A 144,179-nucleotide genomic window follows, 5' to 3' on the forward strand; every position below is an offset into this window, starting at 1 on the left:
GATAAACACCTTCAGCAAAGTGGCTAGGTATAAAATTAACTCAAACAAACCAATAGCCTTTCTCTTCAAAAAAGAGAAACAAGCCAAGAAAGAAATTAGGGAAACAACACCCTTCATAATAGTTCAAATAATATAAAATACCTCAGTGTGACTTTAACCAAACAAGTGAAAGATCTGTGTGATAAGAACTTCAAGCCTCTGAAGATAGAAATTGAAAAAGATCTCAGAAGATGGAAAGATCTCCCATGCTCATGGATTGGCAGGATTAATATAGTAAAAATGGCCACTTTACCAAAAGCGATCTACAGATTCAATGTAATCCTCATCAAAATGCCAATCCAATTCTTCAGAGAGTTAGACAGAACAATTTGCAAATTCATCTGGAATAACAAAAAACCCAGAATAGCTAAAAACTGTCCTCAACAATAAAAGGACTTCCAGGGGAATCACCATCCCTGATCTCAAGCAGTATTACAGAGCAATAGAGATAAAAACTGCATGGTATTGGTACAGAGACAGAAAGATAGACCAGTGGAATAGAATATAAGACCCAGAAATGAACCCACACACTTACGGTCACTTGATTTTTGACAAAGGAGCCAAAACAATCCAATGGAAAAAAAGATAGCATTTTCAGCAAATGGTGCTGGAGTTCAGCATGTAGAAGAATGCAGATCTATCCATCCTTATCACCCTGTACAAAGTTTAAGTCCAAGTGGATCAAGGACCTCCACATCAAACCAGATGCGCTCAAACTAATAGAAGAAAAATTGGAGAAGAATCTCAAACACATGGGCACTGGAGAATATTTCCTGAACAAAACACCATTGGCTTATGCTCTAAGATCAATAATCGACAAATGGGATCTCATAAAACTACAAAGCCTTTGCAAGGCAACAGACACTATTGTTAGGACAGAACAGCAACCAACAAATTGGGAAAAGATCTTTACCAATCCTTCAACAGATAGAGGGCTTATATCCAAAATATAGAAAGAACTCACGAAGTTAGACTGCAGGGAGACAAATAACCCTATTAAAAAATGGGGTTGAGAGCTAAACAAAGAATTCACAGCTGAGGAATGCCAAATGGCTGAGAAGCACCTAAAGAAATGTTCAACATCTTTAGTCATAAGGGTAATGCAAATCAAAACAACTCTGAGATCCCACCTCACACCAGTCACAATGGCTAAGTTCAAAAACTCTAGTGACAGCAGATGCTGGTGAGGATGTGGAGAAAGAGGAACACTCCTCCATTGTTGGTGGGATTGCAGACTGGTACAACCATTCTGGAAATCAGTTTGGAGGTTCCTCAGAAAATTGGACATTGCAGTGCCTGAGGTCCCAGCTATACCTCTCTTGGGCATATACCCAAAAGATGCCCCAACATATAACAAAGACACATGCTCCACTATGTTCATAGCAGCAGCCTTATTTATAATATCCAGAAGCTGGAAAGAACCCAGATGCCCTTCAACAGAGGAATGGATACAGAAAATGTGTTACATCTTCACAATGGAATATGATTAAGCTTTCAAAAGCAATGAGTTTATGAAATTCATAGGCAAATGGATGGAAATGGAAAATATCATCCTGAGTGAGGTAACCCAGTCACAGAAAAACACTCATTGATAAGTGGATATTAGGCCAAAGCTCGAATTATCCTAGATGCACAGAACACATGAAACTCAAGAAGGATGACCAAAATGCAAATGCATCACTCCTTCTTTAAAAGGGGAACATGAATACCCTTGGCAGGGAATAGGGAGGCAAATTTTAGAACAGAGGCTGAAGGAAGACCCATTCAGAGCCTACCCCACATGTGGCCCATACATATACAGCCACCAAACTAGATAAGATGGATGAATCAAAGAAGTGCAGGCTGACAGAAACCAGATATAGATCTCTCTTGACAGACACAGCTGGAATATGGCAAATATATAGGTGAATGCCAGCAGCAAACCACGGAACTGAGAACAGGACCCCCATTGACGGAATCAGTGAAAGGATTGAAGGAGCTTGAAGGGAATTGAGTCCCCATATGTACAACAATGCCACACAGTCAGAGCTTCCAGGGACTAAGCCACTACCCAAAGACTGTACATGGACTGACCCTGGGCTCCAACTGCATAGGTAGCAATGAATAGCCTAGTGAGGGCATCAGTGGAACGGGAAGCCCTTGGTCCTGCCAAGCTTGAACCCCCAGTGAACGGGATTGTTGGAGGGAGAGAGGTAATGGGGGCAGGATAGGGAGGGGAACACCCATATAGAATGGGATGATGAAGGGTTAAGGGGTGTTGGCCTGGAAATTGGGAAAGGGAATAACAATTGAAATGTAAATAAGAAATACCCAACTTCATAAAGAAAAAAAAGTGCACCTATGTTGTATCACTTGGAGCACCCACTTCATTAAAAATGTGTTATATTGGTATTGTTCACACCTGACCTCATTAATTAGAGAATATCGAAGGGTTGTCAAGTCTTTGTAAACAGGTTCTTCTATAAAAGATGGTGTTGCCGTACCAACCCTATAATAGCAATTTGTGTGATGCACAAAGCAAATCAGATTGCTGCAAAGAGGAATCAATAGAATAAAAGAAATATAAATTTGGAAGCACAAAAAAAACTTGGCCTCTAATTTGGCCACATCAAGATCTAGATATCCAATTTCAAGGTGTTGGGACTTTAACATAAAATAGTGTGCCACATAGCTTAAATGTACAGGGCATGAGTGTCAGATAGTAAAATGAAGGCCATACATGAGTGATACAGCCAGAAACCCATGGGGAATATCAGTTAAAACAATGGAAAACACAGATTAACATTCTGCCAACTTTGGAGACAGAACACAAAATAGATGGCACTCCTGTATGGGGGAGGGGGAAGGGATGGGGGTTTATGGGCAGGAAACTGGGAAAGGGATTAACATTTAAATGTAAAAAAGAAATATATCTAATTTAAAAAATTAACTAACTTAAAAATGTTATCAAACACAGTTACATACTGTCTATGCTGTCCATAAGCAAGATACCACAGACTGACACTTTGTGGTGGTTTGAATATGCTTGGCCCAGGGAGTGGCACTCTTAGGAGGTGTAGCCTTGTTAGAGTAGATGTGGCCTTGTTGTCTTCTCCTGTTTGCCATGGAACAAGATATAGAACTCTCAGCTCCCCCAGCACCATGCCTACCTGGACATTGCCATGCATGATCAAAATGGACTGAAATTCTGAATCTCTCAGACAGTCCCAATTAAATATTTGCCTTTAGAAGAGTTGTTGTTGTCATGGTGTTTCTTCATAGCAATGGAAATCCTAAGACAGTAGTTGGTACCAGAGACTAGGATATTGCTGTAATAGGCCTTACCTTGCTTTTGTTTGGAGGAATGTGGGTTTGAGGACTTTTTTGGAAAGCTATGAAATCCTTTAAGTGAGACATAATGGGTCATTCTAGAAGGGATGGGGATGACATTGGTGCTGAGGGTGACTTGAACTGTGCAAATCTGGCCCAAGAGGTTTCAGTGGAAAGAGAATTTTAGTATGTGGTCTAGAATCTGTTCTTTTGACATTTTTAGGAGAGGTCATGGGGAGCAGCTGAGGTTGACACTGTGAGAAGACAGGGAAGAGCATTGGTAAAAGTGCAACCTCAGCTGCAGTTGACAGCCAAGGGCTGAAGGGGTCTTGCAAAGTAGTTGAGACTTGTCACCATAAAAAGAGCCTATGAGAGGTTATTGGTGAAGCCTCATGGCAAGGAGAAACCCCATCATGTTGGAGATGCCAATATCATGGGGTGACCACAAGGAACAGCAGTGGTGGAGTGAAGTCAACTAGATCTTGAAGTATAGGCTGAATGGTAGGCCTCGTTGACAAGGCAATCGCCACATAAATGTTAGTGGTCAGGCAGCCACTGAGGAAACTTCCATATGAGGACCTAATTGAAGACAACCTGAGAGGCTAATGATTGATGATGCAGACAATGCCAGTCAATCAGGAGCTACCACTCAGAAAACTTGCTTTTAGGGGATGAATGGGAGGGTATAAAGTATAGCCCTGAGGATTAATAAACAAGCTTGCTGGGGCAGTATTGCAAATTTACAGTGGAGTTCTCACACCTGCCCCTGGAGTCTGATTCTGAACCATCTCCAACCCTCAAGGGCAAGAGGGCAAGTGCTGTCAGGTTGTGGGAGGTCAACTGCACTGGAGTACTACAGAAGGTAGAGCTGGAGAAGTGACTCAAGCCCTTTGGAGGAGCTCAGAAAATCATACGTAGAGCCCAGACATTGGAACAAAGAGCTGTGATGTTGAAGTTGCCTTGGAGACCCCCAAGAGATCACAAATGTCAGAGCCGTGGGATACCTGCTAACAGAATGGAACCAACCCGAGAGAAAGTTTTCTGGAGTCAACACAGATGAAAGGATTGGGAGATATGAAGAGCACATTTACATCGGATATGTAGATGCAGAGTTCAGAGTTTCCCCAGCTATGGTTTGGTCTTACTTTTGTCCAGGATTTCTTTACTGTCATTTTGGAATGCTAATATATATCCTGTGATGTCGGAGGTATATGATCTGTTTTTGACTCTGATTTTGTAATAGGGTATTACAGTTAAGCAATAGGATGAATCTCAGAAAAGACTTTGAACTTTGGACTTTTGAATATCATTGAGACTGTGATAGACTATGGGAACTTTTGAAGTTGGATTAAATGTATTTTGCTTCGGTCTGTCCCCCCTAGATTTATGTGCGTGAACAAGCCTATGGGGTCCTGGGAATGGAATGTGGTGGTTTGAATATGTATGTCCCATGGAATAATATTATTAGGAAGTGTGGGGTTGTTGGAGGAAGTGTATCACTGTGGGTGTGGGCTTTGAGACCCTCTTCCTAGCTGCTTGGAAGACAACAGACTTTTTATGCTTGCCTTAGGAACAAATGTAGAATTCTCAGCTTCTCTAGTACCATGCCTCCCTGGATACTGCCGTGCTTCCTGCCATTTTGAACCACTGAACCTATAAGGCAGCCCCAATTAAATGTTTGCCTTTAGTGGTCATGTTCATGGTGTCTCTTCACAGATATCCTAGCTAATACACACTTCAACTTTACATTGGGAAGCCAATGCTGATAAAACACCAACAGCCTTACCACCAGAGTGGTTGACTGGCTAACATATTTGGATTGAACAATGGTCTCTGACAAAGGAAAAACTATAGACTCTAGAACAGCAAGTTCAAAGGCAGCTGAAAACTTAACATATAGAAGAGTTCACATGCCCTTGTTTCTTTATTACCTAGTTTGATTACATATTCAAGCTGTAATATATACCTCCATTCATGTTATATGAAAGGATAGCATGTAATAGTAAGTCATAGGAACTCTGTAGCCAGCAAGATTTATTGGCCACGCATAGCTGAAGTTTTGGTCGGAAACAGTTTCAGAATTGTTCCCAAATAGAGGCACCAGCATATACATCATCTGCTTCTTTGGTCCTTTTGATTTTCTCCTTTCTTTCTGCAGCCAAGATTTTCAGCAATTTTTTTCCTGGTCAAATCTGATTTTTATCAGTTTGGACAGGATCCATAGTTTTTCCTCTTCTGTATGAACATATGCAAAGATCCTTCCCCCTGTGTAACACATTTCTTGCTCTCCATTCTATGGTAGCATTACCATAATCCAGGTGAAGTTATCCAATGTCTTATATGTCTTCTTTGGACATCCTAGTGTTTCTATTAGAAATTAACATGTCTCTATCATGGAATATTTAAGCATCTTAAACGTCATATTTGGCAGATCTCTGAAGAGTTTGGGGACCACCTATTTAATATGTTTGACTTTAGGCTTAACTTATAAATTAAGTGTGTGTGGTTTAAGGAGGAGAGAGAATGGAAAAATGAAATTCCGTTAAGGGAAGTGGAGATAAGAGACTTTTGAAAGTGTAGAACACAGGACAATATGAGAGATTTGGGGACTCTGAATCTGTGGAAGCTTCAAGAGGAGTACAGAAGCTATGAGATTGCAGGTAAAAGCTGGCATATAGAGTAGTCTGCAGGTGTTTCAGGACAAGAAAGTTAAGCTGAGAAAGTGGTTGATGTGGAGTGAGAGGCACTAAGATGGGAGGTGACAGGGCCATAAACAGACATTGCAGTTCCTGGGGAGAGGCGAGAAAAACCTAGACAGATGAGAATGCAAGGGGGAAGGGAGCTGCTAAATGTCAGCTTGGCTAAGAGTCACCTGGGAGGGGCTACTATGAGACATAAGAGTACATTGACTCCAGCTCGCCTGCTGCATAGGCCATGTAGAGTGGGCAGGCCTGGGGTGGAATAGCAGAGTCAAAAGTGAGGAATTTGGTTTCCAGAAAGGACAGAGACCTGAGGCAGCTACTACTGGCTGGCAACTCATACTGACAGCTGGGGCAGACTGGCATGGGAGCAAGAGTGGCTTAGCAAGGCAAATTGGCAGGCTTTGGTGGTATGGGAGGTTTTGATGAGTTCCCAGAGTTTTGGTAACATTCTGAAAGGAGAACAGTTTTTGGAGTGGTAGCAGTTGGGGTAGAGGGTTCCTAGAACCAGAAGGCCTTGGCAGTCTTATGTGTGGGTAGGGGGATATCTAGGGGACAGCAGGACAGGCAGAGGGGACAGGCCTAGAATGCTCCACTGTCTGCAAGTCACAATATCTTTTGAAGTTGAACTAGAGGTTTAAATGGCCAATAAGAAAACAGAAAGGATAAGGGAAAGGCTTTGAATAACATAGAAGCAGGTAGAAAAGGTGGGACAGGTGAAGGCGTAGGACATATGAAAGAAGAGAAGAGAGGAAGGGGAGGGGTATTGTTGTAATTGTTGCAGATCTGAAGAGAAAAGCTTCCCCTAGAGAAGTCTTTTTTTTAAATTACTTTTATTTACTTATAATTCAGCCATTGTCCCCCTTCCTGGTCCACTTCCCACAGTTTCCCATCCCATTCCTTCTCCCCCTTGTCTCTAAGAGGATACCTTCCCTCCCTCCCCACCTGACATCCCCACTCAGGCCAGACCAGTTAGTCCTCTGTTGTGTATATGTCAGGGGCTCCTGTATGTTGCCTGGTTGATGGCTCAATGTCTGGGAGATTTCAGGAGTCCAGGTTAGTTGAGACTGATGATCTTCCTACAGGATCACTCTCCTCCTCAGCTTCTTCCAACCTTTCCTTACTTCAACCTCAAGTGTCCCCGACCCTTGTAACTGTAAGTATCTGCCTCTGTTTCAGTCAGCTGCTTGTTGGGCCCCTTGGAGGGCTGCCATGCTAGGCTCCTGTCTGTAAGCACACCATAGCATCAGTAATAGTGTCAGGCCTTGGGGCCTCCCCATGAGATGGATCCCAATTTGGGCAGGTCACTGCACCACCTTTCCCTGAATCTTTTCTATATTTTTGTCCCTGAAGTTCTATTTGTCAGGAGCAATTCCAGGTCAAAGTTTTTGACTGTGGGATGGCAACTGCATCCCTTCACTTAATGCCCTGTCTTTCTACTGGAGGTGAATTCTATGAGTTCCCTCTCTCCACTGTTGAGCATTTTATTTAATGCCCCTCCCTTTGAATCCTGAGAGTCTCTCACCTCCCAGATCTCTGGTAACTTCTAGAGAGTCTCGCCAACTCCTACTAACACCCCCCAAGGTTGCACACTTCCATTTACTATTTTGGCCCTCAGGGATTCTCTTCTGCCCACCCCCATACCTGATAATGTTCCCCTTCCGTCTCTCACCCAGGTCCCTCCCTCCCTCGGCTTCCCATGATTATTGTTTCCTCCTTCCCAAGTGGGATTCAAGCATCCTCACTTAGGCCCTTCTGCTTGCTATCCTTCCATAGTTCTGCGGATTGCATCCTAGGTATTCTGTACCTTTTTGGCTAATATCTACTTATTAGTGAGTACATATGATACATGTCCTTTTGGGTCTGAGTTACCTCACTCAGGATAATATTTCCTACTTCCATTTGTTTGTCTGCAAATGCATGACATCCTCATTTTTAATAGCTGAAGAGTATTTCATTGTATAAATTAACCACATTTTCTGTATCCATTATGCTATTGTTGGACATCTGGGATGTTTCCAGCTTCTGGCTATCACAGATAAGGCCTCAATGAACATAGTGGAGTATGTTCCCCTGAGATATGGTGGGGTATCTTCTGGATATATGCCCAAAAATGATATAACTGGGTCTTCAGGTATACCTATTTTCAATTTTCTGAGGAATTTCCAGATTGATTTCCAAAGTGATTGTGCCAGTCTGCAATCCCACCAGCAATGGAGAAATGTTCCTCTTTCTCCACATCCCACCCAACATGTGCTGTCACCTGAGTTTTTGATCTTACCCATTCTGATTGGTATAATGTAAAATCTCAGGTCATTTTGATTTGCATGTCTCTAATGACTAAAGGCTGCACATTTCTTTTTTTCTTTTTCTTTTCTTTTCTTTTCTTTTCTTTTCTTTTCTTTTCTTTTTTTTTTTCAGAGCTGGGGACCAAACCCAGGGCCTTGCGGTTGCTAAGCAAGCACTCTACCACTGAGCTAAATCCCCAACCCTAGGCTACACATTTCTTTAAGTGCTTCTCTGCCATTTGAGATTCCTTTGTTGCAAATTCTCTGTTAAGATCTATCCCTTAGTTTTTGATTGGGTTGTTTGATTTTTTGGAGGTTAGCTTCTTGAGTTCTTTTTATATTTTGAATTTTAGCCCTCTATCAGATGTGGGGTTAGTGAAGATATTTTCCCAATATGTAGATTGCTGATTTGTCCTATTGACAGTGTCTTTTGACTTACAGAAGCTTTTCAGTTTCATGAGGTCCCATTTATCAACTCATGATCTTAGAGCTTGAGCCATCTGAGCTCTGTTTAGGAAATCCACCCCTCCCCTGCCCTACTTTCTCTTCTATTAGATTCTGTGTGTCTGGATTTAGGTTGAGGTCCTTGATCCACTTGAACATAGCTTTGTGCAAGGTGACAAGTATAGATATATTTTCATTTTTCTACATACCAACTGCCAGTAAGACCAGCGCCATTTATTGAAGATGTTTTCTTTTTTACCATTGTATATTTTTGGCTTCTTTGTCAAAGCTCAAGTGTTCATCAACGTAGGGGTGTATTTCTGGGTCTTCAGTTCTATTCCATTGATCAACCTGTCTGTCTCTGCACCAATACCAGTTGTTATCACTGTTCTTCTGTAGTATATCTTGACATCAGTGATGATGATTCCCCCAGAAGTTCTTTTATTGTTAAGAATCATTTTTACTATACCTGTGGTTTTTGTTTTATCATATGATATTGAGAATTGTTCTTTTCATGTCTGTGAAGAATTGTGTTGGAATTTTCATGGGGATTGCATTGAATATGTAGATTGCTTTTGGTAGGATGGCCATTTTTACTATGTTAATCCTACCGATCCATAAGCATGCATCATTTTCTGAGGTCTTCTTCAATTTCTTTCTTGAGAGACTTGAAGTTCTTGTCATACAGATCTTTCACTTGCTTGGTTAGAGTTACCTGAAGATATTTTATATTATTTGTGACTATTTCGAAGGGTGTTGTTTCCCTATTTCCTTTCTTAGCCCATTTATTATTTGTATAAAGGAAGACTACTGATTTGTTTGAGTTAATTTTGTATCCAGCCACTCTTGAAATTGTTTATCTGCTGTAGAAGTTCTTTGGTAGAATTTTTGGGGTCACTTGTGTATGATCATATCATTTGCAAATAGTGATACCTTCACTTCTTCTTTGCCAATTTGTATCCTTTTTGACCTCCTTTTGTTGTCTGATTGCTCTGCTCTGGGGGCTGCAGGGGAAGGTTTCCATAATGCAAATATAAAAGTTCTACTCCAGGTGTGGATGGTTACCCCAGAAAAATGTGTAACAATCCCGTTCCAGGAAGGGATGGTTTCCCCAGCAAAAGTGTTATACCTTTGCTCAGAGAGCTATTCTGGCAATCAGGAGTTGAGGAATACCACAAAGTCGCACAGAACAACAAACCTCAAATAAGAGTTCTATTGGAAGGGAAAACCCAGGAAAGGGAAAACCGGGGAAAGGTGACTGTCCCTGTAGGTTGATGTCTTTATGCTGGTGAAGGCTGCCACAAGTTGAGTCAAGGCCATGACCATGACTGGACAGTAAAAAAATAAGGCAAGGACAAAGTCTATAAGACAAGAGTAGAGAAGGAAGGAGAATCAAGATGGAAATGGGGAAGGATGACCCAGATCCAGGTGGTTTTGAGTTGCCAATGTAGTTGGGATGGATTTCTGTAGGCAAATTTATCTTATCTTGGTGGGCGGTTTACATCCTTATCAATAGGTTGTAAGTTTATTGTGTGGATGTATTGTGGATTGAGAATTTAACATATAAATCTGATTGTTGGGCTGCAGTTTGTTGAGTCTTGATTTTAACAGTTTGAGAGTTTATACCATAACTATTAGGGGATAGATGTTGGGAATGTAAACAGAGCAGCGGCAGAGAGTTACATGAGAGGGTAGCTTCTTCTGAGACCAAGGGGATGGATGCTGGAAATGTGAACGGAGTCCACAGTAAGAGAGTGGTGAGATAAGAGGTCTCTGTATGAAACTGGCGTGGCAGTGACCCGCCTCGGTCAGAGAGTACTTGGCAGCAGCATGGAGCCACTGAAATAAATTAGTGCTAGTTCCAATGACTGACTGGAGCTGGAACTAGTGATAGCATGACTGACATGGTATGCACAGTACAGCACACCAGTCTCTGGCTCACAGGGTGGGCAGTAGGAGCAGTAGCCTTCCCCATACTATAAAGCTAAGGGACTATATCACCTTACTTCAGTCATTGTGCCCATGAAATTGTAAAGGATGCCATTTGTTCTGATTTCAAGGGAGTATGAAGTCTATTATTGAGTGTTAGGATGTGCTGGTAATGGTTGGGTATGTGTTGAACTTTTTAGTTAAGATGGAGAAAACAGATTTACTTCGCTACTGGTGACAGGGAGCCCAGGGCCTCACCTGAATCTTCAGCAACCTGATAAGGATGCCTCTGTGAAAGAGGGGTTTGTCACCCAAGTTCTGTCACTAAGTGGTCAACACAGTAGTTCCAAAGGGAAATCTAGCACCCATCCACAGGATTTTCAGACATTTAGGACTAGACACGGGATCCCGGTGGAGATCATCAAAAGCAGATGGAAAACTGCCAATCAAACTGAGCTGAGCGAAATGTGCCTAATGTCCATGCAAATGAGGCCACTGTGGCAGCTGAAGTCTGTGGTGGGTGGACTCTCTTCTCACTTTCCTGACGAGACATGTTGAATAATTAACTGTCCTTGCCTGGTGTCTTGTGGGAATGTTTAGGATGTTAATGAGGTAAAACTCACCCATTAGTCACTGTTGGATGAAGTGAATAGGCAATTGCTGCTGTGCAAAGAACTGGGCTGGGGGCTCGTTTAAAACTGACTGAGTCATTGCCCAAGTTACACCACCACCGAAAGGTAGATTGGCTCCCTTAGAACCTAGAGATGGCATACCCAGACACCAAGTTCTCAACACAGAGAAAATTTATTACCCTGGGGGGACAAGAGGAAGGGGGCTTAGAAAGGCAGACAGCAAAGAGTAACAGCACCATCAAGAAAGCAAACATTTTGTTCGTTTTTTGTTTGCGTTTCTCAGAAATGTGTTTTTTAAGAAGAAAATGGGGAGTTTATGCTAGTGTGAGTTGGTGCGTCCTCATTGGACATATTAAACAAATAGTGGATTTTGATTGTTAGAGGACTTGGATTTTGTCCCAGGAATGGCAAATAATGGAATGGAGCTTGGGGTTAGCTTTATGAATGTAATATAACGGTTTTCAGCAAGAGGGACAAGGGGTAGAGACGAAACGTATCGATGCCACATTTGCCGTGCTCAGTAGGTGTTTGCCATACGTGGGCCTCTTAGTGAGCTCTTCAGTCCTGTTATTATTACAGTGACAGTTTCTGACATTTAAACTTTCTTTGGCTTTCTTCTAAATATGAACTGAAAGGCACTGTTCTTTGTGTTAAAAACATATATATATATATATATATATATATATATATATATATATATATATATATATATATATATCCAGCCCTCGGGACAGAGGGTAAAAATGTTCATGTCTTAACCCAAAATCATAATCATTTGTACAGCTCTCCAAGCTTTTGCTAAGATTCAAAGACATGAGTCTACTCTAGCTGTTTACGGACATGTGCTAACTTTTTTTTCTACAGTGAGGATTTCTGGACAAATTACAAACCATGGTAATATTTGTGTGTGTGTGTGTGTGTGTGTGTGTGTGTGTGTGTGTGTGTGTGTATGTGTGTGTGTGTATGTATTATCTCTTTTTGTAAACTTAAATAATCAATGTAAGCTCCATGGAGTCATATGTTGGATCTACCTGTAATAAGTCAAAAGTAACCCAGATGATTATCCTGTGATATAGGGCAACTGCCTGAGCTTCCCTGATTATTGCCTGCTCCTAAGGATGTGTTCTCTCATTTCCCTGTTCTTGAGACTTTCTCCTGGCCCAGCTATCATGACCTCAGACCTAGAAGTTTCAAGTATATACCAAGATAACTATTTCCCCATAAGCTACTTAGCTTTATCCTCTATCCCTAGTCTACATAGGCCCCAGCAATTTATATTCAATTAAACATTGCAAGCCATGCAAAAATGTCAGCCTCAGGTGGTCATTTAAAACTAGCAAGCTCTGGAGTTTCTAAAAAGCTGACAAAACCCCACATTTCTGATGCAATGTTGTGCCAACTTGACCCCAAGCTTCAGACCAGCATTCTGGATTGCCCAAAGCTACCTGCACTTTGCTGGTTGGACAGGACCTGGAATGTAAACTGCATCGCTCTGCACCCTCCTGACCACTGACTGGCATTCCAGCCACCCTTGGCCCTGACGACCACTTTCTAGTTACAGCTGAAAAGCAGTTATAGAACAAAATATATCACCACTTAAAGTTGACAGATGGCTGCAAAGTTAGGTCCAAAGGAATCTACTTCCTCTATACCAAAGGAGCCATTTCTACGTCACTTTCAAAAGGGACAAATGACTATTCATGGTGCCTATTGGAATACAAAGCTCATGCTGGACCTCAGGCTACTTCAGTTACAAATACATACATACATACACACATACATACGTACATACATACATACATGTGTGTATGTATCAACACAATTAAGATATCAACCTTTAGTACTACATAAATGTGAATCAATGCTTTGATTCTTCTGTTCTAGAGTGAGTAATGAATATGATATCTAAAAGTAGAGAGGAAGGAAGGAAGGAAGGAAGGAAGGAAGGAAGGAAGGAAGGAACTCATTTCATGCTAGACATCTATCTTAGTACCTACTAGTTATTTGTCTCTGACTCCAGGCTCTGGGCATAAATTCCCAGTAACTCTGACTAAGTGATCCATCCCCAACTCAGAAATGCACACCCATGAGCGTATACTTGTTATGTTATGACTAACTGTTTTTTGTCTTCTGTAACCTGCTTATGGTGACATTCAGATCATCATGACTATATAATCTTGGCAGACCAAAACAGGTCTTAGCTTGCTTGTGCAGATACTCAAGGTATTCTTGTGGTTTTTACCTTTAAAAATATTTTTCTTACCACCACCCTTCCTTATAGAAAACTCAAGATTTGCTTAGCAACTGTTGTCCTGCTAGTAGTAATCAATAAATCTTTTTGGTTTTTTTCTCAGGAATCAAGAACTATATAACAATGCCTCTCAGTACCTAACTTATTGTATTTCACAGACTCTCTAGCCAGTCAGGGTAATTTGATTGAAAATGGCCCTCATAGGCTCATAGGAAGTGGCACCATTTGGATATGTGGCATTGTTGAAGAAAGCATGTCATTGTGGGTAGGCTTTGAGGTTTCAGGTGCTCAAGCCAGGCGTGTCTCTCTCTCTCTCTCTCTCTCTCTCTCTCTCTCTCTCTCTCTCTCTCTCTCTCTCTCTCTCTCTCTCTCTCTCTCCCCTCTTTTTCACCTGCTGATCCAGATGAAGAAATCACAGCTCCTTCCCCAGCACCAAGTCTCCCTGTATACCTCCATTAACCCATCATGAAGATAATAGACTCAACCTCTTAACCTGTTCAGACACTGAGAACGAGACTGATAGCTTTCCAATAAAAAATAACAATTCTAGGAATCAGCACGCCGTGTCTTCACTACGGGAACAGCTCCACTCTTCCTTTGCAATCATTTAGATATCAAAAACCAATAAATGAGGGACCCAGTTTCTTTCTCATCTATAAAAGGTATTACTTATGTCACTTTCAATTATACATAGTTCTTGATGAAAATTGTCTCTAATCAGGTATGTTTGCACTGAGGAAAAAAAATCAAAGACATAAATTAAAATGAAAGACCAACGTATAGGCCATTGTTCTTCCTGGTTTCTCTCACAATAGCCTGGACACAACCACTTGTAATCTTGTAAACCTCTATTTGGCTCCTTTTGTATTGAACTGAACTGTGCTAACCAACCCTTCTGACCGAACATAACTTATTAAGTTCAGTTCCATGCCATGGCAAACATGCACAGTTATTGCCTCTCCTTCCCGTCTGTTTCTTTTCCCAGCTTCTATGGTTTTGGAGTTATGTTTTAATTTCCGCAGTATTAGTTCCATTGGGATTATTGCTCACCCAGTGATATATTCTTCTGTGTGCTGTTCAATTTAGATACATCACAGTGCTAAGTGGAAAACCGATTCACTGACAGGACTCCCTGTCTCTTCTCTTGCTTCTCTCATCATTTGTCTGCTGTGCCCTGATCTCACACAGTTGAGAATACAGCTCAGAACAATAACCCACCTTCTCAGACCTCAGAACACCACGAGGAAATCCCCAAGCACTCCACTGCCTATATTTTTGGATTCCTTTCCCTTAAGTGTAGGATGACCTCCTTCATAAGGGTAAGCCCCAGGCACTGGGTAGGTACATGTGAGCACAGGTACCTGGGAGGACAGAAGCATCAGATCAGGCAGAGCTGGGATCAGAGGTAGTTGGGAGTCTCTTGATGTGGGTAATGGGAAACAAACTCAGAACCTGAGCAAGAGCAGTACATGCTCATAACTACTGAGCCGTCTCTCCATCCCTATGAAACTTTACATTTATAATATGCATTAGCTAATTCAGGAAATCATAACAGTTGGAAGATGACTCTAGAAAGCTCTGTGGTTAGGTTGTCTGCTTTCTCTTTGCAATGGTTTTGTGTTTGGTCCACCCCCATGGCCCATGTGTTAAAATTTCAGTCTTCAGCAAAGTGCTATTGAATGTTGCTGAAAGCAGGAAAAGATGGGGCCTAGGAGGGAATTTGAGCCCATAACAAGAAACCCTTGGAAGAGATACAAGATCCTTGACCCTTTCCATCATCTCTCTCTTTCTGCTTTCCAGCCAGTGTGAAGTCAACAGCTCACTTCCTGTGAGTTTCTTCCCCAATGTGCTGCCTCACAGGCATTGGCCCAAAGCAGCAGGGCCATGTAACTGGAGGCTTTTCACCGGGGCCCCAGTTCCCAAATAGCAACTCTAAGAATTAACTTTTTGTGAATGAATGCCTAGAGTATAAGCTTGGGCTTCTTCCATGACTAGCTTATAACTTATATTAACCCATTCAAACTATTCTATAGGTAACATATTTTTAGTTACTTCTCTTCAGTTTCATGCCTCTAACTCTTCCAAGTCAGAATAGGGAACATCCTTCCCCTGACTATCTCTCTCTGCTGGATGCCCCACCTTCTAATCCTGCCTCAGCTCTTTGGCCATCAAATTTTTATTGACAGGTAATACCTCCATACAGTCAATGAGATATTCTCTCTACAGGGCCAAGTGATTATGGCCTAAGACCTCTGGAAGCAAGAGTGAAATAACCCTTTCCCTCTTGGAACTAGATTGGTTACAGTTCAAGTAGCAGAGAGCTGTCAAGGTGAACAGTCTGGCTCCCACGAGGGGCTGCTAAGATTGTTCCCACCTTCATTCTGCCCAAGCCTGTAGATATTCTCATTGTACTGTGCATAAGGAATCGTATTATGTTGACCTCCACTCCTCATCTCCCTTATTTCATCCTCCCCATCTTTAGGGATTCATTTCATGTTTATATTATTCACTTTCATTGCAAAGGGAAGGATGGTGAGGAACAAAAGAGAATAGCTATGGCCACGCTACCATCTTGAGCCACAACGCTAAATTACCAGCGACGTTCTTTGTTCCTTAAAATCACATCACTCTTTATCAGGCTCAAAAGTAAGATGACTAAGATGACTTCAGTATCAGTCACTTTTTACTGCTGTGATAAAACACTGCAAGGCAACCTTTAAAACAAAGAGTTTATTTTGGCTTATGATTCCAGAGGGACCGTCATCCTTCATGGCATGGAGGCATGATAACAAGGAGCAGGTACTGTGACTGAAGCAGCAAGCCAAGATTTCATATCCTCCAAGAACAATGCAGAGTATGAACTGGAAGTAGGGTGAGGCTTTTATACATCAAAGCTCATTCCAGTGACGTATTTCCGTGTTCAAGGATGTACCCACCCAATCCTTCCCAAGTAGCAGTATCAACAAGAAATGAAATATCCTGGTGCCCTATTGCCCTAACCAAGAAGAGGCACTTTGTATTCAAACTAATACAAATTTATTTTGTTTTTCACAAATACTTTGAATTTTACTAAGCCAAATTTCCTTTCAGAAAGAGTCACTGCTTAAAATTCTCTCCCTTCCACTCTCTCTCTCTCTCTCTCTCTCTCTCTCTCTCTCTCTCTTTCTCTCTCTCTCTCTCCATATGTGTATATAATATATACACATATATGTATATATTACACACACATATGTATGTATGTATGTATGTATGTATGTATGTATGTATGTATGTGTGTGTATATGGTTTTACAGCATAGTACAGCATTAGAAGGCTTGTAAGAGTTTGTTTTCTTCTTCTATCATGTTGGTCCCAGAGATCAAAGCTACCTTGTCAGGCTTGGTGGCAAGCACCCCTTTTCATTGAACCACCTTCCTGGTCTCCCTTTAGAGTTTTGACTCGGATTTTGAAAGTTAATAGCCAGGTTATTTTTATTCATGTTATAGTTTAATTATAAATTTATAAGTTTATTATAATTTAATATACTTTTAAACATGTTTTCATTTTTTCAAGTGTTTTGAAGCACAGAAAAAATGCTTACTGAGTCAAAGAAGCATCCTGAGTATAAGATCCTGAGTATAAGATCCTGAGTATAAGATCCTGAGTATAAGATCCTGAGTATAATAAAGTAGCCTTTGAGAATATCTTATACTGCATCAGAGCCTGATTTATTTTCATTTATTTCACATTTTATTTTATTTTATCTTATGTCATCAGTAGTTTACCTTTTGGTTCAATGAAGGATATGATAAGCAACCAGTGTACCACTGAGATACAACTCCATATCTACAAAGGACCTTTGAAAGAACTGGCTTTCTCGAATTGTTGCTTTTAAGAGTTTCATGAACAGCTTTGAAATGCTAGGGAAGAATGGTTCCAACAATCTTTCTAATGTGATTTTTAATAACCTGATTAAGTTTGTCAGTGCTCTAAACAAAACATTCAACTGTGTGACAGGAGTAATGAAAGAAGGGACTAGAAACAGGAAATGACACAGGAGTGAGAAGTCTAATCTAGGAGCATCATGTCTACAATAATAATAATATTTGAGAACTCCTACATATAGACATATGGAGACATCCTGAACATAGAAAAGTTAACTTTTCAATGTGGCTTAATGAGAATGTATCTTTTCAGCTCTAAATACTTCCAACTGTGAACCATAAATTCAATGAAATTAAATACTGTTTCAGGAATAGGAAAGTTTTATACTCATTTGAAGATGTGTGGGAAACACATATTTCCCTTGATTGAGTTAAGAGAAAATGTTATGTGAAAATGAAGGAAGCTTTAAAGTGTAGTGTGGGGGTCACCATAAAAGTCTTCCCCAGGGAAATCTTAAATATCACCTGAAATTCTGAAAATGATATCAGCAATTATTTTTATAGTGAGAAAAACAATTGTTGAGGTCCTTAAAGAGAAGGTTCCTATTGTATCTCTCAGGATTCCGAGGAAGGGAAGTGTGCATTCTGTTCATGGCCTTGAACAGGGCAGTAGAAAACTCATTACAGCTTCGTTTTCAGTTCTCCGTCATTCTCGACCTGAGGACTTCCATGCACATCTGTGTGCTCGCTTTCCTTCTCTCCGAGCATCATCTCTGTATGATCAGTTGCTGAAGAGTCAATGTCCCCGGGGAACTGGAATTTCCTCATAAGTATCAGAATGAAGAAGGCAGGCAGATAGCTTGATCCTCTTAGTGCTATAGGCAACCCCAGGTAAATGTGCCTATAGAAAAGAACTAATCTGTATTACATCTTAACATTTTTAGTAAAAGCTAATTTTGTATATTCTTACAGATCCTTTACTCTTTAAAGAAAATCATCTAGGGATTATTTTGCTCATGTTCTTTACTGAGCTGTTAACTATGCTTGTTAAAATGTCAAATAATTTCCAGTATAAAAATTTAAACCTATTTTCATCATTGAGGTGATGGCTAGTTTTCATTGTCAACTTTATTAGATTTAGGGTCATTATGGAAATTTACCACTGGGTGTGTCTATAAAGATGTTGTTTTCAAACAAATTTAGCTGAGGATGAACTCCTACTGTAAATGTAAGAACCATTCTTTGGTATTCTAACATGTGCTGTTTCCTGATAGAACATGCAACACGATCAGACTACTCAAACTCACCATGCCACCAAATGTGGCCACACTTGGCCACAGTGTGTCCTCTGCCATTTTGGCCTGTTCTCTGAAAGACCTAGTCAGAACCCCACGTTAAGGAAACTCTTCTTTTCTCTTCTGTTCACACACATATAAAATGACATAAAGTCACTTTTCAAGTTTTCTCTCCTACTCAGCATTGACATGCTGTATGTTGGTGAATGCATTTTTGTGATACTGAAATCTTTGCATGTAAAAATTAAGTCCTATTAGTCATATACATATATATGTATATATATTCAATTTGTTCCTTTTCATGCTTAATTTTGCATGCATCAGCATGAAGTCGGTACATATTTTGTAAGATGAATTGGGTAATTTTCACTTTCAGGATTTCTTACAATAACTTATATACTGTTATAAGTATCTAGTCTTTGTCAGTTTGCTAAAAGATGCCTTAAGGTATCTGGAATTAATGTGTTGGGAAGTACTTATATTTGTCATATGCATGTTTCTAAATAATTATAAACGTCTTCCTTTATGTTCTCAACATATTCATAATAAAATCTGGTGTGATGAATAGTGTTTTCAACTACATACAATCTAGAATCTTCTGGAAAGATAGTTTCAGTGAAGGCTTTTGTGGATTATGTGATCCTGTGAACTTGTCCTGAGACATTGCTCTGTTTACATTAACTGAGGTGAGAACACTAAGCACACAACTGGTGGCACCATTCTTTAGCTAGAAAATCCCAGACTTGACTACATTTGAAGAGAAAATGTTCACAGCTGTTTCTGCCAAGACAAAGTGTTAGTATGTATGCGTAGATGTTCAAGACTTCTGATGTAATAGTTCAGAAGTATAACTGATTTTTTTTCAAGATGAGAAGTAGGTTTAAAAATATATTAGTTTCCTGTGAGCATTATAAAGGACTTTGACAGAAGCTAGATTGTCTCACAGTTCCAGGATATAGTCCACCATTGTGGGGATGTCAAGGGATTGGGAACTTTTACCAACACAAACACATTGACAGTAGTTGAGTCCTTCTAGGAAAGAGATCTCAGCTATTCCCCAACATACACACTTGGGACAGGGCATGCCAGCACTTTTCACTCCCACATATTTTTATTATAATGCTCACCCATCTAGAAATACAGCATGAGTGGATCATACCTAGACAGGGGTAAAATTTCTTTTGGCTGAAGAGGCTTTAGGAGCAAGGGGGGAATCTTTGCTACATTGCAGTCTGTAGCAAACAAAGGTCCTTTTTCCTATTCCTTGGGCCTGCTGCCCTAGAGGGCAAGGAAGGTAACAGAGGGAGTCTGTTTCAGAGTCAGCCTAACATGATCCCTAGGGATGGGGAAGCAGTGAACACACAGTTCTTTCACTGTAGTGTTAATGGCAGCTGCCTGAGTAGCACTCAGAGTGGTGGGAAATAGACACCTAATTACTTTAAGTCAAAACAGCAGCATGAAGCCACACACAACCGGGTGTGACCTGATCTCAGAGGGCTGGCTCCTTGGTCTCATGGTTCTTAAGGGTAATACCTCCAGTTATTCTGTCATTCCCCATGGGACACTCTCAGCAGGCTTGTAGCATAACCACTTTACTGAGCCAAGTTGTGTTAATGAGGCTGCTAACTCATAAATCCAGTGGTTTCCCAGAGATGTGACCAACAGTGAAATGTAGATACCAGGTCCCTTTTCAAGATAACCCCTGGCTATAGCATCTGGCACATTTTGTTAAACTGCAAGGTCCTACGCAGATCTGAGGTTCTCACTGAGTCAGGCTGCAAGCGTGAGAGGGCTGTGAACTTTCCAGGAGCTGGAATGCCAGAATCTATGCTGCCTGGATATGCTAGGACTTTGTTATACCAACCCCTACATAAGGGAGGAGTTCCCCTTTTCTGAACCTAGATATGGGTTGATAGGAAATGAGAGGATTTTCTTCCCCCTACAGCACCCTTGTTCTAGGTCTCTGAATCTTCCTTCCTATATCCAGCATTCTGCCACGCTCGCTTAGCTCAAGATGTAGTTTTTCCCCTCCCAATCCAGGGACTCCAAGCAGATACCTCTTCTCTTTCTAAAATATTTTTTGATGGGTTGTGTTAGGAAACCCACTCATACTTAAATTAAGCACTATGGGAAAATTTTAAAATATATAAAAAGGAAAGTATTCTACCCATGTGCATTCTAAAAATGAAGCCAAATATAATCTTATTATTCAAGAAAATTTTAAATAGGAATGGGAGCATTCTATGCTATGAAAGTAGACCTCAAGTGTTATCATTACCTGAAACTGTTTATGTCATACATCCTGCATGCCCCTCGCTGACCACATTTCAGGGTTCCCCAATGTAAACAGGTTCTGTCTATCAAAGCGCCAAAGTAAACAGGTGCGGGAATACCAGCTGCAATGAAGAGAGAATTTTTTTCAAAACAAAACAGACAAACAAACAAATCAACAACCACAAAAACAAAACCCAAGCCCATTAAGAGGAAGAAATGAGATGGGGAAGAAGATGCCATTTTACTTGAAAACATTTCAATTTTCCTATTTAAGAAAACAATATAACAAATTATGAATGAAATGTTATAAACTTGCTTCTAGGAATTATAAGTTAGTGTAAAGTTTCTAGATCACAACAAATGAAAACTATGGATAAGATGCTAAGAAATTATTCCATGAGTTCATAGTTATGAACCTCATGTATTTTCTGAAATGTCTTGTGTTGTGTTTCTGTGTGTCCAACTAACAAAAACCATTTCCTACTGATTTTTTTATTGAATCTACTAAAAGATAAAGGTTAACTAAGTTTACGTAAGTTCTTTAAAAACAAGAGAAACATTTTTATTTCTATGACTACTTTATTTTCAGACAAATTACCAGTAGCCAGCTCCAAACACAAAGGCTTGTAAACTGAAGTTCAGAGTAGTATGATCAGATCACACCTATGTTAAAGATATTTCATGTTTGTGGGACTTCCTGCATATGGATACTTAGACTATTGCAGATCGAAAGACAAATTATCTTTACCTCTTTTATTGATAATTCATTGTCCCATTTCTGTGTCTGTCTTTATGTCCCTGTGGCTATTGCATGAAGCCTTTGGGGAAATATCTTGACTTAAGAGGCAGTATAGGAAAGAGGCCTTACAGTATCTAGCCTCCACCCACACAAACACTAAGAATGCCAACAGGTAGCATCTGAGTCTGCAGCACAGAAATTCCTGCTTTTCTGTAACCAACGTACCTGACATTCCTACAGATATCTTTGAGAAGTACCTTGTATGTGGATTCCTTTTTCTCTAACTATAAACATCACAAAATAGCTCTCATGTTCTAACATGATATTTGTTTCCAGACTAAAACCCTTATTCTCTTTAAGGTAAAGGGTGTGTTTGGTGTTGACAATGTGTGGTGGTTTGACTCTGACTGACTCTGAAAGTAGCACTACTAGGTGTAGCCTCGTTGGCCTAGGTGTGGCCTTGTTGGAGGAAGTAGGTCACTGTGGGAGTGGGCAATGAGACCCTCCTCCTAGCTTCCCATGAGACAGTCTTTCCTGGCTGAAGTCAGATCAATATGAAGAACTCTTGGCTCCTCTAGCACTGCCAGCAATGCTGCCATGCTTCCTGCCATGATCATAATGGACTGGACCTCTGAAAGTGTAAGGCAGCCCTAGTTAAATGTTTTTCTTTCTAAGTGCTGCCTTGGTCATGGTGTTTGTCCACAGCAATGGAAACCCTTTACCCTAAGACTCAGGTAAAAGTTATCTTCTTATCAGAAAAAAAAGTAATTGGTTACTAAGCTTCTAATATTGGTCTGATATGTTGAGGAAATTATTCATACCAAATACTCTTATGCAAAATGTATGTAATCCAACTCCAAGTGACTTCTCTTCAGACTTGACACACCTGAAAAAAATACATTCATATACACATACATATACATATATACATACATACACACACATACATATATACATACATATATACATACATACATCTATACATACATACAAGTTAATTAGGCAAATTCATATCTGTCCTAGGATCCTCCCAATGACAATGGTACTTCATCATTATAATGCTTAAGATTTTCATCCTGAAGTGAGAATGTTACAGCTCTACCTCCGTGAAGCCCATACAGAAGAAGGTCGTCTCGCCTCTGAGCTCCACACACCTAAAGCAGGGCTGAGCCCTTTAACAGATGTTGTCTGCTAACTCACATGAACAGTTTCCTGGTTACCATGGAAGATGCAATGTCATACCCATGATACCCCAAACCTTTGAAACCAGAAAACAAATAAATCATTATTCCCTTAACTTTTGGGGTTCTGTTCTTGCTTTGTTTTGTTTTGTTTTGTTTTGTTTCTGTCCAGGCATTTTGTTGGTGAAAAAGCAAGTGCATGCCATAAAAGGAAATCGGAAATATGGCAAATGCAGTCCAACAAAACAGAGAAAGAATCCATTATGCACATTAGGACATTAAGAAAATGACTTTGTCATATAGAATTATTGACCTTAGGTGTTTTTTCCCTTGTACTGCCAAATAATAGACTTTAGGTGGTTTTGAGAATTAAATACAAAGTGGAGGCCTATTAAACACAAACTGAAAAATATTCTTGTAAATTAGGAATACAGAATCCCTTTTAAAAATGTGGTCTTTTCCAACCTAATACACCCTTGGGTAAGAAAATCATAATACATGCAACTTGGAATTTCATTTAGGGAGTGACTCCATCAAGGAGTGCAAGAAAGCACAACAGTGTAGAAGAGTCAGGATGGAAAACAAACGCTTTATCCATCATTCACATTGCAATCATCAAATTCAGCAAGAAAAAGCGAAGAAATACAAGAAAAATAATTAGAATAGACCATAACCTTGGTACATCAAGAAATCACACATTTGGGCTAAAAGATTGCTCAGTGAGTAAGTTTCTTGCCTCCAAGCTGGACAAACTATTTCAATATATGGAACCCACATGGTGAAAAAGAGAACCAACTTCTGTGAGATGATCTCTTATTTCAATATGAATGCCATGGCTGTTGAAATACACACACACACACACACACACACACACACACTCACACACACACACACACTCACACACTCACACATTCAGGTACACAGAAAATGTTTTAAATAATCATATATTAAAATATCAATTAACCTAGGTTGTTTGCCCCCCCCACAACCAGTGGAAGAGTCAACATCAAAATGTAAGATAATTCAAAAAGTGAGGGATAGAAGTTAGAGCAGGGAGCTCTCTGCTCCCAAACCCCGTGGGAGAGAGACCTCACCGCCTGATCAGGTGGGCACTCCTGAGGTTGCAGAGCGGAGGAGACCACCAACACTGCCCACCCCTGCCCACATCCCTGGCCCAAGAGGCAACTGTATAAGGCCTCTGGGTTCCCGTAGGGGAAGGCCCGGGAGCGGCAGGACCCCTGCGCCTGAGACACTGCCGGAACCTGAAGGAAACAGACCGGATAAACAGTTCTCTGCAACCAAATCCCGTGGGAGGGAGAGCTGAACCTTCAGACAGGCGGACACGCCTGGGAAACCAGAAGAGACTGCACTCTGTGCACATCCAGGCGCCAGAGGAAAACACCAAACGTCATCTGAAACCCTGGTGCACGGAGGCTCCCGGAAGGAGCGGCACAGATTTTCCCGGTTGCTGCCACAGCGGAGAGGACTTAGGCAGTACCCCACGAGCAAACTTGAGCCTTGGAACCACAGATAGGACCAACTTTTCCCCTGCAAGAAACCTGCCTGGTGAACTCAAGACACAGGCCCACAGGAACAGCTGAAGACCTGTAGAGAGGAAAAACTACACGCCCGAAAGCAGAACACTCTGTCCCCATAACTGGCTGAAAGAAAACAGGAAAACAGGTCTACAGCACTCCTGACACACAGGTTATAGGACAGTCTAGCCACTGTCAGAAATAGCAGAACAAAGTAACACTAGAGATAATCTGATGGCGAGAGGCAAGCGCAGGAACCCAAGCAACAGAAACCAAGACTACATGGCATCATCGGAGCCCAATTCTCCCACCAAAGCAAACACGGAATATCCAAACACACCAGAAAAGCAAGACCTAGTTTCAAAATCATATTTGATCATGATGCTGGAGGACTTCAAGAAAGACATAAAGAACTCCCTTAGAGAACAAGTAGAAGCCTACAGAGAAGAATCGCAAAAATCCCTGAAAGAATTCCAGGAAAACACAATCAAACAGTTGAAGGAATTAAAAATGGAAATAGAAGCAATCAAGAAAGAACACATGGAAACAACCCTGGACATAGAAAATCAAAAGAAAAGACAAGGAGCTGTAGATACAAGCTTCACCAACAGAATTCAAGAGATGGAAGAGAGAATCTCGGGAGCAGAAGATTCCATAGAAATCATTGACTCAACTGTCAAAGATAATGTAAAGCGGAAAAAGCTACTGGTCCAAAACATACAGGAAATCCAGGACTCAATGAGAAGATCAAACCTAAGGATAATCGGTATAGAAGAGAGTGAAGACTCCCAGCTCAAAGGACCAGTAAATATCTTCAACAAAATCATAGAAGAAAACTTCCCTAACCTAAAAAAAGAGATACCCATAGGCATACAAGAAGCCTACAGAACTCCAAATAGATTGGACCAGAAAAGAAACACCTCCCGTCACATAATTGTCAAAACACCAAACGCACAAAATAAAGAAAGAATATTAAAAGCAGTAAGGGAAAAAGGTCAAGTAACATATAAAGGCAGACCTATCAGAATCACACCAGACTTTTCGCCAGAAACTATGAAGGCCAGAAGATCCTGGACAGATGTCATACAGACCCTAAGAGAACACAAATGCCAGCCCAGGCTACTGTATCCTGCAAAACTCTCAATTAACATAGATGGAGAAACCAAGATATTCCATGACAAAACCAAATTTACACAATATCTTTCTACAAGTCCAGCACTACAAAGGATAATAAAGGGTAAAGCCCAACATAAGGAGGCAAGCTATACCCTAGAAGCAAGAAACTAATCATCTTGGCAACAAAACAAAGAGAATGAAAGCACACAAACATAACCTCACTTCCAAATATGAATATAACGGGAAGCAATAATCACTATTCCTTAATATCTCTCAATATCAATGGCCTCAACTCCCCAATAAAAAGACATAGATTAACAAACTGGATACGCAACGAGGACCCTACATTCTGCTGCCTACAGGAAACACACCTCAGAGACAAAGACAGACATTACCTCAGAGTGAAAGGCTGGAAAACAATTTTCCAAGCAAATGGTCAGAAGAAGCAAGCTGGAGTACCCATTCTAATATCAAATAAAATCAATTTTCAACTAAAAGTCATCAAAAAAGATAAGGAAGGACACTTCATATTCATCAAAGGAAAAATCCACCAAGATGAACTCTCAATCCTAAATATCTATGCCCCAAATACAAGGGCACCTACATATGTAAAAGAAACCTTACTAAAGCTCAAAACACACATTGCACCTCACACAATAATAGTGGGAGATTTCAACACCCCACTCTCATCAATGGACAGATCATGGAAACAGAAATTAAACAGAGATGTAGACAGACTAAGAGAAGTCATGAGCCAAATGGACTTAACGGATATTTATAGAACATTCTATCCTAAAGCAAAAGGATATACCTTCTTCTCAGCTCCTCATGGTACTTTCTTCAAAATTGACCATATAATTGGTCAAAAAACGGGCCTCAACAGGTACAGAAAGATAGAAATAATCCCATGCGTGCTATCGGACCACCACGGCCTAAAACTGGTCTTCAATAACAATAAGGGAAGAATGCCCACATATACGTGGAAATTGAACAATGCTCTACTCAATGATAACCTGGTCAAGGAAGAAATAAAGAAAGAAATTAAAAACTTTTTAGAATTTAATGAAAATGAAGGTACAACATACCCAAACTTATGGGACACAATGAAAGCTGTGCTAAGAGGAAAACTCATAGCGCTGAGTGCCTGCAGAAAGAAACAGGAAAGAGCATATGTCAGCAGCTTGACAGCACACCTAAAAGCTCTAGAACAAAAAGAAGCAAATACACCCAGGAGGAGTAGAAGGCAGGAAATAATCAAACTCAGAGCTGAAATCAACCAAGTAGAAACAAAAAGGACCATAGAAAGAATCAACAGAACCAAAAGTTGGTTCTTTGAGAAAATCAACAAGATAGATAAACCCTTAGCCAGACTAACGAGAGGACACAGAGAGTGCGTCCAAATTAACAAAATCAGAAATGAAAAGGGAGACATAACTACAGATTCAGAGGAAATTCAAAAAATCATCAGATCTTACTATAAAAACCTATATTCAACAAAACATGAAAATCTTCAGGAAATGGACAATTTCCTAGACAGATACCAGGTATCGAAGTTAAATCAGGAACAGATAAACCAGTTAAACAACCCCATGACTCCTAAGGAAATAGAAGCAGTCATTAAAGGTCTCCCAACCAAAAAGAGCCCAGGTCCAGACGGGTTTAGTGCAGAAATCTATCAAACCTTCATAGAAGACCTTATACCAATATTATCCAAACTATTCCACAAAATTGAAACAGATGGAGCCCTACCGAATTCCTTCTATGAAGCCACAATTACTCTTATACCTAAACCACACAAAGACCCAACAAAGAAAGAGAACTTCAGACCAATTTCCCTTATGAATATCGACGCAAAAATACTCAATAAAATTCTGGCAAACCGAATTCAAGAGCACATCAAAACAATCATCCACCATGATCAAGTAGGCTTCATCCCAGGCATGCAGGGATGGTTTAATATATGGAAAACCATCCACGTGATCCATCATATAAACAAACTGAAAGAACAGAACCACATGATCATTTCATTAGATGCTGAGAAAGCATTTGACAAAATTCAACACCCCTTCATGATAAAAGTCCTGGAAAGAATAGGAAGTCAAGGCCCATACCTAAACATAGTAAAAGCCATATACAGCAAACCAGTTGCTAACATTAAACTAAATGGAGAGAAACTTGAAGCAATCCCACTAAAATCAGGGACTAGACAAGGCTGCCCACTCTCTCCCTACTTATTCAATATAGTTCTTGAAGTTCTAGCCAGAGCAATCAGACAACAAAAGGAGATCAAGGGGATACAGATCGGAAAAGAAGAGGTCAAAATATCACTATTTGCAGACGACATGATAGTATATTTAAGTGATCCCAAAAGTTCCACCAGAGAACTACTAAAGCTGATAAACAACTTCAGCAAAGTGGCTGGGTATAAAATTAACTCAAATAAATCAGTTGCCTTCCTCTATACAAAAGAGAAACAAGCCGAGAAAGAAATTAGGGAAATGACACCCTTCATAATAGACCCAAATAATATAAAGTACCTCGGTGTGACTTTAACCAAGCAAGTAAAAGATCTGTACAATAAGAACTTCAAGACACTGAGGAAAGAAATTGAAGAAGACCTCAGAAGATGGAAAGATCTCCCATGCTCATGGATTGGCAGGATTAATATAGTAAAAATGGCCATTTTACCAAAAGCAATCTACAGATTCAATGCAATCCCCATCAAAATACCAATCCAATTCTTCAAAGAGTTAGACAGAACAATTTGCAAATTCATCTGGAATAACAAAAAACCCAGGATAGCTAAAGCTATCCTCAACAATAAGAGGACTTCAGGGGGAATCACTATCCCTGAACTCAAGCAGTATTACAGAGCAATAGTGATAAAAACTGCATGGTATTGGTACAGAGACAGACAGATAGACCAATGGAATAGAATTGAAGACCCAGAAATGAACCCACACACCTATGGTCACTTGATTTTTGACAAAGGAGTCAAAACCATCCAATGGAAAAAAGATAGCATTTCAGCAAATGGTGCAGGTTCAACTGGAGGGCAACATGTAGAAGAATGCAGATCGATCCATGCTTATCACCCTGTACAAAGCTTAAGTCCAAGTGGATCAAGGACCTCCACATCAAACCAGACACACTCAAACTAATAGAAGAAAAACTAGGGAAGCATCTGGAACACATGGGCACTGGAAAAAATTTCCTGAACAAAACACCAATGGCTTATGCTCTAAGATCAAGAATCGACAAATGGGATCTCATAAAACTGCAAAGCTTCTGTAAGGCAAAGGACACTGTGGTTAGGACAAAACGACAACCAACAGATTGGGAAAAGATCTTTACCAATCCTATAACAGATAGAGGCCTTATATCCAAAATATACAAAGAACTCAAGAAGTTAGACCGCAGGGAAACAAATAACCCTATTAAAAAATGGGGTTCAGAGCTGAACAAAGAATTCACAGCTGAGGAATGCCGAATGGCTGAGAAACACCTAAAGAAATGTTCAACATCTTTAGTCATAAGGGAAATGCAAATCAAAACAACCCTGAGATTTCACCTCACACCAGTGAGAATGGCTAAGATCAAAATCTCAGGTGACACCAAATGCTGGCGAGGATGCGGAGAAAGAGGAACACTCCTCCATTGTTGGTGGGATTGCAGACTGGTACAACCATTCTGGAAATCAGTCTGGAGGTTCCTCAGAAAATTGGACATTGAACTGCCTGAGGATCCAGCTATACCTCTCTTGGGCATATACCCAAAAGATGCCTCAACATATAAAAGAGACACGTGCTCCACTATGTTCATCGCAGCCTTATTTATAATAGCCAGAAACTGGAAAGAACCCAGATGCCCTTCAACAGAGGAATGGATACAGAAAATGTGGTACATCTCCACAATGGAATATTACTCAGCTATCAAAAACAACGAGTTTATGAAATTCGTAGGCAAATGGTTGGAACTGGAAAATATCATCCTGAGTGAGCTAACCCACTCACAGAAAGACATACATGGTATGCACTCATTGATAAGTGGCTATTAGCCCAAATGCTTGAATTACCCTAGATCCCTAGAACAAAGGAAACTCAAGACGGATGATCAAAATGTGAATGATTCACTCCTTCTTTAAATGAGGAAAAAGAATACCCTTGGCAGGGAAGGGAGAGGCAAAGATTAAAACAGAGACTGAAGGAACACCCATTCAGAGCCTGCCCCACAGGTGGCCCATACATATATAGCCACCCAATTAGACAAGATGGATGAAGCAAAGAAGTGCAGACCAACAGGAGCCGGATGTAGATCGCTCCTGAGAGACACAGCCAGAATACAGCAAATACAGAGGCGAATGCCAGCAGCAAACCACTGAACTGAGAATAGGTCCCCCGTTGAAGGAATCAGAGAAAGAACTAGAAGAGCTTGAAGGTGCTCGAGGCCCCAAAAGTACAACAATGTCAAGCAACCAGAGCTTCCAGGGACTAAGCCACTACCTAAAGACTATACATGGACTGACCCTGGACTCTGTCCCCATAGGTAGCAATGAATATCCTAGTAAGAGCACCAGTGGAAGGGGAAGCCCTGGGTCCTGCTAAGACTGAACCCCCAGTGAACTAGACTATGCGGGGAGGGTGGCAATGGGGGGAGGTTTGGGAGGGGAACACCCACAAGGAAGGGGAGGGGGGAGGGTGATGTCTGTCCGGAAACCGGGAAAGGGAATAACACTTGAAATGTATATAAGAAATACTCAAGATAATAAAAAAAAAAAAAAAAGAAGTTAGAGCAGGCATGAGGCAAGCATGAGAGCATCTCTTGAGAGTGTTTGCACACTCTAACAGAAGAGTTCAGCTGAACTTCACCTAAGACTGTCCTCCTCTGTGAGTAAAATTCATCTTTTTCAACTAACTGATCCTGCAGCTTTGGAACCGAGGCACCTGGAATAGTGAGGGAGAAAGAATCATTTAACCACATCAGCTAAATCTGCCTGGCAGGTGATAGAGTGACAGATGTCACAGACAAATGACCCTCACTTTCAAGAATAATTCTTAAGTCTTATTCACTAGCAATCCTGATGCCTTCATCTGTCCATGAACTTATGAACAAGGCATATAGCACATCTCCATTTGGTGAATATTCAAAATATAACATCTTACAATGGAAAATGAATTAATGAATGGAAAAGGGCATATATCTATTCCAGTGAATGTATATAATGAATAGAAGCAGGTGAAATGAAGAAAGGATAGGGAAAGGAAGAGTTAGACAATGAAAGAGAAGAAAAGAGAAGAGAGGAGAAGAGAGCAGAGGTGTGAGGAAGGGTAGGGTAGTGTAGGTTAGGCTCAGGGAAGAGTGGGAAGGAAAGATAGGAGAAAGGAAAGGAAGAAATGAAAACAGATGTGAGGGGAGAAAAAGAGGGAAGCAATGGAGAAGGGAAGGAAAAAGAGGAGTGGGTAAGAAGGATGGGGGTGGAGGGCACAGAAAGAATGTGGAAAAGGAAATGGAAAAGCCCAGGGCAAAGAAAAAGAGAAGGGAGAAATGACAACCTTGGTTCACTCTAAAAGGATAAAGTGTTATGAATCACACACCTTGGTTAATTCAACTTTGCTTCTCAATGCCAATGAGATAGGAAAAGATGGAGTTGAACTCCTTCCTCTTGCTAGTGGGTGTGAAGTTTGATAGACTGGTAAAAACACCTACTAATAATATAAAAAATTGAAATTGGCTGTGCGACTTGCTCAGTTTGTGTGAGAATTTAATGTCTATCATTGCATTCATGTACCTCCTGGTTAAAGAATATCTATTATTGCCTTCGTGGCTTTTGTTAAAGACCGATTGGGCTCAGGATGTCAGGGAGGACTGGGCCTTTTTACACAGAGTTTCACAGTCTGCCAGTCAGTTCACTGAGTGCTAGAGAGCTTCCTTCAGTTGCCTAAACAAGAAGTCTGTTCATTTCGGCTTAATAAGGGAAGGAGATAGGAAAGGACAAGAAGGAAATTTTTCAGAAAACTTTAAATTACCATTAAATTTAGCAGTCCTTACTGTAACAGTCTTAATAAAGGAATCTTACTTAGAACATTGAGGTTCTTGGAGTCATGACTCCATGGGCCTTTCTTCAGGAAAAAATAAATTTAATAAATGACAAGAATAAACCTAGATGGCTCATTTGTATGGGACGAACATGCTTGCCTCAAAGGCTTACTGATCCAAGTTCAGTCTCTAGAGCCCAGGAATATATGTAAAAAAATTAAAATAAAAAGCCCAATTCAGTGGAATGCATATCTAATTCCTTCAGTGAAATAAGAGAAAACAGAATTGCTTGTAACCTTGGGCAGGTCAGCAGGAGTACACAGGCAGCACAACAGTAGGAATACCAAGAAAGATCATGCCTCAAATAGAAGGTGAAAGGAGAGAACAGTTTCCCCAACGTTTTGACCTGTCTGCATTCTTGGAAGCACATAGGAGTCCACACCATGGGCACATGTGCACACATAGCATACATACACTCTCATACGCACCGACTACTAAGGACAAAAGAGAGAAAACTAAATGAAGGGTTTACTTATTACCTCAAAAAAACCATGTACCCAGGTATGGCTGTAAGTGAGTAGATGAAACTGATAATTATTGTTAAGATTAAAAAGTACTGCAGCCTGTTGGCACACTCAGGACCTTTTTTACACAGACCCAGGACTGCAGACGAGTTTCCTAATGACTGAATGCAGCTGCAATCCTGAAACACCTGTCAAAAAAGAACAACAATATTAGGCTTAAATTTTCTGTATTGTCTGCACAGACAGTTGGATCAAAATGGAGAGCGTTGGGTCAATGTTATGACTCAGCGGAAGAGCACTCACATAATCTAAATGAGGACCTGAGTTTGGGCACAAATGCCATTAAATAAAAAAAAAACACTAAAATAATTAAAATGCAGGCTAATTGTCTTCTCTCTCTCTCTCCTCTCTCTCTCTCTCTCTCTCTCTCTCTCTCTCTCTCTCTCTCGGTATCTCAGATTTTGTCATTAAAATATAAAAGATAGATTTTAAAACTTGGTATGTTTTAAGCACACTAAGTAAATTTGTAAAAATTCACTTATTTTGAATTCACACTTTATCTTTACCTTATTTTTATTTGTTTGGTTTTTACTTTTATGTGTGTACATGTACACGTGCTGTGTGTATGTGTGTGGTGTGCATGCATGTGCATGTATGTATCTATGTCGGCATATTTCTGTGCCATGGCATGCATCTAGAAGTCAGGAAACAATGTATGTTCTCTCTTTCTCTCATGTAGAACCCAGAATATGATTCTGGTAGTAAGACTTGGTGACAAATGCCCTTACCCAGTTAGCCAAATTTCTAGTTTGTAGATAATTATTTTTTTAAATTAAATAAAAATGTCCTTGTTTGTTTTTAGCTTCTATTAAGTACTAAAATATCATGTGTCTCAGAATGTTGATGGAATAGTTAGGAACTTACTGATGAATGAAGTTATGTCCCCAAAGAGAAGTGTTTACTTGTAAAATAAAGCCAATATTTTTTGAATTGTTATGTTTCCAAGTCTGATTACCAACTACCTCTAAGTATTTTAACATGTTTAAGGAAAGGAAAGATGCTTGATTCTTTGTCATGCTAAACTATCATGATGGGGGACTGGGGAAATGGAACAGTCAGTAACATCCTATAGAAGTATGAGAACCTGAGTTCTTATCCCAGCACACATGGGAAAATGCATGAACAGAGGATGAGCTGGACACACTGGTGCTCTGAAGGTGGGAACAGGTGACTCTCTGTGGGGTGGTGGACCATGAGAGGAAGTGTGGTAAAGTCAAGCTAAAGGCTAGAAGCCCTAGAGACCCTGAAGGGACAGTGGGAGCTTTGCCTGCTCCCAGCACCAGGCCCCAGTTATGTACCCACAGCCCCCAATAGAGAGATTTGTGGCCATCAGTCGCATAAGGGCAACACCCCCAAGCCCTTCTACATGTAGGGGCATCCCTTACATCTCAGACCAAGACAATAGGAAAAGAAATGTGACCACAGTCAAGTAGGCTCAAAATAGACTTCTCCATGCTAATGAGGTACCTAGAGGCCTAGAGGGCATTGCCACTGAGCTTCTGTCCCCAGATATTCCTCCCTGCAAAAGATATCTAATCCTATGCCCACCCTAAGAAGTGGGGTACGGTTTTATGCATCCACTTTCCACCATGACAGTAATCTGTTTGGAACCATGAACTGTCTCTTTTCATCAAGATCTGCTATTAGGTGCCATGTAGAAGGCCATCTTCTGCAGAGCCACATCCTAGTCTCCTGTAGTAGGCCTCTCTGTGCTCCCTGCCACAACTGCCACCAAACAAAGGTCAATCTTTCTTCTGGGACAAGCTAGACAGAAATCCCCCTTCTCCCCTCCTTGCCCCCACAACCTGGGCTAGACACTGTCCCCAGCCTATGGATACCCAACTCTCATTCTCAGCTCTTCATGGCTCCCAAGGGTACCTGGATGTCCAAAAGCCTAAGAACCCCACAGCCCTGGCTCTAACACAGGCCCGGGGAACTCTGAACTAGCTCCAGTCTTCCCACATCTCAGACTGAGCTTCTCCACCCCTGGAGTTCTGTCAGTGGAAGCATGGGGTAAATGCAGTCAAACTCCCCAGGTTTCACCCCACCAAGTAGCTGTGCCCAGTGGCAGATACGGGACAACAACTCTACAACTCCCTGGATTCACTTGCCAGGCACTTAGCAGAACCAGAAAATTCTAGGACACTGAGTTCCTGTCTCAGAAGCACAAAGTACATGTGACCTGAAAGTCAAGAGGTACTCACCTTTTGGGGTCCATAGGCACATGCTCCTGCATACCACATACATGTACCCACAATAAATGGATAGATAGATAGATAGATAGATAGATAGATAGATAGATAGATAGATAGATAGATAGATTAAAAGATAGATTAATAGATAGATAGTTGACAAAAAGCTCATGATATGAAAAGTTTTTTGCCAACCTCAACTACACAGCAAGTCTGAGGTCATCCTGGGAATCATGAAACCCTATCTCAACAAAGGGAAAATTCTGTGCAGAGTAATTTATCAACTTTAATGTTGATTTTTATGTATGCTTCTGTATCTGTGTTGATACAAACAGGTTCATGCTGTTGTCTAAGAAAGTCAGAAGAGTGTCAGATATCCTGGAGCTGGAATTTTGAGCTGCACCTTCTGTGTTGAGGGAACTAAATATGTCCTCTGAATGAGCAGCAACTGCTCTTTATACCTAAGTTAGCTCTCCAACCCATTTAGAGCATTTAAACTCAGATCACTTGAATAATGATTTCAACTCTTGGTAATTACAAAATAAAGCTAAAAAACTCTGTCAATGTTTTATATAATCTCTGGGATTTGTAACATCAAGTATGCATATACAGAGGAAATTGAGTTGTTCTCAAAAAATATCAATCTATTTTAAGCAAAGACTATACTTTGCTTTTTAGCAGAGGAAGGTTTAAGTCATAGCACAGGTTAACTCAGCCCAAACACTAAAAGGATATTTACCATGTTGGTTCCAGTTCCAACAAACTTCTTACAGCCCGCAAGGCAAGCTGACATGTATGCTACACCATTGTCTCCACACACTGGATCCCATGTGTTCGTTGAGCAGCTACACCTTGTGTTGCAGTCAGCAAGGACCTTGCTCTCCACATGTAGTTGGTGCTGAACTCTAAAATGATTTAAAATAATGGTATGAATGCTGAAAAATCTACCCAAGCACTTTATTTTCTTCTTTTTGTCTCAGTATGTACACACACACACACACACACACACACACACACACACACACACAAACACAGGAGAGAGAGAGAGAGAGAGAGAGAGAGAGAGAGAGAGAGAGAGATTATCATCTTTTCCCCCAGAACAGAAACTAAAATCATTCACATATCAACATGTGGCCCTTATAGTATGATTTCACCGCACAAGTTATTTTTTCCCATGATCTCATGAATGTAATTTTTAGTTACATCCAAACCAAAAATAAAGTGCCTACCCTATGGGAAAACATTCTGCTGTCAGAGCTAAATTAAAAATGGCTAATATCTCATTGATCTGCATGACAGAATATAATGAAAGAGGAATGATATAAACAAACTCTGCAACTTCCATTTATAAGAAACTTTTAGCTCCTAAAATGGAATGTTTGACTGACCACACATGCTCTTCTGAGATAGAAAGTGCACAACACTGACGATGAGATTTAAAAAGGAAAATGTGGGAGTCTGGAGGCTGAACTTAAATCCTGTTTCCCAAACCCACCATGGAGTCAGCATGACAGGAGATGGACTCAGTATGTACAACTCTACTCTGGTGGTGTTGGAGCCATTTTCTTTAAACACACTAATCCTCACACCCTGAATTTCAATTTGCACATCTCCAAAGTGAATGGAAAATTTTCTATATGAAAATTAAATAAAATCAGATTATATATATATGTATATATATGTATATATAGACATATATGTTTATATGTTGTATATAATTATATAATATATAAATACTTATTTTATATTTGAAATCATTTAAATACTATAATTCTTAAGAATGTTGAAAGAAATTTTAATTTTAATCTCTCTGTCTCTTTTTCACGTTCCCTCTCTGTCATGAGTGTTTTTGGGGGGAGGGGCAGTTTGTATGTAGGAACGGGTTTACAACAGCATGCATGTGTGCATGTGTGCATGCGGTAATCAGTAGATAATCTTCCACTTGTTAGAGACAGAGTCCCCTGTTGTTCACTGCTTGCTGCAAAATGCCAGATTAGCAGATTCATGAACTTTAAGATTTCCTCCCTGTGCCACTCAGCTCACTGCAGGAGTTCTGGGATTATAGATACCCTACAAAGTCTACTTTAAATGGGTTCTGTGGATCTAAACTCAGGTCCCTTTGCATGGATCTTTACTGCTGTGTTCCCTGCCATTCTGAAAGAGACCTCAAGTATATGGTTTACTTCATTTTAACTGATTGGTTGATCTTATAACTATGCCCTAAATTAAGTTTTAAATTTCTCAAGCTAATATATAATATGACCAGGAAACACATAAAATGCAAAATTTAAGATTATAGAATGTGATATACTTATAGCAGTGACATTTATAAGCATACACATTAATTGACTTATGTATTAGATTCAATTATGTTAAATTTGAGCCCATTGTAGATACTTATGAAGGCTTGCAACCTGCACAGTCAACTTTAAAGCTACCTCTTTATAGGAGTATGAAATACATGAATAATCTAGGCTACATAGCCTCAGGCTTTGTTACACTTTACAGCAGACTAGGGTATCACCAACCATCCACATGAATGTGGAATAAACTTACACACTGATAGTCTTCAGGTCTCTTTAATAAGCTCACACCTTGCATGAGATGGCATAAGATTGATGAATGGGAGAAAATATAAAATAACCATGGATCGCTGCCATAGAGTGATAATAAAGTGATCTGTCGATGAAGAGATTGAACCAGCAATTGTGATATTGTTTTGATCTTCGTTAGGAAACAACGTACCCTTTGTAAGAGGTGGTTAATCCAGCAACTGCTGCATTGTCACAGGTCAACATAAAGTGACAAAGAAAAAGAAGATATTCAAACACCGATAGGCAAAATGCTAGGTATGCAGCTTTCTTGACAGTAATCTTAAACTTCTTCATAATAAAGCCACCAATTAGATACCCGAGGCATATGGGAGGTAAGCTATAAACACCTGTAAACACAAGTGAAGCAGTATTCATAAGAACATCAGAAAAGTAAATGTCATCTATTTGTCCAATACATTTTACACAAGAAACCATTTATCTTAAATCTATCTTCACTCTACCCCTATTCACTCATGCATTATATAAAATGAGGTTTACAAATGCCCATAACACCACTTTAAAAACACATTTACTTAATCATTTGCAGAAGGTTATAAACACCTTTATGAGCATTACACACACACATACACACACACACACACACACACACACACACACAATATTAAATATTTCACTAGTTTCTTTCCACTCTGTGTATTGGGAATTTGACTTTGCTCCAGGTGATTTTGAAGGTTGCTACTGAGTCTGTATTTATCAAGTGTCAAACATTGTGTGCATCATTGATGTCCAGCATTTTTCCTCCCTGACTCTCTTTCCAAAGAAGGAGAGAGAGAGAGAGAGAGAGAGAGAGAGAGAGAGAGAGAGAGAGAGAGAGAGAGAGAGAGAGAAGAAAGCCTGTGTAGGATAGATTCACACAGCACTAGCCCCATCTTCTACAGCTCCAGTTAATTTTTTTCAACTTAGGGTGAGGATTGGGATTTGTACTTTTAGATAATTTTAGATTATGTGGCAGCCCATGATCCTCAGTTTTCAAGGGTAAAGTAGAGTCCCTGACTTCCGTATAACTAACAAGAAAAGCAGTGTGGCTACCCAGACCAACAGGGGTCTGAGACGGTGAATTGGGAGGAATGTGGAGATCAAGAACTGCAGTCCCGATGGAAAATGTGAGTATAAGATGTAAAAGCCAAGTGAGTTAACTCTATATTCCTCTTTGAATCAACATATTGATATTTGAAAACTGACTAATATGAGCACCTCCCAAGATTTCTATAACTATAATAATTTCCTTTCAGTTCGGAGAAAAATCAGAGAGGGAATTTCAGGCTTTTTCTTCTTTTATCCTTTCTAGATTTTCTTGGAGATTAGAAGGAAGAAATTTACAAGACTATCCTAAGATATTTCATTTCCTTGTATTCTCCTAATTACATTATCTTACTGTTAAACATGTCCTTGTGTGAGTGGTAGGTGCTACTAAGTAATAAATGAACATACATACCTATGAGGAATATTGCCTCTGCAGTAGATTTTCCATACTGCTGTTCCAGGTATTTGGGCAAGAACGTAAATTTATTAATAAAGCCATTCACCTGGAGCACACTTGTAAGGATGAAAAGCATGTAAATCGGATTGCAGAAGAGCCTCTTCATGAACGTCAAGAAATCTGAAACAAGTGAGCATACAGACCACCAACCTAACTCAGCCTTGCATTCTGTGCCCAGCGATCCTCTGAAATATCACTGATTCTTTATTGTAACACATCTTTAGTATTTGGAACTAAAGTTCTATATCATTGTTTAAGTCATGTTGAAGTTAGTGACACAACAGGCTATATATGAATCAAAGCACAACTGTGAGAACAAACAAAACGATTAAAAGATGGGATTGTGTCTCTGGCCACACTTTCATTTGCTTCTCTCTCCCTTCCTTCTCAGGCATTCACCAGAGAGTGATGTCTGTTTTCTGGAATCAGTGAGGAATGGAGTTTGATGAAGTTGCATTTCTGGTTCTGATGGTATCACACCTTAATGCAAGAATGAATAAGCTAACAGATTATGAATACTCCAGGAATCACCCTACAGCCCAGACAACCCAGCATCTTACCAGATCTTCAGAGGACACACATTAGAAGCATATATTGATAATCATAAATGCCGCAATTCAAAAGTCTCACTGTAAGTAATGCCAATCAGTTTATGTATATCAGGAACCTTCCAAGTTTTCCCTCTTTAAGAAGCTGAAAGTGTTGTTCCATTTCCTCTTTGCTTTCTTGGCTTATTATTTGTCATTGAAGGTATGAGCTCCTAGATTGTCTTTCAAGCTGTCATACCTGTAACTTCTGTTCCACATTCATGGACTCTAATCTGCTGGAACCATAAGCCCAAATAAAACCATTATTCTAAAAAAAAAAAAAAGAAGCTGAAAGTGTTTTTCCACTGGATGGTTTTAGCACCTTTGTCAAAGATCAAGTAAAGATGGGTGTGTGGGTTCATTTCTGGGTCTTCATTTCTAGATCTTCTATTCCATAGATCTACCTGTCTGTCTCTGTACCAATACCATATAGTTTTTATCACTATTGCTCTATAATACAACTTGAGGTTAGGAATGGTTATTCTCACAGAATTTTTTGTTTATCGTTGAGAATAGTTTTCACTATCAACTGGCAGTTAGCACGTAGAAGAATGCAAAATGATCCATTTTTATCCCCTTGTACCAAGCTCAAGTACAAGTGGATCAAGGACCTCCACATAACACCAGATACACTGAAAAAACTAATAGAAAAGAAAGTGGGGAAGAACCTTGAACACATGGGCACTGGAGAAAATTTCCTGAACATAACACCAATGGCTTATGCTCTAAGATCAAGAATAGACAAATGGGACTTTATAAAACTGCAAAGCTTCTGTAACGCAAAGCACACTGTCAATTTAACAAAAAGGCAACCAACAATTGGGAAAAGGTCTTTACCAATACTACATCCAATAGAGGACTACTATACATTATATACAAAGAACTCAAGGAGTTAGACTCCAAAGAGACAAATATCCCTATTAAAAAATGGGGTACAGAGCTAAAGAAAGAATTCTCAGCAGAGTAATATTGATTGGCAGAGAAGCACCTAAAGAAATGTTCAACATCCTTAGTCATCAGGAAAATGCAAATCAAAACAACCCTGAGATTGCACCTCACACCAGTTAGAATGGCTAAGATCAAAAACTCAGTTGATAACAGATGCTGGTGAGGATGTGGAGAAAGAGGAACACTCCTCCATTGTTCGTGGGATTGCAAACTGGTACAACCACTCTGGAAATCAGTCTGGAGGTTCCTTATATAATTGAACATAGTAATACCTGAGGACCTATCTCTACCACTTCTGGGCATGTACCCAAAAGATGCTCCAACATATAACAAGGGCACATGCTCCACTATATTCACAGCAGCCTTATTTATAATAGCTAGAAGATGGAAAGAGCCCAGATGTCTTTCAACAGAGGAATGGATACAGAAAATGTGGTACATTTACACAATGTAGTACTACTCTGTTATTAAAAACAATGACTTCATGAAATTCTTAAGTAAATGAATTGAACTAGAAAATACCATCCTGAGTGAGGGTAATACAATCACAAAAGAACACACATGATATATATTCACCGATAAATAGATATTACCTCAAAGGCTGAGAGTACCCAAGATATGATTCATAGACCACATGAAGCTCAAGAAGAAGGAAGACCAAAGTGTGGATGCTTCAGTCCTTCTTAGAAGGGGGAACAAAATACTCACAGGAGGAAATACAGAGACAAGGTGAGGAGCAGAGACTGAAGGAAAGGCCATCCAGAGACTGCCACAACTGGTGATCCAACACACATACAGTAACCAAACCCAGACAATATTGGGGATGCCAAGAAGTGCAGGCTGACGAGAGACTGATATGGCTGTCTCCTGAGATTTTCTGTAAGAGCTGGACAAATACAGAGCCAGAGGCTTGCAACCACCCATTGGACTGTGAACCAGGTCCCAAATGGAAGAGTTAAAGAAAGGTCTGAAGTAGCTGAAGGGGTTTACAACCCCATAGGAAGAACAACGGTATCAACCTACCAGACACCCCAGAGGTTCCAGGGACTAAACCACCAACAAAAGAGTAGACATGGAGCAACCCATGGCTCCAGGTGCATATGTAACAGAGGATGGCCTTGTTGGGCATCAATGGGAGGAGAGGACCTTGGTCCTCTGGAGCCTTCATGCCCTAGTGTAGGTGAATGCCAGGGCAGGGAGGTGGGAGGGAGTAGGTGGTTGGGTGGAGGAAAGGCAAGTGTTGGGGAATGTGATAGGGGGTTCCAAAGGGGAAACTATGAAAGGGGATAACATTTGAAATGTAAATAAAGAAAATACCCAATAAAAAAGAAAGAAAAACAAAAAGAGGCAGAAAGTCGAGTTTGTAGCCTGTCTCTAGGAAATGGATTGGATCTCACTAAAGATAATTTGACTGAAATCCACGATTAACAGTCTCTTCTTTTTCATGTCTTCTGTCTTGATTTTTCTAATTTTATACTACCCTTCATAAATTGCCTCAAGTTTCATTCTGATAAAAGTGCCAAGAATAAAACACTTATCAGTAGAGACATAGCAGTTTAATAAAATGAAATGGTCTCTCGTGGCAAAACCCATCTTTGTGAGTGTATGATATGGTTGCAATCAGTTTTCCTGGGAGCTTCTGGACTCACCCATGTTTGTTGACATCCCTGACCTCCTAAACGAATCTCCAAGGTTCCCAGTTATTTTCTGTGCGTCTTATGTTCTGCTAAGCTCTTTCGTAGTATTGAAGTTTAGGTTGATCTGGTAGACCACAAAGTTGTACACATGTGAACATTTGAATTTTCTGGAGAATCTTTAACATGACTATGATTCTAAGTAGGTTCAAGCCTCTGCACTGACTCATAGTATGACTGTCTCCTCAGCCATGGTCTCTAATGCTTTAAGACGTGTGACCATTCAGCTCACATTGCTGTTGGAGGTTGTGTATGGTAGGGAAAATAGCAGTGTCATAAATAAAATGCCCACCATAGGAGTCTGTGCCAGAACAACACAGAAACCCAGGCTATAACTCACTACTACCTTCATTTGACAGGTAAAGCACTGGTGTCCCATCTTCCAGTTACACACTTTCAGAATTCCAGAGCCCAAGCCCTTACATCCTAACTCTGACTTCTGGAGAATACTACACAACTGTGAAAACAGTGCCATGTTTTAAGAATGGGCACTGTTGAACAACACTCTGCTGGCCCACCATAGCATCTCAGAGCAGCATCTCTACTCTGAATAGTCAGTTAGTAGCATTCCTGCTGATTTTAGGACAGTTCGTTATAAGGGAACAATACTCCCATAAACTACCATATACTTTCAAATATAGAGGATTATATCATCTCTCAGCCTTGACTTCAAGGATGCTCATAGCTAAATGTTATTCTTATCAAACAGTTTTTTATCTTTGACTTCTGATTATTTTTTTAACTTGGACTAATTTTTTTTGTAATTTTTTTTGTAAAATAGGACTGCCAAAACAGATGGGAAAATATATTTGCTCATTGAGTGTGTAGATTGACTTAAACTTTTCATTAATCTAATCTAAAATAAGCCAGGTTCCATATCATTTCAAGTGGTGACCGTGGAAGATATTTAATACATCTGAGTAAGGACATTTAAGGACAAATTGTCTTAACTCAGCAAGAGTGACAGGTGCCCACTAAACACCGATCCATGTAAACCAAATAGAATTTAAAGTTTTCATGTTTGCCTTTAGTGATTCCAAGATTTTCCTCTCTGGCTTGTCCTCCATATTTCTCAACTTTGCCATCTTTAGTCACAGCAACATTCTCCTGTTGTCCTTTCTTTGGAAGTGCTTTCGGCAAAAAGAAAAAGGGGATGCTGGTCAGGATATTCACTCCTGCACAGACCAAAAAGCCAATCCACCAAGCACCAACCCAGCGTGTATCACTGGGTGTTATGGTCAGGTCATCTGTAAAGAAATTATAATATTGTATTAGTTTGCATAATTTTTACTCAGTAAACTATAGAAACATTTTTGATTTATATGCATCTAAACATCTTTATATATAATTATTCACCATTCACAGATTTGTTATCATTCTTGTTTGTGCCTTGAACTTGTGATCATCTTTATCTGCTTCCCACATGCTGGGATGGCAGCAATCTACCACCTCACTGGGCTAATTCAGACCTTTAGAAAAAGTATCTGAGGTTGATCTATTCTGTGAAGTTAAATTAAGTGAGAAGAAAGGGGTCTGAAGTGGTACATGTAGTAATAGTTAATAATCAATAAAAATTAAAAAAGAAATTATGGGGGAAAAGTTTATCTCAAAAAGACAGAAACAATACATACTAAAGGAACTAGGTTTATTCTGATGTATTCAAGTCTTAAAACACCACAGTGGGTGAGGAAGGAACCAGAGAGACAGTTCAGTACCAAGAGTTACTTATGCTTTTGCCTGTAATTCTGACTTCAGGAGATCTGACTTCTGATCTCAGCAGGCACCTCCACAAACAATTAGACATACATACATATATATATATATATATATATATATATATATATATATATATATACATAAAATTAACAAAACAAGATACATGGTTTCCAATTATTTTTTCATTTTGTGTATTCATTAAAAATTAACTATTTGGGGAAGAAATGGGGATGAGAACAGGAGGGATGAAGTTTGGGGAGGTGAGAGGGAGAGAGGTCTTATAGAGACACCTAGAATTGGAAGTCATCTCTGGGATGAACTAGAAACCTAGGACAATGAAAGTTCCCAGGAATCAATGAGGATAACATTCCTAAGACTCCCAGTAATGTGGGATATGAAGCCTGAATTCATCATCTCCCATAACCAGCAAAGACTTCCAATGATGGGATTGGGGACCAACCCACTCACAAATGCTTACACCCCCAATTTGTTCTGCCTGCAAGATATGCACTGGTAAGAGATGGAGAAGAATTTGAGGGATGAGCCAACATGAGAGGGAGCCCAACCCTGACACTATAAATGATACTCTGCTATAGTAGCAGAATGGAACCTAATATATTTGTAATCAGAGAGGCATACCCAGCAAATAATCAAAACAGATGCAGAGAGCCACAACCAAACATTAATCAGAGCTTAGGGAATCCTGTGGAAGAGGGGGATGAAGGATCAAATGAGCCAGATGGGGTGACACAACAAAAAATCCTGCAGAACAAATTAACCTGGGTCCATAGGTGCTCCTAGATACTGAACTGCCAGCCAGTGTGCGTGCATGAGATGAATCTAGGCCCTCTGCACATATGTTAACAGTTGTACATGTTGGTCTTTATGTGGTCTTGTAAGCCAGGAGCCTGGGCTGTTTCTGACTACATTGCCTGCTTTGGATCCCTTTCCTCTAATTGAGCTCAATAGAAGAAGGCACACCTAGTCATACTGCAACTTCCTGTGCTAAGGTATATCTGTGTAAGCAATCTATCTTTGGAGTGGATGGAGGGGGAAGTAGATGGGAGACAGAAGGTAAGAGGGAGGAACTGGGAAGAGAGAGGGAGGAACCTGTGATAGACATGTAAAGTAAATAAAAAACATAATTAATAAAAATATTAAATAAGGAAAAATAATCCAGTTTTATCTAGCAGTCTGTGGTAAAATATTTTCCATCAGTAAATGATCTTTTCTGTCTGTCATGTGAAAATTTAATAAATTGGTGACCATCATGTAACAGAAATATTTGTTTTGTTATCCAGAGTGACTGCATCATTGGAAAAAATAAAAACTGTGTAAGTAAAAATTTTAAAATAAAAATATGACTGAAAAGTGGTGGGAGAATGGAGGATTTTGAATCAGAATTTGACATATTATCCGTAGCTCAGTATCCCTTAGGTCTGCCATTTGTAAGTAGTGTTCATGTAAATTATGATCAAGGGAGGCAGTGGTATAGCATTCCTGATAATTCTCACACACTTTAGAGGATGGACTTTGTAGAATAAATATTTTATGGCACCTGTCAATAACAAATTGGATGGTCTATGGCTTTGGCAGAAAATAGGAAGTGGAACATCTGGGAGACAGAAGAATTCTGGGATAATGCTAGGTATGGGAGATTTGCCTGAGAAGATGTGACAATTATAGGATGGTCAGAGAACAGCCTAACTGTATGGCCAAGGTATTTGTAGATATATTTTGATTCTGAGTCTTTTTTTCTGGGAGCATGGGGCTGGGAGAAAGAACCAGACTTAACTTCTACAAATGTCACCCAACCACAGCATAAAACCAAACTACCTTGAGATAACTTTCTGGACAGAGGGATCAATTCTCCATGAAAACAAAACACCTATAAAGCTCTGTCTTTTTAAGAAAAGAAAAGAAAAAAAAGCATTGCTTTAAAACTTTGCTACTTTTATTGGTTATTTTACTTACATCTCAAATGTTATTCCTCTTTCCACTTTCCCCTCCACAAACCCCCTATGCCTTCCTTCCTTCTTTCCTTCCTTCCTTCCTTCCTTCCTTCCTTCTCCCTGCCTCTATGAGGGTGCTCCCCCACCCAGTCACCCACTCTTGCCTCAGCTGCCTAGCATTCCCCTACCCTGGATTATCAAGCCTCCACAGCACCAAATAAGGCAATCCTCTGCTATATATCCAGCTGAGCCGTGGGGTATCCCCTGTGTACTCTTTGGTTGATGGTTTAATCCATCGGAGATTTGGGGGGTCTTGTTGATTGATATTATTGTTCTTCCTTTAAGGTTCCAAACCCCTAAAACTTTTCTAAAAGAAGGATCCTGCATATAGAAAGGCTACAGCTAGGGAGAATGGAGGTCTATAAACAGTATGTAGTGGATGGGAATGTACACAACCTTCCATAGTACCAACAGCTCAGTTTGGGTCATACAACTAAGGCCTAAAGATGTGCACAAGCAACAACCAGAGTGCACCTCAAGAGAGGAGGAGATGACCTGTTGCTAAGCTCCAGGCACAGGGTTGGGAAGGAATTTAAAGACTCTAACCCTATCCTACCATAGGTCTACTATACTCGTGGAGTAGGCAGAGACCAGAGGATCTGGCCTCACCAAACATGGCAGGACATATGTATTTGAGATTGTCAGTGGACAGGAACCCCAAAAGTGCAGTCCAGGACTGGTTGGAGCGAGGAGAGCAGAATGGCTCCCAGAAAACAATGAAGCCAGGGTGGGGACCCCTGCTGATAAACAAAGCTGCTTCCAAATGACAGTTTAAAACTGATACTATTTTCCCCTTAAAGATATTATATAAGTTTTTTGCTTAATAGTAGGTAGGAATGTCCTTAGTAATTTAAAAAATAAGTACATTCAATCTTAAATTTACATAAAGAAAGAGAATATAGGTATATTTATCCACATGAGGTATGTTAGATTTCAATTTGTAAGATACTGCTTTTTTTTTCTGTTGTCAAAAAGCATTTTGCCTTAGGAAAAATATTCTACTAGTTAATGTAAGAATTGGGGCTGACACCCAACCAAAGCTTCCAGGGACTAAGCCACTACCCAAAGACTATATATACATGGACTGACCCAGGGCTCCAACTGCATAGGTAGCAATGAATAGCCTAGTAAGAGCACCAGTGGAAGGGGAAGTCCTTGGTCCTGCCAAGACAGAACCCCCAGTGAACGTGATTGTTGGGGGAGGGTGGTAATGGGGGGAGGATGGGGAGGGGAACACCCATAGAGAAGGGGAGGGGGAGGGGTTAGGGGGATGTTGGCCCAGAAACCAGGAAGGGTAATAACAATCGAAACGTAAATAAGAAATACTCAAGTTAATAAAGATGAAAAAAAAGGATTGGGGCTGAGTTTATTGCTTTTATCATTCAAGGAGAAGAAATTATCCAAATAAGGAATTCAGAGGCCACTAGAGAAGAGAAACATCTAAAGAAAAATGATGGATCAATAAGATCCCAGGAAAGGAGTGAACAAGATACATATAAAAAATAACATTGTTATGTTTATTTACTGTACTTGTTACTCATCACCTTGGCAGTGAAGAATATAGATAGCTTTTCTTAGAGGAGATAAATAAGCCAAATAAATACACATCATAGAGACAGTGTGGTACTGCTTGGCAATGTGTTTAAGTGTGTGCTTAAGCACTGACATGGAAAGGAATTTAATATAGTTGAATATGGTGAAGAACATTGAAGTAAGAGAAAAAAGAATAATAGACATATCTACAGAAAAGTAAATCTCCAAAAAAATAAGGGAGATTGAGATAAAAATTGATTCAACTCTTTTTAAGAGTACACAGATGCTAAATAAATATACTCATGCCTTTGATCCCAATACTTGGGTGAAAAATCAAAATAGAAGCAGTCATTAAAGGTCTCCCAACCAAAAAGAGCCCAGGTCCAGACGGGTTTAGTGCAGAATTCTATCAGACCTTCATAGAAGACCTCATACCAATACTATCCAAACTATTCCACAAAATTGAAACAGATGGAGCACTACTGAATTCCTTCTATGAAGCCATAATTACTCTTACACCTAAACCACACAAAGACCCAACAAAGAAAGAGAACTTCAGACCAATTTCCCTTATGAATATCGACGCAAAAATACTCAATAAAATTCTGGCAAACCGAATCCAAGAGCACATCAAAACAATCATCCGTCATGATCAAGTAGGCTTCATCCCAGGCATCCAGGGATGGTTTAATATACGGAAAACCATCAACGTGATCCATTATATAAACAAACTGAAAGATCAAAACCACATGATCATTTCATTAGATGCTGAGAAAGCATTTGACAAAATTCAACACCCCTTCATGATAAAAGTCCTGGAAAGAATAGGAATTCAAGGCCCATACCTAAACATAGTAAAAGCCATATACAGCAAACCAGTTGCTAACATTAAACTAAATGGAGAGAAACTTGAAGCAATCCCACTAAAATCAGGGACTAGACAAGGCTGCCCACTCTCTCCCTACTTATTCAATATAGTTCTTGAAGTTCTAGCCAGAGCAATCAGACAACAAAAGGAGGTCAAGGGGATACAGATAGGAAAAGAAGAAGTCAAAATATCACTATTTGCAGATGATATGCTAGTATATTTAAGTGATCCCAAAAGTTCCACCAGAGAACTACTAAAGCTGATAAACAACTTAAGCAAAGTGGCTGGGTATAAAATTAACTCAAATAAATCAGTAACCTTCCTCTACACAAAAGAGAAACAGGCCGAGAAAGAAATTAGGGAAACGACACCCTTCATAATAGACCAAAATAATATAAAGTACCTCGGTGTGACTTTAACCAAGCAAGTAAAAGATCTGTACAATAAGAACTTCAAGACTCTGAAGAAAGAAATTGAAGAAGACCTCAGGAGATGGAAAGATCTCCCACGCTCATGGATTGGCAGGATTAATATAGTTAAAATGGCCATTTTACCAAAAGTGATCTACAGATTCAATGCAATATCCATCAAAATACCAATCCAATTCTTCAAAGAGTTAGACAGAACAATTTGCAAATTCATCTGGAATAACAAAAAAACCAGGATAGCTAAAGCTATCCTCAACAATAAAAGGACTTCAGGGGGAATCACTATCCCTAAACTCAAGCAGTATTACAGAGCAATAGTGATAAAAACTGCATGGTATTGGTACAGAGACAGACAGATAGACAAATGGAACAGAATTGAAGACCCAAAAATGAACCCACACACCTATGGGCACTTGATTTTTGACAAAGGAGCCAAAACCATCCAATGGAAAAAAGATAGCATTTTCAGCAAATGGTGCTGGTTCAACTGGAGGTCAACATGTAGAAGAATGCAGCTCGATCCATGCTTATCACCCTGTACAAAGCTTAAGTCCAAGTGGATCAAGGACCTCCACATCAAACCAGATACACTCAAACTAATAGAAGAAAAACTAGGGAAGCATCTGGAACACATGGGCACTGGAAAAAATTTCCTGAACAAAACACCAATGGCTTATGCTCTCAGATCAAGAATCGACAAATGGGATCTCATAAAACTGCAAAGCTTCTGTAAGGCAAAGGACACTGTGGTCAGGGCAAAACGGCCAACAGATTGGGAAAAGATCTTTACCAATCCTACAACAGATAGAGGCCTTATATCCAAAATATACAAAGAATTCAAGAAGTTAGACCGCAGGGAGACAAATAACCCTATTAAAAAATGGGGTTCAGAGCTAAACAAAGAATTCACAGCTGAGGAATGCCGAATGGCTGAGAAACACCTAAAGAAATGTTCAACATCTTTAGTCATAAGGGAAATGCAAATCAAAACAACCCTGAGATTTCACCTCACACCAGTGAGAATGGCTAAGATCAAAAACTCAGGGGACAACAGATGCTGGTGAGGATGTGGAGAAAGAGGAACACTCCTCCATTGTTGGTGGGATTGCAGACTGGTACAACCATTCTGGAAATCAGTCTGGAGGATCCTCAGAAAATTGGACATTGAACTGCCTGAGGATCCAGCTATACCTCTCTTGGGCATATACCCAAAAGATGCCCCAACATATAAAATAGACACGTGCTCCACTATGTTCATCGCAGCCTTATTTATAATAGCCAGAAGCTGGAAAGAACCCAGATGCCCTTCAACAGAGGAATGGATACAGAAAATGTGGTACATCTGCACAATGGAATATTACTCAGCTATCAAAAACAATGACTTTATGAAATTCGCAGGCAAATGGTCGGGAACTGGAAAATATCATCCTGAGTGAGGTAACCCAATCACAGAAAAACACACATGGCATGCACTCATTGATAAGTGGCTATTAGCCCAAATGCTTGAATTACCCTAGATGCCTAGAACAAATGAAACTCCAGACAGATGATCAAAATGTGAATGCTTCACTCCTTCTTTAAAAGGGGAACAAGAATACCCTTGGCAGGGAATAGAGAGGCAAAGATTAAAACAGACACAGAAGGAACACCCATTCAGAGCCTGCCCCACATGTGGCCCATACATATACAGCCACCAAATTAGACAAGATGGATGAAGCAAAGAGTGCAGACCGACAGGTGCCGGATGTTGATCTCTCCTGAGAGACACAGCCAGAATACAGCAAACACAGAGGCGAATGCCAGCAGCAAACCACTGAACTGAGAATAGGACCCCCGTTGAAGGAATCAGAGAAAGAACTGGAAGAGCTTGAAGGTGCTCGAGACCCCATATGTACAACAATGCCAAGCAACCAGAGCTTCCAGGGACTAAGCCACTACCTAAAGACTATACATGGACTGACCCTGGACTCTAACCTCATAGGTAGCAATGAATATCCTAGTAATAGCACCAGTGGAAGGGGAAGCCCTGGGGCCTGCCAAGACTGAACCCCCAGTGAACTAGATTGTTGGGGGGAGGGCGGCAATGGGGGGAGCATGGGGAGGGGCACACCCATAAAGAAGGGGAGGGGGGAGGGGGATGTTTGCCCGGAAACCGGGAAAGGGAATAACACTCGAAATGTATACAAGAAATACTCAAGTTAATAAAAACAAAAAAAACAAAACAAAACAAAACAGAAAAAACAGATACTTTCCTTGTAAGCTCAAGAGAAAATCCAGAACTGTCTAGGCTACATAGATGAACCCTGTGTTAATAAATAATAATAAATATATTTCATTATAGAGGAGTATATTGGGTACCATAAGTCTTGTTTTGATTTGTCAATATGAACATGGTTACATGGTCAATGTAATGGTGATATTATATATCCTCTTTGAGAGTAGTCAAAATGGAGCAGACCTAGATAGAAAAGAGACTGCTATTGGATCAGTCTATACTTATAATGACTTCAAACCACTGGACAGGGAGAGAAGGTATGCTATGCTAGAGGAGAAAATTCATGTATTTATCAATAGGAAAGAAGAAAAGGTATAATTTACCCCAAAGTAATAAGGATCAGATTTGACAGAAGAAGACCCCCTGAAGATCTTGTCTGTGAACAGGAAGAAAGAAATCAAGAAGACCAAACAGAACAGGTAACATGATTTGCTGACTCCTGGATATGGAGCAGTCCTTACACTGGCTAAAACAGAAAAATGTCTCTAACCAGAACTTCAGCTATCCATAGCCAATGGATCTTGTTGGCTAAAGTGCCTTCAAGATTCAACATGCCATCCTTTCATAAGGCTTGGATGGACATTTATATTGTAGTCTGTTTATACAGTCCAAACTAACTTAAGAAAAACAGGTGTTTTTCACCTGCTCAAAGAAAAAGGGGGGGTGGGAGGGAGAAAGAAAGAAAATGAAGAATCTTCATTAACTGATCTGCACACATTGCACATTCCATACATTGTGTTAATAGGATAATATATGTTATCGCTAAAAGCTTTATGTTCATAGAAAAAAAAATAACCAGAAAGACAACCATGACAAGATTTGCCTTCGGGATGCTGAGGCTTAACGCTCCAGCATCCTGCCTGATACTACCTCAGACTACATCAATGCTGTTTCTTCTAAAGACTTATTTCTAGGAAAACTCCATAACATCTAGTTCATCTGGTCCAACCTCACAGAATGTTCCAATCAGGATTTCACTTAATCTGGAACTTTCTTGGAACATAGACTGGAAACCAATGCTATAGCTAGGTTTCCTAAGACTTAACCATTTTTCCTAATTTTTCTTGGACCCCCCCAAAAGAAAACTTAGCCCCATTCCAAAGAGGTGAGGTGGAGGATTTTTGATCATTCAGTGAGTGCTGGTGGTTTGTTCTCATTTAATATGGGATGGTTACGATTAGTTATGGTCTCAGACTGGGAGAAGACCAAATGGGGAGCTTAGATTCAGGGATTTCTTTTTTCCTTTCTTTCCTTTTCTCTATCCATTTTTCCTTATTAGGTAAAAGAAAAGGGTTAAAAAGAAAAGGAGAGACATATAAATATTACAAGAATATTAGACAAAAATAGGTAGATTATTGAATTTACTCAAACACAACCAAACAAAAAAATATAACCATAATCTTACATTGGTGGAGCTCTTTACATTTGGAGGCAAAATTGAGGTTATATTTTGTTAAATTGGTATAAAGTTTTGTATAATGACAGAAATTTTGTTTTGATACAATGATATAAGTTATTCTGTATTGATACAAATTTAAAGTTATTTTGACACACATAATATGTATAGGTTTTCAATGTTTATTTGAGGTATTATATAATTCTTGAAGATGCAATGTAAAGTTCTAGTCCTTTTGAAAGCTGCTCTGACAAACTGTTAGGGTTAAATAAAATTACAAATTAATACTCAGTCAAACTCATAGTCATATTAGATCCCAGTATAGCTAATTACAATAAGATATTTTCAAAGTTATTCAGATAGCAAATAACTAAAAATAAATAATGTCTGATAATTCAGATATACTATTAATAGTTTTCAAAAACATCAGAGATCCACAGAATAAGGCATCTAACATTGTTTCATTATTAGCAGTCTTTTTGACTAGGATACAACTCTGCTCCTGACAGTACCACCCTTCCACTTCAAGGATTACGAACATCAGTAACAACCTCCATATGGAGTTTGTTCAATTGTGGCAAGCTAGCCACTGGGCAAAAACATGCCCATGCTTCAACTATAGCCTCACAACATTGAGGATTTGGAAACTGATGAGGTTACCTCAGATATTCAGGCAGGAACCCCATTTGAGAGTTTGGGATACTACCCCACCCACAAAACTTTTGACCCAAAATTTATCCTGTGTACAAGAAATACAGATGAGGGATAAAGTAGAGACTGAGGGAATGGCCAATCAATAAACCATCCAATTTGAGATCCATCCGATGAACGAGAACCAACCTTTGACACTTTGATATTGATATGCTTGCAGACAGAAACCCAGCATAACTGTCCTCTGAGAGGCTTCCCCAAGAAGGTGACTGAAACAGATGCAGAGATCCACAACCAAACATAGGATAGAGCTTGAGGAGTCTTACAGAGAGTTGGAGGAAGGACTGAGGACCCAGAAGGGGATAGGAACTGCACAGGAAGATCAATGGAGTCAACTAATCTGGATCCTTGGAGCACTCAGAGATTGAACTATCAATTATAGAATATAGAAGGGTTGGGAACTGGTTATAATGCTTTGTCTTAATTTAGCTTCCAAAAGTCATAGTTCCAAATGTTAAAGGTCCTTGCCCCAAGTGGCTTTGATTGGTAATAAAGAATGGCCATACAGCCAATTGCTGGGCAAGAAGGACTTTTAGGTTTCACAAGCAAGAAACCAAGGGAGAGAGGGAGGGAAGAAGAGAGACACAACAATGGGGGAGAAAAGAGAATATACTTAAAGGCCCACTGACTTGTAAGAACCAAGGTAAGTGGCAACAGGAGTCACTTGCCTAACTGGGCCTGGGGCAGCTGAAATAAAATATAGATATAGCAAATATTAATTCTAGAATACCAAATAGGAATGTGTGTTAGCTACAGGGAGGTTCAGAAATGCCCACCCATTGATCTAGTCAAGGCATATCAAAATTAGCTATGTCTTTCCTTCACAAATTCAGAGTTCTTGAGTGGATACAATGACCTGTACCTGCCAAGAGCCAAAACAGTTTAACTAACTCTCTGATACATACATGGGCTATATCTAGGCCTCCACATATATATGTAACATATATGAAGCTTGTATTCATGAGGGTTCCAAACAACTAGAATGGGGGTTATCCCAAAGGCTGCTGCTTGTCCATAAGATATGCCCTTCTACCTGGATTGCTTTCTGCCTTATCTGTTCTCAGTGGGAGAGGATGTGCATAGCCCTAAAGAGACTTGATGTGCTAGGGTGGGGAGCGATAGTCAGTGGTTCCCCATCCAATTAGAGGAGAAGGGGAGAGGGGATGAGGGAGAGATTTTGGGTGGATATAACCAGGATATTAAGTGAATAAATTAAAAATAAAAAAGGCAGACCTATCAGAATGACACCAGACTTTTCAACAGAGACTATGAAAGCTAGAAGATCCTGAACAAATGTCATACAGACCCTAAGAAAACACAAATGCGAGTCCAAGCTACAATATACAGCAAAACTCTGTATTACCATAGATGAAGAAACCAAAATATCTTATGACAAAAACAAATTTACACAATATCTTTCCACAAATCCAGGTTTACAAAGGATAATAGATAGAAATCTCCAACACAGGAGGGAAACTATACCCTAGGAAAAGCAAGAAAGTAATCTTCTTGCAACAAACCCAAAAGAAGAGAGCAACAAAAACATAATTCTACCTCTAACAACAAAAAATAACAAGAAACAACAATCACTACTCCTTTATATCTCTTTTTTTTTATTAACTTGAGTATTTCTTATTTACATTTCGAGTGTTTTTCCCTTTCCCGGTTTCCGGGCAAACAATCCCCTAATCCCTCCCCCTCCCCTTCTTTATGGCTGTTCCCTCCCCATCCTCCCCCCATTGCCGCCCTCCCCCCAACAATCACGTTCACTGGGGGTTCAGTCTTAGCAGGACCCAGGGCTTCCCCTTCTATTGGTGCTCTTACTAGGATATTCATTGCTACCTATGAGGTCAGAGTCCAGGGTCAGTCCATGTATAGTCTTTAGGTAGTGGCTTAGTCCCTGGAAGCTCTGGTTGCTTGGCATTGTTGTACATATGGGGTCTCGAGCCCCTTCAAGCTCTTCCAGTTCTTTCTCTGATTCCTTCAACGGGGGTCCTATTCTCAGTTCAGTGGTTTGCTGCTGGCATTCGCCTCTGTGTTTGCTGTATTCTGGCTGTGTCTCTCAGGAGCGATCTACATCCGGCTCCTGTCGACCTGCACTTCTTTTGCTTCATACATCTTGTCTAATTGGATGGCTGTATATGCATGGGCCACATGTGGGGCAGGCTCTGAATGGGTGTTCCTTCTGTGTCTGTTTTAATCTTTGCCTCTCTATTCCCTGCCAAGGGTATTCTTGTTCCCCTTTTAAAGAAGGAGTTAAGCATTCACATTTTGATCATCTGTCTTGAGTTTCATTTGTTCTAGGCATCGAGGGTAATTCAAGCATTTGGGCTAATAGCCACTTATCAATGAATGCATACCATGTGTGTTTTTCTGTGATTGGGTTACCTCACTCAGGATGATATTTTCCAGTCCCAGCCATTTGCCTACGAACTTCATGAAGTCATTGTTTTTGATAGCTGAGTAATATTCCATTGTGCAGATGTACCACATTTTCTGTATCCATTCCTCTGTTGAAGGGCATCTGGGTTCTTTCCAGCTTCTGGCTATTATAAATAAGGCTGCGATGAACATAGTGGAGCACGTGTCTTTTTTTATATGTTGGGGCATCTTTTGGGTGTATGCCCAAGAGAGGTATAGCTGGATCCTTTATATCTCTTAACATCAATGGACTCAATTCCCCAATGAAAAGACATAGATTAACAGACTGGATATGTAAACAGAACCCAGGATTTTGGTGCTTGCAGCAAACACACCTCAGAGACAAAGACACACACTACCTCTGAGTGAAAAGCTGGAAAAAAATTTCCAAGCAAATGGTTCCAAGAAACAAGCTGGAGTAGGCATTCTAATATCAAATAAAAGTGACTTTCAACCAAAAGTTGCCAAAAAATAAACTAAGAAAGGGCACTTCATACTCACCCAAAAGATGCTCCAACATATAACAAGGATATATGCTCCACTATGTTCATAGCAGCCTTATTTATAATAGCCAGAAAATGGAAAGAACCCAGATGTCCTTCAACAGAAGAATGAATACAGAAAATGTGGTACATTCATACAATGGAGTACTATTCAGCTATTAAAAACAATGACTTCATGGATGGAACTTAAAAATATCCTGAGTGAGGTAACCCAACCACAAAAGAAAATACATGGTATGCACTCACTGATACACAGATATTAGTCTAAAAGCTTGAAATAGCCAAGATACAGTCCACAGACCACATGAAACTCAATAAGTAGGAAGACAAAAGAATAGATGATTCAGTCCTTCTTACAAGGGAGACCAAATATTCACAGGAGGAAATACAGAGGCAAAGTGTGGAGCAGAGACTTTGGCATCCACAGACTGCCCCCACTGGGGATCCATCCAATATACTGTCACCAAACCCAGACAATGTTAGGGATATCAAGGAGTGCATGCTGACAGGAGCCTGATATAACTATCTCCAGACATGCTCTACCAGAGCCTGACAAATATAGAGGCACGTGCTTGCAGCCAACCATTGAACTGAAAATGGGGTCGCTAATGGAGGAGTTAGAGAAAGGACTGAAAGATCTGAAGGGGTCTGCAACCACACATGACAAGCAACAATATCAACCAACCAGACACTCCAGAGTTCCCAGAGACTAAACCACCAACCAAGGAGTACACATGGAGGGACCCATGGCTCTAGCCACATATGTAGCAGAGGATGGCCTTATTGGCCATTAATGAGAGGAGAGGCCCTTGTCCCTGTGAAGGCTCAATGCCCTGTGTAGGTAAAAGCCAGGGCAGGGAGATGGGAAGGAGTCGGTTGGTAGATGGGAGAACACTCTCACAGAGTCAGGGGGAGGGAGGAGGGATAGGGGAACCCTAGAGGGGATATCAGAAAAGTGGATAACATTTGAAATGTAAGTAAAGAAAGTATCCAATAAAAAAAGTAAATAATAGAAAAAGAAGAAAGAAAAAATTCTGTCCAGGAAGGACAAATGGGTGCAGGAAAGTTGACTGCCAAACTCTGCCAAGACAGAGTAATAAAGTCCTTCATAAATCTTGCTTCACTAAAAAGTCTGTCAGATATGCTTGGCCAGAAGGCTGAAGATTGATTTTCCAATGTTACAGAGACAATTCTGGGAATCTGTTCAAGTAACCAACTATGTCTGCCTTTCATATGATATTGCAAGTTGCTTTTCTACATTTCCTCCCTACTCAGGTAATGTTTATTTCATCTCATCTCTGATATGGTGGAAGACTAGATAGTTAAAACATCACAATTAAGCTTAAGTTGTTTAGGACTTCAGAAGATGTTTTTAGGTTCATAATAGAAGTTAGGGGTTGAAATTGAATTAAGTACAAAACCTTAAAAAATGCCAGGATAGGATATATAATAAAATTGTATCAAAAGTTCCCAAATTCTATAGGCTGGTCATTGTAAATGTAAATCTTCCCTTATAGTTTTTTAATTGTTTCATAATTATTATACTTGCATACAGTTTTATTTAAAAGAAGATCTTATTATTAGACTCAAATGGAGAATTGTATAGAAAATACCTTGAGTATGTATAGATGTGTCACCTGTCAATAATAAATTTGATGGCCTATGTCACAGATAGAAATTAGGAGGTGGGCTATCAGGAAGGTAGAATAGATTCCGGGATAGTGGCAGGCACATGGAATTCACCCTGGAAGATGTGACAAAATGGACTCATGGTACTTGAGTATAGGAAATCAGACATGTGACAGAATGTAGATTAGAATTAATGGGTTGACTGAAGTTACAAGCTAGTCAGAGAAGAGCCAAGCTACATGGTCATAGTATTTGTAAATATATTTTGAATCTGAGTCTTATTTCTGGGAGCGTAGGGCTGGAAGGAAAAACTAGACTTAACTTCTATAGTACTTTGTAAATAAAATGCATTGTGTTACCTGTATTCACAGACCCAATGTCTACATAAATTTGTGCACAGTAAGATCCCAACAAAAGTCCAAAAATTGGGCCAGCAACCTTCCCCATTTCTAAAATCCCTGGAAGTAAACAAAAGATAGGAATATACATAACCACACATGAATTTTCTTGCACATGAAAAGCCATAAGATTGAATTGTTCTTTATCTTAATTTCTTTTCCTTCCTTTGAAGAACTGTAGATAAAATGCTTTATAACTGGACATAATTTTTATATATTCAACATATAAAGAAAGTATGCTTGGTATCTACGTTTCATGTTCATTCATATGTATATATAACATACAAATGTACATCCATCATACATATGTTAAATGTACCTGTCTTGGTGTTTATAAATATTGAGAAAGAATTTTCCATTGTTTTAACATTGAACATTCTCAGCAGATCTTGTATTAGAGAATTGTTTCCCAGGAAGGCACCACTGGAGTCTGATGGAACCCTTCCCATGAAGGGCATGGTGGTGAGTCTTCAGCTCATCTGGAGTAGAACCATAATCTCTTTCATATTTTGTTGTGTTTTCCCATCAGGAGATGAATGAATGGTCTTACCACACTTATCCTTCTGCCATAATTGCTGCTTCATGACCAAACCACACAGTCCAGCAACATAGATCAAAATATCCAAAGATGTGAGCCAAGTGAATTATTTGTCTTTATAACCATTACCTCAATTATATTTTAAAGTGAAAATTTGACTGACACAGAAGCGTCGTTGCTTAAAGCACCTTACAAATTCTCTTTTATGTTAAGATAAAGGCAAGAGTGTCACTATCAGACTCCTTAAAGCTCCAACATGAGCAAGGTCCTCTGATGTTTCCATAGCCATGTTTTAAAAGGGTCTCTATAATGGCTAGCTTTCATTGTCAACGTGGCACAACACAGAACTACCTGAGAGGAAAGCCTTAATGGAGTGCTACCTACATTGGTTTTACCCACTATTGTTCTTTATTCTCTTAACTTACTTGACATTACTGGCCAACTCCTCATCTGTCTGTTTCCTCCTAACATCTTCTCCAAACTGTATATTTATTTTTTCCCTTTGTTCCCATGGATAGTCCCTGTTAAGTTTTCCTCTTCTCATTCTAACCACTAAGTAGAAGAGTCCCAAGTGTAGATTCTTATGAATATTTAGTACATTTATGCATTCTCAAGAACGTTTCATTTCTTCTTGATTTAAATTATTGTCTACATAGATAACTACCAGTTTTTATATTTGGCCTCTATATCTGTTCAGCTACAGAGCCATGTATCAAATTATATTCTTAACTTATTTGTTTTGTGTTTATTTAATTATACACACTAATATAATTACATAGCTATTCATTTAAGAAACTAAGCTACTTATGTACTAAATATAAGATTCACAAATTATGTATCTTATTCACTTAATATAGTTATTTTTGTAGTTTATATATTTATGTATATAATTTGTCTCAAATTTTGATAAATCTATTTTCTAAGATCTATTTATCATTGTAAGATGTGCTTATATTTTTTTCTTAGATGAATGTGAAGAGATCTAAAGAGAATGACTAAATTAATACAAGAATAGATTACTGTCAAATAAATAAGTCACCATAAAGGGACAAAGGTTATTTTTAAATTTAATTCATCTTCATTAATCCTACATCTCTTCCTGTCTTCTTTTGCCCTATTTGGTTCTTTTTGTTTGTTTGATTTTTATGTCTATATTAATTCTAAAATGTCTCTATATAGCAGTGGTTCTCAACCTTCCTAATGCTGTAATCCTTTTATACAGTTCTTCCATAAAATATTTTTCTTGCTACTTTTTTTCTACTATTATGAATCACAATGTAAATATTTGTCTTTTATGATGTGACCCCTTTGAAAAGGTCATTCACCACCTGCAAAGTGAATACCAACAATAGGTTGAGAACCTCTGCTACATACAAAGTTATGTGTTTATAAATCAACCACAGATAAATTTATGCAAGAATATAATCAAATCATTCATATTAAATTCAGATCATTTAGTAGATAGCATAAGAAGATGGAAAATAAATTTACTCTTGCTTGGGAAAGCGTACATTTTTTAAAAAGATAATTTCAAGGAATACACCAAAAGAATGCTTCTAGTTATTTATTAAAATGATGAAAAACAACTGTCTACACTGAGGGATTAAAAGGAATGGAACTGTAACATTAACTTCATTGAGAAGAAAGGTGTAGAATCCCCAGTATTAAAAGAGAACAAATGTAAATTTAAAAAAATGGTTGGTATGGTACACAGGATAGGGAATAAAGGATTAAAACAGCATCTGGTCCACTAACACTGCAATGTTTATGAGTGCATGACAAGAGAAAACACTACAGAGCCAGCTAGATGGCTTGCTCTCTGTCTCTGTCTCTGTCTCTGTCTCTGTCTCTCTCTGTGTCTCTCTCTCTGACTCTCTCTCTGTCTCTCTCTGTGTGTGTCTCTCTGACTCTCTATCTCTGTCTGTCTCTCTCTTTCTCATACACACACACACACACACACACACACACACACACACACGGGGAGAGAGACAGAGAGAGAGACAGAGAAAGAGAAAGGGAAAGTAAAACTATATTTTAAAATACTATAGACACGAAATGGCCAACAATGGAATTGCAATAACTTATAAATAAAGGAATGAGAACCTAAAAGCTACAAAAATAGAAAAACAAAACAATTGAACCTAAGGGATATTTTCCAAGAATTTCTGGCAATTCTATTAATAGTTTATAGATACTGTGGCAGCAACAGCAGACTGTTCGCTGGCACATGTGATGGCTCCCCAACAATGAGAAGCTGTTTGATGAGTTGGTGGATCTGAAGCTAGTGGTTCCCCCCATTTCAAACAATCATCTGACCAATGAAATCAGTAATCACTTTCTACCTTCCTAAGGCTGATTTTCAAACTTACCAATGTATAAAGGAGAGTTTTCTGATTTGGCAAAGTCTTCGATGTAAGAGATACCCAAGGGCACAATAGGAGTTTCACCAATTCCACGTATAATATTTCCTACCATTACACATATCCACATTAATGATTTCATTTCTTTCACACATTCTGCATTAAAATAAGAGAAAAGCACATAATTATCTCATGATTAAGTGTTACTAACAGTTAGTTCAAAGTTTTCTGTAAATGTTTCTCAGGTCAGTGCTTTATTATAGGAACAAAAAAGTACACTAGCCCAAACACATAGATCACACTGTGTGTCTAATTCATCTTTTGAATTAATTTTCTCTTGTAGAATACCTCTACAATAGTGCTAAAGTGGAAAATCTGTGACTGATTTTTTTTAAATACACACTTTAAGAAACAAAAGCATCTTAATACATATTTCCAAACTCAAGTGGGAGAGTATTCTACTTTATTAGATATCCCCTGTCCCTGAAAATGGAAATAAATTTTCCTTTGTCTTACATGTCTAGGGAACGTAATTTCATATTAAAGCCCTTCATTAAAAAAGCACTGTGAGGGGTTGGGGATTTAGCTCAGTGGTAGAGCGCCTGCCTAGGAAGCGCAAGGCCCTGGGTTCAGTCCCCAGCTCCGGAAAAAAAGAAAAAAAAAAAAAAAAGCACTGTGGCCAAGTGTCTGAACAGAAAGCAATGAAAAGCAGAAGTCAACCTGCTGGGTCTTGCGTTGGCTTTAAGGTCTGTGTTCGGTTCTCCATACACAAGAAGCTGTTTGAGGACAAGTTGCCTGTAGGTGAGATCGTTGTTTCATATTCGTATCTGTGTAGACAAAGGAAAGGTTCACTGTGAGGAGTTGAGCGCAAGGATAGCATCTGCAGATTACTAACTCGTATTTCCCTGAAAACAGTATGTCCAGAGCCAGTAAAGATTGCAGATGATCCATAAACAATTTCCTCGATCTATTCTTTATCATCATATGGATGATATCCTATTACATAATTCAGATATAAATATCTTGGGAAGAATGTTTGATGAAGTTTAAAAAAATAACCCTCCCTTGCTGGGGATTGCAAATCTCCCCTGAAAAAAATTACAAAGAGGGGATTCTATGAATTATCTAGGATATGGAATAAGTCTGTAGAAGGTTAGGTCACAAAAAATGTAAGTCATAAGAAACCAGTTAAGGACTCTGAAGACTTTTTAGAAGCTACAAGGAAATATTAAGTGGCTGAAGCCTACAATTGACTTGGCTACTCAAGAGTTAGGCAATTTATTCCAAACTTAACAAGGTGGTAAAGATTTAAATAGCCTGAGAAAATTATCAGCTGAGGCTGAGAAAGAGTTAGCTTTGATAGAAAGGAAAATACAGGATCTTTGGATCATATTAATCCAAAGATGGCCTGCATCTTAGTTATCTTGCCTTTTACTCATTCCCCTGTAGGAATTCTTATGCAGAGGAAGGATTATATCTTAGAATAGATATTTTAAACACATAAACAGAATAAAACCTTAAAAACCTACATAGAAAGTTTCAAAATGTGGTACATTTACACAATGGAGTACTACTCGGCTATGAAAAACAATGACTTCATGAAATTCTTAGGCAAATGAATGGAACCAGAAAATATCCTGAGTGAGAAAACCCAATCACAAAAGAATACACATGGTATGCACTCACTGATAAGTGGATGTTAGCCCGAAAGCTCAGAATACCCAAGATACAATTCACAGACCACATGAAGCTCAAGAAGAAAGACCAAAGTGTAGATGCTTCAGTACTTCTCAGAAGGGGGGGACAAAATACTCGCAGGAGGAAATACAGAGACAAAGGAAAGGAAAGGCCATCCAAAAACTGCTACACATGGAGATTCATCACACATGCAGTCACCATGAAACTATTGTGGATGCCAAGAAGTGCAAGTTGACAGAAGCCTGATATAGCTGTATCCTGAGAGGCTCTGCCAAAGCCTGACAAATACAGAGGCAGATGCTTGCAGCCAACCTTTGGACTGAGAATGGGTTCCCAATGGAGGAATTAGAGAAGGGACTGAGGTAGCTGACAGGGTTTGTAACCCCATAGGAAGAACAACAATATCAACCAACCAGACCCCACCCCCAGAGATCCCAGGGACTAAACCACCAACCAAAGAATACACGTGGAACTACCTACCCATGGCTCCAGATGCATATGTAGTAGAGGATTGCCTTTTCAAGCAGCAACAGGAGGAGAGGCCTTTAGTCCTGTGAAGGCTAGATTCCCCAGTATATGGTAATGCCAGGGCAGGGATGCAGGAGGGAGTGCATAGGTGGGTAGGGGAGCATTCTCATGGAGGAAAGGTGTGGTGTGATGGGATACAGGGTTTCCAGAGGGGAACTGGATAACATTTTAAATGGAGATGAAGAAAATAGTCAATAAAAAAGTGAAAAAAGAAAAGGTTTCTGAATTGATACTAAAAGGAAAAATGAGACTTTGACAACTAACTAGCCTGTTTATTTTAAGGCTGTTCTTAATGTGAGAATGGAAAACAGGAAACATGTTATGCTTAGGGGAGAGGTTATGCCTATATTTCCACAGGAAAAGAAAGGTATGGGTTTATTCTAAATTGATAAGATCAGACATGACAAGAATTCTTTCTTTAAACCTTTGCTGCTATTAACATGGTTAGGGTTTGTATATCGCAGAGTGGAAGAACAGAAAGACAGCTCTTACAAGATTCACACTCTAGGATGCTGATATTCTGGTACTTTCCATTCCAGCTCCCTGATTTATCCTACCTCAACTGCATCGAAGCTGTTTCCTCTAAAAACTTGCTTCCAGTACATTTCCAGAACAGCTATCTCACCCATCCAACCTTTCAGACTATTACAGCTAAGCCATGAACCTTCTCAACACATAGAGACTGGGTGGCAAATGATACCAGCTAGCAAAACCAACTTTCCAATTTCCCCTTTGGCCCCAAGAAGAGAATTCTTCACCCCCATTCAGCAAGAAGCAAGCAAAAGATTGTCATACCAGGCTCTTAGGTTGGCATGGGTGGTCCTAGTTATTTTATGAATTACAGAAATCATCAAAAGTCTGAGGTCAGCCTGAGCTACATACTAAATTCCAGACCAGCCTGGGATACTTATCAACCCCCAACTGCGAAAAAGCAAAGCAAAGCAGGACTGAAAAGTTGCCTCCATGGTTAGGAACATTTGCAGATCTTCAAGTGGACATGGGTTCACTTTTCAGCACCCACATGGTAGCTGACAGCCATCTATAACTCCAAAATCAGGGGGTTAGATGCCCTCTTCTGATCTCTGTATGCACCAGACATGACATCCAAGATGCTTACACACACACACACACACGCACACACACACGCACACACACACCCTAAAATATATAAAATATCTTTTAAGACAAGAAAATGAAAGAAACAGTGAAAAAGAGAAGGGGAAGGCAAGAAGAAGAGAAGATGAGAGAAAGAAGTAAAACAAATTCATAAGGAAAAGAATGATGGAGAATTCCAAGGAAATGGCACTGAGATGACCTAGACGGTTGTAGTTCTTAAGCAACAGGAACATAACAGACAACAGCCAGGGGCATTCCCAGAAAAGCCATGAAGCCCCTGACCTGTGTTGATTGATGTTACCTTGTCCCCCAGTGAGGAACCTGGGGTATAATGAAAGAATATAAAATTAAAAAAATAAGCCTATTATTAAATCTAGATAAAAATGGAATCTATAACAAAGAATAGCATGATCCTATGGAAGAGAACATTTTCATAGTATGCCAATATAAACAGTAAATTTTGTGTGTATTTTACAACTAACCAGACATTTAAAGACATTTGAGTAAACAAACAAACCTGAAAACTTGCCCCTGAAAGTAGGAACTGGGTAAACTATAACTGAACATAATTATACTCTCACAGTTTTCTCCGTAAGTTACTTTGGTAAACATGGAAATAAAAGCAGCCTTGACATTTATCTATCCCTTGGTGATCCATGATTATGTCATACTGTGGACCCTATGTAATCAAAGAATCAAAATAGTCTTGAAGGAATCAGCACAAGAGTTAGCGGATTCTGAGAATTTGCTCATGTGTCTCAACTTCATGAAAGAGATGTCTCAAATCACCATGTCACAAGTGGACTGGATGGGATCTTAAATAAACCTAGGCCACAAGGTTCACGGATTCTATTGGTAGATCAGAAACCACAACTTCTTCTAATTTTTATATTAGCCTTCTGTACATCAGGAACTATTACTCCTTCCAGATAGGAAAATCTGAGTCTCATTTACTGTAGGTTAGAGTTGAACCTAAAATATCATCAAGGATTGGAATACTCACCTGCCCATGAAGAAATGAGGTAATGACATTAAGAGACACCCCAGGCCCATAATCACACATCCAATACCAATCACCACAGGTCTGTGCAGTTTTGTTCCAAAATAACTCACAAATACAATGAAAAAAAGGTTTCCTGGTTGAGAGAATGAGAATGCTTTTTTTCAGTAAATTACTAGCAACTCTTAGTGAAACTTTATGTGTAAAGCAATTATGGCCAGGAAGGAAAGTTCTCTTCTGTTTTTGGAGAATATTAGAGGCTCTATACAGGATGATCCTGCTTTTGGCATTGGATACAAAAGCAGGTGTCAGCCTTCACGTCACCTCTGACCTCTCCTCTCAAGCCTACTCTATGCAGAATCAAATGGGGTCATTTTTTGTAAACTTGCTATTTTAAAATTCTTTTATTGCTCAACATTGCCAAGTTGGATGTCTGCTTAGATTTTCAATTCTTTTTTTTTAAACAAGTTAATATTGTTAAGCAGAGAGATGGTATGAGTCCTATTGCTCCATATGGGTTTTAGGTCTAGATTGAAGAAATCAAGCTAAAAATTCTTCTTTGTCATTTCAAAAAAAGCTTTGGTTAAAGAAAAAACCCATTGAAAAGCCCTGTTTGACAGAGACCTTTGCCAAAAATGTTTAAGAGTTGAATGGACTGTAGAACCTGGTGGCATGGATCTGTCATTCCCAGCTATAGGGATGCCAAGAGAGAATGATTATAAGGTTCAATTTTTCCTGGGGCTACAAAGTGAGTTCAAGGCCACTTTCTTTACAAAAAATACTAAACAAAGGAGGGATCAATTGAGAAAATGTTTGCTTAGTGTGCCTGAGGTCCTAGGTTCAATCACCAGTATTAGTCACATAGAAAAAGAGTTGGAAAGAACCAAATATGATGTAAGTTCTCTACAAACCACATCCTTTTCTAGTTTGCTGTTTTCCCTGTTCATATTACACATAATGGAAAGATCAGCAAAAAATCAAACCCTCTTCTTTGATGACTTAGCAAATCTCTAAGTGGTCTTAACTGTTTGAAAGCTGTCTGAAGACTTTGCTTTTCTTCCAATTTTATTCTTCTCTAGTCTACTGTCTAAGAAGAAGAGATGTGAGGTGCCATTCAATGGCTTGATCCCCACTTCTAAATTCTTATTTTCCTTGTTACAGCCTGTGTATTTCCAAAAACCCCATCAATGAAATAATCATGCATCAGGTAATATCCCAAGATGCCCATCGTTGGAACTCTCTACAGTTCTTTCAAAAATATGGCTGTGTTCCCCTGAATGATACTATCCAAAATCTTTATTGATTGGAAGAAAAAACACTTCTGCCTTACATTAGACTGAATTCACCTTTTACATTGCCTTTTTGCATCCCTCTAATAAGCAGTGGGAAGAGCTGGGGAGAGAGTAAGGTGTTATGTAGGCTAGCAGGAGCCTGCTTCCAAACTGTTGGGGAAATGCCCACCAAATCCTGCTTCCACTGGCCAATGTGAATTGCTTCTGCTCGCCAGTATTTCTAATTAATTCCCTTTAAGTCATCTGCCATAGCCAGTGACGTAGAAAGACTTAATGTTTTCTACTTTAAACAGGAATTTTTAACCTTTTAGTCCAGAAGCTATGGAGTTCAAAGAAATTAGAGCATTTTTGTGGACTTGGGTGATGATTGTTAAAAATAATTATTGAATATAAATGATTATCAAATAATAATTATCATTCACTGAATTAATCACAGTTTTTACTTCCTTTAAGGTGACATTGTCTTTAATGCATTTAATGAAAACATCAAAGCAAAATGTAATTGAGCAGAAACTCACCAATACTGAAGATGTACTATTCAGTCTCCCAGGGTCAAACCCCTTAATGCTTCCTATTTCAATACTGAATAATGAACTTATTCAATAATTTCATTAACTTGGAATTAGATTTTCTGCTCACCATAAAGTCTGAAGCAGTAGTGATATGAAGAGCAATGATTCTTTTACAAATAGAAGGCTTTATAAATGGTGGCTTACGATTGGTTGTTATAAATACTACAAAATGTCATAGAGCCGATAATTACTTGAAAATCAGATCTAGTTAAAATTTACCTCGCTGTTAAAAGCACGAATATTTCTTCCTGGCAGCTAGTTTAAATGTTCTGGTAATTTTACTTCAGTATAACCAGTTTCCTCTTTGCCTATATAGTTTAATTTTTTGCAAGTAACATATTATCATGAAGTCAGATATCACTGGGTTTTGAATATGAGCATAGGAAAATAGTATCTACATTTCACCCTATACTGGCACTCTGCTACTTGGGAAATATAAGACATACTCCAGAGTAAGTCAATCTTTACCTATTCCTCATCCCTGCATCTCTCCCGAGCTCATGCTCTAACATCTTTCAACTTCCCATATAATTGGGCTGACTCTATCTCCTCACAGCTTGGTGCTTTACCATCTGCCCAAATCTTTTCTGCCCAAATGAACCTGTCCATTTCTTTGTGTGAGAAACCTTTACTTTAGGAGACTTTCTTCCAATAGTACAAATGTGTCCTGTGGGATCTTGGGTAACCAATGGACTGTACTTGCTTCATTTAACACAGAACACTAGCAGAAGCTGTGTAAGGTCTATGTAAGGCATTCATGCTGTCACCAGTGGAGGTGTAGAACATGCATGAAATAGTAAGCACTAAGGAGCTTGACGCTGAGGGACAGACAGTGCATCCTCAGTATTGGTGAGCTTCTGCTCAATCACATTTTGCTTTGATGTTCTCCTTGAATGAAGTGAAAACTATGACTAACCTAGAGAAGAGAAGCAGCAATGCTTCCGGCTCACTTTGTTTATAGAGGCAATCTTTGTCTTTCAGCCTTGGTACTCTCATATCCAAGCTCATCACCAAAAATCAGGAGTTGAGGTTATTCCACTCTTCTTAGGAATTGTGTGTGACAGAAGTCAAACACAGGAAAACTTCTAGCGAATAGGAGAGGGTATCCAGCAACTTCACAGACCCAGTAGAGGAAGAGCAACATTTGCTCTCTTCTTTGGGACACAAGTTTCTCCTATATCAATCTTCTAAAATGCTAAGGTAAAATCATGTGCGTGTCTCTGAGTTATCAAGTGATAGAATTAATACTCTAAATCTTCTGCTACTTCTCATAGAAAAGGGACTGTGTCCAGCTATGGCAGTCATGAGGATATTTAAATAAATGGTTTGTTCACATCGAATGAGGCTTTTCAGTCAATGTCAGGAAGCGTGTAACTCAGTTAGATTAAATGGGCTACTGCAAGTAATAAGGAGAAAATATCAATATATAAAGGTAAGTAAATGTAAAAATAACTCACCAATCTCAAAGCTCCCATTGATTAATCCAGCTACAGATGTGGAGATATCAAATTGTCTCTCTATTTGTGTGAGCATGGAATTCATATATACTCCTGATAGTGATTTGGTTAAACATGCACATGTTAATGACAGCAGAAACACCTAAGAAGAAAAATATTTAAGAAAAAAATAAAAAGTTTTGGTTTCAATATGTATCTGTCATCTACTGATAAACAGTTTCCTCCATGAGGTGAATAATTATATCCACCATAAAAAGTCCTTGAACATGCAGCAAACTTTAAAGTATAATTTCTTCTGTATGTCATGTGTCCTCATTCTGGAAAAGCAAAGTTAGAAAAGTTGGTTAACAGTGGGGAATTTGGTAGATACTTATGGATTTCCACTTTCATCAGTGTACCTTATTCATAGAGAAAGACATGGAGCTTTTCTACGTAAGACATAGAGAGCTGTTGGTGGGTCGTCGGCATTCTATTGTTATCTACAGGTCACATGCTGTCCACTTTATGGAGAAGAAAGAACAGAACACAGAATTATACCAAGACATTGTGTCTGCAGTAAGCCTACAGTGCTCTCTCTGCAGGAATAACAGGTCTCTGGATTTCCTTGGCCAGTTTAACACTTTGTCCTCTTTTTCGGCATTTTTAGACACAACAAGCAACATTCTCACTATTAGTGTCAATGGCCACACAGCAACGATACATAATTTTTTTTTATTTCTTCCTGGTACAATAGTCTCTGTAACACTTTATCTCATTAAAGTTGTATTCATAGAAAAACAATAAAACATTTTTGGCGTCCCTCATGTGCAGGGTAAAAGGTAGCCATGTAAATAATGCACCTCACTACCTTTCTATGACTAATTAACTCATTTTGAGTGATGTTTGAGTGAATGAGTTTCCTGTTTTCCCAACTTATCTTCTAGCAACTGACTGATGGCAAATATCACCCCAGCTTCTGAAATTTCTGTACTGCCTCATCTGAAATACTATGTAAATTTATTGTGTTTGATTAGTATTTAGTGCTTGTAAATTTATTGTCACAAATGCAAACTTATTTGACTAAACCAGAACAGAAAGATATACAAATAAAAAAGGAGAAAAAAGAGAGAAAGAAAGAAAGAAAGAAAGAAAGAAAGAAAGGAAGGAAGGAAGGAAGGAAGGAAGGAAGGAAAGAAAGAAGAAAGAAGGAAGGAGAAAAGGGAGAACTGGGTGTGAAATGCGAACACCTAGTAACTAATGTAGGTCAAAAGTACAGACATTTGTTTTCTGATTCCAAATGCAATTTGCAGAGATGTTCCTTCATCTCACCGTAAATCCCTTAGAGGATGTGATACTTTTCACATTTTATATTTCAGATCCTATCATTATAATCAAGATCTACCAATTTTTAAAAACTCATCTTTGGGAAGATCATTTATTCTATTTATATTTTGAAACAAAAAGCTAAACATTTTATTCCTCTGTGCTTCCTCTAAAGTACTTTTTTCTGGGCAGAAAATAAAAGAAACCAGTGGATATACTCATTCAGGTCTACTGCCATGTAACATCTGTATTTAAAAATCGAATCCTACTGACTTTTTACCTCAAGACTCTAGAGTCTGCAGCAAACTCCTTTAGAGCAGTCTTCTCCTGCTTCCTAAGGGACTTTTACTTTTTTCTCTCTTTTTCTTTCATCCTGTCTTTGTGTGTGTGTTTGCACACTCATGTGGGATGAGTTAATGTATGAATATGTACATGGGGAGACCAGAAGACAACCTCAGAAAAATTCCTCAACATTTGTACATTGTTTTAAAAACTTGAGTCTCACCTGCCTACAATTCACCTAGAAGGCAAGGCTGGCTCACCAGCTATTTGTCTGACTCCATCCCTCCAAGCTGAGATTAGAGTTATACATTGCCATCCCTATTTTCCATATAGACTTGGTGACTGAACACAAGCCCTCCTGCCTCAAATGCAAGTACATTACTGATCAAGTTATCTATCCCATCCCCCCGATAAATGCTCCTGTCTTTGCTTTAGTAATTTTTATTGATTAAATTTACTCTGTTGATTTCATGCATACATGGAACTTTTTCTCTCTCTTGCCCATCAACGTCTTTTTGTTACTAACAGTCTTTTTCCAAGCTTCACGAGTTTTGGGTTGGTTTTGTTAACTTTAGCTAAACCAGGGCTATCTGTCTGGTCACACTGGGTTACAACTATCCATTGGCACCTGGTGAGGTCAATAGGGCATGCTTGCTTGGAGGCTATGAAGGCCATGTTTTCCTTGTCCTGAGAGACTTTTCCTAATGATTACGTATCTATCAAGAAGAACTTTCAGTCTGACAGAGTAGATTTTTTTACCACCCCAACTTTTTAGATAGTTCTAAAGTCAAAGAAGAGTCTAATTATTTTTGAACAAGTTACCTCTAAATTTTGTCTTATATACTCATGGTGTGAACATTTTCCCATAACATTTACACCAATTTGTAGAGTTATTAAACTCCAGAGTAACTGTGGTGGTTTGAACAGGAACAGACCTCAAAAGATCATAGATGTGAATTCTTGGCTACCAGGAACTAACACTATTGGAGTAGATGTGGCCTTGTTGGGTGAAATGTGTCAGTAGGGATGGGCTTTGGGTTTCAGAAGTTCAAGTCAGCCCAGTACATAATTTTCCTGCTGCCCATCAATCTTGATGTATAATTCTTAGCTCTTTTTCTATCACCACATCTGCCTGCATGCCACCAATATTGTCATGGTGGACTAAAACTGAACCAGTAAGCCAGCCCCAATTAAAGGTTTTTAATAAGATTTGCACTTATCATGGTGTCTCTTCACAGTAATAGAAACCCTCATTAATACAGTTAACATTTTCTGTATCCATTCCTCTATTGAAGGGCATCTGGGTTCTTTCCAGCTTCTAGCTATTATGAATAAGACTGCTATGAACATAGTGGAGCATGTCTTTGCTGTATGTTGGAGCATCTTTTGGGTCTATGCCCAGGAGAGGTATAGCTGGGTCCTCAGGTAGTGCAATGTCCAATTTTCTGAGGAACCTCCAGACTGATTTCCAGAGTGGTTGTACCAGCTTGCAATCCCACCAACAATGGAGGAGTGTTCCTCTGTGTAGTGGAATGTCGGGTGGGGGTGAAAGTGAAGGGGAACAACTTTGTAGAAGAAGGGGAGGAGGATGGGATAGGGGGCTTATGTCTGGGAAACCAGGAAAGGAAATAACACTTGAAATGTAAATTTAAAATATCCAATAAAAGAAAAAATAAATAAATAAATATGGTTTCCTTGAAAAAAATTAACGAAGACAAACATTCAGCACTACTGTTTATAATGATATCTGATGACCTCTCTCTCCAAATACGGTCTAGTAATCACAATACTCATCATTATCCTAATATTTGAAGCTAGAGTTGTTGCTCAGTACTTAGAAGCAATGGCCGCTCTTGTTGAAAACTTGTATTATGTTCCAAGTACCCACATGGTAGTTCACAGTCACCTGCAACTCTAGTCTCGGGTGATCTAACACCTTCTGTCCTTCAAAAATACAAGAAATGAAAATGGTGTACCAACATACACGGGAGCAAAGCATCCACATACATTAAATAAAACATAAATGTAAAAATATTAAAGCATCTTAAAGGTGTTTTAAGTCTTTCTAAGATGCTTTAAACATCTTAACGGAGGTACAGAGCAGGAGAAGAGAAGTTGCCTGCTGTGTGTAAGTGCCTGGGTTTAATCTTTCATACCAGCAGTGTAGGACAACCCTTGAAGGTGAGCACACACAAAAACAGTAGCAGAGACAGACAGAGAGACAGACACATACATAGTGAGGACTCAGAAAGAATTTTTAAATCTTAAAATATAGGATTACCATTACCCTTTTCAAATGTACAACACTGAAGTATAAACAGGTTTTATAAACTGTCCAAAATGGCACGCCGACTAAGCCTCTGGGAAGGTTAGGAGCCAAAGGACCTGGGCTCCTCTGAAGCTGTACGAACTAAAGGTTGACCTGAGCCTTGACCGTGGTTGGCTTCCTATTATCCGTACATCATTGCAAGTGAAAACACTTTCCCTGGGCTGAGTCTGAAGCCTCTTTTACATTAAGATGCAAATTCCACTACGTGTAGGTAAAGACAAAATGAGCTTTCAATAGGATGATTTAAGAGGCAGCATCTTAGAGAGGAACATTTTGAGAAACACCCTAGAAACTTAGCCAATGCTTGAATTTCTTCGTTTAATATAAGTTCACATTTGTGACGTAAAGATACCTCTGGAGCTATGAGAACAATAGTTGTTTCTAAAACACTGAAAACCACCAAAGCAGCCAGCAGAATGGGCTACTGTCTTACAAACAATGATTGCTATGTTGCCAAAGCTTGAAGAAAATATTTTTTCTAGCCAGGTCATGGAGCCATCTTTTTATATTAATGAACAAAGCACTTACATTGTGGAGCTGATTTCTAGCTACAACCCTTCACCTTCTGTCAGGACTCTGAAGCTGAGCACTAGGCTAGCCTCTGACTTAAGACTAAATCCGACCACAACATAATACTCATCTAAAACATTTTAAACCCGATTCTTCTTTAAGGACTTCTACAGTAGTGGTTCTCAACCTTCCTAATGCTGTGACCATGCAATATGGTTCTTCTTGTTGTGCTGACTACAATCATAAATTTATCGTTACTTTCTAACTCTCATTTTGCTACTTCTATGAGCTGTAATTTAAATATCTGATATGCAGGATAACTGATATGCGACCCCTGTGAAAGGGTCATCCAACCCATAAGTTGAGAACTCACCAGTTGAGAAGCACAGCCCTGAATTATTCTGTTTCCTGAACGAATAATACTGGTTAGACACCCCTCATTGAAAAATCAACCGTTTCTAAGGCAAGGAATTAGCAGCACATTGAGTGAAAGAGCATTTGTGTTGGAAAATTTTGTGTGAGCTGAGCAATGTTACAAGCACGTTCGATGCTTGTTTCAAATGGCTTTCCTGAGTATATGCATGAATATATAGAAACAACCATACCTTCATCTTGGAAAACAATCTACCCTCTTGTGTTGCAATCTTTTTCTCTGTTTCTTCCATGGTGTTCTTCTGATTGTTTCCAGCTTCTTCGCTTTAAAAGTCTTTGCTTTGCTGTCTTTCTAAGAAAGGAGAAAGCTGTTAAATAATTTTCTGAACTGTAACAAGCCATTCAAAAAAAACTCTCTCCTAGGGAAAAGGTGTCTTAATCAGAGTTTCTATTGGTGTGACAAAATACCAGGGCCAAAGGGAAACTAAAAGGAAAGGGTTTATTTTAGCTGACAGTTGTATATTAAGTTCATCTCTTAGGGAAGTTGGGACAGGAGCCCAAAACAGCAACCTGGATGCTGGAGCCAATGCAGAAGCCAAGGAGGAACACTGCTTCCTGTCAGTCTGCTTATATAACTCAGGATCACCTACCAAGCAGTGACCCACCTACCATGAGCTAGGCCCTCACATATCAATTCTAAATTTAAAAAAATGCACTACATGCTAGACCATAGGGCAATCTCATTGGGACATTTTTCCAACTGATTTTCCTCTTCCCAAATTATTCTAGTGAACGTCAAGTTCCAGTAAAACTGTACAGCACAGAGAGGGAGGTGGTTCAGTGGCAAAGTGTTTGATTCTTATGCTTGATGCCCTGACTGAATTCTTAGCAGGCAAGTAAAAAATTGGGGCTTTTCTGCATGTGCCTGTAAGCCCTTCACTGGAAGGACCTGAAGAACAGGATCAGTGCAGTATGCCGACTGGGCCCTCTAATTACATGTTGAGTGAAGAGACCCCATCATAAAACATAAACTAGAACATTCTATAGGAAGACATTCGCATCGACTTCTGGTTTCTGTACTATGCATCTTCACACACACACACACACACACACACACACACACACACACAAATAGGAATAATTTAACCTGAAATGTTTTAAAAAAATACCTAGGGAATTTTTGTTTTGATTTTTTTCTAATTTTTTTTTTTGCTATTTGTTTTTATTTACTCTGACAAACCTTATAAATAACTGCACAGGATAGGATTGGATTTGTTTGATTTCCACTGAAAAAGTAAACACAAAAAAACACTATGCCGATTCTTTTAGCAATGTTAAAGATACCCTTAGAGCTTGTTAAACTCTGACCTTAAGCTAATGACAATGTGGTTAAAACCAGGCTTCTCAATTCTTTAGCAAAAGCAAGTGAGCCCCAGGTGATTAACTCACTTCAGGACTCCTGCCTTTACAAATGGGACAACATTTTTTGTGATTTACTAAACCTCTGCCTCACAGAAGCCTAGGCTTCCTTCCTTGTTTCTTTTCATTCCAAGACTTCTCTGGAGTCTCAGAAAGATAAACACTTTCTGGGGCAATGTTGATTCACAGAAACCTGGGAGACAGAGAATCATTTTAATCATAAAAACAACCTACATGAAAACAACAAATAAGTCTATGATCTGGGGCAGAATCTAGCAATTCAGGTTTGAAAAATGTAGGGGTTACAAAATGACCAGACACCTAAATAGAGAACTCTACATGGTTATTTGTGACCTACACTTTTTTAATTTTAATTTTTTGTTTTACATTCCAGGTTTTATCCCACTCCCAGTCTACTCTCTGACTGTTCCACATCCCATCCCCCACCTTCAATCTCCACAAAGATGTCCCCACCTTTTCATTCTCCACCCCAGGAAACCTCTAAACTCCCTGGAGCCTCCAGTCTCTTGAGGGTTAGGTGCATCTTCTCTGACAAAACCCAGACCCAGCAGTCCTCTGCTGCATATGTGTTGGGAGCCTCATCTCAGCTGGTGTATGCTGCCTGGTTGGTAGTCCAGTGTCTGAGACATCTCGTAGGTTCAGGTTAGTTGAGACTGCTGGTCCTCTTACAGGGTTGCCCTCCTCCTCAGCTTCCGCCAGCTTTTCCCTATTTCAACCATAGGCGTCTGCAGCTTCTGTCCATTGGTTGGGTGAAAACATCTGCATCTGACTCTTTCAGCTGTTTGTTGGGTCTTCCTGAGGGCAGTCATGATAAGTCCCTTTTTTTGAGTGCTCCATAGCCTCAGTAATAGTGTCATGCCTTGAGGCCTCCCCTTGAGCTGGATCCCATTTTGGGCCGGTCACTGAACTTCCTTTTCCTCAGGCTCTTTTTCATTTTCGACCTTGCAATTCTTTCAGACAGGAACATTTATGGGTCAGAGTTTTTACTGTGGGATAGCAACCCCATCCCTCACTTGATGCTTGGTCTTTCGGCTGGAGATGGAATCTATAAGTTCCTTTTCCCCACTGTAGGGCATTTCATCTAAGGTCCTTTTGAGTCCTTTTGAGACTCCCTTTGAGTCCTGAGAGTCTCTCGCCTCTCTTGTCTCTGGTACATTTTGGAGGGTCCCAGCAACTCCTACCTCCTGAGGTTGCCTGTTTCCATTCTTCCTGCTGGCCCCCAGGGCATCAGTCCTTTTCCCCCACCCATTCCTTGCTCATGTTCTTCTCTTCCCCTCCCTGTCCCCTTTCTCATCCAAGTCCCCCACCGTTTGTCCCACCTCCTGTGATTACTTTCTTCTCTCTCCCAAGTGGGATTTAGGCATGCTTTCTTGGCCCCTTCAGTTTCTTAACCTTTTTGAGTTCTGTGGACTGTATCTTGGGTATTCTGTACATTTTTGACTAATGTTCACTTACTAGTGAGTACATACCGTGCATGTCCTTTTGGATCTGAGTTACCTTACCAAGATGATATTTTCCATCCATTTGCCTGCAAAACTCAGGATATCCTCTTTCTTAATAGCTGAGTAGAATTCCATTGTGTAAATGAAAAATATTTTCTGTATCCATTACTCTGTTGTGGGACATCTGGGTTGTTTCCAGCTTCTGGCTACTACAAGCAAGGCTGCTATGAACATAGTGGAACATGTGTCCCTGTGGCATGGTGGGATATCTTTTGGGTATACTCCCAAGATAGCTGGGTCTTCAGGTGGATCTATTTCTAATTTTCTGAGGAACCTTCAGATTGATTTCCAGAGTGGTAGTACTGGTTTGCAATCCCACCAGCAAAGGAGGCAAATGGATGGATGTGGAGAAGTTCCTCTTTCTCCATATCCTCACCAACTTGTGCTGTCACCTGGGGTTTTGATCTTAGCCATTCTGATTGATGGAAGGTGGTACACTTTCTCTTCTATTAGTTTCAGTGTATCTAGTTTTATGTTGAGGGCCTTGAACCACTTGAACTTGAGTTTTGTGCAAGGTGACAAATATGGGTCTATTTTCATTTTTCTGTATACAGACAGCCAGTTAGACCACCACCATTTATTGAAGATGTTTTTTCATCTTCCTTGTATATTTTTGGCTTCTTGGTCAAAGATCAAGTGTCCATAGAGTGTGATTTTTTTTCTGGACCTTCAATTCTATTCCATTGATCAACATGTCTGTCTTTGTACCAATACTATACAGTTATTATCACTATTGCACTGTAGTATAGTTTTAGGTCAGGGATGGTGATTCCCCTAGCAGTTATTTTATTGTTAAGGATTGTTTTTACAGAACCTAGGTGATCCCGGCCCACAGCTTCCTGCTCCCAAACCCTGTGGGAGAGAGAGCTTATCGGCCAGACAGGTGGGCATTCCTGAGACTGCAGAGAAGGAGAGACTTCCAGTATTTCCCACCCTTGCCCACATCCCAGGGCCAAAAGGAAACTGTATAGGGCCTCTGGGAACAGGAAGATAGGGGCACTCAAGCTACAGGAGCCCTGTGGTCCAGACAGTGCCCAGATCTGAAGGGACCTGGCCAAACAGCTCTGTGTACCCAATCCTTTGGGAGGAAGAGCTAGACCTTCAGAGATGCAGACATTTCTGGAAAGCCAGAGGAGACTACTCTCTGCCTACATTTTTGACTCTAGATTAAAGCACCTAGCATCATCTGGGCCACCTGTGCACAGGGACCCAGGAGAAGGTGGGGCAGGCCCATCTAGTGGCTGCCCTCACAAAGAGCTGAAACCCAGCACAAAAGACCGAATTCAGGCCCAAGATCAGAGGTAAGACCAACTTTTCTATTCCAAGTGACCTGCCTGGTAGTCTCAGGACACATGCCCACAGGAACAGCTGAAGACCAGTAGACAGGAATGACTACACGTCTGAAAGCAGAACACTCTGTTCCCATAACTGGCTGAAAGAAAACAGGAAAAGGTCTACAGCACTCCTGACACACAGGCCTATAGGACAGTCTAGCCACTTTCAAAAAGAGCAGAACAAGGTAACACCAGAGACAACCTGATGGTGAGAGGCAAGCACAGGAACCCAAGCAAGAGAAACCATGACTATATGGCATCATCAGAGCCCAACTCTCCCACCAAAGCAAACACTGAACATCCAAACACACCAGAAAAGCAAGATCTAGATTTAAATTCACATTTGATCATGATGATGGAGGACTTCAAGAAAGACATAAAGATCTCCCGTGGAGAAATGCAGGAAAACACAAAGAAACAAGGAGAAGCCTTTAGAGAGGAAACACAAAAATCTCTGAAAGAATTACAGGAAAACATCATCAAACAGGTGAAGGAATTAAAAATGGAAATAGAAGCAATAAAAAAAGCAGAAAGGGATACAACCCTGGATATAGAAAAATCAAAGGAAGAGACAAGGAGCCATAGAGACAAGCATCACCAACAGAATACAAGAGATAAAAGAGAGAATCTCAGGAACAGAAGATTCCATAGAAATCATCGACACAACTGTCAAAGATAATGTAAAACAGAAAAAGCTACTGGCTCAAAACATACAGAAAATCCAGGACACAATGAGGAGATCAAACCTAAGGATAATAGGTATAGAAGAGAGTGAAGACTCCTAACTCAAAGAACCAATAAATATCTTCAACAAAATCATAGACGAAAACTTCCCTAACCTAAAGAAAGAGATGCCCATAAACATACAAGAAGCCTACAGAACTCCAAATAGATTGGACCAGAAAAGAAACTGCTCCTGTCACATAATAGTAAGAACATCAAATGCACAAAACAAAGAAAAAATACTAAAAGCAGTAAGGGAAAAAGATCAAGTAACATATAAAGGCAGACCTATCAGAATTACAACAGACTTCTCACCAGAGACTATGAAAACCAGAAGATTCTGGACAGATGTCATACAGACCCTAAGAGAACACAAATGCCAGCCTAGGTTACTGTATCCAGCAAAACTCTCAATTAACATAGATCAAGGTATTCCATGACAAAACCAAATTTAAACAATATCTTTCTACAAATCCAGCCTGACAAAGGATAATAAATGGTAAAGCCCAAAACAAAGAGGCAAGATACACCCTAGAAAAAGCAAGAACTAATCGTTTTGTAACAAAATAAAAAGAAGACAACCATAAAAACATAATCTCACATCCAAATACAAATATAACAGGAAGCAACAATCACTATTCCTTAATATCTCTCAACATCAATGGTCTCAATTCCCCAATAAAAAGACACAGATTAACAAACTGGATATGCAATGAGGAACCAGCATTTTTCTGCCTACAGGAAACACACCTCAGAGACAAAGACAGACACTACCTCAGAGTAAAAGGTTGGAAAACAACTTTCTGAGCAAATGGTCTGAAGAAGCAAGCTGGAGTAGCCATTCTAATATCCAATAAAATTGATTTTCAACCAAAAGTCATCAAAAAAGATAAGGAAGGACACTTCATATACATCAAAGGAAAAATCCAGCAAGATGAACTCTTAATCCTAAATATCTATGCTTCAAATACATGGGCACCTACATACATAAAAGAAAATTACTGAGGCTCAAAACACACATTGCACCTCATACAATAATAGTAGGAGATTTCAACACCCCACTCTCATCAATGGACAGATCATGGAAACAGAAAATAAACAGAGACATAAACAGACTAAGAGAAGTCATGAACCAAATGGACTTAACAGATATTTATAGAACATTCTATCCTAAAACAAAAAGATATACCTTCTTCTCACCACCTCATGGTACTTTCTCCAAAATTGACCATATAATTGGTCAAAAAACGGGCCTCAACAGATACAGAAAGATAGAAATAATCCCATGCGTCCTATCAGACCAACAAAGGCTAAAGCTGGTCTTCAATAACAAAAAGGAAAGAACACCCACATATACATGGAAGTTGAACAATGCTCTACTCAATGATAAGCTGGTCAAGGAAGAAATAAAGAAAGAAATTAAAGACTTCTTAGAATTTAATGAAAATAAAGGTACAACATACCCAAACTTATGGGACACAATGAAAGGTGTGCTAAGAGGAAAACTCATAGCTCTGAGTGCCTGCAGAAAGAAACAAGAGAGAGCACACATCAGCAGCTTGACAGCACACCTAAAAGCTCTAGAACAAAAAGAAGCAAATACATCCAGGAGGAGTAGAAGGCAGGAAATAATCAAACTCAGAGTTGAAATCAACCAAGTAGAAAGAAAAAAATCTATACAAAGAATCAACAGAACCAAAAGCTGGTTCTTTGAGAAAATCACCAAGATAGATAAACCCTTAACCAAACTAACCAGAGGACACAGAGAGTGTGTCCAAATTAACAAAATCAGAAATGAAAGGGGAGACATAACAACAGAATTAGAGGAAATTCAAAAAATCATCAGATCCTATTACAAAAGCCATTATTCAACCTAACTTGAAAATGTGGAGGAAATGGACAATTTCCTCGACAGATACAAGGTAACAAAGTAAAGTCAGGAACGGATAAACCATTTAAACAGCCCCATAACTCCTAAAGAAATAGAAGCGGTCATTAAAAGTCTCCCAACCAAAAAGAGCCCAGGTCCAGATGGATTCAGTGCAGAATTCTATCAGACCTTCAAAGATCTCATACCAATACTATCCAAACTCTTCCACAAAATTGAAACAGATGGAGTGCTACTAAACTCCTTCTATGAAGCCACATTTACTCTTATACCTAAACCACACAAAGACCCAGCAAAGAAAAAGAACTTAAGATCAATTTCCCTTATGAATATCGACACAAAAATACTCAATAAAATTCTTGCAAACCAAATCCAAGAGCACATCAAAACAATCATCCTTCATGATCAAGTAGGCTTCATCCCAGTTATGCAGGGATGGTTTAATATAACGAAAACCATCAACATAATCCACTATATGAACAAACTGAAAGATAAAAACCACATGATCATTTCTTTAGATGCTGAGAAAGCATTTGACAAAATTCAACACCCCTTCATTATAAAAGTTCTGGAAAGAACAGGAATTCAAGGCCTATACCTAAACATAGTAAAAGCCATATACAGCAACCAGTAGCTAACATTAAACTAAATGGAAAGAAACTTGAAACAATCCCACTAAAATCAGGGACTAGACAAGGCTGTCCACTCTCTCTCTACTTATTCAATATACTTCTCAATGTCCTGGCCAGACCGATCAGACAACAAAAGGAGATCAAAGGGATACAGATTGGAAAGGAAGAAGTCAAAATATCACTATTTGCAGATGATATGATAGAATATTTAAGTGATCCCAAAAGTTCCACTAGAGAACTACTAAACCTGATAAACACCTTCATCAAATTGGCTGGATATAAAATTAACTCAAATAAATCAGTAACCTTCCTCTAAACAAAAGAGAAACAAGCCGAGAAAGAAATTAGGGAAACGACACCCTTCATCATAGTCCCAAATAATATAAAATACCTTGGTGTGACTTTTTTTTCCCCTTTACATATCAGAGTGTTTATTTTATTTAATGTTATATAAAAAGATGGTTATTCTTTTCATTCAAAGGTAACATTCTAATACAGTATATTTTTAAACAGAATAATAAAATTTACTTATATATCACATTTTTTTATTACTGTCTAAAATATATAGAGTGTGTATGGACACAACTTGTGTTTGGAAGTTACAGAACAACTCATGGGAATTAGCTTTGCACTTTGACTGTGTGGGCTCTAAGTGTAGAATTCAAGTCACCAGGCTTGGTAGCAATTGTCTTTACCTGCTGAACCACCCCCCAAAATTTCAATATGTTTTATATAAACTTTTCTGTAGAATACAATAAGTAAAGGAAAAATATGTAAAAGAAGCTTTTAACTACCAAATTCTTTGTAGTCTGTCTCCTGTGTCAAGTTGTTCCTTTTGGGTTTTTCTTAAAGATAGTGAGGACCACATAAATTCAGAATCAGTTAGGAACAGGGTGATATTCAAACAGGTGATATAACTTTACTCTGGTCTATAGTGACTATGTGCTGGGGGTTTGCTTGGGTTTGCGGAGACGGGTATTTGGTATAGGGGTTAGTTGAGGGTTTTTTTTTTTTCATTTTTTAAGGCAAAAATGACTGATCATTGTGTCCTTGTCTAAGAAATGCTTCATTGTCTTCAAGTACCTTTTTGGCCAATGAATTATAAACATAGAGTGCCCATAATCATCTCAGTATTGGATTGATAAGTGGCTATTAGCCCAAATGCTTGAATTACCCTAGATCCCTAGAACAAACGAAACTCAAGACAGATGATCAAAATGTGAATGCTTCACTCCTTCTTTAAATGAGGAAAAAGAATACCCTTGGCAGGGAAGGGAGAGGCAAAGATTAAAACAGACACAGAAGGAACACCCATTCAGAGCCTGCCCCACATGTGGCCCATACATATACAGCCAACCAATTAGACAAGATGGATGAAGCAAAGAAGTGCAGACTGACAGGAGCCGGATGTAGATCGCTCCTGAGAGACACAGCCAGAATACAGCAAATACAGAGGCGAATGCCAGCAGCAAACCACTGAACTGAGAATAGGACCCCCGTTGAAGGAATCAGAGAAAGAACTGGAAGAGCTTGAAGGGGCTCGAGACCCCATATGTACAACAATGCCAAGCAATCAGAGCTTCCAGGGACTAAGCCACTACCTAAAGACTATACATGGACTGACCCTGGACTCTGACCTCAAAGGTAGCAATGAATATCCTAGTAAGAGCACCAGTGGAAGGGGAAGCCCTGGGTCCTGCTAAGACTGAACCCCCAGTGAACTAGACTGTGGGGGGGAGGGCGGCAATGGGGAGAGGGTTGGGAGGGGAACACCCATGAGGAAGGGGAGGTGGGAGGGGGATGTTTGCCTGGAAACCGGGAAAGGGAATAACACTCGAAATGTATATAAGAAATACTCAAATTAATAAGAAAAAAAAAGTGAACTGAAAACTATTGGCCAGAATGGCTATAATTATCAAATTTACTGTGGAACAAGGGAAGGTAGTGAAGCCAAATGGCAGTAGATTTATTAGCCAAAAAAACCAAAATTCATTATTTGCTGGAGCAGAGTGAAAAGAGGCACCACAGATCAATTCTGTAGTAATTATAGTTTCCCTTGGTGTGACTTTAACCAAGCAAGTGAAAGATCTGAATGATAAGAACTTTAAGTCTCTGAAGTAAGAAATTGAAGAAGATCTCAGAAAATGGAAAGATCTCCCATGCTCAAGGATTAGCAGGATTAATACAGTAAAACCGGCCATTTTACCAAAAGCAATCTACAGATTCAATGCAATCCCAATCAAAATTCCAATCCAATTCTTCATACAGTTAGACAGAACAATTTGCAAATTTCTCTGGAATAACAAAAACTCAGGATAGCTAAAACTATCCTCAACAATGAAAGGACTTCAGGGGGAATCACTATCCCTGAACTCAAGCAGTATTACAGAGCAATAGTGATAAAAACTGTAAGATATTGGTACAGAGACAGGCACATAGACCAGTGAAATAGAATTGAAGACCCAGAAATGAACCCGCACACCTATGGGCACTTGATTTTTGACAAAGGGGCCAAAACCATTCAATGAAAAAAAGATAACATTTTCAGCAAATAGTGCTGGTTCAACTGGAGGTCAGCATGTAGAAGAATGCAGGTTGATCCATGCTTATCACCCTGTATAAATCTTAAGTCCAAGTGGATCAAGGACCTCCACATCAAACCAGATACACTCAAACTAATAGAAGAAAAAGTGGGGAAGAATCTCAAACACATGGGCACTGGAGAAAAATTTCCTGAATAAAACACCAATGACTTATGCTCTAAGATCAAGAATCGACAAATGGGATCTCATAAAACTACAAAGCTTCTGCCAGGCACAGGGCACTGTGGTTAGGACAAAACGGTAGCCAACAGATTGGGAAAAGATCTTTACCAATCCTACAACTGATAGAGGGCTTATATCCAAAGAACTCACGGTTAGACTGCAGGGAGACAAATAACCCTATTAAAAATGGGTTTCAGAGCCAAACAAGGAATTCATAGCTGAGGAATGCCAATGGCTGAGAACCACCTAAAGAAATGTTCAACATCTTTAGTCATAAGGGAAATGCAAATCAAACCAATCCTGAGATTCTACCTCACACCAGTCAGAATGACTAAGATCAAATACTCTATCAACAGCAGATGCTGGCAAGGATGTGGAGAAAGAGGAATACTCTTCCATTGTTGGTGGGACTGTAGACTGGTACAACCATTTTGGAAATCAGTCTGGAGGTTCCTCAGAAAATTGGACATTGCATTACCTGAGGACCCAGCTATACCTCTCTTGGGCATGTACCCAAAAGATGCCCCAACATATAAAAAAGACACGTGCTCCACTATGTTCATAGCAGCCTTATTTATAATAGCCAGAAGCTAGAAAGAACCCAGATGCTAGTCAACAGAGGAATGGATACAGAAAATGTGGTACATCTACACAATGGAATACTACTCAGCTATCAAAAACAATGACTTTATGAAATTTATAGGCAAATGGATGGAACTGAAAAATATCATCCTGAGTGAGGTAACCTAATAATCACAGAAAAACACACATGGTATGCACTCATTAATAAGTGGCTATTAGCCCAAATGCTCGAATTACCCTAGATGCACAGAACACATGAAACTCAAGAAGGATGACCAAAATGCGAATGCTTCACTCCTTCTTTATAAGGGGAACAACAATATCCTTGGGAGGGAATAAAGAGGCAAAGTGTAGAACAGAGGCTGAAGGAACGCCCATTCAGAGCCTGCCCCACATGTGACCCATACATATACAGCCACCAAACTAGATACGATGGATAAAGTAAAGAAGTGCAGGCTGACAGGAACTGGATGTAGATCGCTCCTGAGAGACACAGCCAGAATATGGCAAATACATAGGCAAATGCCAGCAGCAAAGCACTGAACTGAGAATGGGACTCCTGTTGAAGGAATCAGAGAAAGGACTGAAAGAGCTGAAGGGGCTTGAGACCCATATGAACAACAATGCCAACCAACCAGAGCTTCCAGGGACTAAACCACTATCCAAAGACTATACATGTACTGACCCTGGGCTCCAAATTCATAGGTAGCAATGAATAGCCTAGTAAGAGCACCAGTTGAAGAGCCCTTGTTCCTGCCAAGACTGAATCCCCAATGAATGGAATTGTTGCGGGAGGGAGGTAATGGGGGGAGGATGGGGAGGCGAATACGGATATAGAAGAGGAGGGGGAGCGGTTAGGGGGATGTTGGCCTGGAAACCATGAAAGGAAATAACAATTGAAATGTAAATAAGATATACCCAATTTAATAAAGATGGAGGAAAAAAAGAATTGTTTTTGCTAATCTGTGTTTTTTGCCTTTCCAAATTAATTTAAAAATTGTTCTTTCCAAGTCTTTGAAGAATTGTGTTGGGATTTTGATGGGGATTGTGTTGAATATATAGACTGCCTTTAATGGAATGGCCATTTCTACTATGTTAATACTGCCAATCCATGAGCATGGGAGATCTCTCCATTTTCTGAGATCTTTTATTTCTCTCTTGAAAGACTTGAAGTTCTTGTCATACAGATCTTTCATTGGTTTGGTTAGAGTTACCCCCAAGATATTTTACCTTATTTTTGGCTAGTGTGAAGCGAGTTGTTGTGCTAATTTCTTTCTCATCCCGTTTATCATGCATATAAAGGAAGACTGCTGATTTGAATTAATTTTATATCTGACCACTTTGCTGAAATTGTTTATCAGCTTTAGAAATTCTCTGGTAGAATTTTGGGGTTTTTTATGTACACTATTCTATCATCTGCAAATAGTGATACCATTTCTTCCTTGTAAATTTTTATTCCCTTGATCTCTTTTTGTTTTCTTATTGCTATACCTAGAACTTCAAGTACTAAACTGAATAGATATGTGGAGATTGGTCATCTTTGTCTTGTCCCCAATTTTAGTGGGATTGATTCAAGTATCTCCCCAATTAATTTGATATTGGTTGTTGGTTTGCAGTAAATTGCTTTTATTATTTTTAGCTTTGGGCCTTGAATTCCTGATCTCTTCAATACTTTTAACATGAAGGGACGTAGAATTTTGTCAAATGCTGTCAGCATCTAATAAGATAATCATGTGGTTTTTTTCTTTTAGTTTGTTTATATAATGGGTTACCTTAATGACTTTTCATATATTGAAACAATCTTTCATCCCTGGGTTAAAGGGTACTTAATCTTGATGAATGGTGGTTTTGATGTGTTCTTGGATTCAGTTTGCTAGAATTTTATTGAGTATTTTTACATCAATATCCATAAGAGAAATTGGCCTGGAGTCCTCTTTTTATGTTGTGTCCTTGTGTGGTTTCAGTATTAGAGTAATTGTCACTTCATAGAAAGAATAGGGCAGTGTTCCTTCTGTTTCTATCTTATGGAATAGTTTGAGGAATATTGGTATTAATGGCCTACATATTAAGTATGGACAGACATGTCTATCTGTGTATAGGTAATATGTCAATTCAAGTATTTATATGCAATGGAGAAAAGGGGCAAGCTCTATTCAGCTTTTTATCTTGAAAGTAGGATTTTTTTTCATATTTACTCTATACAATTTATCTCAAAATACCTGGATGATATCTCAGGTGTCTCCACAGCACTGATTTATGAAAATCCTTTGAACACATCCAGTTAACAAGTGATCTGGAATAGCTCTAAATTTATAGAGCATTTTAAATATTTATCAGAGTTCCAAATCCTAGTCACCACTGAGTGTTTATATATTAACCCAGTTCTTGTTACTGCCCTGTAGTTCCAAAAAATACTTAATGAACACTTACTATGTGACCATCACTGGTTAAGTCACCAAGATCTACCAAAGAAGAAGACAAGCTATGCTGTTCTATAGAAAAGTGAGAAAAGACTCAGTCACCAGAGAATGTTGCTTGGACCCAGACCTCTAGGAAACTATGCTTCTCCTGGGGAAGCTAAAATTTACCTATTGATAGATAGATAGATAGATAGATAGATAGATAGATAGATAGATAGAGGCAGGCAGACAGAAAGACAGACATACTACAGCAAGATAGAACGGTGCCATGTAAATTGAGGTACAACTTATTTATTCTGTAAATAGGACTGTAAATTCACAAGATATAAATGAAAATTATAAAACCTATCTTGGCAGTTCTGAACAGCCTGACAAGTAAAAGTGCCAGACTCAAGGCTCCCACATATAAATCCAAATTCACTTAACTTCCTGAGAGGACATGATACTGATGTTGGTAAGAATGGTACAATGGTGAGATTTTTAGCACAGAGACAGCTCATAATTTAAATCTACACCACATATAGAAGAAACATCAAATTCTCAACTTCCCTCACCTGCCTCTATTTTTGTAATCCATAGTACAATTTTTCACTAGCCTTCTCTTTCTTCTGTTTCTCCTTGCCCATGCCTGAGCTGGGGAGAGTCAGCCTATAAGTCCCTTGAAACATGAGAGTGACCAGGCCCTTCCACCAGGAATCTCCAAACATAAGGTCCTACCATCTGAATAGTCTAACTGTCCTAAGACCTGGACCCCACCCCCACCCTACAGAATAATAATTCCAAGCTCAACTTGCAATCCCACCAATTCCCACCCTGAATGCTCCACCCCAAAGAAATTCTATTAGAAACCCTGTCTTCTGCTCAGTTTTCTGTTACCTCTCTCCTGAGCACAAGAAGCCACCCTCCTGGGTTCATCCTTCCCAATAAATCTCTTATGTGAGGTTTGTTGTACATTGAAACTTTATGGTACTCCTTGGCTTTCAACTGCCAGGGTATCTTTCTTCTTATAGGTGTAAAGCTTTCATTTCTGTGAGTCACTAGAAATGTGACTTACATAAGATGAAAATCAATGAGGTTGAATGAATAGTTAGTTGAATATATGAATGATGGTAGCCACTTCATGTTTTGTTTCTGACTGGTCTTCTTTTAGTGTGTGAGCTTTCTATGTTCTGTGTTTTTCCATTTTGTTTTGTTTTCTCTGCTGCTGCTGCCAGCTGCCAGCATCCACTTGCTATGGCTGTTGTAATGTCCAGAGTACAAAACTTATCTCTGGGCTTTTTGGTCACTGAATTCTATGTGAAAGATAGAATTTAAAAACAATGCTTGTTTAATAAGTTATTAAAGCTATACCTTCATGCATTCAGATATAAGGATGTACCATTGTCTGTAACTGAGTGTCTTACATGTGAATCAAAGAAGTTAACCTTTGAGTCACCTGTTGTTGCCTTCTCTCCTCATCAGCTGTTCTCTCTTCTAACATACAAGGTTCTTCAAGCATTACTTCCTTTCCAAGGTCTCTCCAGGTAGTAGTAATAGAGGATGCCATATTCACCTTTCAGCCACGTGTATAACTCACCAATTCAAACTGATCCAAGTTGCTGATTTGATAACTAAACTTGCTCTCTCCTCTCTTCTGTTTCTTCCTATCTATACCTGTCTGGGGTAGATCTTACATATGGATGTGCAATATCCAAGAGACCTCTGTCTCTCACCAACTATCTGTCATAAAACCATCTGGAAATTCCTCTATATCAGGCTGTCAAAGGTCAATTAAGACCCTTGCAACTCCCCATTTTTTTCTGAGAAAAAAAACCTCTTAAATGTGGCCACAAATTTAAATTGGTTACCCACATTTGTCCTGAAAATATTACAGAACAATCTGAGCCATTCTAGTTGCATATCAACTACTGAATAAACACTCTGCCTGGTCACTTTGGAGAGTGCTGGTTGAGTCACTCCAAGTTTTGAAGGATATTTGATCATACTGTGAATGCCAAGATTGTGTTATTTACTAAAAAAAAAAAGCCAACTGTTTCTAGCTATGTTGTAGCTCAGTCCTTAGCACACTCCTTTAATCCCTCTAGCTGGAATACAGACAGAACCTTAGTATACACCTCTAGTCTGAAACAATGAAGGTAGTTACTTTGTAGAAGAAAGTGCCCAGGTTTGAAAGTGATATATAATAGAGTAGCAGACAAAGTTATGAATCAGAGAAAGATTTGACAGAATAGGATATGCCCAACCAGAAGAAAGAGGAAGGAAACGCTACTTAAGAGAGCAGTACAGAGAGGGAAAGAGGCAGTTTTATAGGGAGAAGTTTACAAAGACAGGTTGAAGAGAGAAAAATCTAGTCACAGAAAAGAGGAAAAGAACCAGAATATGAGAAAGAGACAGAAGATTAGAACAGATTGCCTAAGTTAGTTTGAGGCCAAGCAGAGACACTCAGGAGTGGCAAAGAGACAGAGAAGTCACACCGAATTAGTCAGCTTACACAAGAGTTTTGAGCCAAAACAGTTGGGTTGAACCAGCCAGTAAGAGCACAGAAAGAACTAGGAAGGTGTTCAGCAGCAAGTCTCAAAGGCAGAAAACATCTAGGCCTACATTTTACAGAGGCTAGAAGCTTCCACAGCTAGGCCTAGGTTTTCAGATAGAGCCAGGAGCTACAGAGATATAACAATTATATCAGGCAAATAAAAGTAACTAATTTTCTGAGTCAAACTCATGACCATAATTTATAGCCTCACCCACCGGACTACTAGACTTGCTCACCTCACCTCTCATTACCATCAGATTTCATAAAAGTAAATCTGGGATCTCCAATGGGTGGCTCAGACCATTCTTACACTACAGTAAAATAGACTCACTGGCATCTGTTGTACTACAAAGCCAGTGGAGATTAGATTTAGAGTAGAGGTAGGTAGTCTTTGTTTCTTCTTCAGGGAGGAATGTTGCTCCTATCATAACCAATATGATATAGTAAGACAAAATCTGACAACTCCAGACAGAATTCCAAAAACATTTCAGAAACAGCTCCTCTGTTCCTCTGACCAGTGGATCATTGATAGTCTGAAGGACCCTAGAGGCTTTCGTCAGTCTTACACCCACCTACTTTGGGGAAAGGCTAGACCAGTTTCCCGTTTCCTGTCTCTGGTCAAGCCTAGGCTTACTTCCATTCTCCTCCCACAGCTGGGAGGAACAGGGATATTCTGAAAAACCCACAGAATGTACTGACTGATAGTCACCTGACCCTCTGGTCCCAGATAGAATTCGAATGCATTCACACTCTGCCCATGCTTGCTAATCAATAGATTCAAAGATCAATATGCTTAGCCAATAAGTTTTAACTGTAACCTTGCTGGTGTAACCTGTATCCCTAAAAAGTAGAAAAACTGCTTGTTATAGCCATTCAGGGTTGCCTTCTAGTCACTCACCTGAAAACAAACCTCTTGCATTTGCACTGAACTCCATTCTTATGTCTCACTTGGGAGCTCTCCTGGTAGTTAAGACTCACTTAGAGTATTACAAGTCCAATATGTATTTGGAAATTTCTCTTCTTAACCCCGCTTCCTCCTTTCTTAATTGGCAGTCATACCCTACCAATAAACTTCTTGTCTAGATTTCTTCAAAAACTAATCAAAAAGATTTCTAACCAAACTTTTAAGTAGTTGCTACTACAGTTTTACCAGTCCCTAGAAATGAATCCAAATTCAGAGAAGCTCCAATTATCTATTGCTTATGAAAGTAAAATTTGTCCCAAGGACTTTGATGCCCCATTTCAGCATAAACTGGTCTAGTGATAACTTACTCATGCCCTGTCCTGTACCCTGTGTTTGTAATTATAGTAAACACAAAATGGGGTATAAAAGCCCTAATAAATCCATTTGCAATGTTTACTGTGCAGTATGACTTTGAGGTAATCCTTGGCACTTAACTGCCAAGATACCTTTCTCCTCAAAAATGGAACACTTACACACCCTGCCCATCAGAAAGAGAGAAGTCACTCCCATTTAAAACGTGTCTTCACTTTCTTTAGTGGACTAAAATAAAACCATTCTAAATATCTAGTCTTCATTTTTTCCAAAAGAAACTGAAATCACCCCTCAGAAGATCACTGGATAGTTCTTTCCATGTACACTATGCACTAAGTAATCATCGGGCTAATTTTAACCACCATCTTTAAGATTCCTTTCAAAACACTTTTGGTGTGTTAGAGAAGTTTTACAAACAAGTCTCTTGACTGTGAATAAAGCACAGAAAGCCAGGAACTTGGAAACGGATTAAATGTTAATAAATTTTCTCGAATGTGACAGACAACCTTTTACACGGAAAACATATCTTTCGGATGCACTTTAAAGATGAAAACAAGGAAAAACAATATCTGTTTCATTGATTCAGCAAAACCTGTGTTTTCGAATCATGTTACATTGAACCTAAATGAGAAATGTGCACACAGTGATCCACGTGTCACTTTGTTAGCAGAGAGTTGTTTAAACAATTTCGTCTGCTCCCAGGATCACAGAGCATACAGATAAATCCACGTCAATCATCAATGCTCATGAAAACAGCACACTGTACTTTTAATAAAGCAGAGTGAAAAAGTGTGATATCTCCCCCTCTTTAGCATCCACATGAGGGGTGGGAGCACACCACAACCATTCTTAGGCAAAATTCACCACAACTGCGAACCACTTTCATTGTTGGTTTTATTTTAAAGATATATGATGGGATGTCTGCTCACAAACTTTTTAAGAATACAGGACAGAATTGCTAAGAAAGTAGGTGAGCATACTGCAAAGCAGATCTCTAAAACAGTAACTATCTTGCTGCATTAACACTCTATATTCATTGAGCAGAAACCCCAGAGAGGAGACACCCTTTTGGTGGTCCTTAGAAATATCTCAAACACAGGAGAATACAACTTTGTTCAAAGTGAATAACCACACTCACTCACTCTCAGTATCCACACATTTTGTATTATCAGAAAATACATGCTGTTCATTCCACCTGCTGTGAATTAAGGAAACAAAGGGTTTGCTTTACCTTAGCCAAGAGAGAAGTACACTCATGAAGAAACCATAGGAAATGGTCCTCTTGCTGGTGGTGGTAAAATAAAACCACAGCAACAAGTCTTATGAAACACACCTATTTCCAGATCCCTCAAATTACCTCTAACGAAAAGAGACAGCCTACTGGATGACTTCCAGCTGGAATCATTTCAGCCAATTCCAATCAAAGGAAGAACACAGAGAATCTATAATGACTGGTTTGATTTCTAGCAAATTATTTTACCTTGGTCCACTTCTTTCAATCAGAAATCATAGGAGACAGTACTGAATTCCACCTGTTAAGCCTGACATATGTAGGCACACTTTTGTTTCCTACCTTTAAGGTACATGGAATGTGTCCCTATGGGAAAATTTATCCATAACTCATTCGTGCGGTTTTACCATGCAAAACCAGACAAACCCCTCACCAGCAATAGAGCCACCTAGTGCTTTTAGATATATTCTAAGTGTAGATTGAGAAGCAGAACAGGAAATTCAAAACATGAGTTCTGTCTTTAACAGTGGCATCAATGTCACTTCCTGCAACAAACGTATCTAGAGAAAGAGGAGATAGTTGCAGGAGAAGCCAGTTTTCCACACTTGAGACACTTGTTAGACCTAAGTCTTACCAGGTAGCTTTAAGCTCTGTAGTACACAGTTCTCTTGAATTTGTTTCATCCTGCTCATCTCCTCTGTGCACTTTGTCCTTTGCCTGCTTGCTTCTGTGTTCACTAGATTATAGCAAAGGAAAAAAACCTTGATTTTTTTTGGTTTGTTTTTCATTGTGCTTTTCAATTTGCTTTTTTCCAGAATATTAGCTATATTGGTTTCAATACAACACTGTCCTTTCATTTATTGGAAACATAGAGATTCTTATAGTGTCCCCCAGCTATAAAACAATGTCTCTGGGAACACACGTGGATAGTTTCCTGTTTAATTCTTTTGCATCTTTAGTAAAATTATATATATATATATATATATATATATATGTATATGCATATGTTCCCATGCATAGTCCTTGTATAAGAAGGGGTAATGGGCTCTGTTAGAGAAGGGATAGCTAAAGTCAAATAGTTGGCTCAGTGATTAAAAGAATAGCTGTGCTCGCAGAAGACACACGTTCAATTCCCAGCCCACCCTCTCATAACCACCTTGCTATGAGGTGGTTCTAGGGAACCCAACACCTTCTTCTGGCCTCTGAGGTCACTATACACACATGGCACACAGATATAAATGCAGACAAAATACCTATACAAATAAAATAAATAATAATTTACAAAAACAATAAGGGGAAGCAGAAGAAATTTTGAGGTAAAGGGATGTAAGAGAACATGTGTATAGTCATCATTGTCTTGCTAAAGGGAATGAGTGACCTTCAGAACTCAAGGTAATCAAGTCATCATGGACTGTCCAAGGAGAATAAATAAAATCAACTATACTCACTATGCTGAAGATTAAAAACAGAAATTAAAGCAGGAGTGAGAGATATGTGAATCCAGTTGACTTTTGAGTTTGACAATGTGAGTAAGAGGTGCTTAGCAGAGAAGTTAATCAAGAACATGAGAAGTGTACAAGAAGCACTTAGTTGACTGAAAAAGAGGAGGAAAAGTGACTAGAGGTGTTCACCTCAAACTATAAACTGACAACTTCATTTTAACATTGATGAGCTGAATTTAAGCAAACAAACAAACAAACCATCAAAAAAAAACCTATTTATAAGTCCAGTAAGTAAAAAGCTAAAACATTAACTGTAAAGTCAACTATTAATGGATGGAGAAAAGAAGAATCAAGTAATTTATTTAAGAATTACAGAGAAAACCACAGGTTGAGTTGCACGATGCATATGAGAAGCTGAATAATTGAGGATATTAACTACATCAATACAATACAACCTTACAGAGATCTATGTGAAATTATTTATTGGTAAAACATGAAAAGTGAGTAAAGTGTGTGCTTGTGCATGTGAGTGTGAGGGTGTGAACACGTGTGTGTGTGTGTGTGTGTGTGTGTGTGTGAGATCACCTGTGTGGAAGCATACCTGTCTGTGTGTGTGTGTGTGTGTGTGTGTGTGTGTGTGTGTGTGTGTGGAAGCATACCTGTCAGTGTGTATGTGTGTGTGTGTGTGTGTGTGTGTGTGTGTGTGTGTGTGTGTGTGATCACCTGGGTGGAAGCATACCTGTCTGTATGTGTGTGTGTGTGTGTGTGTGTGTGTGTGTGTGTGTGTGATCACCTGTGTGGAAGCATACCTGTCAGTGTGTGTGTGTGTGTGTGTGTGTGTGTGTGAGAGAGAGAGAGAGAGAGAGAGAGAGAGATCACCTGTGTGGGAGCATACCTGACTGACTGTCAGTGTGTGTGTGTGTGTGTGTGATCACCTGTGTGGGAACATACCTGTCTGTCATGTACTTGTACATGTGGATGCTTATTGATGTTAGGAATCTTCTTTATCATTCTGCACTTTCTTTATTGAGGCAGATTCTCTCAAGTGAACCCCACCACTAGTCTAGCTAGTCAGTTTGACAGTGCAATCTGTCTCCAGGGACTCTCTGCTACCACATCTGTCCTGTTTTTACATGGGTTCTGGGGACTAACACTCCAGTATGCATGTTTGTTTGGTGTGAGTATGTACTGAGTTGTTTAGATAACTCAAAAGTAGGAATTGTTTAAGAGTGCAAGGCCAATTGAAACCCAAACATATTTTTTGTTTGTTTTGAATTTAAAATGCCGATGAGAGCCCCCTAATATGGAAAATGTCAGCATTTCTAGTGACCGAATACCTGTTTCAAGACATGGAGCACTTCCAAGCAAAACAGTTTTCCAAACAGGCCCTCTGGAAGTGTTGAATTATAAAGTTAGCTTTCGTCAAATATACTTAGCATTGGAAAGGATGTATTCTCACCTCTCATTACAAACTGCCTTTATATGTTCCTTTGTCCCCACGACTGCTTAAAGTATCAATCAGTTTAACATTTAGCCCTGGTAAGGCTAGCATGCTTCTGCAATAACTCTTGAAAGCTCAGGAACGCGATAATGGACACTAAATAAAATAAGAAGTTTAGACTTCTCAAAAAAAAGTTCTGAATTCCCAAAGGAGATAATAGGGAAGAGACCATTTTAAAACTCAAAAGTGAGAGGCTGTTCCAGAAAACATACAAACAAGGTCTGCATCCATGCCCCCTATCAGGCCCTTACAGTAGAATCCCAAGCACACTCTGGTGAGTACTCTGAGAACCTCAGTGACTCTGGTCCTTGATGACCACACATGGCACTGAGGGATGCTGTCCTAGGGCTGAAGCGACACCTCAGGAGTTAAGAACACTGGCTGCTCATGAACAGGACGTGGGTTTGCTACCCAGCACCCACATGGTGGCCAATACTGCTCTGTAACTCCAGTTGCAGAGGACCCAATGTCCTTTTCAGGCCACCATAGGAACTGCATGTGCATGGTGCACAGACATACATTTTGATAAAATGCACACACAAATGAATAAAAATGAATAAATCTCTAAAAACAAAAGAAAGAATGTATAAAAAGGCTCCCTGAGACTCAAATGGAGATTTTAACTCTGAAAATAATGAAGGATTGTGGATAGCTGGTATCCTGTAATTTGGTAGGTCTATATCAAGCATCAAGTTTAGCATGTTGGTCTGTTTGTGGCTGCCAATGAAACAGTGTTAGAGACTGCTCAAGTAATTACTTTATAAGTGTTTATTAGGGTTCAAATTTTTGTCCAAATATGTTGTATCTCACTAGGACAAGGACCTTTTTGCAGGTGAGATCCTGTCAGCAAAGGGAATTACACAGTGAGAAATATCGAGGGTATAATAGACCTGGTTAAAGTGGCTTTTATATCACAGTCACTCAAGATAACTTTCAATAATTAGACGGATGAATTGATCTATTCATATAGGTGAATGGGTATCAAAGTTATCACTAAACCTCAGAACACACTAAGGATAGATCTTCAGGAGGCCAGAAGCACCATTTCTTCCTTTTTTTTTTCTTTTATTGGATATATTCTTTATTTACATTTCTAATGTTATCCCCTTTCTCAGTTTCCCCTCTGGCAAACCCCTATCCCATTCCCACTCCCCCAGCTTCTATGAGGGCATTGAGCCCTCACAGGACCAAGGGACTCTCCTCCATTGATGCCCAACAAGGCCATCCTCTGCTACATATGTAGCTAGAGCCATGGGTCCCTCCATGTGTACTATTTGGTGGTTTAGTCCCTGGGAGTTCTGTGAGGTGGGGGGGAGGGGTTCTGATTAGTTAGTATTGTTGTTCTTCCTAAGGGTTGCAAACCCCTTCAGCTCCTTCAGTCCTTTTTCTAACTCCTCCATTGGGGACCCCAATCCCAGTCCAATGGTTGGCTACGAGCATCGCCTCTGTATTTGTCAGGCTCTGGGAGAGCCTCTCAGGAGACAGCTATATCAAGATCCTGTCAGCATGCACAATAAGCAATATTGTCTGTGTTTGATATCTGTATATGGGAATGGATCCCCAGGTGGGGCAGTCTCTGGATGGCCTTTCCTTCAGTCCCTGCTCCACACTTTGCCTCCATATTTCCTCCTCTGAGGATTTTGTTCCCCCTTCTAGGAAGGACTGAAGCATCCACTTCTTCTTGAGTGTCATGTGGTCTGTGAATTGTATCTTGGGTATTCCCAGCTTGTGGGCTAATATCCACTTATCAGTGAGTGCATATCATGTGTGTTCTTCTCCATGTCTAATAGCGTCCAAGTACTTTGTTCAGTTTCCCAATGTGAGTCATAGTTTAACATCAGGACAATGTTAATGTTGAAGATCTGTAAGCAACAACGGAAGATGTCAAGTTATGCAACATCATGCTGGACCCACATATCGTTAATAATCTTTCCCCATGTGCTTCCATTCCACCAAAACTCCCTCCTACATTGTCCAACTGACTCTTCAATGTGAAGAATGTGTGTGTGTGTGTGTGTGTGTGTGTGTGTGTGTGTGTGTGTGTGTGTATGGAGTGAGGATCAAACCTAGGACCATGTGCATATAAAGCAAACAGTCTGCTCTTAAACTACGTCTTCAGCCCTTGATCAGTGTCTGGAACAAAATTGATGCTAGGGGCTAGGGCTAACATTCAGTGGTTGAGGGAACCTAGTGTGCAGGGACCCTGGGGTTCAAGCCCAGAATGGGAGGTCTCAAGTATATATGGTTTTGTTTGAATGGATTTTTGAATCTATTCCTCTGTTGAAAGGTATCTGGGTTCTTTCTAGCTTCTGGCCATCATAAATAAGGCTGCTATGAACATGTGTCTTTGTTGTATGTTGGAGCATCTTTTGCGTATATGACCAGGAGAGGTATAGCTGGGTCCTCAGGTAGTACTATGTCTGAGGTAGGTTTTCTGAGGAACCTCCAGACTGATTTCCAGAGTGGTCGTACCAGTTTGCAGTTCCACCAACAATGGAGGAGTGTTCCTCTTTCTCCATATTCTCGCCAGCATCTGCTGTCACCTGAGTTTTTTATCTTAGCCATTCTGACTGGTGTGAGGTAGAATATCAAGGTTGCTTTGATTTGCATTTCCCCGATGACTAAGGATATTGAAATTTTCTTTAGGTGATTTTTGGTCATTGGGTAATCTTCAGCTGAGAATGTTTTATTTAGCTCTGTACCCCATTTTTAATAGGGTTATTTGGCTCTATGGAGTCTAACTTCTTGAGTTATTTGTATATTTTGGATATTAGACCTCTATCAGATGTAGGATTGGTAAAGATCTTTTCCCAATCTGTTGGTTGCCATTTTGTCCTAATGACAGTGTCTTTTGCTTTACAAAAGTTTTGCAGATTTATGAGGTCCCATTTGTCGATTCTTGATCTTAGAGCATGAGCCATTGGTGTTTTGTTCAGGAAATTTTCCCCAGAGCCCATGTGTTCGAGACTCTTCCCCACTTTTTCTTCTTTAGTTTGAGTGTATCTGGTTTTATGTGGAGGTCCTTGATCCACTTGGACTTAAGCTTTGTACAGGATGATAAGAATAGATCAAGAGATGGCTCAGTCATTAAAGGTGAGGCTCACAACCAAAAATAATAACGTATTCTTGCATTCTAAAATATTATGACAAGGTTCCAAGCACAGGATACTGAAATAAATTATTCAACAGATCTCATGCTTGGTGCCACCTTGATTCCAATACTTCTGAGCAAATAGTAGCAAAAAGAGAACATCCATGGGTCCAGATGTTTGGGAGGTTCTAGTCGCTACTTCTGGTAAAATGCTGCAGGCCTTAGGTCCTGGACTATATATGGGTAGAGACAGCCCTGTGTACCTCACCATTGTGAGCACACACTGCAGCCCAATGAATGTACACTGTTGCTCTTCACAATGGTTGTTTCAGGACACAATTTGCTGAGCATCCTCAATGTATGCCTTCTCCTTCATCTTTAGAAGAGGGTAAGGTGGAGGGGGGAACGATGGCTTTAATGGCGGCAGCAGCCAACAAGAAAAGCAAGAGAGCAAGAGAAGGTATTTCTGCAGGATTGGGTTTTTAAGAAGAAGGGTTGGGGGAGGGGAATCTGTGCTAGGGTGAGTTGGTAGATCCTGATCGGACATATTAGGCAAATAACTGTGATTGGTGTTTTCTTCAGGAATGAGTCAAGTGGCCAATTAAGAGAACAGACCTTGTGACCTAGGTTTCAGAATGCAACATTGTCAGCAAGGGTGACCAAAAGTGGTAAAAAGACAAGCATTTGCCATGTTCAGGCTTGGGTTTGCGAAGCTTGGGCTTGCTAGAGACCCTTCATTTCCACTTTCTGTTTTATTATTGAGTTGTGTGTTAGGCAAGTAAGCGCCTTTTCTCTGGGTGCTTCCTGCTGATACTGGGGACATCATTATTAGGGAACTAAAAAAACTGCAATATAGGTAAATTTGGGAAGGGCAGGCTGGGTCATTCAATGTCCAGGGTCTGTGGTACTGCCTGAGACTAGGGAAGTGTAGTTTGTGAAGCTGGGTCAGGATGCACATTCAGAGGAAACAGCTGCAACTGGGGCTGAAGTTGGTGAAGCAGTCTGTAACTGATTCACAATCTGTTAATGATAGACTAGGGACAAAGGTAGAGTAAAGGGGTCTAGGGAAAAAATACCTTAGTTTGAACATTTGAACTTTTATTCTTGTGGTGGAAGGGGAAGCCCTTGATCCTGCCAAGACTGAACCCCCAGTGAATGTGATTGTTGTGGGGAGGGCAGTAATGGAGGAGGATGGGGAGGGGAACACCCATATAGAAGGGGAGGGGAGGGGTTAGGGGGATGTTGACCGGGAAACCGGGAAAGGGAATAACAATCAAAATGTAAATAAGAAATACTCAAGTTAATAAAGAAAAAAATGTAAACTGCCCACCTAAACAAAATAAAATTGACCTGATCCACCTGGATGGGAATCATCCTACTCCATTGTCTCCATCTTGATTTCTTGCTCCTCCTCCTCCTCTCTCCTTCCTAGACTTTCCCTCCCTACCTCCCACCCCACCCCCTACATACCCTTCCTTCTCATCCAATGATAGGCTTCTTTATGGTGGGCTTGCCTTGCTGCATAATGACATCATCCTACTGATGCTGAGAAGAAGGTATACTCTTTTGTTTTGGGGTGAGATGTTCTCTAGATGTCTGTTAAATCCATTTGGTTCATAACTTCAGTTTCAATGTGTCTCTGTTTAGTTTCCGTTTCCATGATCTGTCCATTGATGACAGTGGGTTGCTGAAGTCTCCCACTACTATTATGTGTGGTACAATGTATCCTTTTAGCTTTCGTAAAGTTTCTTTTATGAATGTGGTTGCCCCTGCATTTGGAGCATAGATGTTCAGACTTGATAGCTCATCTTGGTAGATTTTTCCTTTGATGAGCATGAAGTATCCTGCCTTACCTTTTTTGATAACTTTTGGTTGACAGTTAATTTTATTCAATATTAAAATGGCTACTCCAGCTTGTTTCTTGGGATCATTTGCTTGGAAATTTTTCCCAGCCTTTTACTCTGAGGTAGTGTCTGTCTTGTCACTGAGGTGGCATTTTCTGTATGCAGAAAAGTGCTGTTTACATTGTATTCAACCTGTTAGTCTATGTCTTTTTATTGGGGAATTGAGTCCATTGATGTTAAGAGATACTAAGAAATAGTGATTGTTGTTTCCTGTTGTTTTCATTGTTAAGGTTAGAATTATGTTTGTGTGCCTATCTTCTTTTGGATTTGTTGAAAAATTACTTTCTTGCTTTTTCTAAAGTGTAGTTTCCCTCCTTGTGTGGGAGTTTTTCCATCGACTATCCTCTGTAAATCTCGATTTGTGGAAAGATGTTGTGTAAATTTGGTTTTGTCATGGAATAACTTGATTTTTCCTTCTACGTTAATTGAGAGTTTTGCTGGATACAGTAGCCTGGGCTGGCATTTGTGTTCTGTTAGGGTCTGTATGACATCTGCCCAGGATCTTCTAGCTTTCATAGTCTCTGGTGAGAAATCTGATGTAATTCTGATAGGTCTGCCTTTATATGTTCTGTGACCTTTTTCCCTTACTGCTTTTAATATTCTTTCCTTTTTTTTTTGTTCATTTGGTGTTTTGACTATTATGTGATGGGAGGAATTTCTTTGCTGCTCCAATCTATTTGGAGTTCTGTAGGCTTCTATATTCACTGGCATCTCTTTCTTTAGGTTAGGGAAGTTTTCTTCTATGATTTTGTTGAAGACATTTACTGGTCCTTTAAGCTGTGAATCTTTGCTCTCTTCTATACCTATTAGCCTTAGGTTTGGTCTTCTCATTGTGCCCTGGATTTCCTAGATGTTTTTGGTTAGGAGCTTTTTGTATTTTTGCATTTCTTTGACTCATATGTCAATGATTTCTATGATATCTTTTGCCCCTCTCTTCTATCTCTTGTGTTCTGTTGGCGATGCTTGCATCTGTGAGTCCTGATCTCTTTCCTAGGTTTTCTATCTTCAAGGTTGTCTCTATTTGTGATTTCTTTTTGTTTCTATTTCCTTTTTGAGATCCTGATGATTTTGTTCAATTTCTTCACCTGTTTGTGTTTCCTTTTCAAGGGTTTCTACCTGTTTACCTGTGTTGTCCTGTATTTTTTTAGGGAGTTATCTATGTCCTTCTTAAAGTCCTCTATCACCATCCTGAGATGTGATTTTAAATCTAAATCTTGCTTTTCCTGTGTGTTGGGGTATCCAGGACTTGCTGGCCATCTGGTTATCTCTGGTGTTAGTTGGTCTTGCTGTCTCTGAATGGAGCCTTTCTCTCCTGTGAGCCTGTGATCTTAGGGATGAGAGAACTCTTGCAAGATCAAGTCTCTTCGGGTAGGATTTGGGTATAGAGAGGACTGTGGGACACCCTTAGCATTGGGCACAGATGGAAACTGGAAAGATCCTGTCCCACGCTGCTTCACACTTCCTGTCCCCTGTGAGCTACTAACAGGTCACTCCTTGCGTAGTCATTGGAGCTAAAGTAGGGTCTCAGCTGTAGGCTTAGGAGTGAGAGCACTCCTTGGAGCCCAGCTTTCTATGGGTAGGATTTGAATTTGGATGTCTGTGGGACAGCCTTAGCTCTGGGTGCAGATCCAGATGGAAAGGATCCTGTCCCAGGCTGTTTCGCACTTCCTGTCCCCTGTGAGCACCTGGCAGGTCACTCTTTGGACAGTTATTGGAGTTAAAGTAGGGTCTCAGCTGTGGGCTTAGGAGTGAGAGCACTCCTGGGAGACCAGCTCTCTAAGGGCAGGATTTGGGTACAGAGGGCTGTAGGATAGCCTTAGCTCCAAGGCACAGATGGAGACCAGTAATTTATAATTTTTGTGGCTATTGTTAAGGGTATTATTTCCCTAATTTCATTCTCAGCCCATTTGTTATTTGTATAAAGGAGGGCTACTGATTTTTTGAATGAATTTTGTATCCATTCACTTTGCTAAAGTTGTTTATCAGCTGTAGGAATTCTCTGGTAGAATTATGTATACTATCATGTCATCTACAAATATTGATACCTTGACTTTTTCCTTTCCATGTTTTATCCACTTGATCTCCTTTTGTTGTCTTATTGCTCTAGCTAGAACTTCAAGTACTGTATTGAATAGATATGGTGAGAGTGGACAACCTTGTCTTCTCCATGATTTTAGTGGGATTTCTTCAAATATCTCACCATGTAATTTGATGTTGGTTAGTGGGTTGCTGTATATTGCTTTTATTATGTTTAGGGATGTGACTTGAATCATTGATCTCTCCAAGGTTTTGAACATGAAGGGGTGTTATATTTTGCCTAAGGCTTTTTCAGAATCTAATGAGATGATCATTTGAATTTTTTCTTTGAGTTTATTTACATAGTAGATTACACTGACGGATGATCATATACTGAAACACTCCTGCATTCCTGGTATAAAGCCTGCTTGATCATGGTGAATAATGGTTTGCATGTGTTTTTGCATTTTGTTTGTGAGAATTTTATTGAGTACTTTTGCATCAATTCATAAGTGAATTGGTCCAAAGTACTCTTTATAATTTAGGTCTTCATGTTTGTTTTGGTCTTCAGTGTAACTTAGCTGCCACAGACCACTTAGACGGAGGACACCACAGGAGAAGCAGGGCTCTGGTACTCAGGAAGGCACAGGGTCGGTGCAATGACAGACAGACACAACACACTCAGGGAGGTTTGAATCTGCTGCAATTTTACTGAAATCTGCTTTGTGGTTATATAAAATGCTTGAACAGGAGCTAATTTTTTGACCCCTTGCCAGGGTACACTCAAACAATAACCAAGAAAAAGTTTAACAGTTTACATGAAGTTCAGAACAGAAAGTAAAATAGGAGGTAAATTTTCCTGAGAATCAGACTGATGCCATACAATGGTCAAAAACCTCATTTACCTCAATCTCTAAATATCATCTCTTGGATAACAACAGGACCGCCAGCTGTAAGGAATCTTTCGTCTTTTACTCTCTCTTAGCCAAAATTTATGTAATTGTCTTTTTAAAGATAGGATAGTTCCTTTTGATAATAGGCAAGCACGGGGACATGATCTAGCCAACCGTTCTATAAAATTTAAAGAATAATATAGTACTCTCCATGAGTATTAACCCCGCTATCCCCTTCTTCATCATATGTCCCTGTGTAGGGTAATGGCTCTGCAGTAGTCCTGTATCTACATGTTGTTTTTACCTAAAGGAGGGGCCCACCACCTTCCTCTAATTAAATAATGTTCTCTTCCATGTAACTACTTGATAGGAATTCCTAAATGTTTGGATTTTTTGTAATTGACAGGACTTCCCCTCTAATAGCTAGCACCTTAATTCTTCCTGTTGTAAGTCACTGATCACATCTCTTAGAGTTTCATTCTGATTCTACTTAATTTTTGCTAGTGCTTTCAAAAAAGTCATAGTCCATAAAGACCAAATCAGGTCTCGATGTTCCTGTTAGTAGAGAAAGAAACAAAAGGGCAAATATGTAACTCCTGTTCGTACCTATTTGAATCAACTAGGGAGAAAGTCCAGGAGGAAGTAAGTGGCCAAGTGTCTCCAGAAGACCAAGTTCCAAGGAACACATATCTGTGGCCTGCTGACCATGATTGTTTCATGTCAGACAGACTCCACTGGAGCTGGTGTGGCACTTAGCCTCATAAAATGAATTAGGGAGTGTTTCTTCTGTTTCTGTTTTGTGGAGTAGTTTGAGGAGTATTGGTATTAGCTCTTCTTTGAAACTCTGGTAGAATTCTGCACTAAAACCACCTGGCTCTGGGCTTTTTTGGCGGGGGGATAGGCTGTGGGGGAGGATTTTTAATGTTTAGGTAGTTTACCTGATCTTAATTTAACTTTCATACATGGTATCTGTCCAGAAAATCACCCATTTCACCTGGATTTTCCAGTTTTGTTGAGTATAGGCTTTTGAAATAAGACCTGATGATTTTTTAAATTTCCTCAGTTTTTGTTATGTCTCCCTTTTCATTTCTGATTTTGGTAATTTTGATACTTTCTGAGCCTTTCAGTTAATTTAGCTAAAGGTTTGTATCTTTTTGATTTTCTCAAAGAACCAGCTCTGGGGTTTGTTGATTCTTTGTATTGTACTGGTTGTTTCTAATTGTTTGAGTTCAGCCCTGAGTTTGACTATATCCTGCCCTCTACTCCTCTTGGGTATGTTTGCTTCTTTTGTTCTACAACTTTCAGGTGGGCCTTCTGTTGTTTCTGTTGTTGAAATCCTGCCTTAGTCCCTAATAATCCAATAAAATACAAAAGGTATTTGAATCTCCTTGTATCTGTTAAAGCTTGTTTTATGTTTGATTATATGGTCAATTTTTGAGAAGGTTCCATGGGGTGCTAAGAGACTCCCTGAGCCAAACATATTCAAACTGCCACAAGAAGGTATATTCTTTTGATTTGGGGTAAAATGTTATATGGCTATCTGTTAAATCCATTTTGTTCATAACTTCTGTTTGTTTCATTGTCTCCCTACTTAGTTTCTATTTTGATGATCTATCTGTTGGTGAGAATAGGGTATTGAAATCTTCCACTGTTGTTGTGTGGGGGTTCAACATGTGTTTTGAGTTTTAGTAAAGTTTCTTTTATGAATGTGAGTACCCTTGCATTTGGGACCTAGATGTTCAGAATTTAGACTTCATGTTTGTTGCTGTAAAATTATTTAAAAAATGGCTTTCTTTTACCCCAACTAGATCCAGCACTGCAGTGCCCCAAGATATCTGGTAGACATCTTCATCTCAGTCAGCAAAGCCTCTCACCCGCTTTGCTCCATCCCATATCACACTGCCAAAGGCTTCTCTCTGAGCCTGACAACAATCTCTCTACCCATCCAGTTTCCAAGGTAGGTTACCACCATCTTGTATCTGCCTTCACCTATTTGACATCCTATACATGTTGGTGGATTTTTTTTCCTCTGATGAGTATAAAGTATCCTTCCCCATCTCTTTTAATAACTTTTGTTTGAAAGTCTATTTTATTGGGTGTTAGAGTGGCTACTCCAGCTTCTTTCTTGGTACAGTTTGCTTGGAAATTTTTTTCCAGACCTTCACTCTGAGATAGTGTTTGTCTTTGTTGCAGGGGTGAGGCAAAGAAACTGCTTCATAATCAAAAGTGGAGAATTTTGTCTCAGGAAGGGAGGAGGGAGGCAAAGCAGCTGCTGGTGGTGGCTGTTAGAGTGTTACAGCAAAGATAGGTTGGCAATGTGGCCAGAACAGCAGATGAGCAGCAATAAAGTGTTGGGGAGTTGTTGGAGCTGTGGGAAGCAGAGAGAGAACAGGGGGGCAGGGCACCAGAACGGGGAGGGGGGCTTTGGACAGTTATCCAAGATTTGGCATTTGGTTGAAAAGGGGCTGAGGGAACTTTTGGAAGAGTAACAGTTGGGAGAGGACTTATTAGTTGTCAATCTGAGGTGACATTTCCTGAGGAGGGGGGCATTGAAGAGGTAGCAGAACTGCCTGATAAGGTAGGCCCAGAGCATTGGGCTATCTGTTAATCATGGTGTTTCTACGGAGTTGCTGAGGTAGATTAGATGACTGACAGGAGAACAGAAAGCAAGAGATGGTCTTTAGTGTTACCTGCCCCTAGAAACCTTGCAAGTATAGCTGCTATGTCTGTACATGTAGGTGACAGAGAGCTAAGAGGCCATGTCTACACCCTGGGTTCTGCCCTATGAACATCTTAATAATTAGATTACCATTCCCTGAAAAAATCAAGCCTATCCTGACTACCAGTTTGATGCCTGGGGACTAGAACATAGGGGTAGCCTGACATATCCACCAGTCTGGCACTGAACAGGTCTCAAAGGCTCCTGAGAGCAGGAGCAATCCAGACTAGAATAACACTTCCTGGGACTGAGGGCCCTGGGTAGCAGTGAGCTTGAGACAGATGATCTTCACATAGGCCCACTCTGGTAGGCCAGGTGAGGAGCAAGTCAAAGATGACCACCAGACCAGCGCCATGGGGCCTGGAGAGGGAGCTAGCCTGAGATGACCATAGTTGGGAACCATGCAAGTTTTAAAAGGGTGGTGGGGTACAGACAATGCCAAAAATGACTTTTTTTGATGCCATAATGCACTCCTGAGACCACATCTGAGATGATCTCAGACACTCAGAGACCCTGGGCACCTTTAAAATGAGAAAGGACATGGTGGGAAAATGGAAGAGAAAGAGAAACAGGAGGATGTGGGTACAATGGAGAAAGCCAGAACTGGAGATTCAAGGGTAGTGAGGAACAGCCTGGTGTGAGTACCCAGTGATGCTACCTGGGACCATGGTGGTATTCTAGCTTGTGCTGCCACCAGGGGTCATATCTGGGTCTGTGGCCCTGAAGCAGTATAAGTCTGTTACCACCAAAGCCAGGCAGATGTTCCAGGTCTGGGCTACTATCCAGGGACATGTTGATATCTGAGGACTGTGCAGATTGGCTCCACCCCTCACCTGGGCCTTGTGAGAGAGTTGTCTCTGGAGTCATGATAGCAAGAGAGCTGGCCCCTTCCCTCACCTGCTGCAACACTCAGGAAAGTGAGCCCTGTACTTCACCTGGACAGCACAATAGATCTGGTCCTGGATGTGGAGGTTGCAAGAGAGCTGTCTCTGAGGATGTGAGCAGACCTGACTCTTGTCTTCCATGCAGCACAGGTGAGGGAGAAATGCCCTCCCCTCCCTTGTCCATCACCGTCTATAGCAGATGGAAGAGTGGGTCCCAGGGTCATGAGAGTGAGAGAACTGGCAATGTGCCTCACAGGCTACAACTCTCAGGAGACCAGGCACCTCGTTGGGCAGCAGGATCAAGCTGGTCCTGGTTGCAGGGGCTGCAGGTGGTTCAGGAGCATGAGACTCAGAGAGCCATGGGCTGACCACCTCATTTATCTCTCAGGCCTTCAGCCAGGGCTTTGTACTAGCCTACCACATTAGCTACCCCATCAATAAACTACTGGAGTGCATGAAGGGACCAGTGCTACGGATCAAAAAGTGCAAGGTCTCCATGACATGGGCAACAATGGGCTTTTTAAGCATCTCAGTGAAGTTTAAATATTAATAGAATAGCAGAAGCCAGAGACCTCCTACCAAACCAATGACTCATCTGCAATGAACATTTGCAAGCAAAGAAGCATGGACAGAAGAGTGTACTGTCCTACACATTGTGACACACTACAGATTCCAAAATGAGATTTTTTTCTTTTTGCTTGTCAAGAAGGTTGAAAGGGTTTGGGGTAGGTAGAGGAGGGGAGAATTAGATGAGCAGTATTGGGGTGCATGTTGTGAAATTCACAAAGAACCAATTCAAATGTTAAAAAAATTAAAAAGAATGTGTTTCTGCAGTATTGGGTTTTTAAAGGTAAGAATGGGGAGCCTATATTAAGGTGAGTTGGTAAACTCTGGACATATTCACAAGATAGTACATTTTGATTGGCAGACCTTGGCCTTTTCTTAAGGAATGAGTCAGTGTCCTAATATGGGAATAGACCTTGTCAACTAGTCTTAGAAACATAACGGTTTTTAGGAAGGGAGAAGAAGAACAGGTAAAAGGGAATAAGCTGTTTGCAATATTTGTCACTGTCAAGCCTGCTAATACTCCTTCACTTCTGTAGTGGGTTCATCTGGTCTTGCTATATATTTAAATACCACTTCAGTCTCTGTCCCACAGAAAGGAGTGACACCACGACGTTCTTCTCAAAGCAGTTTATTCAGGAACCTTTCTTTCTGCATGCAAGCAGCAATCTCTCTTTTCTTTTCTTCCTTCTCCCTCCCAGCCCCCAAGCACACCCTTATATCCTCCCTCAACTCCGCCTCCTCAGTCCAGACTGCTTAATCTCAGCTTATAGGTCCACATCACATGGCCTGATCTTGCGTCATGATGTGCCTGTGCGGCTCTCACAATGGACGTAGCTAGTTTCAGGTGTTTGAGGAAGTCAGGTGCTAGTCATGAGACGTAGCTGCAGTCCTGGGTGCCATCTTGGGACTGCTGCCACACCCACACCCCACATCTCCCCCTTCTTTATGTTTTTGGCAGAGAGAATGCCTGTCTTAGGTTGCCCCCTGCAGCAATGCCCCTTACCCGTCACCGGGAGACAAACAGCTTAGGTTTTATCCCTGTCTTAGGTTGGTGACACGCTCAGGGAGTCTTACCCATCATTGACTACTTCTCTAGCATGCCAAGCCACACTTGAGGAGACTGTCCAGTCTCCACCGCTGCAAAAGCCTGTATCATTAAGGCTTGAGTTCTGCACTGACGAAACTGTATACAGCACATGCACCAAAAGGCCAGGACACTAATAAGAATCAGGCATAGGGCAAGTCCAGCAAGTCCAGCCCATTCTTTCAGCCGTGAGGCAACGGTGGCAATCTAATCGGCCAGTCCTCCAGCTAAGGACATGTCCACTCAGGTGGAGTTGATATGGACGATGGATTGTCTCAATTCCCGAACTAGTCCATCAAAGTGTTGAGACCAATTTCCTGTAAGATACTGAGATATATTACGAGATAACTGAGCAGCACAACTGACATTCACAAATGGTATGGAGGTGACACACAGTCCTGAATATTTCCACTCACAACCCAATTGCATTAACACCATCATAATATCCGCTTGTTCCTGGAGCAAATCGACCCTTTGATACAGCAGCAAAATTCCTACTTTCAACTGACTATTAATATTACCCTGAACATCTAAAGCTTCTGCAACACCTGCGGATAAATTACTTACAGCTGCCGCAGTCTGTACTACGGAGGTAAGGGATATGGCCGCAGCAATGGCTGCGGCGGCAGAAACTGCTATAGCAGTAACAATGGCTGCAGTAATGCCAAAAACTCTCCAGATTTCCGGGTGTACGCCATGTCCCTCTGCCCCGCCCGGAGCATATGGAGGTGGATGAGGTGTCCCCGGAGCTGATGGTTCTACCTTTAGTTTCACTTTCTCTAAGCTGTTGGAGATGCTTTCCAGATCGTCTTCCGACATTTCCCCCTCGCTAGAATTTCCTTCAGTCTCTAAATTTTGAGAACGTTCCTCCCTAACCTGATTTAGTGCCTCATTTCCCTTTTGGAGCTCCGCGCTCATCCCCTGTGCAATTTTTCACTAATTTCCACACTGGCAGCACTCCTTTTGGTAAAACCCCCTGCTCCTTGGCAAACCTCAAATCTTTCCCTAATTTCTCCCAACTGGGCATTGTAAGATGTCCTGTCACTGGAAACCATGGAGCAACCTGGTCCACTGCTTTTAAAAAATTCTCTACTATTTCTTTCTTTAGCCCAATTCCTTTCGCTTTTAACAAATCCTTGAGGGCTTGGCGAACTGTCTGAGCTGATGTTGAGTTCCTCATTGTGCTTGGTGCGACTTGTCCCAAAACCGGGAACCTTATAGTCTCAATCCGAGAGCTTTTCTCATCCCACTTACCTGGGAACTTACCCGCTAGCCGCCCTGACCGCGATGGGTTCTGAACGAAGGAGGAGGATCCCCGTACGGGCTACCACTTGTCGCTTCTGTCTCTGTCCCGCAGAAAGGAGCGACACCACAACGTTCTTCTCAAAGCAGTTTATTCAGGAACCTTACAGCATGCAAGCAGGAATCTTTCTTTTCTCTTTTTTCTCCTTCACCCCCAGCCCCCAAGCACACTCCCTTATATCCTCCCTCAACTCCGCCTCGTCAGTCCACTCTACATAGTCTCAGTTCATAGGTCCATGTCACATGGCCTGATCTTGCGTCATGGTGTGCCTGCACAGCTCTCACAATGGACATGGCTAGTTTCAGGTGTGTGAGGAAGTCAGGTGCTAGTCATGAGACTTAGCTGCAGTCCCGGGCACCATCTTGGGACTGCCGCCACACCTGCTCCCCACATTTAAATGCTAAATTCTGTACCCCAAGATATGGTTGCCTCTCCCAGTGAGGAGATCCTCACATACAACAAGTAATGATATGTAACCTTGATCCCCAAGTTAATTTGTCAATAAAAGGCTAAAGCCTATAATTAGGCAATATAGAAATAGGCAGATTTTCAGTTACCTGTCTGGGGGTGGGGGATCACAGGTAGATACAGGGAGATGAGAACAGAGGAAGCCACCATGAGAAGAGATGGACCATGAGCATGTGGCCAGAAGAAACAGCAAGTAACAAGGGACATATGGCTGGGATTTGAGTTAGATTGGTTCCAAAACTTGCCCATTATAAGGCTTACAGCTTAGAAATAAAATACCGGGGTTGTGTGTCTTTTATATGGGCTAACTAGAATTTATAGTTGCTTTTACAGATGACACTCCACCATGGAAATCAAACTGTTGTAAATATTATTTTTGGGGATTTATCCCTCATAGTTCCCAAGTATAAGGCATAAATCATCTATATTTATAATGAGCCTTAAAACCTCAGAGCTGGGCAGATAGCAACCATCATTGCTATTTTGTCTAAACTTATGGCATGAGAATAAATTTAGCATACACTTAAATAAAAAAAATGGAATGGATGGTTTTGGTCATTTTATGAATCATAGATATGTTTCCATTTAATAGGATGGTTACAAATAGTAATGGTCTTAGACAGAGGGGAAATGAAATAGGGAGTTGAAACTCAGGAATTAATATCTTCCCTTTAGTTTTCTCTATCCTTATTTCTTTCTTAGAGAAAAGGAATGGAGTTGTGAAGAAAGAGGGGGATATAGAAATATATAAAATAATAGGATAAGGGTTAAATTATTTAAGCTACTCTAGAACTTATAGCTATTGTTTTTCTAAAATGAGATTATTTTTGATACATAGGTACAGAATTTTGTATATTGATAGGGAAATGAGGTTATTTGGATTCATAATACAGGTTGTTATATTGATGCACATTTAATGTTTTCATTGGTATAAATTCTTGTATATCAATATAAAATTTAAGGCTAATTTTGTTACAGCATAAGGTATGTATGTTTCAACTCTTATATGGAGGTTGGGCCTATGCGACTCTTTTGAAATGCAAGATTTAAATTCAGTCCTCTTAATAAGTGCTATTGGAAACTATTAGGGATAGTTGAGAAATGCAAATTAATGGTCAGACAGTCGAAGTCACGGTTATATCAGATACTACTCTGGACTATCACAGAAATTCTAGGTTGAACAGATAATAAATAGTTAAAAACAAGCAATTATTTGTGTATTCAGATATACTATGAATAGATGGATGGTCATAAAAAAACTCAGACTCATAGAAGATAGGATTTAAATGTTTTGGTTTTTTTTTTTTTTACCAATTTAAGACATTCTAGACACTGAGACATGTCAGCTCTTGACAGCACCAGATTCCACTTCCAAGAAGATGATGAGCATCAAGAAGCTCCATTTGGAGATTTCATTTATTGCAAGCTAGCCATTGGGCAAAGAAAATGACCTAACTTCATCTGCAGAGAGAATGCTGTCTGAAATAGACAACACGGGCATGGAAAGCTGACTGTCAAACCCTTCCAAGACAGGGTAAGCAAGTTCTTCAAAATTCCTGCCTCAAAAATAAATCTGTCAGATATACTGGGCCAGAAGGCTAAAGAGAGATGCTCAAACACTATAAAGAATACTGGGTAGCTGTCCAGGCAGCCAGCTGTCTGTCACTTCTATAATTTTGGAATCTGCTTGTCTGTACCTCCTATCTACTCAGATAATTATTATTCCTTCTCAGATCTCTGATGGAGTTGAAGATCAACTGGTCATAATCTCACCACTAAACTTAAGTTATAAAGGAACTAGAAAAATGTTTTGGGATCTAAGGAGATGTTTTTAGGTTAGAAAATGCAAACTATAAAGATTGAAAGAAAACATAACTGGATGTTCCTTAATCAGTGGAGTTCTGATAAACTATTACCCTAGCCCTAGTAAAGCATTAACTAGCATCATCATAACTAGTTAAGAGCTCAAATTTCAAATTTCTTTTGGTTGTCTTTTAAATATAAACCTGAAGGTAATTGTGTTAAAAACATCTGTGTGTGTGTGTGTGTGTGTGTGTGTGTGTGTGTCTATGTATTCCCCCAGGATGAATGTTTATATTCATTTTGAGGGAGTGTTCCCAAGTTTTTTTAATGATTCTAAAGCATGTGACTATCCCATCTGTTTATCAATACTTTTTAACTGATTTTTCTTCAAAGAGGATTTCAGTACAGATTACAAACAATGGAAATGATAATGTATCTAAAACTTTTGTCTCTTTTTGTCAATACATACTTCATTTAATATTCAAAAAGTCTTAATTTATAGCCACCCAGTATTATAGGTCAAAGAGACTCCAGATAAACACTCTTGCAATTCGGTTGAATAGCCTAAGTTTCCCTGCCTGTAGCTTATTCCAGAGGATGGCCTCTCTCCATCCCTTGATTTTGAAACTTCTTCCACAGCTCCAACTACCAGGACCATAGGTCTGATAGTTTCAAATATACACCACAGCTAATGATATTCTCATAATCTCTTCAACTTCTTCTGTCTACAGTTGATGTCTGCCTCTAGCAGATTTCCAATCAACTAAACAAGGGAAACTATTCAGAAATACCAGCCTTGGCCTCAGTTTTCCAAACTAGCAACCTGGGCTTTCTGAAAGCTGCTGATATAAACCACATGCTTCTGGAAAGCTTTCATAGCAACTTGGGCTTCTGCTTTGGAACAGCATTCCAGATAACTCCAAAGCAGCCTGTACTTCAACACTTCCATACGGTTAAACAGAACCTAAAAAGGAACGTAGATGTCCTCTGTCCCCTTCTGGCCTTTGAGTAACATTTCAGCCTTCCTGGGCCATGACAACCACATCCTAATTTCAGCTGAAAAGCAATTATAAAAGAGAGTTTGTCATCCCTTATTGTTAACAAAGGCTGGAGTGTGAGGTTCAAAAGAAACTAGTTACCCTATACCAAAGAAACTATTTCCCTATCACTGTCAAAAGAAACAAATGTTTGTTTATAGTGTCTGTTAATATACAAGAGCCCATGCTGGCCTTCAGGACCCTCCAATATTACAAATAGATAAATTCAGACATACACAGATACATGCATACATGCATGCATACATACATACATACATACATACATTAACATAATTGTAACATAATAATAACATAATTTAAAAAATCATTAGCCCTACACAAATGTGAATAAATTGTTTGATTCATGTGATCTAGAGCAAGGGGTGAATGTGATAACTTAGACAACAACTTCAAACCCCTCCATTTTTTGCTAGCGTTCATCTTGGCACCAACTAGCCACTTGTCTCTGTACTGCCAGGATGACAAATTCCCAGTAACCCTGACTCAATGATTCTCTTTTTTACAGTCCTTATCCCCCTCCCAGCCCACCCTCTGGCAGTTCCTCATCTCATTCTTCCTCTACCCCCCCATCTCCAAGAGGATATCCTTACCTCAGCCCCCACCCAGCAGGCCTCCCCACTCCCTGGGGCCTCAAGTCTCTCGAGAGTTCGGTGCATCTTCTCTCTCTGAGGCCAGACTAGGCAGTCTTGTGCTGTATATAGCTATTGTATGCTGCCTGGTTGGTGACTCAGTGTCTCAGAAATCTCAGGGGTCCAAGTTAGTTGAGATTGCTGGTCTTCTTGTGGAATCATCCTCCTCCACAACTTCTTCCAGCCTTTTCCTAATTCAACCACAGAGGTGCTACTGGCTTCTGTCCACTTGGATGGGTGTAAGAATCTCCATTTGTCTCATTCAACTGCTTGTTGGGCCTCTGGGAGGGAAATCATGCTAGGCTCCTGCCTTTGTGTTAATTTTACATACAGCCCCTTTGGTGAAGTTGTTTATCAGCTTTAGGAGTCCTCTGGTAGGATTGTTGGAGTTCCAATTGTATATTATCATATCATCCACAAATAATGATACCTTGACATCTTCCTTACCACTTTGTATCCCCTTGATCTCCTTTAGTTGTGTTATTGCTTTTGGTAGACCTTCAAGTACTAAGTTGAACAGATAGAGAGAGAATGTGCAGCCTTGTCTTGTCCCTGATTTTAGTGGGATTGCTTCAAGTTTCTCAACATTTAATTTGATGTTGGCTGTTGTTTGCTAAATATTGCTATTATTATGTTATGTATGTGCCATGGACTCCTGATATTTCCAAGACTTTTACCATTAAAGGATATTGGATTTTGTCAAAGGCTTTTTCAGCATCTAATGAAATATTCGTGTGAATTTTTTCTTTGAATTTGTTTATATAGTAGATTACATTGACAGATTTTTGTATATTGAATCATCCCTGCATCCATGGAGTGAAGCCTACTTAATTGTGCTGAATGATGCTTTTGTTGTGTTCTTGGATTCCGTTTTTTGAGAACTTTATTATTTTTACAACACTATTCATAAGTGAAAGTGGTCTGAAGTTCTCTTTGTTGGGTCTTTGTGTTGTTTAGGTATCAAAGTAAATGTGACTTCATAGTATAAATTAGGCAGTATTCCTTCTGCTTCTATTTTGTGGAATAGTTTGAAGAATGTTGGCATTAATTCTTGTTTTCTTTGTTTCTAGTTGATTAATTTCAGCTCTGATTTTGATCACTTTCTGTCTTCTACTCCTCATCCCTGTGTTTGCTTATTTTTCTTTTCCTAGATCTTTCAGGTGTTCTTTTAAATTGTTGGTATGAGAACTTTCCAATTTCTTCATATAGGCATTTAGTAATGACCTTTCCTCTTAGCAATGTTTTCATTGTGTCTCACAAATTTGGGTATGTTGTGATTTTATTTTCTTTGAATTCTAGAAAGTCTTTAATTTCTTTATTTCTTCCTTAACCCAGAGATCATTAAGTAGAGAGTAATTCAGTTTCCATGAATGTGTAGGCTTTCTGGTGCTTCTGTTGTTGGAATCCAGCTTTAATCCATGGTGGTCTGATAAGATATAAGGTATTATTTCAGTTTCTTGTCTCTCTGGAGGCTTGCTTTGAGACCAGCTATATGGTCAAAATTTTGGAAAAGGCTTCATTAAGTAGTGAGAATATATATTATTTTTTGTTTGGGTGAAATGTGCTGTAGATATCTGTTAAGTTTATTTGATTCCTAGCAAGTTATTTTCATTATTTCTATATTTATTTTTGTCTGGGTGACCTGTCAATTGGTGAGAATAGGGTGTTAAAGTCTCACATTATAAATGTGTGGGGTTTGATATATCATTTAATCTTTAACAGTGTTTCTTTTATGATTGTGGCTGCCCTTGTATTTGGGACATAGATGTTAAGAACTGAGACATAATCTTAGTACAGTTTTCCTTTGATGAGTATGAAGTGTCCTATCCTGTCTCTTTTGATAGATTTTGGTTGAAAGACCATTTTATTAGATACTAGAATGGCTACTCCAGTTTGTTTTGTGTCCATATGCTTGGAAAATTTCTCCAAGCCCTTTACTCTAAGGTATATCTATCTTTATTGCTAAGGTATATTTCTTATATGCATCAAAATGATGAGTCCTCTTTTTGCATCCATTTTGTTAGCCTGTATGCTTTATTGGGGAATTGAATCCATTGATATCAAGAGATATTAATGACAAGTGGCTGTTAATTCCTGTTATTTTGATGTTTTTGGTATCTGTGTGTGTGTGTATAGAAATACCAGGGAAGATCACCCAGAGCTAGTATCACAAGTGATTGTGAGATTCTTGATGTGGGTGATGGAAACCAAACTCAGATCCTGAGCAATGCCAGCACATTCTCATAACTCCTAACTTATCTCTCCATCCCCATAAAATTTTCTTTTGTAATACACACTAAATAATTCAGTAAATCACAACAATTGGAAGATAATTCTAAAAAGTTCTGCAGTTAGATAGTCTGCTTTCTCTTTGCTGCGGTTTTGGGTTTGGCCTACACCCCTTAGCCCATGTGTTAAAATCTCAGTCTTCAGCGAGATGCTTTTGAACAGTGGTGGAAGAATGAAAAGATGAAGCCTGGGGGGAGGTGGAATTTGGGCCCATAATAATAAGCCCTTGGAAGAGACACTAGGTCCTTGGACCCTTCCATATCTTTCTTCTTACTTCCCAGCCAATATGAAGTCAGCAGCTTACTTATGTCCTATGAGTTTCTTCTGCAATGTGCTCTGAGGATACATGAATAAAGTGAACCCTGGGCCAAAAATCTTCTCTAAATATAAAAAGGTAGCCTTTAAATGACATATTACACTATACCCACCCTTTTTTTATATCAGTATTTTACTGTACCTTGGATCTTAACTCAAGGTCTCACATGTATTAGGCGAACATTGTAACCCTGAGGTATGATTCAATTTCCACAAAGGGCCTTTGAAAGGACTAGCTTTCTCAAATACAGGCTTTTAAGAAATAGTTTCGTGACCAGCTTTGAATTGCTAGGAAAAAAAAATAGGTCCAACAATCTTTGCAATGTGAATTTTTTAATAATGTGATCAGGTTTGTCAGTACTGTAAGATAAATGATCAAATGTGTGACATAAGTAAAGAAAAATGGAACTAAAACCAGGAGATGGCACATGAGAGAGAAGTCTAATCTCGGAAGCATCATGACTAAAATAAAAAATAAGGGTTAATAACTTCTAGATATAAACGTATGCAGACAGCTTGTGCATAGAAAGAATAGGTTTTTTTTTCTGATGTGGCACAGCCACAATGCATATTTGTCTCTCTAAATACCCCCCACATCGAAACATAAGTTCAACAGAATGAAATAGTGTTTAAGGACTAGGCTTTAAAGCTACTTGAAGATATCTTAGAAATACATACTTTCCTTGATACAATAGAAAATGCTGTTTGCAAATGAAGGAAGCTTTAATGTTCAATGTGGGGGTCTCTATAGAAATCTATCCTGGGAAAAACTTAAGTCCTACACCAGCCTCATGAAAATGCTACTTTTATCATGAGTGTAAAACTAATTGTTGAGGTTCTTAAAGTTAAGCATTCCTGTTGTTTATCTCATGATTCAAAAGTGAAGTGTTTTGAATTCTAGCATTCTGTTCATGGCCTTACACAAGGCAGTAGAAAAGTCATTACAGCTTCGTTTTCAGTTCTCCATCATTCTTGAACTTAGGATTTCTGTGCACATCTGTGCACTGGCTTTCCTTCTCTGTGAGCTTCATCTCTGCAATTTCCATTTCTGAAGAGTTGATTTTCCCAGGAAGAGAGAACTTCCTTGTAAGTATTACAATAACAAATGCAGGGAGATAGCTTGATCCTCTTAGAGCTGCAGACATCCCAAGGTAAATGCGCCTATTGAAAAGAACTAATCTGTATTAAATCTTAATGTCTTTAGTGAATCGAAATTTGTATATTATTAAAAATCATTTATTCTTTGAAGACAAATGTCAGGTAATTATTTTCCCATGTTCTTTATGTAATCTACTTGGCTGATTTATTCATTTTGTTTGTTGAAATGTAGAAAAGTTTTCACTATAAATATTTAAATATATTTTCTATATTTTCTTCATGTTGGCAATGGCTCATTTCCATTGTCAACTTGACTGAAGTTATGATCATTATTGAAATAAGTATCTGGGTGTGTCTATAAGAATGTTTTCAGAAAGTTGTTTCTGATGATGAATTTCCATCCTGAGTATGAACACCATACTCTAGGCTTCTAGCACTTGGTGACAGAGCACGCAACATGATCAGCCCCATCCCACTCCACCACCATACCTCTCCTGCCGTTATTGCCTGGTCTCTTAAATACTGAACAAATAAAACCCCACATCAAGTTAAGGAAACTTCTTCTTTCTGTTTCGTTTGCTTCAATTTTGATAACACATGTATAAAGCATCACAAGGTCATTTTTCAAGGTTTCTTCTACTCAATAATTGTATGCTGTGTTCCTCTAGTAGATTTTTGTGATATGGAAATCCTGGAATGTCTAAAATGTTTATATTAGTCAGTTTTGTTCTTTAGAACTTCAATTTGTTCATTTTCATGTACAATTTTGCATATAAAGTAATCTATTTTAGATATTTATTACTTTCAACAATATGTATGTGTTGCACCTCTGTTAGTATGTGTTCATAAGCCCTGGATACCCATTACTTGGAGTAACAAGAGTTTTTGTTCTGCCCAATGTGAGATAGGAGAATTGAATTAATGATCACTGCATAGTTGACATTTGACATGTGCTTGTAAGCCCTGAGCCATCTCCTTAGCCCCAGACTCTTGTTGTTTTGTCCAGGTAAGCATGAAGACTGTAAAAGCTTACTGAAATGAGTTAGGTAACTTTCCCTTTCAGTATTTCTTACAATAACTTGTATACTGTTGTAAACATTTGTTGTTTATAAATTTGATAAAACAGTCCCTTAAAGTTTCTGGACTTTATATGTTTAGGAAATAGGTATTCTTGATATATGTACATTTTAAAATAACTATGAAAGTGGTATTTCATGTTCTCCATATATTTATACTATATATACATATAAAATCTGGTGTGACGGATCATTTTGTCAACTTCATACCATATAGAACTTCCTGAGGAAGGAAATTTCAGTGAAGGCCTGTGTAGATTATGTTAGCCTAGGAACATGTTCATGGGATATTATTTTGATTACAGTAATTGAGGTGACAAGACCCAGACTCCAATGGGTGACACCATGACTTTGGCAAGAAATTCTGAACTACATAAGTGTCAGGAACCTTGAAGGAGAAATTAAAACTTAGCAGGTGAACCTCCTGAGATGGGTTCACCTTGGGTTAAAATCTACTATGAATTTGCTCCCCCAAGCAAGGCCCAGGAAATTTCATTTTAGGCACGATCCCTGCTATTAGTATGGTTTTCCTTTTATTATTAAACATATATAACAATCCCTAGGTACTAGCCTACACTTTTGAGCAGATCTCTGTAGAACTATGAAGATGTGCTGTCTTGTAGTGATGCTATATAAACAAATAGCCGATTTCTGAATCTGTAATGATGATCCTATAAGAATTCCTAAAATTATATTAGTAATTATTATGTTCTTTTATAATAGGTTTGCTATTAATGTTCTTTCTGATGTCAAAACTGCATTAAGAACTCTGTCAATTTTCAAGTGCCGGGAGTTAATTAATATTGAGACAGCAAGCAGGCATCTGCACCTTAGAAAGCATATTCCAAGAGGTTATAAAACATTAACCAAAAGGTCATAAAAAAGGAACTAATGATTTACTATAGTTACAAGAACAGAAGATAAAATATTCACTGGGTTTATCTAAATAAAGCTTCACTAATACCTTTGTCACAAGTATTATGGTTTTTAACTTTCCATGAACCTGCAGAGTTGGTGACAGGTGGTGAATGTTTAGTCAGATAATTATTCCTCATGGATATGCATGTAAACATTCTCTGTTGTAAACTCCATGTTCAATTTGTGATTTGAATTTATGTGTAACCTTGTGCTTAACTTTTTACCATGTGTTCCTATAGTCACAAGACATTTAAGTGCTGAAGAAAAAGAATGGAGACAGAACTGAAGAGAAATTTTTAAATAAAAGTGAACTCAAGAATAACTTGGAAAAGAAGGCATTGTGAGTAGGAGCATTGTTACCGTGATGATTTGTATATGCTCAGCCCAGGGAGTGGCACTATTGGAGTAGGTGTGTCACTGTGGATGTGGTCTGAAAGCCAATATTCTGCTAGCAGCCTACAGATGAAGATGTAGAACTATCAGCTCCTCCTGCACTATTACCGCGTGGATGCTGCCATGTTCCTGCCTTGATGATAATGGACTGAACCTCTTAACCTGTAAGCCAGCCACAATTAAATGTTATCCTTATAAGAGCTGCCTTGGTCATAGTGTCTGTTTGCAGCAGTAAAACCCTAAGACAGTTACATCAGAGCAGGAGGAGAGAGCAAGACTAGAAGGAAAATGCAGAGTGGAATAACTTAGAAACTATAAGGCAACTTAAAAGACTAAGAGATGAATATTCAGAATAAAGAGGAAGGAAAGGGAAAAGGAAGCTGCAGAGAGAGCAGAAGCAGCATGTAGGCTTCTCCTTACCATGGGACAGAACAGGTCTTTTCTTAATAGCAAGGCAGGCTCAGTCTTACTAAAGAGAACAAAACTTCCTTCTTACAGACTTGCTTTTAATTCATTTGGCATTAAAAAGGTAGAAGCTTCTTCTTTCACTATGCAATAAAGACTGGAGCTCATTTTCCCTCCAGAATGAGTGAGTTCTTTCTACGCTGGTGCTTGGTCTTTTACTCCATATACATATGTAAGTATGGATGTGTGTGTGTGTGTGTGTGTGTGTGTGTGTGTGTGTGTGTGTAAGTATATAATTGTGAGATCGTGTAAAAGCTGGTCTCAACTGGTTTGAATAGAGATTTAAGAATATGTATGCATGAATCTGTATATAAATTTATATGAGTGTAATCCATGTTTGCTTGTATAAAAGTTTTTTTCTTCTGCTAGTGTGACTCTTCTAGTTTATTAATAGAAGTTTATTGCTCCAAACTTTCCCCTAACCTGACAAGCAAGAGACATCTGGAAAAGAAGGAAAATGCTCTAGCAATTGATCCATTACTTAATCCCCTGCTAAGGTTCTAATGCCAGAGACTGCAGCTTCTAGTCTCAGAGGAACTCAGTCAGGCAGGTCAGCTACTGCAGCAAAGTTACTTAGATGTAAGATAGATAAACGTTTTATTATTATGCAGCAACTCTAAATATCTCCTAAGATCACACCTTACCCCTGCTATTTCTTGTTTCCCTCTGCTGCCTCAAAAGGAACCAAGAAGAAAGAAGACCCACCAGGGCTGGCCCTCAGCACGTAAGAATAGGGAAAATGAACCCAGGGTTTTGTGGTCTGCACCCTGAATCCCAATACTCAGGAGGCAGAGGCAGAGCCAGAGGTAGACATATCTCTGTGAGTTGAAGGTCAGCGTGGTTTATAAAATGAGTTCCAGGACAGCCTGGGTTGTACAGAGAGAAGCCCTGTTTCAAAATACAAAACAAACAAACAAACAAACAAACAAAAGGAATAGAGAAAATGACCACAGCTACTTCTACAGAAGGGAAGAATAGGCATAGTATATAACTGCAGATGCTTAAACCTTCAGATACAACAATGTAGACATATGAGTGAAGCTTTTTTCTAAATGGATAATAGAGTAACAGATATCTTAGTTTATTTTCCTGCCACTGTTATAAGAGATTGACAAAATCAAGGTAAGGAAGAAGAGTTACTTTGCTCACAATTCTGGAATAAAGTCCACCATCCTGTGGATGTCAAGGCCACTAGAACTTTGACACATATAGATACAAAGACAAAAGTAGTCCTGTCCTTTCACAGTTATTGTGAGTATAGCAGGCAGGGAATGGAGTCTCAACCACCCCTAGTCATAAACACACAAGATAAGGCAATAGCTAGTACTTTTCTCTCCCAGAATTTTCTAGTATAATGCTCACCCAGAAACAGAGAAGTAGGTCATATCTAGAGAGGGGCAAAATTACTTTTGGCTGAAAAAGTTTAAGGAACAAGGAGTTTTTGCTACTGTGTAGTCTGTAGCAAACAAGATTTCTCCCTGGGTTAGAGGGCAAGCAAGGTAACAGCCTGGTTTAAGATAAACCTGGCCTGACCCCTGGAGGTAAGGCAGCAGGGAACCCACAGATCTTTGACTAGGGCTTCAGTGACAGCTGCTTGCCTAACACTGAGAATGGTGGGAACCATATAAGTAACTGCTTTTAGTCCAAGCAGCAGCATAAAACTACACGCAACTGGATGCACCCTGATCTCAGAAGGTAAGCTTCCTGGTCTCCCGGTTCTTGAAGGTAATGGCTCCAGTTATCATATCATCCCCCTCAGCAGGCTTGTAGCATAATCACTTTATGAAGCCAACTTGTTTTAATGAGGCTGTTAACCAGTTAGTCCAGTGAGGCCAACTCTGGGTTTCCCAGAGATGTGACCAACAGTGAAATGTAAATACCAGGTCCCTTTTCAAGATAGCCCTTGGCTATAGTATCTGACACATTTTGTTAAACTGCATGGTACTATACAGATTCGAGGTTCTCATTAAGGCAGACTGCAAGCATGAGAGGGCTGTGAACCTTCCTCGAGCTACAATGCCAGAATCCATGCTACCCGAATATGACGGGACTCTGTCATCACCACCTCTGCCAAAGGGAGGCTTCTGCAGAAGGGTGGTAAGAAGTGAGAGATTTTGTTCTCCCCTACAGAACCCTTGTGCTAAGTCTCTGAGTCTCGCTGTCTTGTTTATCTTTAGTCTTCAGCCATGATAGTTCAGCTCAAGATGCAGCTCTCCTCTGCTACTCCAAGGCCACTATGCCGATACCTGCTTGCTCTCTAAAATATTTTGAAGGGTTTTTAGGAAAGCCACTCAGGAGTGTAAGTATCAAGCACTTTAGAAATAATGAGGACATATTAACATATATAAATAAGGAAGTTATACCATATAGCATTCTGAAAATGAAACCATATGTAATCATATCACTCAAGACAATGTTTTATATGAAAGGGGAATGTTATATAAGAATTTTATGCTAGAAAAGCAAGTCTCAAAGTTATATTTACCTGAAGCTATTTATATCATACATCCTGCACGCCCCTGGCGCACCACATTTCTGAGTTCCCCAGTGTAAACAGGTTCTGTCTATCAAAGCTCCAAAGTAAATAGGTGCTGGAATGCCAGCTACAATGAAGAGAAAGAAAAAACAAAATCAAATCAACAACAATAATTAAAACAACAACAAAAACCATCCCACTGGTAGGACAAAAGCAAAAGGAGAGATACACAATTATATTTGGAAGTACTTCCACTTCCCTGTCTTTTTAAAATCAATATAACAAATTATGAATCAAAGGCTCTAAGCTGACCTTTGGAATTATCTGTTAATGTAAAGTTTCTAAATCACAAGTGAAAGCTGTATGTTTTTAGGAAAGATCCTAAAAACACCATTCCTTGAGTTCATAATCGTGATTCTCATATATTTTTTTTAAAATGTATTGGTTTTCTCTACACCCCCAAATAAAACAATTTCCTTCTCATTTATTCTTAAACCTTCCAAAAGATGAAAGGTATAACTAAGTCTAGCTAAGGTCTTTAAAGACAAGGGGAAGCACTTTTCATCTCTGCAGCTGCTTCATTCTCAGACTAATTATAAGTAGCCAGTTCCAAACACAAGGCCTTGTAAACTGAAGTTCAGGTAAAGTGGGCAGAGCACACCCATGTTAATGATACTACAAGGGCATGAAACTTCCTGATTTGGGGATATTGCTGATCCAGAAACAAGTTATATTTACCTTTGTATTGATTAGTCATTGCCCCATCCCTGTGTCTGACCTTAAATCCATATGACTATCACATGAAGCCTTCAGTGATATCTTGACTTAAGAGCTCGCTAGCTTCGACTTCGACCCAGTCAAACACTAAGAATGCCATCAGATAGCATCTGAGCCTACAGCACAAAACTATTTGCTTTGCTGTAACCATCCTACCCTACATTTCCGCAAATATATTGGGGTAGAACCTTGTTCATGGATTCTTTCATTCTCTAAGTATAAATATCATGGAACTGTCCTCATATTGTAACATGATGTTTAAACGATGTGAATTTGTGTTCCCATGTTATGGTCACTTCCAGAATAAACCCTTATTCCATTGATGGTGAGAGTTCTGTTTTGGGGTGACTAGTTATTTGCTGTCTTCTTATTACAGAGATAAATAATTTGTTTACTAAGCACTTAATCGGATATGTTGGGAAAGTCTTCATACCAAATACTCTTATGCAAAATGCATGTATTCCAATCCCAAGTGACTTCTCTTCAGACTTGATACACCTGAAACAGACACACACACACGTATAAAAGTTTATCCTGCCGATCCATATCTGTCACAGCATCCTTCTAATGACAGTGGTAGTTTATGGTTCTGATGGTTAAACTTTTCACCCTGAAGTCAGAATGATACCTAGTTAACTCTGTCAAGTCCCCATGGAAGAGGGGAGTAAAGACTTCTGAAAGCTGTCCCCTGACCTCCACACATCTAAAGAACGACTGAGCCCTTTAACAGTTAGAGATTGTCTGCTAATCTAGATGAATAGTTTTCTGGTTTCCTTGGTAACCACTATGCCATACCCACTATAAAGGACCTACACCTTTGAAACCACAAACCAATTAAATCTTCCCTCAAGTTGTTTACAAGCATTTTGTCATGATGGTTAAAAAAAAGCTATTACATGTCATATAAAACTTTGGGATATTATAAATGCAGTTCCACAGATAAACAGGGAAAGAATCCATTGTGTAAACCATGACATTAAGAAAACTACTGGGTTATGTGGAATTATCAACCATAGAGATTTTGATAATTACATACAAAAAGCCTACAAGCAAGTCAGGACAATAACTAGAGATATTTTTAGAAATACAGGAATCCTTTTAAAAATGTGATGTATTCTCACAGAATACTCCATTGTGTAAGAAAACCATAATATAAGCAACTGTTGGGATTTCATTTTAGAAGTGATTAGAAGAGTTAAAGAAAACACAACAGGCTAGAAGAATAATGATAGTGTGCTGACAGTGATACTGAATTACCCATCATTTACATTGCAATCTTCAAATGCAGCAAGAAAGAGAAAAGAAACACAAGAAAAATATCTTGAATAGACCTTAACCTCATTATACCAAGAAATCATACAGTGGGTCTATGAGTTGGCAAAGTTGCCAGCCATCAAGGTTGAAACTGATTTCAATACCTAGAGCCCATATGGTGGAAACAGAACCACTTCCTATGAGCTGTCCTTGTATTTCAACATGCATGCCATAGGGCACGCGCGCGCACACACACACACACACACACACACACACACACACACACACAAACGTGCACATACAAACTCAGGTACACACAAAATGTTCCAAATAATCATGCACTACACACATGTGTTTTCCTTACACCTAGTGGAACAGCCAACTCTCAGGAACTAAGATAATTGGAAATGTGAGTAAAGGATGGAGATGGGAATAGGTGTGCAGTAAACATGAGAGCATCGCGTGAGCACATGCGTGGAGGCTCAAATGGGAGGGTTCAGCTGCACATTTGCCCTTCATCTGTAACCATTCTCTTTAAGGAAAATTTTTCATCAACTGAACATGCAGCTTTGAAACTAAGGCACCTGGAGCGGTGAGGGAGAAACGAGGCCCCACTTAACCACATCAGTTGAATCTGCCTGGCAGGTAACGAGGTTACAGTTGTCACAGCCGAATATCCCTCATTTGCAAGAATAAATCTTAACAACTAGCAGTACTTGGTACCTTTATATTCTGTGAATGTATGGACGGAAACAAGGCATATACCACATCTCCGATACAGCGTCATGCAATTGAATATGAATAGGTAAGTAGGTTGAGGTACATGGTGTGAAGGTGTATCTCCATCCTTCCTCACCTGCCTAGGGCACTCTCTGATTGGCTGTAGTAAATAGCTATCTGCCAATAGCTAAGCAGGAAAGGGGAGGTGGGACCTCTGGGCTGAGGGAGAAGAATCAGAGAAGTGGCGATTTGTTGGTGGGACCTGGAGATTGTGCCAAGTATCGGAACTGAGAATGAGGTAAAGAACTACCCACGTGCATGGCCATGGCCTAGGATAATAAGATTAAGTTAGATGAACCGGTTGGGTAGTTTCTGCAGCTAAAGACCTAAGCTACGCTAAAAAAAAAAAAAAAAAAAAAAAAAAAAAAAAAAAAAGAAGGCTCGGTGCCATTATTTAATTGCAGGCAGTCCAGCAATATTTTATTTGGCATCCAATGTGGTAATTAGAAATCCAAGCTTAGGACACTAAATTCGGGCACTATACAAAAAAAGTTCCAGGTGGTAGGCAGGGTGCGTAAGGTTTTCCCATGCCACAAGCTGCTGTGGCATCCCGCTCAGACAGGAGGCACGGCCCCTGAAGTGTGAGCTGCTGTGGCATCCCGCTCAGACAGGAGGCACGGCCCCTGAAGTGTGAGTAGGGCTACAGAGGCTGATAGCGTGGCTGCCACAGTTTTCCACCCCTGAAGCTCACCCATGCAAAGGCAGGGCTGCGAGTTGGAGGAAGGATTGAAGGACTGGGAGCGGAGAGGGACTCTACAAGAAGACCTACAGAATCAACTAACCTGGACCCCTGGGGAGCTCCCATTGACGGGACCACCAAACAAAGGGCATAAAAAGGCTAAACCTAGGCACAACCCCATATGTAGTAGATGTCCAACTTGGTCTCCATGCAGGTCCCCCAACAATTGTAGCAGGGACTTACCGTGACTCTGTTGAAAGCCTGTTACCCTAACTGGGCTATCTTAACTGACCTCAGAGGGAAAGGATATACCTATTTCTGCAATGACTTGAGTTGTCGGGATTCATTTTGCAAAACAAACAAACAAAAAACAAAACATCAGGTGTCTCTTAAATTCTTGCCAAAGCAATCCTGCCCACACGGGTTTTCCACAGGACAACAGTTATATCCAATAATTTGGATAAAGACTGTGAAGGTCTACCTAAAAAACCCTTGCTTCTCCAGTCTATTTGTGTAGAATTGCCACTTGTATGACTACCCCAAGAGAAAGGGGTTTCCTTTGCTAATGTCCTCCTGGGTACAAAGGGCTGACTTGTGAAACTGCCTCTAATTCAGGTGGAGGGAACGCCTGTCAACATGGCGGCACCTATCGTAAAGCACCTGAACATCTTGTCCTATCTGCCCTGCTTTGTTGCAGAATTCTCCCCTAATTAATTGAATAATAAAGATGACAAGAAGACAATCACTGGGCGAGGAGGAGGCAGGCCTCCAGGGTCCGAGAGAGAAAGAAGGAAGGCATCCAACTATACTCCCAGCATTCATTCCCACAGTGAAATAGGGGACGAAAACAGAATTTCTTGCGAACTTGAGAGCCAGGTATAGGCTGAAGTACGCAGGGAGCACAGAAGCAGAAATACGGAGGCCCTGACTCACGTAGGAGATGAAGAAAGCAGGTTCCCCAACACGGTTTTCTGACATCCTGTATTCTTAGAGGCACACGGGAGCCCACATAGCACATGAACGCATGTGCACACACACACACACACACACACACACACACACACACACACACACAACTAAGAAAGGAAGAGGGAAAACTAAATGAAGTTACTTATTACCTCAGAAAAACCATGTATCCAGGTATGGCTGCGAATGAGTAGAGGATACTGAGAAATCCTGATAGTATTAAAAGGTACTGCAGCTTGTTGGTGCACTCGGGGCCTTTATTACACAGCCCCAGGACTGCGGACGAGTTTCCTGGTGACTGAATGCAGCTGCAATTGTGAAACACCTGTCAAAAAAAGAACAACAATATTAGGCTTAAATTTTCAGTATTGTCTGCACAGACAGCTGGATCAAACTGGAGAGCATTGGGTCAATGACATGACTCAGTGGAAGGGCACTCACCTAGGTTAAATGAGGACCTGAGTTTGGGCACAAACACCATTGAATAAAAATCACTAAATAAATAAAACGGATGCTACCTGTCCTCTTTATTTTCATCTCTCTTTTTTCTTTGGCATCTCAGAATTCTACCATAAAACATAAAGAGATACATTTTAATGGTACCATTTTTTCAAAATCATCAAATAAATTGTAAAATGTTAATTATTCTAAATGCACTCTTTATTTTACTTTTGATATCTGTTTGCTTGTCTGTTCTGCACTTCTTGTATACGTATATGTATGTGTGTATGTGTGTGCATGTGAGTGCACTCGTGTATCTAAGTGGGTTCCATGTAGAATTCAGGAAATAAGTTATGGGTGTTAGTTCTTCCTTTGTATCATGTGGGTCCCAGGATATAATTCAGGTATAAAGAGTTGGTAGAAAATCCCTTTCCCAACTCAGCCAACTTTATAGTCTACACATAATAAATATTGCACAAAAATAAATAAATTTGACTTTGTTTTATTTTGATGCTTTATTTTGATGTTTGATTTTGATACTAATTGCTAAAACAAAATGTATCTCAGAATGCTAATGGAATATATTTTTGCTTACTAATAAAGTCATGTCCCCAAGAAAAGAGTTTACTTAAATATATTTTTTATTTTTTTATAATTTTATAAATATTCAAAAATTTAAATAAGTAAATTATTTTCCCAGGTCTGATTAAGAGTGTGAATTTATATTTCACATATTTTCCAAATACTTATTGTTTTCAGGTCTGATTAAGGATCAAATTTTATTTCACTTTGATTACCAATTAAGACTCAGTATCATAAGTCCGAGGCAGAAAACTGTGTAACGGTATAGGATGCTAAGCTGTCATGATGAGGGTCTGGGGAATTAGACAGTCAATGATGACTTGTACAAGCATGAAGACCTGAGTTCTCATCCCAGCACATGTGGGGAAAATGCATGCAAGAGGATGTGCTTGCAACACTGGATCTGCAAGCGGGGGGGAACAGGCGACACCCTGAGGATCACTTGCTAGGCAGCCTAAACGAACTAGTAAATTCCGGGCCAGTAAAAACCTGTCAGAAGCACAAAGAGCATGGTCCTGAGAAGCTACAACTAAGGTTGCCTTCTGGCCTCCATGTGCACAGGTACCTGCACACACACACACACACACACACACACACACACACACATACACACACACACACACAAACTACATACATACACACATACATGCGTACATACACACACTACATATATATATAGATACACACATATACACTACATACATACATATATACTACATACATACACACTACAAATATACACGTATGCATACATACACATACAATATACATACATACATAAACACACACAATAATTAAACAAATAAGCAAATAGATAAATAAATAATAGAAAGAAGCTTGTGATATGAAAAACCAAGCTTCTGTCCACTTCAACTACATGAAACCCTATGACCACAAAGAACAGATTCTATTCAGAGTAATTTAAGGTTTTAATTTTAATGCTGACTTATGCGTATGCTTCTGTATCTATGTGTATATAAACAGGTGCCTGAGGAAGGCAGAGGAGAGTCAGATGGTCTGGAGCTGCCTTGTGTGGGTGCCGGGAACTAAGCATGTCCTCTGAAAGAGCCGCGAGTGCCCTTTACAGCTGAGCTATCGCTCCACCAGACCACAGCATTCTAACTCATTTGACTAACGCTCTCTACAGCTTTGCGATTATAAAACAATGCTCAAACTCTGTCAAGGTTTTACATATAACATCTAGGAGTTGTAAAGTCAAGTATGCATACACTGAGTAAATTGTGTTGTTTTTTAAAATATTAATCTATTATTAATATATTAAACATACTAATCTATTTTAAGAAAGGACTACTTTTTTCTTTTTAAAATGTAGGCATAGGTCACACAGCCCATGTTAATGCAGTACACACACTATCATCCCACACACTGAAATGATGTTTACCATGTTGGTTCCAGTTCCAACAGACTTCTCGCAGCCTGCGAGGCAGGCTGACATGTATGCTAGGCCATTGTCTCCACACACTGGATCCCATGTTTTCGTCAAGCAGCTGCACCTTGTGTTGCAGTCAGCAAGAACATTATTTTCCAAGTATAGAGGTTTCTGATCTCTGAAATAATTTGAAATAGTGTTACAGATGCTGAAAGCCCACACAAGCATTTTATTTTCTTCTCATCTCAGCATGTGGACACACACACATAGAGAGAGAGAGAGAGAGAGAGAGAGAGAGAGAGAGAGAGAGAGAGAAAGAGAGAAGCATGAGATCTCTCTCAGAACAGAAAAAAGAAATCATACAAATATCAAGATGTCATCTCTATACTATGCTTTTTCACAATTATCTGTTCCAGTGGTCACATGATTCAAATCAGATGACATATATAATTTCTTAGAATTTTATGTCCGAAATTATTTAAATCTTATAACTCTTAAGAATTTTGAAAGAAATATTACTTTTAATGTCTCTCTGTGTCTATGTCGATGTCTCTGTATGTCTCTCTTTCTCTGTCTCTGTCTCTGTCTCTCTATCTGTCATGTATGTGTATGTGTGTGTGTTTGTGCACACATGCACACATGTGCACAACAGCATGCATGTAGACATTAGTAATAGTTTTCTACCTTGTTTGAGACACAGTCCTGTTTTTTACTGCTGCAAGGCCCGAATAGCAGGCCCATTAACTTTCAGGGTTTCCTGACTATGCTGGTCAATTCCCAGTATTAAGAATGGAGTTACAGATACCCAACAATGTTACACTTTCCATGGATTCTGGACATCTGAACTCAAAACCTCCTGTCTGCTCAGCAAACACTTTCTTACTGAGTTATCTCCTCAGACCTTTGAGGGAAAAAAAGCTATGAGTATATGCTTGATTTGATTTAAACTGATTGATTAATTATGTAACTAAGCCCTAAACTGAGTTACAAATTCCCTATACTAATACAGAATTTGACCAGAAATCCCTTAAAATACAAAATCTAAGATCACAGAGTATATGAGATATAACTATACCAGTGGCATATAAAATAGATGAATTAATTGACTTACCATATATTAGATTCGATTATTATAGATTTAAGCCTACTGTAAAAACCTGTGAAGGCTTGTTGGCTTGTATAGTCAACTTTTAAAGCTCTCTCACTATGGGAGCATAAAATACCTGGATAATTTAAGCTAAAAGCTCCAGGTTACTTTCTTTTATTGCAATATAAAGCTGACTAAGATATTACCATGACAACCATTACAGTACGTGGAATCAAAAAGTGACTCATACGCATTCTGCAGTCCTTTTTTAATAAGTTTACACATTGTGTTGTGTGGTATAGGATTGATGGATGGAAAAAAATATAACCTAGCCATGGATCACTGTCATTAATTCATAATAAAGTGATCTGGTCATATGGAATACTGGAAGAAAATTAACTAGAAATTGTGAAAAGGTTATGAAAACAACATTAAGAAAACAACATACCTTTCATAAGAGTTAGTCAAACCAGCAACTGGGACATTATCACAGGTAATTAGGAAGTTACAGAAACCAAAACTATATTCAGACAAGGATAGGCAGAATGCGAGGAATGCAGCTGTCTTGACAGTGATCTTGAATTTCTTCATCATGAAGCCAGCAATTAAATATCCAATGCATATTGCAGGTAAGTTATAAACACCTATAAATGCAAGGAAATCGTATTTATAAAGACAGCAGAAAAATAAACGTTATAATTTTTCTAAGACATGTTACTTAAGAAACTATTTAGTTCAATTCTAGTATACAGCAGTTCTAATCCCCACTCACTCAAATGTCACATACAAAGGTGTTCTCAAATGCCCCATAACATCAATTTTAAAAGACAGTTAACATTTATTTAATCATTTGCAGCAAGTTATAAGCACCTTATGAGCTTCACTTATGATATTAAATATTTCACATATTTCTTTCCACTCTGTTTATTGGGAAATTGGTTTAGTTTCAGGTGGCTTTGAAAGTTGTACTGAGTCTAATCTTTTCATGGAACTGAATTGGAAGGAATGTGTAGAGCAAGAATCAAAGCCCAGATGTAAAATGTGGAAGTAAGGTACAGATTCTCAGTGACTTAGCTCTGTATTCGTCTTTGAATTAATATATTTGTGTCTTAAAATTGAATGATATGAGCTTCTCCCAAGATTGCAATAACTATGATGATTTTCCAATTTGATTGGAGAGAAATCAAAACGGGTTTGGTTTTTTGGGGGGAGGAAAATGGTGGGAGTGGCCACTTTCTTGATTTCCCTGGAGCCTGGAAAGAAGAATTTTACAAAAATATCCTAAGAGATTGCATTTCATTGTAATTGCCTAGTAACACTATTTTACTGTTTACCATGCCCTTGGTTATAGGGTTGACCAAGCTATCATGGGAGGAGGAAGTGCTATGAAGGAAATAATGAAAGTATGTACCCATGAGGAAGATGACCTCTGCAGTGGATTTTCCATATTGGTTTTCAAGGTACTTAGGCAGGAAGCTAAAGTAAATGTTAAATGCATTGACCTGGAGCACACTTATAAGGGTGAACAGCATGTAAATCGGGTTGCAGGACAGGCTCTTCAGGAACGGAAAGAAATCTGAAATGAGAATGTATAGAGCCCATCAAGCTAACTGGGCCTTACATTTTGTGTCCAGTGTTCCCTAAAAAAAATCTCACAGATTCTGTGCTGCAAGACAAATGCATTTGATAAATCTTCACCCCTTTGGAGTTAAAATTCTATAACATTGCTTAAGTCACTTCTGGAAGTTAGTGACAAAACTGGCTATATAAAAACCAGAAGGAGCTTACTTCCAGCCAACCCACTTGGCACAGTTCAAAGCCATCTCTCCAGACACTCTCCCACACTCAGAGACAGCTTGACTCTCAGGAGGTCCATCATGACCAAGCTCACAGATGAAACACTCCCAGTCCCAATACCTGGCCTAACTGGGACACCCACAGGGCCCAGTAGAGGTGGGACCTATCCACCCTGCTAGAGAAACATCTATCTTCCAATCCAGAGGTCCACAACTGTGCCCAGGAGCAGATCAGCTGTCCCAGTCCCTAACTCCCCAACACCCACATCCAGAGACAGATCAACTCCCAGGAGGTCCATCATAACCATGATTGCAAAGACACCCTGACCCAAGGACGTCTATCATAAACAAGCTCACAGGAGGAAGAGGATCCAGTCAGAGACATCAAAATCAGTTAACACCTGAGATAAGCAGATGGAGAGAGGCAAGAGCAAAAGCATAAACAACAGAAACCAATGCCATTAGACACCATCAGAATCCTCTTCTTCCGCAACAGCAAGCCTTAGATATTCTAACACATCTGAAAAGTAGTATTCTGACCTAAAATCCCATCTCATGAAGATGATAGAGGACCTTAAGGAGGATATGAATAACTCCCTTAGAAAATATAGTAGAACATAGTAAACAGGTAGAAGAGGAAAGACAAACATCCCTTAAAGAAATACAGGAAGAAACAACCAAATTGGTGAAGGAATTGAAAAACATAGCTCCGAATCGAAAAATGGAAATAGAAACAATAAAGAAATCACAAAGGGAGTCAACCCTGGAGATGGAAAACATAAAGAGAACAGAAGTTACAAATATAAGCATCACAAGCAGCATACAGGAGATAGAAGAGAGAGGACAATACCATAGAAGATATTTACACAACAGTCAAAGAAAATACAAAGTGTAAAAAGCTCCTAAGATAAAACATCCAAGAAATTCAGGACACAATGAAAAGACCAAAGTAAGAATAATAAGAATAGAAGAGAGAAGAGATTCCTAATGCAAAATGCCAGGAAACATCTTCAACAAAAACATAGAAGAAAACACAAGTGCCAGCCCAGGTTTCTATACACAGCAAATCTATCAATCAACATAAATGGAGAAACCAAGATATTCCATGATGTTGTTGTAAAAATATAAAAAATAATAAATCTACACATGAAAGAGCACACAACACAATAACCTTTGACGCAACTGTAAGATATAATTGCCCACCTAAACATACAAAGCCATGTACACATCCATCCCTTAAAAATGTTTGTAACAACCTGTAAAGGTACAGCATGGAATCTTAACGTCACCCGCCATATTGTCCTGCCACTACTTCTCCTCCTCTCCCTCCTGTCTCTTCCTCCTTTCCATTTCAGTCTCCTCCTCTTCTTTCAAACTTTTCTCCCACCCATCCTTCCTTCTCGTCCAATGACAGGCCTCCTTCTATCTTGTATCTGCCTCACCTGTGACATTATCCTACACCATGACCAAAACAAATTTAAACAATATCTGTCCAATAATCCAGCCCTACAGAGGATAATAGAATGAAAACTCCAACACAAGGAGGGAAACACCACCCAAGAAAAAACAAGAAATTAATCATTTCACAACAATCCAAAAGAAGAGAACCACACAAACATAATACCACCACTAACAACAAAAATAACAGGAACCAACCATCATTGATTGTTAATATCTGTCAACATCAATGGAATCAATTCCCCAATAAAAAGACATAAGCTAACAACCTGGGTATGTAAACAGGACCCAGAATTTTGTTGCAAACAGGGAACACACATCAGTGTCAAAAACGGACACTACTTCAGACTAAAAGACTGGAAAAATATTTCCAAGCAAATGGTCCTAAGATACAAACTGGAGTAGAAATTCTAATATCCAATAAAATAGACATTGCATCAAACTTATCAAAAGAAATGGGGAAGAACACTTCAGACCCATCAAAGGAAATATCCACCAAGAGAAATTTCAACTCTGAACATCTATACTTCAAATGAAAGGTCACCCACATTTGTAAAAGAAGTGTTACTAAACTTCAAACACACATTGATCATCACACAATAATAGCAGGAGACTTCAGTGTCCCACTCTTACCAATGGAGATATCATGGAAACAGAAACTAAACAGAAACACAGTGAAGCTAACAAGTTACGAATCAATGGACTTAACAGATATCTACAGAACATTTCACCCTAAAACAAGAGAATATACCTTCTTCTCAGAACCTCATGGTACCTTCTCCAAAATTAACCATATAATCAGACACAAAACAAACCTTAACAACTACAAGGAGATTGAAATAATTCCCATGCATTCTATCAGATCACCATGCACTAAGGCTAGACGTCACTCACAACAAAAATAACAGAAAACCTATATCCTCGTGGAAAACTGAATAACTCCCTACTCAATGATAACTTGGTAATGGAAGAAATTAAAGATTTTGCAGAATTCAATAAAAATGAGGACATAGCATACCCAAACTTTTGGGACACAATGAAAGCAGTGGTAAGAGGAAAATTCATAGCACTGAGTACCTTCATAAAGATATTGGAAAGATCCCACACTAGCAGCTTAACAGCACATCTGAAACTCTAGAACAAAAAGAAGCAAACATACTCAAGAGGAGTAAATGGCAGAAAATAGTCAAACTCAGAGCTGAAATCAACCAATTAAAAACAAAGAGAATTGTACAAAGAGTAAACAAAACTAAGAGCTGGTTCCTTGAAAAACAATCACCAAGATAGTTAAACCCTTTGCCAAACTAAATAAAGGGTACAGAGACCATATCCAAATTAACAAAAGCAGAAATGAAACAGGAGAAATAACAAAGGCTGAGAAAATTAAAAAAAAAATCAGGTCTTATTTCAAAAGCCCATATTCAACAAAACTGGAAAATCTAGATGAAAGGATAATTTTCTACAGAGATATTAAATATTGAAGCTAAATCAGGATCAGATAACTTATATAAACAACCCCATAACTCCTAAAGAAATGGAAGCAGTCATTAAAAGTCTCCCAACAGAAAAAGGCCAACGGTCAGATGGTTTAGTACAGTATTCAACCAGACCTCCAAAGAGGAGTTAATACCAATACTCCTCAAACTTTTCCTCAAAATAGAAAGAGAAGGAATACATCCTGATTCACTCTAGGAAGCCAGAGTTACTCTGATACCTAAACCATACAAAGAAAACTTCAGACCAATTTTGCTTATGAATATCAATGCAATAATACTCGATAAAATTCTTGCAAACTGAATCCAAGAACACATCAAAACCATCATTCACCACAATCAAGTAGGCTTGATCCCAGGGATGCAAGGATTGTTCAATATACCCAAATCCATCAACATAATCCACTATACGAGCAAACTCAAAGAAAAAAAATCACATGATCATCTCATCAGGTGCTGAAAAACCCTTTGACAAAATAAAAACCCTTCATGTTAAAAGTCTTAGAGAGATCAGAAATGCAAGGCATACACCTAAATGTAATAAAAGCAATGTACAGCAAACCAACAGCCTCATCAAATTAAAAGGAGAAAAACTTAAAACAGTCCCACTAAATCAGGAAAGAGACAGGCTGCCCACTCTCTCCTTATTTCTTCAATATAGTTCACAAAGTTCTAGCACAAGCAATTAGACAACAGTAGGAAGGCACAGAGATACAAATTAGAAAGGAAGAAGGCAAGGTATCCCTATTGGCAGATGATATGATAGTATACCTAAGCAACACAAAAAAATTTCTACCAGAAAACTCCTACACCTAACAAACAATTTCAGCAAATTGACTGGATATAAAATTAACTCAAAAAAATTAGTAGTCTTCCTCTACACAAAGGATAAATGGAATGAAAAAGAAATTAGTGACACAACACCCTCCACAATAGTCACAAGTAATATAAAATACCTTGGTATGACTCTAACCAAGCAAGTGGAAGATCTGTATGATAAGAACTTCAAGCCTCTGAAGAAATAAATCGAAGAAGACCTTAGAAGATGGAAAGATCTTCCACACTCATGAATCAGCAGACTAAACACAGTAAAAATGGCTATCTTACCAAATGCACTCTACAGATTTAATGCAATTCCCATCAAAATTCCAACTTCACAGAGATAGAAAGAGCAATTCTCAACTTCTTCTGGAATAGCAAAACTCCAGAATACTAAAATAGTTCTCAACAATAAAAGAATTTCTGGAGGAATCACCATCCCTGACTTCAAGCTGTGTACTACACACATGGTATTGGTACAGAGACAGATAGGCAGATCGATAGAATGGAATTAAAGACTGAGAAATAAACCCACACACCTATAGTCACTTGATCTTTGACAATAAGCTAAAACCATATTGTGGGAAAATGTCAGCATTTCAACAAATGGTGCTGGTTTAATGGGTGGTCTGCATGTAGAAGAATGCAAATTGATACATTTTTATATCCTTGTACAAGGCTCCAGTCCAAGTGGATCAAATATCTCTACATAAAACCAAATATGCTGCATATAATAGAAGAGAAAGTGGAAAAGAGCCTTGAACGCATTGTCACAGGGGGAAATTTCCTGAATAAAACATCAATGGCTCAGGCTCTAAGATCAATAATCAACAAATAGGACCTCATGAAACTGAAAAGTTTCTGTAAGGCAAAGGACACTGTCAATAGGACAAACAGCAACCTATGCATTGAGAAAAGATCTTTATCAATCGTACATCACATAGAGGGCTAATATCGAAAATAAAAAGAACTCAAGAAGCTAGACTCCAAAAACTCAAATAAACTAATTGAAAACTGGGGTACAGAGCTAAAAGAATTCTCAGCTAAGGAATCTTTAATTGTCAAGAAGCACCTAAAGAAATGTACAAGTCATCAAGAAAATGCAAATCAAAACAACTCTGAGATTCCACCTTACGCCAATCAGAATGGCTAAGATCAAAAACTCAGGTGAGAGCAAATGCTGGAAAGGCTATGGAGAAAGAGGAACACTCCTCCATTGCTGGTAGGTTTGCAAACTGGTACAACCACCACTATGGAAATCAATCTTTAGGCTCTTCAGAAAATTGAAAATACTTCTACCTAAAGATACAGCTTTACCACTTCTGGGCATATATCAAAAAAGATGCTCCCACATATTACAAGGACACATGTTTGTAGCAACCTTATTTACAATCGCCAGAAGTTGGAAACAACCCAGATGTCCCTCAACAGAAGAATGGTTACAGAAAATGTGATGCATTTACACAATGGAATACTACTCAGCTATTAAAATGGATGACTTCACAAATTTTGTAGGCAAATGGATGGAACTAGAAAATATCCTGAGTGAGGAAACACAGACCCAAAGGACATACATGCTATATATTCACTGATAATTGGATATTAGCCCCAAAGCTCAAAATAACCATGATACAACACATAGACCATATGAAGCTTAACAAGAAGGAAGGCTAATGGGTAGATGCTTCAAACAGACTTAGACGGAGAGGCAAAATAATTACGGGAGGCAGAGGGAGGTAGGGACTTGAGTAAGAGAGAGGAAACGGATGGGGGCAGGATCAGGTATGGGAAAAGACAGGAGACGGGTCCAGAGGGCCAGGAGAATAAATAGAAATAAGTAGCTGTCAGGGAGGGCAATCTTGGCGAACCACTAGAAAGTCCCAGATGCTAGGGATGCAAGGGGCTCCCAGTATGCTATGGGGATGACATTAACCAAAATACCCAATAGCAGGGAGATAGAACCTGAGGAGACCACCTCCAATAGATAGGCATGGCCCCAAGTTGAGGGATAGGGCCACCCATCTTTTTCAAATTTTTTAACCTAGAACTGTTCCTGCCCAAAGGATGTGCAAGGACAAAAATGGAACAGAGGCTGAAGGACAGGCCATCCAGAGATCACGTCACCCTGAAATCCATTTCATGTGCAGACACCAAACCCTGACACTACTGCTGCTGCCAAGATGTGCTTACAGACAGGAGCATGGTATGGCTGTCCTCTGACAGGCTCTGCCAGCATCTGACTAAGACAGATACAGATACTCACATCCAACCATTGGACTGAGCCTAGGGATCCTAATGGAAGAGTTACGGGATGGACTGAAAGAGCTGAAAACTGGATCCCTTGGAGCTCCCAGAGAACTAAACCAACAACCAGAGAGTATACATGAGCTGGTCCATGGCTCTTACTGCATATGTAGTGGAGGACTGCCTCATCAGACATCTGTGGGAAGGGAAGTGCTTAATCCTATGAAGGCTTGATGACCCCAGAGAAGGGGATGTTAGAGGGGTGAGGCAGGAGTGGATGAGTGGATGGGGGAGCACCCTCCTTGAGGCAAAGGAGAGGGAGAAGGGGTGGAAGTTTGTGGAAGGGATACAAGGAAGGGGATAACATTTGATATGTAAACAAATATAATGGTTAAATTTAAAAAAGAACTGGAAAACAAATGTGCAGCAAGCCAAACTATGAGGAGACGGATTCAAGTCTGGCCACACGCACACTTTCATTTCTTTTTCTCCCCTTTCCTTCTATTAATAATCCACCACTCACTAGAGTACCTAGTCTGTTCTTTGAAAATTACAAAGGACTCAATTTGATGAAGTTTGAGTTCAGAAACTGATGCTGTCACTCCTTTATGCAAGAATGGATAAGCTAAAAACCTTTGGAAATCTCCAGCAACTATGCTGCTGCCCAGACAACCTCAGCTTCTCGGCAGAGCTTCACAGCAGACCATGCACCTAGTGATGAAAGCAAGCATCTCAATATGAAGGTTGCATTGTAAGGAGTGCTGCTGATGGAGTCGGTGTATTCACCTTCTAAGCAACTTAACTAAAGCTTCTCCCTGTTTAAAAAGCTGAGCCCAGTTTGTAGCCTGTCTCTGCTAAATGGGTTGGCTGAAATTCACTCTTAATGGTCTCTTTCCTTTTCATGCCTTCCTGTCTTCTGTCTTGATTTTTTAATTTTATATTTGCCTTAATAAATTGTCTAAAATTTTATTGAGAGAAAAGAATCAAGAAGACACCATTTAGAAGTGGAGGCGGAACAGTTTAATGAAAAGAAATGGACTGTAATGGCAAAAGCCATCGTTATGAGTGAGATGGTTGCAGTCTGTATTCCTGGGCGCTTTGGAACTCACTCATGACTGTTGAAATCCCTGACCTCCTAATCGAGTCTCCACAGCTCACAAGTATCTTCTCTACATCTTACTCTCTGCTAAGCTCTTTCCTAGTTTTGAAGTTTTGGTTGATCTGGTAGACCAAAGTCACACAGTAGAGTCAATATTTCCCCTTTCAGGAGAATTGTTCACATGACCAAGTTTCAAGCCTCTGCACTGTCTTCCAGTGTGGCTTGGCTGCTCAGTCATGGTCTCTAGTATTTAAGGCAGATAAGTGACCAATCAGTGCACAGTGGTGTTGGAGGATATGAGTGATAGAAATCACTGTCCCCTCCCATCTTCCAACTATACACTGTCAGAATTCCAGAGTTCAAACCACATCCCTTAAGCACTATCTCTGATCTCTTGAGAACAGTAATCAGGTCTCAACACACACCAGTGTGAAAGCAGTGCCACGTTTTAAGACCGTGTGCCATTGAGCACTCCGAGGTCCCACCCTAGCTTCTCACAGAAGCATCTCTCCTCTGTATGGCCGCTTAGTAACCTTCCTGCTCATTGTACAACAGTCTGTTCTAAGGGAACAATTGCCCTGTAAACTATCGCACACCTTCCATACCGAGGATTATGTCAACTGTCATGTTTTTCCTTCCAGTCTTGATTTCAAGGATGCTCACAGCTGAACTAATATTTTCTTTATCAAACAGGATTTCCTTCACCACTATCTATAGCTTGGATATCTATTTCCGGTTATTCCAGTTATTTTTTAACTTGGACTAATATTTACTGTAAAACAGGATTGTCAAAACAGATAGGAAAAAAATATTTGCTTATTGAGTGTTCAGACTGACTTGAAATTTCTATTAAAGTTTAATTTAGGGTAAGTCAGGTTCCCTATCATGTCAGTTGTTTCCAAGTGGTGACTGGGGAAGAGGAAGCCATCTAACAAAGGTGAGTAGGGATGATTACTGACAAGCTGTCTTATCTCAGTACAGGTGACAAGTGCCCAAAAACCACAGATCCATCTATACCAAACAGAGTTTAGTTTCCATGTTTGCCTTTAGTGATTCCTCGTTTTTCTTCCTTGGCCTTTTCTCTGTGCTTCTCCTCTTTGGCATTTTCAGTTCCATCCACATTTTCCTGTAATCCTTCCTTTGGGAGTGTTTTGGGAAAAAAGAAAAAGGGAATGCTAATCAGGATATTCACTCCTGCACAGACCAAAAAGCCGATCCACCAAGCACCAACCCAGCGTATATCTGTGGGAGTTATGGTCAGGTCATCTGTGAAGAAATACAGATACTGCGTTAGCTGGCATCATTCTTTCCTGTGTAAGCTGAAGGAAATTATTGATGTTCTTAATCATTGTAATCTAGTCACAATTTGTTCTTGTTCTTTTTTGAGACTTGAGCATGTGATTACCAAATCCTGGGAGTACTGACATCTACCACTCTGCTTGGCTAATTCAGACATTTAGGAAAAAATGTCCGAGGTTGATCAATAGGGTGAAGTTAAAATCAAATAAGAAGGAAAGGTTCCAGAGTACTACATTGAATATTATTGAAACCTAAATTTCAAAAAGACGGAAACAATATTTATTTGAGACATTTTTAAGAATAGCTTTACCCTGCTGTAGTCTTGTCTCAACACATCACAGTAGGTGAGGAAGGGGGTTGCAGAGACAATTCCATGGCTAAAAGTCATTGTTGCTCTCTCAGAAGTCGTGAGCTTTATTCTCAGAACTCACATGGAAACTCAGCTCTGCCTACTACTCTGATTTCAGGAGATCTGATACCCTCTTCTGACCTCAACAAGCACCCACACACACAGTGAACTACCCACCCCATCCCTACATATATATATATATATATATATATATATATATATATATATAGAGAGAGAGAGAGAGAGAGAGAGAGAGAGAGAGAGAGTGAATTTCATGGTATCCTCATTTATTTTACATTTTGTGTATTTATTTTTGAAAATACTACTTTTATATAGCACTGTTTGGTGATATAATTGAGAGCACTAATTCAATATTTCTGCCTGTCGTGTGCAACCTTTATAATGTTGTGCTCACCACATAACTAAAAGGTCTGTTGTGTCATCCACTGTGTCTGCCTCATTGAATAAAACCCATGTGAGTAAATCTTTTGAAACAAAAGATGCAGCTGAAATACAATGGGAGAATGGAAGATCTTCAATCAGAATGAGGCATTTTACCCTAACCTCTGCTCCTCTTAGGTCTGCCATCTGTAAGTGGTGATAATTTACCTAACTGAGGATCAAAGGAGCCAGTGTTATAGCATTCCTGAGCATTCTCCCACACCCAGGCACTGGACTGTATAAACAAAATGCATTGTTACCTGTATTCACAGACCCTGTGTCTACATAAATGCTTGCACAGAAGGATCCCAACAAAAGCCCAAATATTGGGCCAATCATCTTTCCTGTTTCTAGAATTCCTGGAAGTAAACAGAGACAGGACATTACATAACTATACAAAGAATTTTTGCTTGTGCACACACACAAAAAGGCCTTGACACTGAACTATTTTTAATCTTAGATTGCTTTTCCTCCGTTTGCAGATCTGGGTATCAAACCAAAGAACCTAGAAAAGTACTCTATCATTTGGCTACATACTACCCTACTTCAGGTGTTTTTATATATTCAACATGTAAAAAATAACCTTAGTATCTATGAGACATGTATATATGCATATACATATGCATAGATATGTTATATATACATACATTGGTTAGTTCAAACATTGAGGAAGAAGCTCCAATCATTTGAACAGTCTTATAACCAACTGTGCCATAGCACTCTGCCCACTATTCTAGAAACCATAAAGCAATGGTAAGAATAAATAATTGATTTCTACCCTGATTTTGAAACTTACCAATGTATAAAGGAGAGTTTTCAGATTTGGCAAAGTTTTCTATGTAGGAAACACCCAAGGGCATGATGGGAGTTTCACCAATTCCACGTATAATATTTCCTACCAGTACATATATCCACATTAGTGATTTCACTTCTTTCACACACTCTGCATTAAAACAATAGAAAGCTTCATGAGTATTTGACAAGCAAGTGTTACTGACAGTTCAAATTTTTCAGTAAATAATTTTTCAAGTTAGTGTTTTATTACAGCAACAGAAAACCACATAAGACCAACCATATAGATCACAGCGTGGGTCTAAATCCATCCTTCTAAGACTTTTTCCCATGTGGGACTAACTATCAGAAAGTTGGTTAAGAAGCAAAGGATTCTAATAAGTATATGCAGACTCAGGAGGAAGAGTAGTCTAGGTTATTAACATATCCCTTCCATGAAGAGGGAAATAAATTGTGTTCATTTGTCTCACATGTCTACTAAACCCAGTGTCGTATTAAAACCCTTCATAAAAGAACATTCTGTGTCTGAGTCTCTGAGCTGAAAGCAATGAGAAGCAGGAGTCAACCTGCTGGGTCTTGCGCTGGATTTAAGGTCTGGGTTTGGTTCTCCATACACAAGAAGCTGTTTGAGGACAAGTTGCTTGTAGGTAAAATCGTTGTTTCATATTCATATCTGTGTGGACACAGGAAACATTCAGAGTGAGGAGCTGACCACAAGGAGATCATCTGTACATTACTGACTCCTGCTTCCCTGAAAACAGGGCATCTAGAACCAGTAATCTCCAGAGCAGTCAGTCTAATCATCAGGAATCGCAAGGCAGGACCAGTGAGATGATGCGCCAAGTAAAGTACATGCTGCACCTCATGACCTGAGTTCAATCCCAGAAACCCCCATGAAAGTGGAAGGAGATAATGACCGCAGCATAGTGTCCCCTGATACACACACACACACACACACACACACACACACACACACACACACAAATAGGCCGAAATCAATGTCAATAGCCTGGACATGTAGCTCTAGTTTTAAACTCTAAAACTGTATGAAATGGGCGTGGTGGCTCATGCCAGTTGCCCTAGCACATGAGAGGTGAAGACAAGAGCATCAGAAGTTCAAGGCCACCCTCAACTCTGCAATTCAGAGGCCAGGATAAGCTTTAAGATAGCCTCTGTCAAAAATAACTAAACAACCTGGATGATAAATGGAAGTAATCAATATTACCAAAAGCAAAAACTTGATAATCACCAAAAACTTGTTAGCTCTGAAGTACACATAGGTTGACAAAACTTTCAGATTCTCTAATGGCACCTCATGGTGATTTCTAAATTACCATTTCCTAGATATAATTGTCATGACATAAAGAACAGAGACAAAAGAAAAAGAAAAACTCAATAATGTAGAATTAAGAAGACAACGCTTTAGAGAGACACAAACACAAAGCAAGACACCTACCCTGGGTTCTCTGAGCTTTAGCCCTAACCTTCCTTTCTGTGAATTGAAACAATCATTCTTTCATATGTTCAATAACTTTGACAGAAGAAAAACTCTACATATTCATAACAAGAGGTGACAGAAACTATCACCTGACTACATAGAGCCATGGGACTAAAATTACTAACAAACTATATTAATTTCACTTGAGCACATCACCAAGGAGCAGGAAAGAAAATGACTAAATGCAAGAGAGGTAGAAAAATTTGTCCATCTAAGTCTCCGCATCAGAGAATATGCTGGATACATTGCTCACCTTGGTTAGAGGAGAGACACCCAGAGGAAAGCATGAGCCTGGGCAGCTCAAGTCTGCAGTAGTTGGGAGCTGTATTCGCCAACATTCTAATTTCTATTCTGCACGATATAGCAAACAACTCAGAATAACTCTTCCTTATAAAACCTCTTTGGATGTCCCCAAAATGGTGGCCAGAGAAGTGGTGGGCAAAGGCCTGTGTCTCTCAATTCATGATAGTGGGAGAAAAGGTCAGCCTCAAAGAATTATCTCTTTTGGCAGATGGAAAAATGCTATAATTGCCAAATATTTCTTGACATTGATTTGAATAGAAAATAAAGAAAAATACATAGATGATTAGATATATAGATATAGATAGATAGATAGATAGATAGATAGATAGATAGATAGATAGATAGATAGATAGATATATTCTATTCACAGACTTTCTGTTCCCTTCAAAAATGCTTGAGAAGATAAAATAGCCTTCATTTGGTTCAATATCCACTTTAAATTCAGTTGTTCATTCGAGGTCCATTTATTTTCCCAATTGACAATAAAATGGCAGTAAAAAGTAGGGTTCAACCAGACAAGGACTCAAGTAGAGGCATAGAATTACCAACTCAGTCACAAATCCTCCAACCTACAATTTTTTTCTCTCTCTTTTTTAAATTGGGTACTTCTTATTTACATTTCAATTGTTATTCCCTGTTCTAGTTTCCTGTCCATAAGTCCCCATCCCCTCCCTCTCACCTTTTATAAGGGTGTTCCCCTCATCATCTACCCTTACCACTCCCCCCGACATTCCCCTACACTGGGGGTCCAACCTTGGCAGGACCAAGGGCTTCTCCTTCCATTGGTGCCCAGCAAGGCCATCCTTTGCTACATAAGCAGTTGGAGCCATGGGTCAGTCCATGTGTAGTCTTTGGGGAGTTGTTTAGTCCCTGGAAGCTCTGGTTGGTTGGCATTGTTGTTCTTGTGGGATTGCAAACCCCTTTAGCTCTTTCAATCC

The 144,179-nt window shown here is 39.5% G+C and overlaps 2 protein-coding genes and 1 pseudogene across 13 annotated transcripts in view; 1 reads left to right on the forward strand and 2 right to left on the reverse strand.

Annotated features, from left to right (window-relative positions):
* Nucleotides 1-16,303: 16,303 nt before the first annotated feature.
* On the reverse strand, nt 16,304-91,407 carry Slco1a1 (solute carrier organic anion transporter family, member 1a1). 4 transcript variants are annotated; one of them, XM_063286619.1, is made up of 15 exons: nt 91,303-91,407; nt 73,210-73,324; nt 68,182-68,323; nt 64,864-64,996; nt 61,239-61,345; nt 60,528-60,674; nt 57,582-57,680; nt 42,756-42,977; nt 38,457-38,621; nt 37,152-37,347; nt 35,146-35,311; nt 32,170-32,342; nt 22,584-22,648; nt 21,028-21,145; nt 16,304-18,355 (listed from the first exon to the last, which is right to left on the reverse strand). In XM_063286619.1, the coding sequence occupies exons 2-15, from the start codon at nt 73,267-73,269 to the stop codon at nt 18,136-18,138; spliced, it is 2,013 nt and encodes a 670-aa protein (XP_063142689.1). In that variant the 5' UTR covers nt 73,270-73,324; nt 91,303-91,407; the 3' UTR covers nt 16,304-18,135. The 4 variants fall into 4 exon arrangements, with proteins under 4 accessions (XP_063142689.1, NP_058807.1, XP_063142691.1 ...); NM_017111.2 differs by having other exon boundaries at nt 17,519-18,355; nt 73,210-73,328; nt 91,303-91,372; XM_063286621.1 differs by lacking the exon at nt 22,584-22,648 and having other exon boundaries at nt 18,219-18,355; nt 73,210-73,328; nt 91,303-91,388.
* Nucleotides 91,408-104,838: 13,431 nt separating this feature from the next.
* Nucleotides 104,839-104,962, forward strand: LOC120102719 (small nucleolar RNA SNORA17; annotated as a pseudogene).
* Nucleotides 104,963-115,584: 10,622 nt separating this feature from the next.
* Nucleotides 115,585-144,179, reverse strand: part of Slco1a3 (solute carrier organic anion transporter family member 1A3) — a 43,519-nt gene continuing 14,924 nt past the window's right edge. For 3 of the 9 annotated variants that reach the window (XM_039108405.2, XM_039108403.2, XM_063286728.1), the window contains 11 exons: nt 142,007-142,113; nt 141,445-141,591; nt 140,909-141,007; nt 139,604-139,825; nt 131,062-131,226; nt 130,099-130,294; nt 128,576-128,741; nt 126,303-126,475; nt 122,905-122,969; nt 121,704-121,821; nt 115,585-116,429 (listed from right to left, as the gene is read on the reverse strand). In XM_039108405.2, coding sequence (XP_038964333.1) covers nt 116,210-116,429; nt 121,704-121,821; nt 122,905-122,969; nt 126,303-126,475; nt 128,576-128,741; nt 130,099-130,294; nt 131,062-131,226; nt 139,604-139,825; nt 140,909-141,007; nt 141,445-141,591; nt 142,007-142,113 — 1,678 coding nt within the window. In that variant the 3' untranslated portion in view covers nt 115,585-116,209. The remainder of the gene's footprint in view (nt 116,430-121,703; nt 121,822-122,904; nt 122,970-126,302; nt 126,476-128,575; nt 128,742-130,098; nt 130,295-131,061; nt 131,227-139,603; nt 139,826-140,908; nt 141,008-141,444; nt 141,592-142,006; nt 142,114-144,179) is intronic. The other 6 variants (XM_039108409.2, XM_039108406.2, XM_039108402.2 and 3 more) reach the window with 4 other exon arrangements.

Source organism: Rattus norvegicus, chromosome 4, assembly GCF_036323735.1.
Source record: "Rattus norvegicus strain BN/NHsdMcwi chromosome 4, GRCr8, whole genome shotgun sequence".
NCBI lineage: Eukaryota > Metazoa > Chordata > Mammalia > Rodentia > Muridae > Rattus > Rattus norvegicus.

Coding starts and splice junctions, on each gene's coding strand:
- Slco1a1 (XM_063286619.1), bottom strand. CDS start 73,269: ATGGAAGAAACAGAGAAAAAGATTGCAACACAAGAGGGTAGATTGTTT. Junction 64,997..68,181: donor CAATGGGAGCTTTGAGATTG/GTGAGTTATTTT, acceptor TCTCTCAACCAG/GAAACCTTTTTTTCATTGTA. Junction 18,356..21,027: donor TATGACATAAACAGTTTCAG/GTAATGATAACA, acceptor TCTTTTCTATAG/GCACATTTACCTGGGGTTGC.